The 112,192-nt window shown below is 37.5% G+C and overlaps 1 protein-coding gene and 1 pseudogene across 1 annotated transcript; one reads left to right on the forward strand and one right to left on the reverse strand.

The window, feature by feature from the left end:
* Positions 1-2,287: 2,287 nt before the first annotated feature.
* BTBD7 (BTB domain containing 7) lies at positions 2,288-97,978 on the reverse strand. Its single transcript, XM_078151417.1, is given in 12 exon segments — positions 2,288-7,614; positions 8,843-9,277; positions 15,869-16,047; positions 18,043-18,232; positions 22,569-22,712; positions 24,176-24,336; positions 34,616-34,691; positions 36,083-36,291; positions 58,882-59,772; positions 59,775-59,960; positions 60,664-60,851; positions 97,702-97,978. Coding segments are annotated over 11 exon segments (3,369 nt in total). The 5' UTR covers positions 60,746-60,851; positions 97,702-97,978; the 3' UTR covers positions 2,288-6,798.
* On the forward strand, positions 74,847-75,250 carry LOC110217741 (small ribosomal subunit protein eS26-like; annotated as a pseudogene).
* Positions 97,979-112,192: the final 14,214 nt, after the last annotated feature.

Raw genomic sequence — 112,192 nt, forward strand, 5'->3', positions numbered from 1 at the left:
TTCATGCCCCAAAGGAGAAGACAAAAGAACTTAAATGTTGGCAAAGAAGACAAACATGGATTTTGGGGTTCTTTTCAGGCAGAGTGTGCAGACTTCTGGGATCCCAAACAGGTCATATACTGCCAGCCAGTTTCCATCAAATGAATGGAAGTGTCATTTTGGGGAAGATGAAATGACCCACCGTCAGCAAGCGGGGCTAGCTTCTTTGTCTGGAAACACACTTCCCCTCTATTCACAGTCCTTCATAAAGGTTTTTTCCATTGGCTTGGTAAACTTGAAAGGCAGTAAACTATTTGCTTGGTATGCAGAGAGTGCCTCTAATTAGCAGGCACTGAGAAGCTAAGAGGGCAGCTAGGTGGCACAGTGGATAGAGTGCCGGCTTGAAATCAGGAAGACACATCTTTACAAATTCAATTTGGTGTCACACACTTACTAGTTGTGTGACCCTGGGCAAGCCATTTAAACATGTTTATGTCAGTTTCCTCATCTGTAAAATGAGCTGAAGAAATGGCAAACCACTCCAGTATCTTTGCCAAGAAAACCCCAAATGGGGTCACAGAGTCAGACAAGAGAACAAGAGGAAGATAAGCCTACCCTCCAACCTCGGTAACTGCCTGTTTTACACAAAGAATGTATCATCTAAGGAACACAGGCCAGCAGCCCCTAGCATTTATATATACTCTGTTCTGTCCTGTCCTTACCACTCTTGCCTTTCTCTTTTCTTCCCTGTCGCTTTCTGTCTTTCTTGTTTTTCTCATTGTGATAGTCTGAATGCAAACTAATGTCTGTAGCAGGGAGGAAGAACAATGATTAAAACCAAGAATCTCATCCTGAAACAATTATTTACTAGCTGTGTGAACTTGGGTAAGTCTTTTAAATTTTCTGGCCTCCAGTTTCTTTGACTAAATGAATTGAAATGGATTGAAACTCAATGTAAAAGGATTGAATTAATTGACTTCCAGCTCTAAATTATGGTCCTATGAGCCTATGAACTAGAATAAAACCCAGTTCTTACATAAATCTTTGATAGGACTTATACTAGAAAGGGTGAACCTGAAACAGATGGTCTATTTTATCTGAAGCTTAGAATAGCTTTGTGTAGAGAGAAGCAATCCTAGAAAACCAATGTATTTTTTTGGCCACAGTGACTGAGCATCAACTAAAGTGTGTGTGTGTACGTGTGTTAACTCCTTTAAAAAAACTACTCTATTTTTTGAAGATGGCTAATGCAGGTATTTGTTTTGCTTAACTATGCATATTTATTACAGGCACTTTTATTTTTTACTATTTTCCAAGGAGTGAAAAGAGAAAAATCAAATTTCATTAATTGAAAAAAATTAAACTAAAAAAACAAAAGCTGTGTGTACTGATTGCCTTCACTTCCTCTCTTCTCACTTCTCAGTTTCTTGCAATCTGGGTTTCTGATGTCATCATTCATGCTGCTGAATCTGTCCGCTCCAAAGTCATCAATAATCTTACTTGCCAAATCCAAAGATCTTTTCTCAGTCCTGATCCTTTTTAACTTCTCTGAAACATTTCACGCTACTATGTTCTGTTCCTGGATTCTGCCTCCTTTTTAGTAGGTTGCATAGGAGAGCAACAAGCCTGATAGAGGAAGACCCCAGTACAAATCAGACTTTAGACACTGACTCACTGTATGACCTTGCACAAGTCACTGAACATTTGATTGCCTCAATTTCCAGGGGTCACACAGAGGAGGAGAGATTGGAAGATAGATTATGATTAGAGAGGGGAGGATTTCGGTGCTCAGGATTTGTGGAGGTGGGTAATGGTGAGAACTAAGGGTTAAGGGTTGCTTGGCTAGGGTAGCTTAATGAGTGTTGAGGAGGTTAATGAACTAGAATGCCCATGATACATTAACATGAATAATGAAGTCTCCAAGTATGAGGATAGAAGTTGGGGTGAAGAGAAAAACAGCCTCGTACCCTAAGCTGTCTCCCAGCTATTAGAATAGAAGATCTTTGGGGGAAGGGAGCACTTCACATTTATATTTGTATCTACAGTGCACAGCAGAGTCTCTGACACATAGTAAATGCTGTTATCAATCTCAGAAGTGTTTTGATAATGGGCATTTTATATTTGAATGTCAACAGCACAATGAATGACAAATAAGATACCCCATATTAATATGATTGTTGCAATTTAAAACCCAGAGAAGGACAAACTAACAATCCTCTATTCTATCTCCAAAGACTGAAATGTTTCTTCTTTTGCAATGTAGTATACCTTAGGTTAACTGCTCAAACAGACTATCCAACTCAGCGCATTTCTATACAATCCATTTATTTGAAATGCCAACTATATGTAGGATAAAGTCAGTGTTACATGCTTTTCAGTAACAGTAGAAAAATAGAACCAGTGAAAACCTTTGTACAACTGTAATGGTACTCAAAAGAGAAATGTATTGTTTTACAATGCATCACACAGACTGGAATTCAAGTTTGGAGGTACCTAAATAAAAATACTATATATATATATATATATTATTTTTTTTTTAAAAACACTATATACAATTGAAGCGTAAACAAGTTTTACAAAGTACTGGTTATGCAGGTTGTAGAAAACACTTGCATAGGACATGAAATCGGTTTAAGAAAATTTTCTGAGCCTTTAACATTGAAGGCACTTGACTTTATACCAGTAACAGCACAACACCAAGAAATGCAGTATTGTAGAAGATACCACCTCTCAGAAATACAGGTGGATTACTATATGCCAACTGTAGATTTACCTTCTTGATCTTTCAGGTACCCCATATCCATGGGCAGGTTTTCCCACCACCTGCACATTTTAAAACAGACACACGGTCATGAACAGCCACACAAATGATGCCTCCACATCATGTCTAATCTCTTAAAAAGAACCACATAAAGACAAGCAATCACTTTCAAGAATTTTCAAGACAAATAGAATACTTATAGGTATCCTTTCTATAAGAGGGGCCACAGCATCTTAATATTGAGACCATGGAACAAATGACAGGATACTTTTTTTTGGGGGGGGGAATAGAGGGAATAGACAAAGGGGAAAATCAATTAAGGCCTTGCCAATGCAATAATTACCAACAAACTTGTAATCTATGGGACAAAAAAGATAGACAGCTACAACTTCAGAAAAAAGTTATTCTTAGGGCATTAACAAAATAAGAAAAATACTTTTAAGCAGTGTGTACTCTAACCATTTTTGTAAGCTTATTTGTGATGAGGTTTTAAAATAATTAGTACACATAGTAAACCACACAGAAGGGGAATTAGCACCCATGACGCTACATTGATTTAAAAGAAAATAAAAAAAGAAAATAAATATTCCTCCCTTTGAATTCAGTATTAGATTGCAATCTTAGAATTCCTAAGCCATCTCCTAAGTGCGTCAGGAAACACAGATTTCTCTTCTTGGTGCCCCCCCTCCCATAGGCAAACTTAAATTTCTTCTCTAATGAAACCAATTAAGTTTAATAACCAATAGTTATTGAGGAAACTGAATTCTTTGCCTTTAGAGATTGAGGTATTAAGAGATTTATTAACCTAAGTTTCTGTAGATGGTTATCAGTCTTTTCTCCCTCTCATTACACTATTTCCAGTTAATACAAATACCGTGCCCACTCAACTTTAGTGAAAAGCCTCTCTAAAAAAACAAAAAGAAAATTCCATAAAAGATCACTATGATAATAAAAAGTGAACAAAAAATTGGGGAAAGCTCATACGACATGAATTACAAGAATTTGGCAAGGTTTCATACATAATTTCTACAAGAAGACTTAATTACAAAGAGCTTCTAGTAAAGCCCTTAATGTTTAAGTGATAAATGAAGTGGTTTCAAGAGGCCCAAGGTTTACTTGGGGAAAGCTAATGGGCATAGTGTGAAGACTATATTATGCCACGGGTTTAAAAATATTAAGTTCCACAACTAATTTTTATGACACCATACACTGCCATTTCCCCCCAATGATTGTTTAATAAAATTATAAAACTAAACTAAGAAGAAAACAAATACTAACAGCACTTTCAGGAAGGTAGTATCTTTTCTTCTTCCACACTGAGAGCAATACGAGTTGTCTACCCACTCTTTAACATGCCATGAGTACTGAAAATGGAGATTGTCTGAGCGGCCGATTGTCTTACGGAGATCTGGTATTTTTGTGATTTGGTTATTTTTAAATGCTTTTGTATCATATAAAATCCCACTGTTTGTGGCCCTTAAGTATACACTGTTTTTCAAAAGCAGCCTTCTGCAGTAATCTCATTTATCTTATCACAGCATACAAAGATTTAATAGATGTGTTCAAAAGCCACTGGCACACAGCTATTCAATTTACTCCACAAGTTACATACTACAAAATACAGCAAGATAACTGATAATTAATCTAACAAGATACATGCATCACAGACACAGTATCCTTCTGCATGTTACATCAGTCTATAGTACCATACACTAAAGCGGTTTTTCCCCATATGAATATTTTAGTCAGTTATTCAAACTAATTCTTAGCTGAAAATGTAGATTTTGTAAGTAAATCAAATTATGAGCAGTGGTCATTTTAAAATAATTTGGGTGATGTGGAAGGGAATTTTTATTAATTTTTATTAAAAGTGAATGTGTAGGTTTCAATACTACCAGCCAAAATAATGCATAATCTGAATAGAGACAAGGAAGATTTAAAAAAAAAATCAGGGAAATGGAAGTCTCATTTGCATTACCAGTACAACTCTGGTCTGATCCAGAGCAGCAACTTCTAACTGTATCCAACTGATTAATGTTAATATATATGAATAAACACTAGAGAATAGACTGGAATCATTAACTCCTGTTTTTTGATTAAAGCCAGACTTGCTGTCAGACTTTTAAAGATTATATCATCTACTATATGGTTTAGACCCTTAAGTAAGACAATGAATCGTCATAATTCTCTATCTTAAAAAAAAAAAAGAAAAAGAAAAAGAAAAAAAAGCCTTTAAGGCAATGAGTAGGTCTACCTTATAAGCAGGTTAGCGTTTACCCTTGGACCTCTCAAATGAAATATACAACATGATCTAAATCAAAATTTAATAAGAGCAGTCAACTAGATAGCAAAACAACTTGGCAGCAATTTTATCTGGGTATAATATAAGCACATGTTCCTGTCTTTGTGACTATCTATTGTTAGCATTAAAAAAACGTCAAGAGATATTCCTGAGTGTACATCCACAGGGTATAGTAGGAAAAAATCTGCAGGAAGAACTACAGTTAATCAGGAAAGAAATCAGAGCTGTTATCACCCAGTAAAAATGTATGTACTTAAAAGTGCATGTAGGTCATTTACACGGTAGCTTGTAAAGGCCCCCTAGCCCTGCATAGTTTAAGAGTGAGTGTCAATGAGTGGATTCATGTGTGTAACATATTAATATATGATGGAATATTCAGGAAGCCTCTTTTATTTATCCAAGTACTACTGTTGAATATATGTGTGTGTGAAATACAAAACTGACACAAATAACGTTGAAGAATTGATTTAAAAAAACCAAACCAAACCAAACCTAAAACATCAGTATATTTACATGGAAGGTTGAGGGAAAAAACAGTCCTTAGTTCATGTACTGCTCTTCCTAGGGAGAGGATCTTAAAATATCCTAAGTGCTGCAATAGTTTGGTAAATGCCCAAACCAGCATCCCCAGAGGAGTTCAAGTAGGACATGTAGTGTGTAACTTTTTTTTCTTTTTTCTTTTGGTGATTTAAAGCATTATGCAACACAGAACTTTCTTCACACGACACCAAAATTCATTAGACATACATTAAAAACATTTAAAAGTATACATATCCCTACAAACATCAAATGACATCCTTAAGACTGAAGCCCTTTTATTTGTTCCCCAATAGGCAGCAAGACCACTGAAGGCAATAAGCAATCATCTCACCCCTCTCAGCTGAAGAATTTGCTCTCAGAACCAGAAATCTAGTTAGCAGTGTCTCATGTTAATCTGACATCTTCAATGTTTCAAGTTTAGAAGGACTTTGATTAAGACCCTATTTAGTGAAATTCTCATTTGTTACTTGAACTTACAACGATTCTAACTTAAGAGTTCATGCTGTAACTACACTAATAGTTTTAGATTGGGCAAGGAAAGCTTTTTTCTTCAGCATTCTTCACTAAACCAGAAACTTCAGGATCCTGGGTGGACACTAGCTGGAGATACTAGCTCCCACAACTTATTTAAAAAGGATGACAACAAATTCTTTTAGCAGAGACTGACCAGGCAGATTTCTGAACTAAAACTAGTACTAAAAAGAGAGGAGCATTTTGATGTGCTGTTCTTTGGAATTCCTATAATTAAAAAATAAACACATTCTAACTATTTCATAAGAAAATACATTTCAGTGTGCAACCCACTGCACATGGAAATTGGTAGGTGAAAGGTAAAATGCAAAAAAAATATGAAAATACAGTCCTTTAAATGTGGCAATAAAGTTTAACATGGTGATACAAAAATTAATATGGGTAAAATAAATGTACAGGTGCAAAAAATTTTGTTTTTAAAAAAGTGCCAGCTTGGTTTCTCTTAAAAAGGCTTCCTCAACACAACTGCTCAAAACACAAAATAAAACCAGATGCAGCATTTAAAAAAACAAACAAACCCTCATAGCATGCTATGTCTAATCAACACTGTATATACAAAAACTTGAGCAAAATAAAGTGAAACTGAGTTATCTGCTGGCTTTAAGAAACTTGTCTGAAAGTTGTCCGGTTGTGTCATAAAATGGGATGTTCCACATCTCAAGCACAGACCATTTGGAGGTTACTTTTAGAGGGCAGACTTTTTGTATAAAAAATCTGGTTTGCTTGGAGACCTCCTTCCTCTGTTTACTGAGTCTTCCCTTTCCAACTCTGTATTTCTCTGGGCTCCGTGTTCCAAGGACTCACTGTCTGCCAGTCTCCTCCTGGATCTCTCTTCTGGAGCTTCAGAGCTACATGCAGAGAGTGAAGTTCTATTAGAAGTAAGCCCATATGTCAAATCAGTTTCCATTTTTGTTCGTCCCCTGACATGAGCTGGACCATTACTAGCATTTTCCTGGGCAGCTAATGCCAAATCCAACCGCTGGGGTGGTTGTTCTACAACATCAAGGTGTACTGGCTCATTCTTTTGTCTCTGTTGATGCCCATCTTGAGAAAGCATATATTCTCTCCTAGTTTCTTCTTGCTTTTTAGGGGATTTCTGGTTAGGTAGGTATGCTGACTTTAAGCCACTTGGTGATGCCTTATTGTGGCTATATAAATCTGGACCAAAATATACACCTTGTGGAGGTGAAGGGGTATGCCTGGTAGGAGCTGGAGTAGAAGGTCTGCAAGCAGCATTTGAGAAATCATAGAAATCTGGGTATTCTTGCTGATTTTCTCTAACATCCGTTTTTTGCTCTAGTGTGTGTTTCTTTCGAGAAGTGTTCATGTGCCTCTGCTGGATACATGATATGTGTTGGGGAGGTCCTGGTCCTACCTCGGAAACTGGTTGGCTTAATTCTGTGTCAACAGCAAGTTCAGGCAGCCTCCTGTCCTTGAGTGATATTGTTGACACGCCCATGGCTATATCTGGCATCAGCTCATTGAGCATAGGCTGAGTACACTGCAGGAAAGAAGAGGAAAAAGCCCAAAGAAATGATCACATTAGATCTATCCTTAAAAGATAGCTGCTAAACATTATGTGACATCAGATAAGTCATTTAAGCTCTCTGCATTTCAATTTCTTTATACATAAAATAGGAAGTATGGCTTAGATCAGGGCTTCTAAAACTTTTTCCATTGGCAACCCACAGTTTCCTACTCTAAAATTCAATGATTCTGTGTTCTACTAAGTTTATTCAATTTCATGACATTGATAGAAAAATGGGATTATAATTTGTGACACTTGATTATGATTCTAATGTTCTAAACAGAAAGAGTGATACAGTGGAATCCTTTAGTACTGAAGGAAACACTGATACACACCTTATAAACTAATCATATTATATCTTATTTTTTTCTGTATGTAACTTTCTTTTCTGGGGCAGAAAACCATGTTTTTGCCCACTAAATGTTCTAATTAAATTCACAAACCTAATAATGAGCTAAATTATAATGTGGTTCTCTGTCAACTACATTTATAACCACCTCTTTAAATTCAATTTTATTGATAGTGTGATAGTAAAAGGCAGTATTTAGAAAAGTTTTCCTCATAGTAAGACCTAAAATAAAATCAATTAGACAATTACAGCACAAAATCAAAATAAGTCTCCTTTCTCTCAAAACAATATCTAATACCTCCAACTACTTTTAAGTTTTCAAAGCAAACTGACCTTGCTGATGAAAAAGCATGTCTAAGGATTTAGATGTATTAGAAGGTATAGCTGGTGAAAGTAACATATGGGTAGTCTTCTGGACAAAGAATTAAAGACATATGTGGCATCATCCTAAATTATCTGAAATCACAACCTTCTGAAATATAAGTACTGGATAATAGACTCAAATTGTGTTTACAGATCTTAAAGAAATAAAAAATTTTTTAAAGTGTATGTAGAAAAGAATATGCAGGTCTTAATATTCATTTTTTGCTCCTTCTAGTTCAAACTGTAAAGCTGTTGCTTTCCTTTAAACAGGTGCTGTAAACTAGTGACCCTCTTCTATTCTAACTAAACAACCTGATTTTCTCTCTTTTATTTTTCCTTTCCTTCCTTCTTTACTCATTCCCTTTCTTCTCTTTTTCCATTCCATCCCCCCCCGCCCCTCAGCACTAATGCTGGCCGGCAGGGCCTAGAAAGGACTTTTGGCATTCTTGAAACCTCTCCGTTTCAGGAAATTACATAACACCTACTTACCCCTTGTTTCTCAGCTGTCATCACTGTTGCAGTTGCAGCGACTGTTTGTCTCCCTGATCCTGTAGTGTTAGTGCAGTCTGGTGGTTCTGCTTTGACACCAGGTATATAGACTGGAGGAGGGACAGCTTTGGGAGCTGTTCTTGTATGAAACAGTGAATGGTTGCAAGGATAAGAAAAAGAACGTGAAGGATGTTGACTGGGAGGAGCTCTTTGTTTCCAACCAACTTTGAACTGGCTGTGAAGTGGAGTAGCTGGAGGATGATAGGGAGGTGGTGGAGGAGGCAAGGGTGGATGGAAGGCCACAAAAGTGTCTAGATCTGTAAACATGGTTTCTGCAGTGGGAGTACTGTTAACTCGACATCTTCCAGACTGTTTCACGGTCAAGAGTGGACTTTCATCCCCAAAACGTTCATCAGGAAAGAACTTGTGAGGATTCTACAATAGGAAAAAAAAGTTAAAAAATTTTCTGGTAATTACTAGACTTGTGAAATAGCCTTATACATCAAAATTTAAAAGTAAACAACTTAAGAAAACATGATTTTCTAGGTCAAAACCCTAAGAAAAAGTATCAATAAAAGGAGAATAAAGGGACACTGTGCAACTAAAGACAGACAGACAGACAGACACACACACGACTGAATATTCTGGCAAACAAGCCAGCTATTTTTGTTGTTTCTGTTGCTAATGTAAGATACAAAGATCATATAAGAATGCTGAATCATTCAAAAACAAGCAGTTCATATTCTGCTATAATTTTTGCAAAGATAACAAAGACAACAAAAAGTGACAGTAAAGAAAAGTACAAAATGAAGGCTGTTCCTAAAATTCTCTAAACTAAGACACTCTGACATATATACTTCAGAAAGACACAGAAAAAGCACAAATATGGCATTCTTTACTAATTTCTCTTAGCTGGTTTGGACTAACATTTTGATAAATAGAGTATGGGAATGCTGTTCTTCAGAACATATTTTCAAAATTTCCAGTGTACTACTTTTGTTTAAAGTTTTACAAACAGTAACAGACTATGCCATTAAATGAACAGGAAACCACAGAGTGAATTTAAGATGAAACAAAGATCCTCCAAAAGAATCGAGGGACTTTGGGGGGTAAAAAAAACATTTTTTCATCATCTCAGGGCAATCCTGTTTTTGCTTTTAAGGATTTAGGGTCCTAGAGTCTCATAATTCAATGACAGAAAAAAACAAGTTAGCTACCAGGACACTGACTGGGAAAATAGATTGAATATAATTTTCCTCCAGGTTCTAATGAGGGGGCTATGGGTAGGATGCTTTTTAGTATAAAAACCAATACTACTACTCTTGAGCCATATACCAATTTAAGGAAACTGCTAGAGGGCTTTCTCTGCCAAAAATGGAGTAGCTAATAGTTTTCTAGTTTGCCTTAATAATAATTTCAATCCTCATGTGGTAGAGGCACCAATGAGGGATACTGTTATTCTAGATCTGATTCTCAACAATGAGGAAGAGCTTGCTTCTAGGTTCCCCAGGTTTTTGGAGATCAGTTTTCAAATAGTTCAGAGAAATAAGAGGTAGGACCACATGGGCTGAAATGCTATAGAGGAAAATTATTTTAGAACAATGAAAAGCTATGAAGACTAAAACTCTGAAGACAGAAGGAGAAAAAATTACAATGGGAAGGAAAAAGGTGAGTAGACTAACAATATATATGCATAAGGAACTCAATGACCACCTCTGATTCTTAAAAAGCCCGAAGTCAGGAAGACCTGACTTTAACTATAATTTACATACTTAGTACTAGCTGTGTGATCTTGGGCTAGTCACTTAACCTGAATTTGCTTCAGTTTCCTCAACTGTAAAATGGGGATAATAATAGGACTTTCCTACCAGAGTTTTGTGAGGACCAAATGAGATAATATTTGAAAAGTGCTTAGCATAGTGCCTGGCACAAAATAGGTGCTATATAAAAAAACATGAACAGAAGATGGAAGCAAGGGTGAATGCAAAAACGTAACGTTAAGAACATTAAGGGAGAAAGGGGGTGGAGCCAAAATGGCAGAGTAAAAGCAGTGACCTGCTTGAGCTCTCCCCCAAACCCCTTCAAATACCTGTAAAAAATGGCTCTGAACAAATTCTAGAGCAGCAGAACCCACAAAAAGACAGAGTGAAACAAATTTCCAGCCCAAGTCAACCTGAATGGTTAATTGGAAAGATCTATCACGCTGGGCTGGGCTGGGAGACAAACGCAGTTCAGCATGGATGTGCAGGCAAAACAGGCCTCAGGGGACTAAATCATGGGCAGCTTTGGTGGTTTCCAGACTTCTCAATCTTACTTTGGTGACAAAGGAGTTCAACACATACAACCAGAAGAAGACAACAGAGTCAAAGCTCCTACATCCAAAGCCTCCAAGAAAAATATGAATCAGTCCCAGGCCATGGAAGAGCTCAAAAAGGATTTTGAGAACCAAATAAGAGAAGTAGAGGAAAAACTGCAAAAAGAAATGAGAGCGATGCAAGAAAATCATGAAAAACAAGTCAACAGCTTGCTAAAGGAGACCCCAAAAAATACTGAAGAAAATAACACCTTAAAAAATAGCCTAACCCAAATTGCAAAAGAGGTCCAAAAAGCCAAGGAGGAGAAGATTGCCCTAAAAAGCAAAATTGGCCAAATGGAAAAGGAAGCCCAAAAGCTCACCGAAGAAAAAACTTCCTTAAAAATTAGAACAGAGCAAATGGAAGCTAATGACTTTATGAGAAATCAAGACACTATAAAACAAAACCAAAAGAATGAAAAAATAGAAGACAATGTGAAATATCTCATTGGAAAAACAACTGACCTGGAAAATAGATCCAGGAGAGATAATTTAAAAATTATTGGACTATCTGAAAACCATGATCAAAAAAAGAGCCTAGATATCATCTTCCAAGAAATTATCAAGGCAAACTGCCTTGATATTTTAGAACCAGAGAGTAAAATAGAAATAGAAAAATCTACCGATCACCTCCTGAAAGAGATCCCCAAAGGAAAACTCCTAGGAATATTATAGCCAAACTCCAGAGTTCCCAGGTCAAGGAGAAAATACTGCAAACAGCAAGTATTATAGAAACACAATCAAGATAACATAAGATTTAGCAGCATCTACATTAAGAGACTGGAAGGCTTGGAATATGATATTCCAGAGGGCAAAGGAGATAGGATTACAACCAAGAATCACCTACCCAGCAAAACTGAGTATAATCCTTCAGGGGAAAAAAATGGGACATTCAGAGAAATAGGGGACTTTTATGCATTCTTGATGAAAAGACCAGAGCTGAATAGAAAATCTGACTTTCAAATACAAGACTCAGCGTGAAAAGGTAAACAAGAAAGAAAAATCATAAGGGGGCTTATTAAAGTTGAATTGTTTATATTCCTACATGGAAAGATGATATTTGTAATTCATGAGACCTTTGTCAGTATTAGGGTAGTTGGAGAGGAAAGAAATATATGTATAGATAGATAGATAGAGGGCACAGGGTGAGTTAAGATGAAGGGGTGATATCTAAAAAATAAAATTAACGGGTGAGAGAGGATTACAGGTAGAATCTCACATAAAACAGACAAGAAAAAGCTTTTACACTGGAGGGGAAGTGGTAGAAGGTGAGAAGGAATGAGTGAATCTTATTCTCATTGGATTTGGCTTAAGGAGGAAATAATATACATACTCAATTATGTATGGAAATCTATCTTACCCTACAGGAAAATGGGGAAGGGGATAAGAGTGGGAGGATGATAGAAGGGAGGGAGCAAATACTTCTGAGGAGAGAGAGGGTCAAAAGAAAGAACAGAATACATGGGGGGTGGGATAAGATGAAGGGAAATATAATTAGTTTTTCACAACATGACTACTATGGAAGTGTTTTGTATGACTACACATGTATAACCTATATTGAGTTGCTTGCCTTCACAATTAGGGTGGGTGGGGAGGGAGGAAGGGAGAGAATTTGGAACCTAAAGTCTTAAAAAAATGTTAAAAACTGTTCTTACATGTAACAGGCAATGGGGCATAGAAATCTATACTGTCCTACAGGAAAACAGAAGGTGAAGAGGATAAGGGAGGAGGGGTGCGTGATAGAACTGAGGGCAGATGAGGGGAGGGGGTATTCAGAATGCATTCTGTCTTGGGGTGAAGATAGGGACAACAAAAAGGGTGTTACTAGGGAAAGGATCAAAGAGGGATGGGATGGCTACTTGAGATGGCTGCTTTAGGTGCATGGAACAATTAGAAAATGACAGAGCAAGAACTACCCAACACTTACTCTTTTGTTTTTCTTTATATTGGAAATATAAAGATTAGTAATATTAAAAATAATATAATAATAATGAAATAATAGTAATAATATAAAAAGCTGGGAGACAGTAATGGAGGACGTAGCTGTTCAAGCTGCCAGGCCCAATTTTCTGAAACAGCCAGCAAATGTGACTGCTGAGCCATTGTCAAAGACCTCTGAAAGAAAGACTGTGGAGGAAGGATCACAGGACTGAAAGGCAGATGTTCTAATCTTTCTAATCTACTTAAAGAGGAGAACACGCAGTCTGTAAGCTATAGGCCAGACAGCTTGACTTTAATTCCTAGCAAAGTTAAAAGTATGGAAAAAGAGTTAGTAGAGCTTCACCAAGACTAGGTCAAGCTAAACTACCTTAATTTTCTTCTTTGACAGTGTTAGTATACTGGTATAGCAGAGAAATGCTAAAGATGTAGCTAACTATTGTTTTAGGAAAGCATCAGACAAAGTCTCTGAGGCTGTCCTTGTGAACATGACGTAGAGATGTGGGGCTAGATAAATATCACTAGGTGGAGTCAGAACTGGATAGCTATTAATGGTTTGATGTTAAAGTTGGAAAGAGGTCTCTAGTAGAATGTTTCTGGAATCTGTGCATGGCCTTGTGCTGTTTAATATTTTTAATCAGTGATGTATATAAAGGCATAGACAGCATTCTTATCATGTTTCCTTAATAATACAAAGTTAGAAAGAAGATGACACACTGGACGGCAGATTCAGGATTCAAAATCATCTTGATAGGTTAGGACGTGGGTGTGAATCTCATAAGATGAAAATATTTGGGGATAAACACATAGTCTTTGGTAAAAACAACAACAACAACTTTATAAATAAGCTAGGGGAGGCACTGTTAGTTCATCTGAAAAAGACAAGGGGAATTTAGTTTTTATTATAATATGACTCCAAAATACAGCAGCCAAAAGATCCACGGAGACCTTGGGCTACGTATACAAGACGCAGTATGTAGGGTGATGGAGGGAATGCATCTGCTGCCCTTGGTTCTGGTCAGATCAGACTTGACATATGGCATTCAGGTCTGGGAGCTTGATTTTGGGAAGGACAATAATAAACTGGAGAGTGGGCAGAGGAAAGTAACAAAGATACTGAAGGGTCTAGTTGAAATAATTGGGGATATATATTCTGAGAAGAAAAGATTAACGAAAAGGCAACTTCAAGTATTTGGAAGAAAGGTTTACACTTGTTCTGCTAGGCCCCCTGGGCAGAATGCACTGGGTAGAAGCTGCAAAGCAGAAAATTTCAATTCCTCTATACATTAGTAAATGGACTGATGAATTCCTGTGGCCAAATAAATTCATCATCTGGCAGCCAACCTTCTGATGACAAGGCTCTCTTCACCCTTGTCTGGGCTGATTTTTGGATAAAAGACCCAAAGTTTGTCACTCATAGTTTAGGCGGACGGAGTGCTGGACTTGGAGTCAGGAAGACATATGTTCAAATCCAACTTGAACTGGGACACTAAAACACGGTTGGTGGAGTTGTGAACTGATCCAACCATTCTGGAGAGCAATTTGGAACTATGCCCAAAGGGTTATAAAACTGCGTAATATCACTGCTAGGTCTATATCCCAAAGACATTTTTTTAAAAAAAGGGCCTATTTGTACAAAAATATTTATAGCAGCTCTTTTTGTGGTGGCTAAGAACTGAAAATCAAAGAGATGGTCATCATTTGGGAAACAACTAAACAAGTAGTGGTATATGACTGTAAAGGAATATTACTGTACTATAAGGAATGACAAACGGGATGATTTCAGAAAAACTTGGAAAGACTTCCATGAACTGATAATGCACAGTGAACAGGGCACCAGAAGAATGTTGTACACAGCAAAAGCAATATTGTTTGATGAAGAACTGTAAATGACTTAGCTATTCTCGGCAATACAGTGATCCAAGACAATCACAAAGGACTAATGATGAAGCATTCTACATCCACATCTGGAGAAAAAACTGATACTGTTTGAATACAGATGGAAGCATGCTATTTTTCACTTTCTTTAATTTTTTTTTTCTTTTGAGTCTTCTTGTACAAAATAATTAGTATGGAAATGTTTTACAGAATTGCATGTGTATAACCTATATCTAATTGCTTATTGTCTCAGGGAGGGGGATAAGGAGGGAGAAATGGAAGGAGAGAGAGAATTTGGAACTCAAAACTTTAAATAAATCCAACTTCAAACACTTACTAGCTGAGTGACCCTAGGAAACTTTCTTAATCCTAGTCTGTCAGTTTCCTCATATGTAAGATGGGGATAATAATAGCACCTATGTCCCAGGGTTACTGTAAGGATAAAGTGAGGTAATATTCTAAAGTGCTTTGTAAATAAACCTTAAAAAGCTATACAAATGCTATTATTGTTGTTTTAAGCCTTCTCAGCTTTATAGAACCTTCTGCAACTTGAAATTCAATGGGACTGGCCTTGAGAGTTCAGGGATACCTCCATACCAAAATCAGACCAGAAATGAGGACTCAGTGGAGGTTACTGATTATTGAAGACTTGTTATCTTTAGATATTAATCTCAGAGACAGCTTTGCTGCAGTTAACTCTGATAGCTATTGTCCCAACATATGACAGGAAAAGCAAATAAACCCTTAAAGTTTTCTAGGAAGACTCGTCAATATTTTAAAATGATGCCCTAATGCTGAAAACTTACACAATTAACACAGTTCCCTATTTTTTAAATATCTAAAATATTGCTTCCTACCTGCAAAAGCTCTGCAGCAGCATCTGCAAGACCAAACTCTCGCAATACTCTAATCTGAATTTCATAACTGACAGTAGCACCTTCTCCACAGTTTAGAGCATATGCTCTCTGCACCTGCTCAGTGTGGCGTAGCTCCTGCAGACGTCTGACCATCTCTTTCATAACAAGGAGACGAGGAACTGAAAACAGAAGAAAATTGGTATACGGTGTGGCAGGCATATTTTACATTAATTCTACATTCAAAAACAATGTTCAAATTTGACTATGCTTTGTCATTTACAGTTGTCAAAAAATAAAATTTCTTTAGTGTATTTACTTCTTGAGCCATTTAACATGTGCCATTTTTTTTGTATACTAAAATGGCTCCTTAATTGTGTCATTACTTTTATCTAAAACAACACAAACTATCTAACCAAAACACCGTAGCTAGGTTCTTGTGAATAACAATGGATTGTGGGAAGTGGTCACATTATTCAAATTTGCTATATATATTTCCATTGAGTTAGAACCATCATAATATTTTACAGAACTGTAACTTTGAATAGTGTGAATTCAAATACATAAGATCATAAGATTCATTATTCATACTAATCAGAACCTAGCTGTACCTTAGCTAAATTCCAATTCTATGTTTTTATTAAAATGTGAAACACATGATGAATTAATTTCTGGGCACACTTAACCCTGAAGGTTTCTAGGCATTAAAAATACTTTAAGGAAATTTTTCTGTAATACAAACAGAACTCTAACATGATGTCTCCAAAATCCACAGTTAAATTACCTAAAGGAATTGAGAGCTTGTTTTATATTATTAACCCATTTATTTTCAGCATATGGTATCTATATAACAACAGCTACTCTGGAATAAAACATATGGATAATGAATTAGAGGGAATAGCATGGTGAAGTGGAACGTGGGCTAAACTTGGAGTCACAGGACTCTCTTCTCTGCCAATTAAAGCCTGATGATCTTGGGCAAGTCACTCAACTTCTATGAGCTTTAGTTTCCTACCCTGTAAAATGAAGCGGTTAGACTAGAAAGAAGATCTCTAAAATTTCTTCCAGCTGTACATCCATGATTCTATGAGTTATGAGCTGACAAGTTCTTGCCAAACTGTTATCATGATTAGATTTCTACAAGCAACAGACAAAAATTTTATGGACTGACTTCTGAACCAATCCTTAAAATAAACAGCTATCCACATAGTTACAGAACTACCACTAAACAAATGAATACCAAACGTCATTGATTCCCTCAAAGAATGTAAGCTCCTTGAAGGCAGGGACAGTTTTGCTTTCGCCTTTTGTATTCACAGTGCATAACACAGTATTTGACACACAGCAGGCACATAACAGATGTTCAAGGAACCGAACTGACTAGAACCAAATATTTATGGAAGCCATCAACGACCATACAAAGAAACATATGTAGTCAAAGAAATAAATGACTTCAAAACTAGTTTGGATACACTTATAAATGACATAGCCATAAATAACTACTGAGAAAATCTAAAACAGAACTAATTTAAAGGGTGATTCCAGGGAAGACAACCACATGCTTCCATAGCTAGTTGAACAGAACATCTACCACTGTATGGAGACTAAGAATATACTTTTTGGGTTGACATTCTGAAATATTAATACAATTGTATTTAACTTCTGGTTTCTGAGCAATCTGTAGTTGCAGGAGGTAGAATAGGAAGGGTGGGCACTATACACTTTCCCCAATACCCATCCTCTACAAAACAGAAATGATGTGTGCCAAAGATAAAAGCAACTTAAGCCCTTTCCAAGGTAGGTAAAACAAACAACAAACGCCAAACCCAGGACCTGATGTTCCCTGACCCTGAGCTCCCTCAGCACCCCTTTTTCACCTTCCATGCTCCTAGAAGCCAGGCTTCACTTAGCAGACCCAAGCACCCAACACAATCCTACATCAAACCCCACTCCTGCATCCCAGTCTTCCCTCCCTCTTTCCAAGGCTAGCCACCTTGAGTTTAAAGAGTGGGCAATTTCACTAAGATTAACAAAATTCATGCTAAAATTAAAATTGGTTAAAGGACAGAACAGAACAATGGATGATAAAGAGGGAAAATAGACTAATGAGATGTTATTAAGAAATGGATAAATAACTTATTAATTTACATATGTACAGCAAAGTATAAAAGCCTTACCTGGAATTTCATTGGCTACAACTGAAGGAGGACTGGACTGGTTACTGCTTATTTGCTGGTGACTGATCATATGACAACACTGTGGTACTGCATTGTTTACCATGTAAAGTGTGTCAGGAACATTGGACATTCTAACCATCCGTAATCGAACAAGGTCTGTTTGTTCCACCATCATTTCATCTAGCACTGACTGAAATAAATCATTCAAGATTAATCAGAATTAGTCAAAACATTATTACCTCTTAAAAATCACATTTCTTAGAAGCCAATTACCTCAGTTACATAAAAAAGGACAAATAACTCCAATTTCCTTCATTTTAAAATAACCCTTTTGTATTTGCTTAGAGAATAAAATTTTAAATCCTAATAATTTTTTCTCCAAGCATGAGTTATAACTTAAGAATTTGAATACTGCCTGATGAAAGAATAAAATAATGAATAAGCTATATATATATATATATATACACAAAAATGGAATCAACCATGTGATTGGAGATTTAGAGCTGGAAAAGGCCTTAAAGCAGTGGCCAGAGTCCAAATGGCAATACTTTTGCCTTAGTTCTTCCATAATGATGTAGAAAGCATGCCAGACGAATTCTAAATGAAAAAATGAAGAAAAAGTCACGGTGAATCATTTTTTCAAAGCTAACGGAAGCTGAGGAAGATAGAAAGTTCTGCAGATACTCTAAAGGAAAACTGAACGGATAGCTTTAAACCAGAGAGTGAAACATAAAAATCTACTGGCCACCTCCTGAAAGAAGTTCCAAAATGAAAATTCTCAGCAATATTATAGACAAAATGTAGAACTTCCAGATCTAGAAGAAAACTCTGCAAGCAGCCAAAGAGAAAGAATTCAAATATCATGGAGTCACAGTTAGGATCACATAAAATTTAGCAGCTACCACTATAAAGGAAGGGGAGGTTTGGAATATGATATTCTGGAAGGCAAAAGACCTAAGAGTACAACCAAGAATAATCTACCCTGCAAAACTGATTATAATTCTACAGGGGAAAAAATAGAAATTTAACAAAATAGAAGATTTTCGAGCATTCCTATTAAAAGACCAGAGCTGAACAGAAAATCTGATATTGAAACACAAGACTCAAAAGAAGCATAAAAGATATACGTGGAGTTAAAATAAAGAGATAGAAAACGAAACTACTTTAGCTTAAGTAAAAAAGGCAGGGGTAGCAATCATGATCTCAGACAAAGCAAAAATGGCATAGCATTCAAATTTCCCCTCTTGTTTTAATGCTTCAGGACAAATGTCTTTAATTATTTCCTGTATTATTGTATCAAGATTCTCTTTTTGATCATAGCTTTCAGGTAGTCTGATTACTCTTATATTTTCTCTTCTTGATCTGTCCTCTAGATCAGTTTTTCTTATTTTTCTCATATTCTCTTCTATTTTTTCATTTTTAATATTCTATTATTTCTTGATCTCTTAATTTTGTTGGCTTCTGATTTTCAAGGAGTCCTTTTCTTCCTTAAGATTCTGGATCTCCTTTTCTTTTCTTTCTTTTTTTAAAAAGTTTTTCCTCAACTTCATTTGCTTTTTAAAGTCTTTTTTAAGTTCTTCTATGAATTCTTTTTGAGCAGGTGATCATTTGACATTACTCTTTGGGGTAGAAGAGAGTTTCTTTGCTTCAGCATTCTACTCTGAAATGAACCCCAGTCTCCTCTCTTCCCATAGTAATTCTGTGATTGGATTTTTCTCCTTTGCCTGTGCATTTTTAAAAAATTGTAGTAGCTTAGTTTTTATAATCACCTCTAGTCCTGGGGTATGGTACCTCTGGCCTCAGATCCTCCAGCCTCCTATAAGTACCCACACCCAGTGGGGCCCCAGACCACTGCTTCTGTAGCATCTCTGCAGCACAGCTGGGTCTGGTGTTCCTTGTCAGCAGAGGCTCCCTCAGATGTCCAGCTCCCCTCACTGTCCCGGGGTAAAAGTTCTTGCTGCTGGCACTGAGGCAGCCTCCCAACTTAGCTAGCCCCAGGGCTTGCCCCTTGTTGTTTAAGCTGACCTAGGACCTAGGACCTAGTCCCCTTCACAGGGACCAAACCTTGTCCTGGGACTTTTCTTCAGATCTCCTCCAATTGTCCCAAGAGAACCTCTGCTCTGTTTCTACTCTTATTTATCTTTACTGCTCAATATTTGCCCTGAGGTGCTATTTTATCTCTTTTGTGGAAGAAATTTCAGTCTAAACTGAGAGCTTGGAAATCTCAATATAAACCTCCAGAGACAGCATAATTAATACAGTGTTATATAAAGGTGACTTTGAAGATTTTTGGGGGCATTTATTTTATTATACCCTATGGATAATACTAAGACCCTAGAAGACGGCCACAGAGAAGGAATGTAAAAAACTTGTGCTCTGTTGTCCTTTCGATCTCAGATAGGAATTCCTTGAGGGATGGAATGTCCTTTAACAGATTCCAGAGAAGACCATATGATCTTGGCCTTTTCTGCAATGGATTTGAAAAACAATTTTATTTCCTTTATTTACCTTAAAAACATGAAACTCTGGGGCAGCTAGGTGGTGCAGTGGATGGAGCACTAGCCCTAGAATCTGGAGGTCCTGAGTTCAAATCCCTTCTCAGACACCTACTAGCTGTGTGACCCTGTCACTTAACTCCAATTGCCCCTGAAAACAAAACAAAACAAAAAACCCCCAAAACCCTAACCTATACCATTAGTACTATTTTTCACTCTAGACAATATGATCATAGATTTAGAGCTAGAAGTAAACTTAAGAGTTCCTCTAGTCCAATCCCCTCATTTTCTAGATGAAGAAGCTAAGGCTCAGAGAAATTAACTGACTTGCCCCACACAGGGAATAAATGGCAGAGTCAGGACAGGAAGCCAAGGCTTTTTGACCCCAAATGCAGAATGCTTTCCAAGATATCACACTACCTATAATTTGCCCAATGGAAATTCTCTTTTGATAATAAAATGTTAACTAAGAACTCTGATAATGAGCATTGAGAATAGTTTTTTTATAAAGGCACAAAAGATGTACTTTTAAATAAAAGGTTGGGCTTTCTTACTTTGGTTCAGAAGGCTCAATGACTGCTATTTAAAGAGGTAAGCTTATTCCATGTTTTCTACTCATTACAGCACTTCATTTTATTTTCTATTATGTATTGCCCGTAACAATTACTAATTTGACTACACTGAAACTCTTTCCTACTCCTGAGTGCTTACTGGGGGAATATGGAGTGGCCACGGGCTTGCTCTGTAAGGGAAACTTTATGAGCAAGTACTAGCAAAGTATCTTTTCCTTAGTCTAACAAAGGGAAACACAGTGAATAGAGAAAGCCTGCCTCAGCATCAGGAAGAGCGGGGCTGTTCAAGTACCATCTCTGAGCCACAGTGACCATGTGATTCTCAGCAACTTACGCTCCTCAGGTCTCAGACAACCCTCAAGTCTGTAACTGGCACAGAAAGAAGCAGGAAGAGCTGTACTAGTAGACTCATTTCTTCATTGGAAGTTCCCTATACCATTTGTGTGAAAAGTGTTTTGTGATTGTGTTCATAGAGTTCCTGGGTTTGTTTTGGCAGGTGGACTCCCAAATATTTTATGATGTCTACAGTAACTTTAAATGGAATTTCTCTTTCTATCTCTTGCTGTTGAGCTTTGTTGGTGATATGTAGAAACGCCGATGACTTATGTGGGTTTATTTTATAACCTGCAACTTTGCTAAAGTTGTTTATTATTTGAAGTAGTTTTTCACTTGATTCTCTAGGATTCTCTAAGTATATTATTATGTTATCTACAAAAAGTGATAGCTTTATTTCTTCTTTGCCTATTCTAACACCTTCAACTTCTTTTTCTTCTCTTATTGCTAAAGCTAACATTTCTCGTACCATATTGAACAACAGTGGCAATAATGGACATCCTTGTTTCACCCCCGATCTTACTGGCAATGCTTCCAGTGTGTCCCCATTACATATAATGTTTTCTGAAGGTTTTAGGTAGATGCTATTTATTATTTTAAGGAAGACTCCCTTTATACCTATGCTCTCTAGTGTTTTGAACAGGAATGGGTGTTGTATTTTGTCAAAAGCTTTTTCTGCATCTATTGAGATGATCATGTGGTTTCTGTTAATTTTGGTGTTGATATGCTCACTTATGTTGATAGTTTTCCTAATATTGAACCAGCCCTGCATTCCCGGTATAAATCCTACCTGGTCATAGTGTATTATTCTTGTGATAAGTTGCTGTAATCTATTTGCTAATATTTTGTTTGAGGCACAATTTTTCAGAAAGGAAGAAAAATGAAATAATCTCAGAATATTTTCCCCACTTTCAAACACTATAACACAAAAGAACTTTCTTAAAATGTAATTTTCTTAAAGACAATAATTTACAAAGTAATTAGTGTTACAGTTAGAGAAAATGGTTTTTGAGAAATTAAAGTATTATAAATGCCTAACACAGACTAAACTTTTAAAAAGCATTTTACAATTAAATGTTTCTACCAATAATAATCAAGTATTCCAGCATCTAAAAATTTTCATTACCTTTGCTTCATCGACATAAGGAGAGAACAGTCTTGGTCGAACATATATTCCAGCATTTTTTTGACGTAACCATGCATTTGACTTTCCACCTTCAGCTGTAGGCAGCATATCTGATGGAGGAGTACTAATCAAGCTTCTCTTCAGCTTTTTAAAAAGATTAGAAATTTAGATAAATTACAGGTACTATAAACACACCATATGAACAAACTATTTTTGAACCATTAAAATGATTCAAAATCTAGGCACATAGCTAAAATGTTTACAATTTTAAAATATTTTCTAACAGGCAAAAGATGTAGCTTAAAAACAAATAAAACAAAACAAACCAAAAAACACAAAAACAAAACAAACCAAAAAAAAATGACCTCAAAACAGTTCTTTGTACCTTTGACTTTCTCTTCAATTAAGAAGGAGACAAAATCCTTTTAAAATCAGGGATGTGAACTCTAAACAAAGATGAACTGGAATAATGAATAGAACTTACTACATAAATACTATTTTTTACTGAATCAAGAATGAAACCAAAATTTCTTTTTAAAAAATGAATTGTTTTTTGTAAACTAAAAACAATTCTACTGGACTAAACCACCACAAGTTTCTGAACCAAAATACCACCTTATTTGGTTTCAGTCTGATTTAAACAAATTCCCTGCTTCTCCAACCATACTAAGTAAGTAGTCTCTGTAGGAAAGTCTAATGAGTTTTCCTTCTTTTAGTTTAACCTTTTTTAAACAAAAATTAACTTTCTTTCTTTTCCATGTCCCCCTCCTCCAAACTAGATTAAAGAAGGAAAAGAAAACCTTTGTATTACACATGCATAATGAATTATCTATTTCAAAATGTATAAGTATTTTTCCTAAGCTGCAAACTGGATGGTGGCAGTAGTCAAAGTCATAGTAATATAAACAACAAAATGATATTTAGATATGACTTTCTGGTGTAGGTAAGGTTTTAGTATTCATAGATTTTGAGTTGAGATCATCTCAAAAATCATCTAGTCCAGGGATGGGGAACCCTGTGGCCTTGAGGCCACATATGGCTCTATAGATCCTCAAGTGCAGCCCTTTGAATGAATCCCAACTTCACAGAACAAATCCCCTTAATAAAAGGATTTATTCTGTAAAATTCGGAGTAGATTCTTGTCAACACCTACATCTTCCAGATAAAGAAACTGAGGTACAAAAAAGGAAATGACTCATTCAGGATCAGAGGGTCAATTATTGTTGGGATGAAAACTTATGCCTTCTTATACTTAAGTCCTCAAGTAGAGCTGAAAATGTAATAAAATGTCTTTTTTTTTTAAACTGATCCTGATACTTTTCCTCGAACTGGGACTTATTTGAGCCCTAATGTGTGTGTGTATATATGTATGTGTGTATGTGTGTATGTGTGTGTGTGTGTGTATGTAACATATAAAATTATAATAATGTATTACTATACATTAATGTACAGCATAAAGTATACTCTTGAAAAGCATACCCAAGCTGCATTTTAACTGATTATACAACATCCTATGAACCCATATGAATAAGAGGAATTATATTTACTTGAAGAAACTAACTTTCTTTTTTTCAATGAATGGATCAAGGAGAAGAAAAACCACTTACCGCATCACTCAGGACTTCACTGTTCATAGGTAAAATATGTTCAATTCGGACAAAGGGTAAGAGAGAAGACAGTATCTCTCTAAGCTCCTCAATGTCTAGGTCACGTCTCTTTACACCTCTCTTGTTCACACTATGAGCAGTACCACTTATTAAGTTTGGTTCTGTAGGAAAGATGGAGGAAAATCAAAGTAGTATTAAAGTAAATTAGGGTTTTCAAAAGGTGAGATTTAATTTCTTTTCTAAGACTTTTATGTAAGAACATACCTTTTAATTTACAAAAACCATGTTAACACAAAGCATTTTATGAAAAGAAAAAGCTCAATACTGTGAATAGTAAAAATAACTTTTAAAGATCATTTTATATTTTATGCACATTTTGTTTCTTTGCTGCCACTTACAAAAGTAAAGAGCTATCAATATAAAAAGGAAAAAAAACGATTTGGGTTAGGGTTCTCCCCACCCCAACCTATCATTTTTGTATCTGAGTTTTATTGAAATGGGAACATCATGGTATATTTAAGTTCCTTGAGAATAGAGATTATCTCACTCTTCGAAATTGTATCCCCAGTACCTAGCTCAGTGTCTGGCACAAAGTAGGTGTATAAGATGTTTTTTGATGAATTATTTTTGGTCGCTGTAGATGTATTAACATAATTCTTAACTTGTCATATAGTTACTAAATATTTAATAGTAATAAGATACACATTAACCACTTGTGCCAACTGGAACAAAAACATCTTCATTGACACACAAATCTCAATATTGAAGCCTGACATGTTTTCTAAACATTAAACATGAATCTCCAAATGTCTACAGGATATCTCACTTCCCAAACTTTGTTAATTATCTATCACTCTAAAATTGTTCCTTTTTCTGAGCTGTCTATGGCTCCACCATTCATTCATCCTATCTCTGTGTTTGGGGTTATGTGACTCTTCACTTCTCATACTGAATAATAACTTCTAATGATTTCAATTGTATAACAATTTATAATTTGTAGCACTACTATCATACTAAAACAAGTCTTCAATATCATCCCTACAGATTATACTGCAGTAGGGTCCTAAAAGGTCTTCCTCTCTTTATTGTCACCCTTCTCATCATCATCTGCCCAGCCACTACACCCTCGCACTGCCATCTGGTCTGCCAATGCACCTACAAAACCACTGGGTCTTGCCACTGGCCCTGCTGTGCCTTCCTCTATGTATTATTTCCTCAATGTAGAATGTAAATTTCCTGAAAACAAGGGCTTCTTTTCTATTTACATCCAAAGTCATTACAGGAGAAATATCCTAAACCAGGTGTGGGTACCCACAGCCACATGTATAGGTCCTCAAGTGTAGCCCTTTGACCGAATCCAAATTTCATAGAATACCCTTAATAAAAGAATTTGTTTTATAAAATGTGGACTCAGTCAAAAGGCCACACCCAAGAAGGCCACTCGTTCTCCACTCCTGTCCTAAACCTTACTTCCAAGCAAGTTAGGCTAGTTTTTCCTTAAAAGGTTTTGAAAGAAAACAAAAACAAAAGCAAAAAAGTAAGGAACATTGTATCTACAGTCAGAGGGCCGCAGCTCAAATCCTGATTCTGCTTTTGGGCAGCTAGGTGGCGCAGTGGATAGAGCACCAGCCCTGAAGTCAGGAGGACCTGAGTTCAAATTCAGCCTCAGAACGAACACTTGACACTTATTAGCTGGGTGACCTTGGGCAAATCACTTAACCCCAACTGCACCGCTACAAAAAAAAAAAGTTCTGAAACCATCTGTCAGGCTCAGTGGGCTCAGGGTACTGACATTATTTTTTGGCCACCTAAGTACAAAACAGTTATAAGGAGCTCCAGGAGATTTCTGATACTTGTTGCACTATGATAGGCAACTTAGGCAAGGGAGCTTTACTCAACTGAAATCAATCTGAGGCATTCTCACGGCATACCCTTGTTGAATACTATTCTCTTGCTAAGGCTAGGTAAATTTCCAATTCTTAACTATAAAATGTCCAATGAGTGTTTCATTGTTCCAGAATTAAATATAAACTACCAGTGAGTTCTGAACTGGTTGGCTTAATAAATGCTTTTTCTTTCTTTCATTCATGCAAACCGCTTCCAGAAGAGACTTTAAAAAACAGATCTGGTCATGTAACACCTATGCTTAAAAATACTCAGTGCTGGCTATTATTGCCACTCAAGTTCAAGTTCAAGTTCTTCTACATGGCATTCAAACCCTTCCACAATCTGAAGCAATCTATTAGCCTTTTCGTTCTCCTCCCATACCTACCTGCCTGCCACACCTTTATTCTCTGGTCAAAACAGATTACTCTCTGGCTCTAAGACATACATTATTACGCTGTCCACATCTTAGCTCATACCGCTCATTTACTTATCCCTCTCCCCTCTTACTTTCATCTACCAATGTTATCTATTTTTTAAAGATTACCTCAAATGCTGTCTCCTCCAGGAAGCTACCCATACCCCTCTCCCCAGAAATCACACCGCACTGTTTTGTAACTTTTAATGTGTTTATCAGGAAAAATTAAAGATATGTAAGTATCTGATTTTTCTATTAGGCTACAAGATCCTTTTAGGACAGGAATAATATCTTATTTGAACTTTGTATCTCCACCAGTGCACAGCATACTGATCTGCACCTAGGCACTTAATAAATGTTTACTTTATAGTACTGTAAAATGTGAATGAACCAGAACCTTTTGCTTTATAAAATGTGATATGGAATGTCAATTTTATCTGAGCAGGAAAAAAAGGATTTTCTTTCCTCATCACGAGAAAGTGAATATTCAAGAATATCTGAGTTTACAAAATACACTGAAGGTTAAAAAAAAAGTACAACAAATTTGGGAAACTTTGTGTTTCTAATCTAGGGACCTGCATTTGTTTTTGCATTTTTTTTCTATAAAAGGGGAAACATTAATAAACAGGATCTTTGCCTCCCAGGGCTTTGGCAAATAGCAAAATTGTATTTTTACAAGTATGCTGGTTAACTATAAAAAAGAAACTTTTTTTTTCAACCTTTATCTTTTTCTTTCTCTTTTTTTTCATGAGGCAACTAGGGTTAAGTGACTTGCCCAGAGTCACACAGCTAGTTAAGTGTTATGTCTTAGGCAGGCTTTGAACTCAGGTCCTCTTCACTCCAAGGCCAGTGCTCTATCCACTATGCCACCTACCTGCTCCTGCCTTTATCTTTCTTAACCCTTAACATGTAATCTCCTTGTGCCAAGTGATCCAGGGCATGATTTTCATTTGGGGGGGGGAGGGAGAGGGGAGGAGTAGAAGTGGGAGAAAGGTTTGCTGAAATTTGATTACTTATTTATCACCCAATCCAGATTCCAGTAGCTATTATCTACTAACACTCAGGATATTTTTCCTTCTTTCTCAACAAGTTAACTGTGCTGCTCAGTTTTCCTTTCTACTACAACTCCTTCCCTCACTCTAATGGACATTTATCTACTCTGTATGTTCTGATGTCCTCTCACATACCATAATTTCTCACTCTTTTCTTACCCAGTCCACTTTAGCTACGTACAGGGATGGTCATACCCTTGATTTTGCCTTCACTCAGGAGTGCTTAATTCTTGTCCAATAACTCTGAATTTCCATCATATCATAATATTTTATCTTTCCAACTCTCCCTATGACTCATTCCTCCTAAACCTATTGTTGACCCTCAAAGTGACCTCCAATCCCTCCATCTCTCAGCACTGTAGCAAGCTATTACCATTGCTCTGACCACATTCTTCTCCCTTTCCAATCTTGACTTTTAGGGGACCTAGTTCAATTCTATTTTTGAATCCTTGGTTCCTTTGTCCTATTTCTGCTGTTTGTGTCTTGCCACGCCCCAAACCCATATTGCTCGTACCATCTTTCTCCTTTGCTTCTACTCACATGCTGCTGAAAGGAAGTTAAAAAAACTTCTGAGTGGGTCCACTATAATTTTATGCTAGCTAATCTCAAATGGAATCTGATTTCAGCAAAACAATCCTACTACTCTCTTGCAGTTGACTCCTTTTATCTTTATCATTTCTATAAGGCTTTTTTTTTGTTTCCAATTTATTTCTCTGCTAACTTTTAATGTCTTTTCCTTTGTGCTTATTTTCAGTTTGCTGGCTTTCTAATTTTAAAATGTACAATGTAGTTCATTAAACCTCTCTTTTTCTATTTTATTGATGTATGCTTGTATGGATGTGATTTTTTTCTCCTAGGGACTAAGCATCCCAGAAATTCTGGTGTGCTCTTTGGTATTATTATTTTCTTTCATACGATTAATTTCTATGATTTGTTCTTTGACTCACTCATTATTTGGGATTTCATTGTTAAGTCTTCATTTGGGTTTGTGTCTTTTATTTGTGTTCCTTGAACTGATTATTCTTTTTATTGTTGCGGTCAGTAAAGGATGTATTAACTATTCCTGTCTTTTTATATCTGTTTGAAACATTTTCGTATCCTGCTGGGCAACCAACTTTTGTAAAAGTCTGACATGGTGCTAAGAAATATGTGTATTCTTTTAGAAGTTCTACTTAGAAGATGTCGTAAGTCTTTTAGCTCTGGCTTCTCCAGCAATTTGTTCAATTCTGTTTTTTCACTTATTTTTCAAATGCTAGACTTATCTAAAACTGAGAGGGCATTGAAATCTCCTGATACTATTGTAGTATCATGTCTTCTTGTCATTCAGTTAATTTTTTTAGTTATAAATTTAGAAGTAAAGGCATTTGCAGTATTAAATTTAACACTGCCTGTGTTTTCTGAGGTTCCTTTTAGTATAACTTAGTTTCCTTATTTATCTTTATGTTGTGAATGCTTATTTTCACTCTGAAAGCATGAATGCAACTTCTGCTTTTTTGGATTCACCTGATCCACAGTAATTTCTTTTCCATCCCCTCAATTTTATTCTGTGTATGTTCCCCCCCCCGCTTTTTCTTTCTTGTAAGCAGCAGACTATGAGATTTAATTTTCTTACCCAATTGGTCACTCTTTTTTGTCTTATTCAATTGTTTAATCTAGTCACATTTAAAATTATGAGTTAGGTTTGTATTTTCCTTTATTTGCATCAAATTTTTCCCCCAAATTAAGATTTTTCTCCCTTTTCCTCTGTAAATATTTTTTATCTTTTCTGTTATTTTAGCACAATCTACTTTTAGGCAACTCTATTCCCAAAGGCTCTCTTTCCCTCAACCTTAATCATTCTTCCTTCCCATTTGTTATCCTTTTCCCTAATTTTAGAATTTTTAAAAACTTATTATTCTCTTTTTTCTTTCTTCCTTTTATCTAGTTATTTAATTCTTCCCTCCTTGTTTTTCCTTTCAGTTAAAAACTCAAGTAAAATTCTCCCCTTCAACTTGCTTTAAGTTTCTGAAATTTTCATTTTCTACATTTTTTCTTTAAAATTTTTTTCCTCTACCCTTTTCTAAAAAGAATTTCTTTCCCTCATCTTTATTATTGAGCTTCCCTTTTAGTCTATACTTTTAATCTTTGATTTATGGCCTTTATACTTATCTTAGCCCTTCTTCAGTCTCTATTACTCATGGAATTAAAGCTTCTGAGGTATCTATTTTGGGTTTCTTCTTCTAATAGTTTCTTTCTATGTTATTGCCTTGTAATCCTTCCCTTTACCCGCTTGTTCTCTTTTTCTGTTGTGCCTCACTCTAAGAGATACCAATTCCTGCAGGTGACAGAGAGAATATTGCCTCATGGCAGGAGTTTTTCCTATGTCCCTGATTGTACAATTCATTTTATTATTAACCTTTGCCCTCCCTATAGTAATTTCCCGCCTCTATGCTTAGGTACATGCTTTTCCCTCTTCTGCATGTCAGATGCCCCAGGAGCTCTAATTCCTTTTTTCCTGAGGCAGTTATGAATGGCTTAAGGACCAAATCCCAGCAGATCATAACCATTATACAATAACCATTATCTGTTTATAGAATCTCTCTCTCTCTCTCTTTTTTTTTAAGGCAGTTGGCGTTAAGTGACTTGCCCAGGGTCACACAGGCTAGTAAGAGTCAAGTGTTTGGTCTGAGCTGGATTTGAACTCAGGTCTTCCTGACTTCAGGGCTGGTGCTCTATCACTGCGCCACCTAGCTGCCTTAGAACATCTCTCTATGAGAATTTATCAGCGGTATGTCCTCTCACTACTGAAGCAAGATTTCATTATTTCTTTCTGTTTCAATCCCTCCCTTTCCCTCCTCACCCATTATCCTATAGACTCTCTTCTTCCTAAGAGACTGCAGGAGTTATTTTCTGTTGTTATTAACCTTTGACTTGATTATGGTTCGTGATAAATTCCCCTCTATCTTCTTTTTCTCCTCCTCACTTTCATATGCCCTCTTATTCTGTAATTTAGGCCCTCAGAAACACTGGTTCACCTGTAGGTGAGGGTGTTTTGAGGATTAGCCCATCACATTTCAGACCTGTTTCTACACTATCACTTGTATTTGACTTTTAGACAGAACTATCTTAATGGTATCTCTGCTGTTACCTTCTTGTTGTCTTTAGTTATTGGATTTGTTTATCTTTTTTATATTTCTATCTTCTGGGATATTTGCAAACCAAATAATCTGTTCAGGTCTGGTTTGCTTTCTAGGAATGCTTTAAATGGTTTAAAAAAATTTAAAAATCTTTTAACATTAATCCTTAGGGCATCCTGGGTTACATCTTGAGGTCCTTTGCTCTTCAGGACATATTATTTCATTCCATCCTGCAGTTTCTGGTGAATGAAGAATAATTTTGTGTTATTTGAATTTCCTTTCCTTTAGGTCTGAAGATCTTTCTCTTCCTTGCTTGCTGAATTTATTATCAGTGGAAGTGTTAACCATTTTCGGTCTTGGAGTTTGCAGCATAGGAATTTTTTTTTGATGCAATCTGTGAATTCTTTCATTTGGCACTTTATTTTCTGTATTCAAAAATTCTGGGAGATTGTCTTGTATTATTTCTTGCATTATGGAGTTGAGGTTTTTTTTCTTTTACTTAAATATGTTCTTCTGAAAGAGCTATAATACTTAAATTATCTCTAAACACAACCTGTGTTGGAGATTAATATGTTTTGTTTGTATGAAGATGATGTTTTCTTTGAACAATATTGCCTTTTGCTTTACTTCTTCCAGACTGTCTTTTACTTCTGTGTATTTGCATTTCCAAACAGCTATCTCTTTTGTTTCTGTGGTGAGGTTTGCTACCTTGGTCTCAAATTTTTCTATTCTGTCAATTTTTTCTGCTGTGCAGCTCATAAAATTCTGCTTTCATAATTTTTATTTTTTTTAAAACCATTCTGGAATACCCTATTGTGGTTCCATACTCTGTTGGGAATACACAGGGTTCTATGTCTCATCAGGTGTTGATTCATTTTCCTTTGCCCTGATATATTTATTCATAAATGCATGGACTCAGACCTGATTTGAAGGCCACATTCCCTTTTGGTTTACATTATAAGATTGAATCTGATGGTCTTGAGACCACCATGACAGTCTCTCCTTAAGGGAGGTTGTAATTACAGAATGTCTGCATGGAAATAATTGTCATAAGATGAGGCCTGATGGTTTGCCACTCTCCGAAGTGCACCTTAGAGCATACCCACCTCCCCCTCCAGTGGGGGCGTAACTTCCTGGTGGAGCACCTCCTTTCTGTTGAACGAACCCATGTCTTTATGTTCCTCAAGGCAGTACTGCCTTCATGTGAGTTATACGCTATGTTAGTGTGTTATGTCTGAATTGTATATTGGGCTCCCTTTTACCTCATCTCTGGTGTTTGCAATAAAGCTTTGTACTGAAGTGATTCCCATTGTTTCACATGTAATTCTCTGCATCCGAACTCATTAAGGAGTTGTTTAACCCAATGTCCCTGGCTGGTCCACAGGATTCTCATTAGGCATAAATAAACTGGATACCTGGACAAGGACTTAAGCTACTGACAGGTACACCTACACTGGGGGAATGACACTGTAAGCCCAGCTGTAGAAAGCAAAGGTCAACAGGAGAACCCTACATCCTTCCAAGAGGAACTCCCTTATACCAGAGGACTGTTAGAAAATTTTATCTGTATATGTTCAAGATCTTTGACTGCATTTTCCTCCTCTTGAGATTTTTGGTAATTTAAGGTTTTTCCATCTTATATTTATATACTCTATTGCTCACTTTCAGACTTTCTCTCCTTTGATACAGGTTTCCCCTAGAGGATAACTCATCCTGTTTTCACATTGGGCAATTCATATTTCACTGGCCTCAGCCTCTGTTGCAATTGACTTTGGAGGATGGGGAGGGGAAAGGAACGGGGGACAACAAAACTGGTCCCAACTAGATGGTGGCCTCTCTTCCTCAGACATGGTGGAGTGCCACACAGTTCCCCCCTTTCCTCCACATATATCCTGTCCTACGTCTCTCTCTGTTGTAGCACCGAACACTGCCACACTGCTCTCCTAGCCAGGAGAAGCGTCTGCTTTCTCATGCTCTGGGGACAGAGGCAGAGTTGACTTCTTTTGAAAACACGTGTCGGCTTGTGCAGCCCTGCTAGACAGAGCATGGTAAGTAGTGTGGGAGGGGGTGCTAAGTGATTTGCTTTTTCTGCTAATTTATCAGGTTGTTATCTCTTTGGAGAAGTCTGACCAGCTGATCTGTCTAGTACTCCCATCCTGCTGGCCATGTGACTGACTCTACAATCCCACTCAACACAACAGTTCTTCCAAACCTTTATTCCTCTCCCTGAGCCTTCCATGACACTAATCATCTGTCTACTGAGGAACTTAGTGCATACTTCACTGGAAAAATTAAGGCTACCTATCAAGAGCTTGGTCTTCTCTCATCTCATATTATTCCAACATTATCCCCCCACAAATTGTACAAATGACCCGTGGTAATATCCTGGGTTCTCTTCTCTTTTCTCTCTATACTTTCTCCCCTTTGATGATCTCATGAGTTTCAATGGGTTTAATAATCTCTCTGCAGGTGATTCACAGATCTTTATATCTAGCCTGAGTTTCTTTCCTTAGGTTTACTCCCAAATCACCCAAATCACCAACTGCCTTTTAGCCATCTTGAAATGGATATCTTGATATATCTCAAACTCAACACGTCCACAACAGATTATGCCCTGTCCTCAACCTCCTCTTCCCAACTTCCTATTAGAGATACCACCATCCCTTTTCATTGTTGTTAAGTTGTTTTACTCATGTCCAACTCCCTGTGAGCTCATTTGGGGTTTTTCTTGGCAAAGATACTGGAGTGGTTCCACTTCCTTCTCTACCTCACTTTACAGATGAGGAAGCTGAGGCAAACAGGGTCAAGTACCCTGCCTAGGGTCACAGAGCTAGTAAGTGTCTGAGGCCAGATCTGATCTTAGGAAGTTGAGTCTTCCTGATTCCAAGCCCAGTGCTTTACGCATTGTGCCACCTAGCTGCCCTCATCACCCTTCTAGTCATCGACTGTGGTGTAATTTATGACTTTTTTCTCTTGATCACTCCATACATCCAATCAGTTGCCAAATCTTGTACTTCCTCTACATTATATCTCAGTACTTCAGGGGTATGCTAGTAAAATGTTTAACAACTAGTTGGGGGGGGGGGAATGTATGCATAAATACACCCTTAAGTTTAAACTGCACTATTAATATTTTCTTCATCACTTTCTTAAGACGATAAAACAATGAGTTGTACCGTCACTTGTAGTTTTTGCCAATTTTCCTGTGTAAATGCTTATACAAAAATTAACAATTAGCATCTTCAGAACCAGTAGGAGCTGGTTCCAATATACCCTGCCTTTCTTTCACCTAATACAATAACCACCCTAGTTTTGGTCCCTAGATGCTTATCATCCCTTGTTTGGATTAAAAGTCCTCAAGGGTCTCTCCACTCTAATCCATCCTCCATACAGCTTCCAGGGTGAATTTTCTAATGTGGCCTGACCAAGTCACTCCCTCCACCACCTGGTGCCACATTTACTCCATCTCCGTGTCTTGCATTGGATGTTTTCTGTGTCTGGAATGTTCTGTCTTCTAATCTCTGATTTTTAAAATTTCTTGCTGCCATAAGACTCAGGTCAAACACCTGTAGGATGCTACTTGACTGAAAGGTGAATTAATAGACATGAGACTTATTTTCAAATATTTAGAAAATGATGCCTATACATCATTGTATACTTTCACATCACTCTAGGACACTCTCACAGTCCATTTGAACAAGCAAATCAATATTTACTAAAGGACCTACAGGATATATAGAATATATAAAATAAACTTGGAAATTACTAAATATAGCTTACTTCTCTTCCCTTCACTGAAAATAAAAGAAATTCCTATATTTTCTCACAAATTCTTTGTGCTGGACAAATATATTAGTGCCTATACTGAAGGGTGATATGTAGTATTACATGTAAGTATACTTCTGAATAGAACAATAAAAAGTACTTTGTGAGCATATTTTCTTAAAAACAAAAACAAAAACCCTCTTACCTCTGTCTGCTATTCTTTTCATCAACTGATGTTCACCCCATTTAATAAGGTATTTAAGGATATCTTGTTCACTTGCCTACAATGCAAATATATATAGTATTTTTATCCAAGCGAATTTTCTTAAGAAATATACATTCCATCATTTTATGACATACTATACCATCACAGACAAAAGGAAATGAACAAATAGAAAGTCAATATTAGAACTAAGGTACAACAATTGTTTTGAGACAATAAGAATCAATTCCAGAAAGATAAGGTCATATATAGAGAGATTATAAGAAAAAAGGTTCTCATAGCCAGTCATTTAACTGTTATTGGTGATTTTACTTTTTTCATCCTGAGTAGCAGAGGCTGCATTCCAAAAAAGGTACGCTAATCTGATAACTGGCAAAAGGCCCTTCATGCACTGGGTGTTTAAAGGAATGTACCAACTTTGTATGCTATAAAAGTTCAACCTGTTTTTTGTACTTTCAACCTAATTTTCAACCTAATTGTTGTACTTTCTAGAAAAAGCAACTCATTCCAAAACCAATCACTGAAACAACTGAACTATTCTTACTTCTCATATACCTGTATATTTTATACAAAATATCAATGGATCACGAAATTGCTGAATAGAATTTTCAATAAGCAGATATAGGGCACAAATAAGAAAGGATTTGCTTTATATGAGAGGTAATATTTGCATTAAAAAAAGAGATTCAAGACCACTGAATAAGATAAGGCAATTTTATGGACCAAGTGCAAATCAAAAATCAGATGGTTCAATATAAAATTTTAGTAAAATTAATAAAACTAGTTAGCAACACTCACACAGTAAAATGGCCTGTATGTACTGCCAATATGGGATGGGATCCAAGGAAAAACTCTCCCTGCATATCTACTTAATCACTAAGACAAACTTAAAAGTATTATTAAGGTAAGGTAAGGCAAACAGAAAATTTTGTATTTTAGCAAACTAGAATGAATTTGGAATTTTTGTCATTAATTGATTTAGTCACCTCTATTTATTCTAAATCAATAATAACCACATATTAAGCCTAAATCTTCCTTTTGTCTTAGTCCTGGTGACTTATGCCCCTACAAAGAAATTTCCTACACTATTCTAAAAATAGGAAACTGATGTATTATAATCATGTAAGTATGGGAACCAATAATCTAGTGTTTTCTAAACACACACATGCCACAACTCCTTTTAGGGTTACATTGATCAGACACATGCCTGTGCACAAGGCTACACCTGAACAACTGAAAGAACACTCTCCTCCTTTGTATGAATCTGCTGAGGGTATCTTTTTGTTAGTTAATGATAGCTTGTAGTGCAAAAAACATTGGATGGGATATTTGGACACCAGGACTGTAATCTAGAATGGCAAAGCATTTTACCTTTTTAGCCTCCTTTATCTCCTCTTCAAAGACAGTTTCTAAAGGGAACGTTATAATGATGTGAGAATAATTAATTACCTGTAAGTAGTCAGACTGGATAGCAATAAGAAGATGATCTTTGCTGAGTTCATAAAAAACATCCGAAATCATGACTTGAGTAAATTCCTCACAGAGGAAATGTAAAGCTTGTCTGTGCACCCACTTGGAGCCATACGGATGAGAACTCCACTTGAGGATAGCAATTAAGGTATCTAATGAGATGCTCTCGGCAATAATATCCTCACAGCCTAAAAGAAAATGCAAATATTTATCACTGAACATAAATATACAAGGTATTAAATATGAGTAGAACTTTCAGAACTGTTAATATCACATAAGTCAAAAAGTGCCAACTAAACCTGATAGAATAACTATCATTACTTGAAAATGGTCAGAAATGTCTACCCTGTTCAAAAGAAAACAGAAGGAGGAGGAGTAGAATAATACTATTTATCAAGAAGGTATTCTCTTATTTGGAAGTCCACAAACCTGAGGGAGGATCACGTCATAAAGTATTTAATAGAAACAAGTTAGCTTTTTGCCAATATACTTCAGAGTATTGAGCTATGAAGAAGAAATAGATGATACTTTCTGGAAACTGATTATAGAAACAATATAAATAAAAGCTATGATAGTGTTAAGGGAATAACACTATCTGAACATTTGCTATGTCTCATTCTGGTAAAAAAAAGATCACATTACAAATTCTGAGACACCAAATTATCAGTAAGACAAACCAAAAAGAGGAAATGAGAAGAAATGCTATCTTGGACTTAATTCTAATTGACAACAATTCTAAATAAAACTGCTGGACAAAATATAATTTAAGGGGGCAGCTAGGTGGCACAATGGATAGAGCACCTGCCCTGAAGTCAGGAGGACCTGTGTTCAACTCCGGCCTCAGACCAAACACTTGACACTTACTAGCGGTGTGACCCTGGGCAAGTCACTTAACCCAGTTGCCTAAAATAAATAAATAAAAATTATAATTTAAGGAAACTTGGGAAAAAATGATCACGTCCCTAACTGCTGGAGGAAGAGAAAACCAAGCATAGTCAGATATACATATATAGAGAGAGAGCTTAGTTTTCAATAAAGATCTCAAAAATTTCTGAAAGATAAGGTTAAGATCTGAGATTCAAAGACTTAATTTACTAAATGCTTTCTGTGTGCCAAGGCACAGCGGAAATGCAACAACCAAGAATATATTCTCCCTGTTCTCAATGGGCCTACAATCCAGTAGAGGGGGTAAGTATAATATTTACAGTACAGGAAAGATAAAACAAATGCTATTAAGAGATACAAAGTACAGTACTCCAGAATTTTAGAGGAGGGTGAGATTACTTCCAGCTGGTGGGACGACGTTAGATCAGGTTTCAGGGAGGATTTGGTATTTAGTTGGGCTTTGAAGAACGAAGATTTTATAGGCAGGGATGAGAGAAAGGAATGACATTAACAAAGGCACAGAACATATGTTTGAAAATTACTGACTGATCGGTTGTGAAAAGCATATACTCTATCCTGAGCAGGGGGTAGTGTGGGATAAAGCTGGAAAAGCAGGTTGCAGTTAGAATATGGAATACAGACTTCACTTTAGAGGAGGGCCTTCTTGACTGTTCATCATCCACAGTACTCTATTTCTGGCCTCCGGGCCTTCCCTCCCTTTTAGGCTCAGTTTAAGTGCCACCTTCTGCATGAAGCCTCCCTCTGACCCCCAATACCTTGTGTATACTTACATACATACATATTATACATATCTCAACAAGAATGTAAGTAAAGCTCTGTTAGGGCAGGGACTGTTTTGATTTTTGTCTTTATATCCTTAATGCCTTACATCCAGCCTGAAATATAATAGGCACTTTAAAATGCCTATTATATTATTTTATATTTTTATATCATTTTTTAAATGCTTGCTGGCTGACTGAATGGAAAACTAATTTTTTTTCAAAAGGCTATCACAGTGATGCCTTTAGGAATAATAAGAAAGGGACAAAGGTAAAGGAGAACTCGAAGATAAAATTATGGGACTTGGTCTTTGAATTAATTGAGGACGAAGTAAGGGGAAAAGTCAAAGACAAATTTAAGGTTTAAGATTGGATATCTGGTATCACTGACAAAAATCGATATAAGGAGGAGCTGATTTGGGATGAACATGAAGAAAGGAGAAATATGACTGTGGTTTTGGATCTGTTGAATTGGAAATGCTGGTGGGAAAGTCAAATTCAGCTGTCCTGTTGAAAATGCAAGACTAGAACTTAGAGGCTGGGACAGATAATGACTTGGAGAAGATAAGTTCATCTGAATATGGGTAACAGTGGTAGCTCTAAGAATGTATGTTATCATTAAAAGGGAAGTGGGGGAGGTGATAGGGGAGGGAGGGAGGCAGAGAGAGGAGAGAGAGGGAGAGAGAGAGAAGAGAATTTAAGTTACAACGTTAGGAAATGCTCATATCAAAAGACAAGTGAAATAGAGTCGGCAAAGGCTACAGAAGACACACCAAGAGGCAAAGAATAGGCATACTACAGTACCATGGAAGCTGAGAGAGTAAAATTTCAGTAAGAACAGGGTGACAATAATGTGGAAAGAGTTTTTACAACTTCATATTTATAAGGGATATCACACTTTTTGCCTTCTCAATGGGTGGGGAAGGGAGAGAATTTGGAACTGAAAAAAAATTAAGTAATTAAATGCACACATAAAGAATGGGGTGAATGACAAATGTCAAATGCTAAAGATAATTAAAGAAAAATGAGGACATGAGGAAACCACTGGAATTGACAATTAGGAAGTCTTGACCTTCAAGGAAACAATTTCAACAGTATGACGAGGGCAAGTTAAACTGCAAAGGTTTAGTTAATGCAGGCTACTTTAGAGATGTATGTCAGCTAAAAGGAGAAGAAACATAAAACAGTATCTTTAAGAATTAACAGTCATGGCAAATTGGCAAAGGTGATTAAAATCAAATACAATCAACACTAAAGGGGGAGTATGGCGGGCAGCTGGGCTACAGGAAGATAGGAATATTAATGCACTGTTGGTAGAGCTGTAAACTGGTTTAACCATTCGAGAACAATTTGGAATTACAAAAAAAGTAACTAAAATATTCATACTCTGACCAAGAGATCCCACTGTTAGGCGTATGCAACATAAAAAATAATAGCTAATATTTATATAGTGCCTTAATGTTTACAAAGTGCTTTACATATATTATCTTATTTTGATCCTCACAAGTCTGTGAGATAGATGTTTTGTCTCCATAGTTATATTACAGACGAGGAAAATGAGAATCAGAGGAAAAGCTGATTTGCCCAAGGTCTGCTAGTTTGCTTGATATAATACTTGAGCCCAAGTCTTCCTACTACATACAATTAAGTACTCCATTCACCACTTCATGCTGCATCCTGTTCCAAGGGGGTCAAGGGCAGACAGAAAGATCTCTTGTGAATCCTGTATATGGTATATGTCTCTATATCAAAACATTCATAATAGCACTTATTGTGCTAGCAAAGAGCTGGAAATAGGGTGACTACTCATTACAGAATGGCTGAACCAAACATGGTACATAAATGTAACTGAATATTACTGGACCATAACAAATTGTAAATATGGAGAATATATGAAAATGTGTGAAATAAGCAGAACCTTGAAAACAATTTACCCGAATGTTTATAACAATGTTAATGAACAGCTGCGTGACCCTGGGCAAGTTATTTAACCCCAAATGCCTAAAAAAACCCAATGTAAATGAAACGAATAAGGAACTTGAACGCTTTTTTTTTTGGTGAAGCAATCAGGGTTAAGTGACTTGCCCAGGGTCACACAGATATTGAGTATCATGTGTCTGAGGCCACATTTGAACTCAGGTCCGTCCTCCTGACTCCAGGGCCAGTGTTCTATCTAACAATGCACCTAGCTGCCCTTTGAATGCTTTGTAACCATAAGCAAGGAGAAAATGCAACACTTTCCATTCTTTGTAGAGGTGGAGGCTCAGAGATGTGGAATGCAGAATAACCTGTCAAAGAACAGTCAGTCAGTCCACATGCATTCATTTAGTGCTTACTTAGTGCCAGGCATTGTGCTATGGGCTGGGCATGCAAAGAATGGCCAAAAAAAAAAAGTAAAAAAAGTTCCTACTTCAAGGATCAATTAGAGATAATTAACATAGGGAAGGCACTAGCATAAAGGGGGATCAGAAAAGGCTTCTGGTAGAAGGTAAGTTTTTAGCTGGGATTTGAAGGAAGCCATGGATGGCAGGAGGTGGAAAAGAGGAGGGAGAGCATTCCAGGAATAGGAGATAGCCGGCGAAAATGCATGGTCAGGAAATAGTTAAAGGAAGAGCAAGGAGGCCAGTGTCGCTGGCTCATCGAGTATATAAAGGAGACTAAGGTTTAAGAAGAATGGAAAATTAGAAAGGGACTAGGTTATAAATTATTTTCAGAGCCAAACAGGAATTTTTATTTGATCCTGGAAGTGACAGGAAGGCATTGGAATTTATTGGGGGGGGAGGGAGCACTGTTGGGGCAGGATGGGGTAACATGATCAGATCTGCACTTCAGAAAAAAATCAATCCGTTAGCTGACTAAAGGACTGGAGTGAGGAGAGACATGAAGCAGGAACACTAACCAGTAGACTAATGCAATAGTCAAGGGGTGAGATGAGGACTTGCGCCAGTATGGTAGCAGTACCAGAGGAAAGAAGGGGGTACAAAGGAAAAATAAGACTTGGAAGCTCATTCGATATAGAGGTGAGAGATAGTGAGGAGTCAAAGATGACAACTAGGTTGTGAGCCTAGGTGTCTGGGAGAATGGTGGTGTCATTAATAGTAACAGGGAAGGTAGGAAAAGGTGAAAGCTTAGGGGGATAGATGATGAAATGAATTTTGGATATGTTATGTTTAAAATGTCTACAGGACATACAATTAGAAATACACAAGAGACAACTGGAAATGAGGAAAGAACTGGATAAACCGATCTGAGAATTATCTGCATAAAGATAAATGAATCCCTCAGGAGCTAATAATATTACCAGGGGAGAAGAGTGAAAGAGGAACAGAGCCTTGGCGGGGACACCCATAGTTCATAGGCATGACTTAGATCTAGTAAAGAGAGAGAAGGAGTGGTCAGACAGGTAGGAGAACCAGGAGAGAACTGTGTCACAAAAAACTAGAGAGAAGACAGTATCAAGAGGAAAGGAGTCACTGACAATGTCAAAGGCTATAGAGGGATCAAGAAGGATGAGGAATGAGAAGAGGCCATTAAGTTTGAAGATTAATAGTAAAAAACAATTTTTGGTAGGCTAGGGGAGACCTATTTGTAGTCAGAACAAGAGACAGAAGACAGATAGGAAGAATTAAAATGTGTGTTTGAGGGAGGATGCCTGATGAAACAAAGAATTCAAGAAATCTAGCCTTGAGAACATAAGGGAATTTTTTTCTTTTTAAGATAGGAGGATAGTAGAGGAAAAAGAGAAGTTCTGAAATGAAGGAAGTTGCAGGAATTCCTACAAGACAGTCTCAATCTCTATAAATGAAAGAGAAATGGGGATATGGGAATTTGAGGCCTCAAGTGGTTAAGAACAGTTAACAGGAGGATATTAATAAGGAGCCAAAAAAGGACTGCAGAATAGTAGTAAAGAACAGTGCAGCAAATCAGCTGAGATTCCATCCAGCAATGATTAGCAAGTATATGTAAGACTGGGCACTGGCAAGACACGAGCAAATAAATGGTCAAAGGGGTGAGGGATTCTAGAGCAGGATTTCTTAAACTTTTTCCACTCGCTACTCACAATCCCACATGGGGTCTTAAACCCAGTTTAAGAACCACTGTCTAAAGCAGTAGTATGTGTATCATGGTAATGATTATGAGGTCTCTGGGCTGGATAGGGAGACAAGTGAAGTCTCTAGGCTGGATAGAGGTGAATGTGAAAGACTAGAGGATATAATAAAAACAAGGTTCAGTAGCAGTGGCACATAAAAATAACATGGAAGCCATGGTTAGAGAAGGGAATGAGATCTTGGGAGTGATGTGTTGATCATCAGGTCTAAAGTATGGTTAAGCTAGGTGGAAGAAATGAAAGTACGGAGGTTAAGGACTCAGAACATTAGAAGAGATTAAAAAAAAAAGAAGAGATCCATCAACATGGAAGTTGTAGTCAAAAGAATGACTGCAATAAGATTGAGAGAGAAAGCTTAAATTAGATGATGAAAATATACAAATCAGATTTGGAAGTCTATATACTAAGATATGCAAGAACCATACGAATCTAACTTCAAAATATTCGTAGAAATAAAGACCTAAGTAATAGCAGAAATATTAATTGCTCATGGCTAGACTGAGTTAATGTAATAAAAACTATAATACTATCTAATTAAATTACTCATTCAGTGCTGTAACAATCTAGCAAAAGATTATTTTATGGATCTAGAAAAAAATAAGGAAATTTGATTGGAGGAACTAAAGGTCAAGAATCTTAAAGGAAGCAATGAAAAAAGGTGGGAAAGGGAGTCTAGAAGCCCTCACCTTCTGAAAGAGCTGATTGACTTAAAATAAAAAATGAGGCATATATATTTTAGGCATGACCAAGGTGGAAATTTGTTTTACTGGATGTTGGCTGTTGTCGTTCAAAGAGAGTATAACCAATTTAACCTTAAGACTTGATCAACAAAATAACCCAATTGTGATTCCAGAAGATCAAGGATGAAGAACACTACTCATTTCCTGACAGAGAGAATGGTGGTATACCCAGAGTGTAGGATGAGCCATTGGTATTCTGGACATGGCCAATGCTCGAATATGTTTTGCTATGTTTTTTCCCCAATAAATGGAGAGGAGAAGAAAGGAAGAAGAAATATTTTTGTCAATTAAAAAAACATTAAAAAAAAAGTAGGCTGGAGTCAGATTTTGAGGGGCTCTAAACACCAGAAAAATTATAATTTTATCCTAGAGGCAAAAAAACACAGGAGCCACTGAAGCTTCTTAAGGAGAGGAATGAAATGGTCCTAAAAAGCAGAGACTGTTTCCTATTTTTATTTCTATCACCTAACATATGGTAAGCACTTAATAAATGCTTGAATAAATGCTGAAGTTGCAAAGAGCAGATTCAATTTGATGTAATGAAAAATCTACTAACAAGTAGACATATAGACCTCTAAGCAAAAGCCAAATGACCACTTACTGGGGATATTGTAGAGGGGTTCCTGTTCAGATGTAGGTTGCTGTAAATGGCCTGTGAAGACCCACATTCTGTGGTTCTGTGAAAGTAAGGAATTAATAATCTATCTAGTCAAGGAATATCAAGAGATGAAATGTTACATCAAAAGAACGAGCTCCCTGTAGCTGTAAATGTTCAAGTACAGATTTCACTGATAATTTTCCAGAGATGCTATAGAGTTATTTCTGAGTGAGCAGGCTGCTAATTTCAAAGGTCCCTTACTACTCTATGAAAAAAAAATTTAGACTCACGTAAGAGATTAATCTGTAATATCAGCTAAAATGCTTAGGAACAGAAGATCAATACAACTTACAGGTCATCAACTATGCAGATTTAAGTTAGGACTACATGGACTATTTCCCTAATTATTTTGTCAATAATATGATGACAGATTGAAATGATTAAATTACTATTTCCTAGGCTAGGCTAGTCTTCAAACAAAAGACATTGCTGGGCTAAATTTTAAGTCCTTCCAGCTTAATGGAACCTAAAAGAGATTAGGTTCTGGTAAAGAAGCCTTCATGTCTCAATATGGCAAAGCAATGGTACTTTAGTGGAAGGAAGAGATGACACACATATATAAAAAAGTTAATATAATGTAGCAAATTATAAGTGTCAAATGAGGAACAGATTGGGAAGAGATGTGCCTAATTTTTAACTAGTACTTAATTTAGCTTTAACATTTGGTTATGGATCAAGATAGTATTACTTCCCTTAAGAGTCAAGTTATTGTGTTAACCTGGGGGGAGGTTAACTGGAACCATCTGAGGCAGATTCAAATGAAAACACATGTCCTCAATTATCCTAGGAATAGGACCACAGAAATATGAATTGTTTCAGGTAGGAATGCCAGCAGATAAGAGACTGGCTGTTCTTGACAACTGTGGCTTTTAATGATAGAGTAGCAAAATGTTTGAGTCAAGTCCCAGTGCTTTAAATGAGAAGAAAACAACTAAGCAGAGAGACAGCCAATGTAGAACTATTATAATGAATTAAGAAACAAAGAATACTAAAAATTATTTTTCTTTTGCTGTACTTGATACTCACTGTTTTACCTATTTATACATATAAACATATCTATGTATTTTATGTTTTAGGTCAGTTACTGATTTTAAAAATTCCAGTAATTTCTGTAAATATTACCCCTTATGGAAGAACTCCATTTTAACAAAAAAATTTAAGCAAAAACAATCAGTACATTGACCACAAAGGATAATGTATATAATGTATACAACATTCTGCCCAAGAAGACCCTTGCATCTCTGCCAAGAAAAAGGCAAGTTTCGTTCTTTCCTCATGCCATTCTAAGTTTTTCAATTTCTCAGAATTGTTTCCTTTTAATGATCTTTCCATTTTCCATTGTTGCAGTCATTGTGTATATTGTTCTCTTGCTTCTGTTTATTTCACTCTGTATCAGTTGACATAGATTTTCCTGTTTCTTTGCAATCCTAATACTCAACACTTCTTATTGCACAACATATTCCATTAGATTAATGCATCAGTTCAGCCATTCCCCAATAAATGGGTGCCCATTTTGTTTCTAGTTCTTTGCTAACATAAAAGGTGCTGCTATGAATATCTTACACACATTGGAACTCTGTTTCTTTTACATGTCTGTAGGGTACATACCTGACAGCGGGATAACTAAATCAAAGTTTAGTCACTTAAAAAAAAACACACACCAAAAAAAACAAACATGGTTTCAAACAGGCATCCAGAATGAATCAATTCAATTCAGAGTCCCACAGACAAAATGAATGAGTATGCCTGTCTTCCCACAGGACCAACCCTGCCTGTTTCTGTTTTTTCGGTTATCTTTGCCAATTTGTATGGTATGACATAAAACCTCAGAGCTGCTTTAGTTTGCATTTCTTTAGCTACTAGAGATTTGGGGGATGTTTTTATGTTGTCACTTCTGATTTCCAATTCTTCTGAAAAGTATGTGAACTGCTTCATATTCCTGATAATCTCCTGGGGAATGCTCTCTGTTAATCTGTGACAGTTCCATATATAATTTTATTATATTATATAAAGTAAAATATGTAAATGTTTTGTTTTAATCAATCAAGATACACTTTCTCACCTTCCCTCCTCTCACTTCAGCACATAAGAACAAAACCCACTACCAAACACATAGTTAATCAAAACAAATTTCCATTGACTATACAGAAAGTCATATCAGTCTGCATTCCAAGGCCTTCACCTCTCTATCAGGAGATGGGCAGCACATTTCATCATTAATACTCTGGAATCCTGGTTGGTCATTCTGCTGATAAAGAGTTCAGTATGAAAATATTCCATCACATTTATATACTATAATTTATTCATCAGTTCTCCAATTTATGAGGACCCCTCAATTTCCCATACTTTTCAAGAAAGAGCTACAAATATTTCTGTACACGTTTAATTCTTAAATCTCCCCCTCCCTTAATCTACCATCTTTCTAATTTCTTTCCCCATTTCCCTCTTATTTTCCTTTTGAATGAAATGTACTTTTGTACCCACTCTTTCTGTGCGTATTCTTTGTTCTTTTGACCAGTTCAGATGAAAGGTAGATTCAAGGGTCAGCTACTCCCTGATATGCCCTCCTTGTTTGCTTAGAAGTTTACTTATGCACCCTGGCGTAATCCTCTTCCCTTCCCTTTCCTTAAAATCACCAAGACACAATGGAATCACTGCTAGGCCTTGTTTAATTCGACTCCCTCTATGAGCCTTGATGATAATAGGGTTCAGAGGGAACATGTTTTATCCCCCCCCATTAGAAGGTAAGTAAGCATTCATCCTTGCTTAGTTCTCTATCTTGTTCATCTGTGTGTGTTTCTTGAATTTAAACTTCAAAGTTTCTCCACAGCTCTGTTCTTTTCACCCTGTAGCCTGGATAAATTGTTCTTGGCTGTAAGCCTATATACTTTGCTCTCTGGAATATCATTTTCCAAGTATTCCACTCCTTTATGGTGGTGATTGCTAAATCATGTATGATCCTGCCTGGGCTCCTCACTATTTGAATTCTTTATGTTTGACTGCAGTGATTTTTTCTTTAACCTGGAAACTTGGGATTTTGGCTATGATATACCTGGCAGTTTTCATTTTGGGGTTTCTTTCAGGAGGTAATTGGTGGATATTTTTAAATTTCCATTTTGCCCTCTGGTGCTAAGAGATCTGGACAAATATGTTTTTTTCTTTTTCTTTTTTTTTTAAAGACTTCTTAGGATAATGGGATATCTAACCTCTTATTTTGGTCATGGTATTAACACAGTTCAATGATTGCTAAATTTTTTTAGGTCAGATTTTTCTTGAGATACTTTAGATTCTTCTGTTTTTCTCTCAGCCTTTTGACTTTGTTTTTAATATTTCTTGTTGTCCCATGGAATCACTGGCTTCTCTAATTTTCAGGGAGTTCTACTGCTTGGGCAAAGGTGTGCTAAGCTATTAATTCCCTTTCCATTTTTTTCTTCCATAGCTCTCATTTCCTTTTTTTTCTTTCATAAAATATTAAAAAATTTTTTGAACTCTTGTTTCACTGTCTTCCAGAAATTCCGACTGTGTTTGTACCTAAGCTGTGTCTTGCTCTAAAGCACTGTTTGTTAAAAATAGTCATTCCCTTCCTTGCATTTTTATCTTAAGTGTCTCCACACCACAACAGTTCATTAAGGGGAGGGACAGAGATGGGGAAGAGGTTCTTTTTTTCTTTGCCCATTTTTCCAGCCTATTTCCTAACTCTGGATTTAATGTCAGCACTGAGCTCTGTTATATTTCTGGAAGAAAGGTCTGGACTGTGAATTCCCAATTCATGTCCTGTGATTTCACTGGAAGGGACTCTTAGTGAGGAACTCCCTCTACCAATGCAGATCAGGACCTGCTTTGTCAAAGGACAAATTATAGTCTTACAGTGTTGCCTAAGAAACTGACACATTAAATAATTTGCTATGGGTTATAAAACCACTATATGTTAAGAGATGAGAATTGAATCCAGGTCTTCCTAACTTTGAGGCCAGCTCTCCAACCACTAAGCCATACTGCCTCTTGTCTGTGTTTTCTAAGAGGTGTGCATAATAACAACTATTTACATCTGCATTTCAGTTGTTGTGCACTGCACATGGTTATTTTTTTAAACTGTGTTGAGCGTGCTATTGATTGCTTCTATGGACTATTGAGGGGTTTAATGGCTCCCCATAATGGCCATTTTTTGTATTTCCTTTTTTTAAACTTATTTAATAGAGTGTCTTCTAATTTTCATCTGAGTTCCTTGACTTTTTTCTTCTCAGGCTTTTAAAAATTTTTATTTTTGCCATTTTTATTTTATTTTTTTGGTGAGGCATTTGGGGTTAAGTGACTTGCCCAGGGTCATATAACTAGTAAGTATCAAGTGTCTGAGGCCAGATTTGAACTCAGGTCCTTCTGACTCCAAGGCCTGAGCTCTATCCACTGCACCACCTAGCTGCCCCCTCAGGCTTTTTAAAAAAATGATCAATTCTGCTCAATAGAGGCATGGGGCTGTTTGCCTTAGGCCCTGGTTGTCTGGCATCCAGCCCAGCCCAGTGGTGTGAAAGAAGGTTCTCTACTGTGACAAAGTAGGATGATAATGGAGAGGCTTGTGGAACAAAGCAATCTGGTGCCTAGCAGCTGCCTTAAGAGAGTGATCACCGGGAATGGCATGTACACTAGCCCTTTAGGCTGTAGAGAGAAACTGGTAATGGGAAATAGGTATGACTGCTATCAGTGATGCTCTCCCACAGCTGGAAGGCCCTAGTCTTTTCCCTTTGCAGCTAGGCTCACTAAAGAGAGAGGCAAGAGAGATGAAAGCTCAATTGAAGAGCATGGAGTCACAAGCGGAAGAGAAGGGTAAAGAGTACCTAGACTTAAAATCTACTCTGTAAAGATTCATAGCGGGGGGGGGGGTGTAATCTGCGTCAGTAGATGGAATACCCACATAGAAGAATCACAGACCCTGATGTAAAGAATTAAGTTTGTAAAGGACAGAGGTATCAAGGTAGAACTAAAAACTAGACTTGGGATTTCAGATATTTCAGTTCAAGTTCCAGGTCTCCTAAGTGCTCTTTGTTTTCTCATATGTTAAGATTAAGATAATAATATCTTCAGTTATTTGTATAGTATTCTTATCAGTAATCACTAAGAAAATGGATATAAATAACTCTGTGCCTATAAAGCAGGATACAAATGTGTTCCAAGTGAAGAATTGCAAAGAAGTTGCATAAAAGACATCGGAGAAAGGTATGACTGGAGAAAAAAGTCTGACCCATCAAAATGGCAGAAGTGATATATATGATGGATTGGTACAGTCTGTGTGCTCCATTAATATCCACATAACGTCAAGAAAACTAAAGAATGTTTCATATCATGTTGTGGTTCATACCTGCTGTGGATTATTTATAGAACAGGAGTCACAGAGGATGGGTAGACATGGATGGATTATAATTTGTATCACTGAAGAAGTATCTATGTGGATGAAATCACAGAATTAGTCTAACCATTCTGGAAAGCAATTTGGAACTACATTCAAAAAGTCTTAATACTATGTATATCCTTTGACTTAGCACATACCATTATAAGACCTATACCCTGAAGAGATAAAAGAGGACAATGACTCATATATACTAAAAAAATTTACAGCAGTTTTTTGTAGTGGCAAAGAACTGGAAACTAAGGGAGTGTGCTAATCAATTATGGAATGGTTGAACAAACTATGATATACGAATATAACAGATTATCATACCATAAGAAATAATGAATGATTTCAGAAGAATCTAGGAGACTCATATGAACAGATGCACAGTAAAAAAAAAACCAGAAGAAATGATACAATAATAACAATCTAAAGGAAAAATAGTTTTGAGAGACTTAAGAACTCTGATCAAAGTAATGATAAATCATGATTCTACACCAGGGCTTCTTAAATTTTTTCCACTCATGACCCTTTCAGTGCTTCTTGCACTGTGGGGTCACGACCTCACAGTTTAAGAAGCGCTGTTCTAGAGGACCAATGATAAAATATAACACCCAATTCTGAAAGAGGTGATGGATTAAAAAGCGCAGAGTTAAGACACAGATTTTCAAATACAGTCAATCTGAGAATTTGTTTTGCTTGACTACTCATCTTCTTAGGAAGATTTTTACCCAACTAGAAGGGGAGAGGAGCTTCAATAACGCATATATTGGCTCAATGTGAATAAAAGTTTTCTAAACATAGGAACTGTTCCAAAATGGAATGGGCTGCGGGTGGGGTGAGAGAAACAAGCTCCCCAGCATGGGAAGTCTTCAAATAGAAGCTATGAGAATTATAGAGAATTACAGACAGGTTTAATGACTGGGGTAGGACTGTTATCACCTATGAGGTCCTTTACAACAATTTTATTATTTGATGATTTTAAATTAAGGAACTTAATAGATTTAAATAAGTTTCTTATTAACAAGGTCAATGATTTATACTTTAATACTGTATTATGAAGTTATAGGCACATGGTAGGGCCCTCAAATATTTGGTGACTGATGGATAAAAGTCCCTAAATCATTCTCCTCTCCTTCCCCTCAAATTGCCATAAAACAAATGTTAGAAGCTCTGGTTTATTTGTATGTGAAAGATTTAAAAATCTCACACAACACTGCAGTTCTGGACAAAAATGCCTTTGTTGAAGATCTGTAACCTTCTTCTGATTTATTTTTAGATGCAATAACAAATTCTGGTGGGAGAAAACTCAGATAAGTATTAGGTAGCTACAGTTAAATAGCTAAACATTCACACCCTTAAAAATGTAAAAATTAACAAACTATTGCAGCTACCTGGATCCAATCTTCGCTCTTGACAATCAATTCTCCACATTACTACCAAAATGATATTTCTAAAGCTCAAGTCTGACCATACAACTTCTCTGCTCATGAAGATTCAGTGTCTCACCACTGCCTTTAGGATAAAATACAAACTCTTCACAGTTTGGCATCTGGCTCTTGTCTATCTTTCCTAGCTGATGATCTATTATCCCCTTTCAAATGCTCTCAACTCCACCCCAGATACCTTATTGTTCCTCATACTCTTCAGCCTTTGTGCCTTTTCAGTCTATATTCCATACCTGTAATACCCTTCCTCATCACCTAGGCCTCCTGGAATATCTGCCTTCTGTCAAGTCTCAGCTCCATGAGACCTTTGCTGATTCGCACCAACCTTGTCTGATCACTATACCTTTTTGTCTGTGTATCTTGTATCTGTTTATGTGATTATGTTCCTATTTCCTGAGTAAGAACGTAAATTCCTTGAGGGTAAGGCCTGCCTCACTTCTGGATTTGTATCTCCAGTGCCTAGGGACAATGTTGAGCATATTAAGTAAATAAATAAGCAAAATTACTACATAGTTCCAAAAATCAAGGAGGTTGTAATTGAACTGGAAAGACAAGACCTGGGCAAACCTGACATAATCCTAAAGACAGTTTTGCTGTATTCAAATGCAAATATTTTGTATATTCTTCTACGTGTATATGTAGTCTCCCTTGCTAAATGTAGGCTCTTGGAGGGAAAAGACTGTTACGTAATTTTTTTGTGTGTAGTCAGCAACAGCACAGTTCCTGACACATAACAGATCTAGATGTTTGCTGATTTTAGTTGTCTGATTCTTCTGAAATGCAGATACCATGAAATTAAGTAGTGAGTTTCCTCTGGAGCTACCTGTACAACTATGGGCAAATGCCTTAACTTCCCTGAGCTGCCTCTTCTATACAATGAGATGACTGCACTGAGTCTCTTCTGAAATTCCTTCCAGCTCTAGGTCTATAACCCTAAATATATACAAACAACTAAAAGACAATTTAGGGGCAGGGGTAGGAATTAGAAGCTGACAGGATGAGGAAAGGTAGGTGGTGCATAAGCTAAGGTTTCAAGGACACTCAAGATTCTAGGAGGAGTAGGTGAGGGAGACATGCAGCAGTGCAAAGGCAGGGAGATAGAATATGAAATACCATCTATGAAGAACAGCATGAATGTCAGTTTGGCTGCAGTGCAAAGTATGTGAAGGGAATCATAATCAGGTTGAATGCATAAGGTACAGCCTGGTTAAGAAAGGCTTTAAATGAGTTTGTATTTGATCCTGGAGGTCGTAAACTAGGGCACAGGCTATGTGAATAGGGAGAAAGTAAAGGATTTTTTGGAGGCAGATTTGGCAACTAATTTGATACAGGCATAAAGGAGAGTGAAGAGTCAAGGATGACCCCAAGGTTATGAACCACAATGCCTAAAGACAGATGTCCTCAACAGAAAATCAGCCAGTCACTCACTAAGCATTTACTAAGCACCTGTTATGTGCCAGGCACTGAGCTAGGTTCTGGGGACACAAAGGTAGGCAAAAAGAAAGCCCCTGCACTCAAGGAGCTAATAATCTAATGGGGGAGACAAGATGAAAAGCTATATACAAATATTATATGTAGAACAAATAATGAATAATTAACAGAGAGAAGGTACTAGAATTAAGGGGAATCAGAAAAGGCTTCCTATTGAAGGTAAGATTTTAGCTGGGACTTGAAGGAAGCTAGGGGACCCAAGAGGTGGAGATGAACATTCCAGGCATGGGGACAACCAGAGAAAATGCCTAGAACTGAGAGATGGAGTGTCTTGTTCCTAGAACTGCAAAGAAGCTAGAGTCAGACTCCAATGGAGAGAAGTAGAGGGAATGGGGAAGATGTAAAAAGACTAAAAAGGTGGGAAGTAGGGAGAAGATAACATTATGAAAGACCTTGAATGCTAAGCAGGGATTCTGTATTTGATCCTGGAAGCGATAGGAAGCTTCTGGAGTTACTGAGTGGAAGGAGCTTAGCTTGTACTTGTGCTTTAGGAAAATTACTTTGGTGGCTGAATGGAGAATGAACTGGAGTGAGGACAGATTTTTATGGCTGGCAGCACAACCAGCAGGCTGTTGTAAGGTTTGAGGAGATGAAGGCCTGTCCTGGTGTGGAAGCAGTTTTAGAAGACAGAAGGTGACATTATCAAGAGACGTTACAAAGGTTAAACAGACAGGCCCTGGATGGTATTGCCTTTATATAGTAATATGAAAATTTGGAAGGGAGGAGGGTTTAGAGAGAAAGAAAGTGAGTTCAGTTTTGTACATGTTGAATTTAAGATTTCTACAAGGTATCCAGTTCCAGATGTCTAATCAAAGAAGGGAAGTTTGAAAGAAGGATGAATTTTGGAGAATGATAATCAGTTCTATTTTGGACCTGTTGCATTTGAGATGCCTATAGGACATGTACTTTTCAATATCCAATCATTCTTCTCTACAACTCATGTAGGAACTCAGTAGAAAGACTAAGGTTATTTATGTGTGGATTACATCCCTAATCAACTTCTGATATAAGGAAAGGTATCAGTCGGACTTTCAAATTCAAGGAATTATATCAGTCAAACTACAAACAGCCCTTGGTATGATTTACTAGTAATGTGAGAATTAGTCTCAGATTTTTACTTGGAAAGAGATATCTAGCAAGTGATTATACGGTGAGATATTTGTTGGAAGAGAACTGCTTATTAATATTAGAATATCTTCTATTTCTCAGTGCATTGTAAACTTTAAAGTGTTACATAAAAAAAGTGTTACGTAAAGGTCATCTATTACTGATTACATTTTTCAATTCTTTCTTTGTCAAGATGTTACAGAAGCACAGATTTACAAGAGGGATGCAAAACTATCATCTAGCTTATTTTAATTCATTATTCGGTACTACTCCAGTTGTTGTAATGGTCTGATGTGCAATTTGTATCACTAGATTTATTAAAAATGATTCTGTTTATTATACTATTCATAACAAAAGTGCAGAAAGATTAAGGAAGTATCATCAGTAATTCTGAAGAGTACAATTTTGTACTAACAGTCTCCCATGTTTTGTCATGTCTTTGTATTTCTACAGGCTTCCTCCCCAGGACTGGGATACACTTCTTCCTTTTCTCTGCATATTATAATCTCTCTTTTAAAAGGTCCACCTCCGAATCTTTCTCTTACAACAACTCCTGCCTGCTCTGTCTCCACCTGAAAGCGATCTCCTCTGTCCCTATCCCATATGGCCTTGTTTTATATTTGGGTGCAAGTCATAGAATCACAGAATTTCAGGTTTAGAAGGGCCCTCAGAGATCATCAAGTCCAACTTGGACCCAAAAATTTTTACTTTGCTGCAATACCTGACGTAGTATTTAGCCAGTCTTATATACTTTTTATGAAATTAGGGTGTTTAAAGGAGAAGACAATTTTATTTTTCATCTTCGTACCTTAGTTTTTCATCTTGGGTTGGGCTTGAATATTACCTCTGCTACTGACAATCTTATATGACCTTGTACTACATCTCCCTTGCAAATAAATGTGTATTGCTATAGGCAAGAGTACCCAACTTCAGCAAGTGGACTTTGGCAGTAGCCAATTTTATCACTGTGAATTTTTCACTTTGGCCATGCGAATTTTTTTTTAAACTATCATACTGAACTATCCTACATCATAACTATATGCCAGCATGATCACTGTCAACAAAAGATAACAGCCATAACACATAACAGAAAATTATTCTTTAGCATCCTTGCAACAAGGGTATGCGTAATGCTTATTTTTGCCCACTTTAGTTAACCAGGCAGACATTTGACTTGGAAAATATATAATTCTATCCTTGTCCCTATTTCTTTCATTCCTAGACACTACTGAAACTAGAAGCTGTCTAGATTTCTTTTGGGTGCTCGTATTCATTTTGGGGATGTTAAGGTACCACGAGCAGATTCTGATCTAAATCAAATTTGTTTTTAGAGAGCTGGGTTAGAAACCTATGACACATAGAGGACAAGTGAAGCTTTAAAGTCTACTGTATTTATTTCTACAATTCTCTCTCTCTCTCCATAACAGTCTTCAACTCTTATGTATTTTAGAAGGGGAAAAAAATGACAATTTTAGGATGGGAAAGAAATGACAAAATAATTAATCCTGACATAATCTGTAGAAGTGCATCCCAATATCATAATAGTGATTCTAATTAAGATGCAGCACTGTCAGGAAACTAAGTAACAGGTCACATGGGTGTGTCTCAAAACACTAGTTACAAAAATACTGCTCAAGGGCTCATTATTTGCAAACCTGCTTTACTTATATATGGTATATACTTACATTTATATGATACAAGCAGTGTTTGTAGTGAGTCAAATTAAGGCTGAAGCTAAATGTGATGAACACAGCATCACTAACAAGTCAATACTACCTCAAGCTTTGCAGTGCCTAACCTGCAATTTGATGCTATACTATTAATTTTCTAAAAGATAACAGACTATGAAACCATGCATACTCTGACCAAGCACTACTAAGGTTGTATCCCAAAGAGATTTTTTAAAAAAAGGCCTATATGTACAAAAATATTTATAGCAGCTCTTTTAATGGTGGCAAAGAACTGGAAATTAAGGGGATGTCCATCAATAGGAACAAGCTGTTGTATATGATTGTGATGGAATACTATTGTAATACAAGAAATGATGAACAGGATGCTCTTAGGAAAATCTGGAAAAGACTCATATGAACTGATGCAAAGTTAAATGAGCAGAACCAGGAGAACATTGTACACAGTAACAGCAATAACGTATGATGATCAACTGTGAATAACTTAGCTATTCTCAAGAATCAATGATCCAAGACAATTCTGAAGGACTGATGATGAAAAATGCTATCCATCTCCAGAGAAAGAACTGATGGAGTCTAAATGCAATCAAAGCACACTTTTTTTAAATTTATTTTTTTTTTGGGGGGGAGGGGCTGGGTATCTGTGTTTTCTTTCACAAAATGACTAATGTGGAAATATGTAAAGCATGACTGCACATGTATATAACCTGTATCAAACTGCTTACCTTATTAATGAGGGGAAGGAGTGAGGAAGGGAGAGGAGAAAATGTGGAACTCAAATTTTTTTAAAAAAGAATGTTAAAAATTTTTTTACATGTAATTGGGGGAAAATAAAATATTAAGTCATTAAAAAAAGATAATGCTGAGTTGGGTGGTTTTCCCTTTCATACATTTGTCTATCATTTTGGATGTATTTCCTCTTTTAAAGTCCTATTCTGATTGCCTAATTTTGAGATGAAGATGATCCTGGGGTCTCAAAAGTTATGACAGCACAACTCAACCTTTGGCAGGTTTGGCCATATTTGTAAAAAGGCTTGATTTGATAAGTCTAGTCATGGCCTGTCATCCAAGAAGCAGTCTGGCTAGGTTCAAAATGTCTAACTGTGATAAGGTTGACCATTTTTGGCAAAATGGGACTGGGATCTATATTGGTGGTGGAAGTGCTCCCAATGATGAAGCCAAACTTTCAACATATACTAAAAAAATAATAATAATAATAATAATAATAAATTCATGTCTATGTAGAAAAAAATTGCTTACATTCTCCTAAGCACAACAAACCAATGATTTAGAAAATCAGCAAAACATTGTGTTTAAGTTAATCAGAAGATAAATGTGTGGAACATGACCATGATTATCTTCTGATTGACTTAAACTCAATGTTTTGCTAATTCTGAAAATCATTCGTTTGTTGTGTTTACGTGAATTACGCTTCTGGGCGCTAGTGTAATTATTCTTCAAGGTCTTTTAGAACTGAGTCTTTAGAGTTTCACTAACTCAGAAGATTATTATTTTCTAGATTCTTTATTGCTTTAATGCATTATTGCTTTAAGCATACCTTAATAAAGGGGATTTAAAACTCACTTTCCCCATATAGTCAAGAGGTTAAATAGATCTAATAAAATGGCCAAGTTCTTCTACTCTGTAATTACATGGCCAATAGCTAACATTTATATAGTGATTTAGGATCTACAAAGTGATCTTATTTGATCCTCACAACTGTATGAGGTAAGTGCATTATCTCCATTTTACAGATGAGAATATTGAGGCTGAGACAGGTTAAATGACCTGTGTGCCTAGGATTACACAGCTATTTAGTTAGTTGAAGGCAGGATTTAAACTCAGGTTTTCTGGATTCCTAAGTTAACAACTTTATTCACGTAGTAAGATGTATATATTGGGGAGGGCGCTCAAAAACGTCTGGAGACCATGAGTTTGGAACTGTGAGAAGTTAAATGATTTGAGAAAGGTCACTTAACCAGTGTATGTCAGAGGTGGGGCTTGGGCTGAAGTCTTCCTGGCTCTAAGTCTACCTCTCTATATTCTGCCACTTCTCATTCCAGAGAAAGGTAAATGAAAAAAGATATAGGATACAATAAAAGCAACGTGAAATGCTTTATATCAGAATATGTACATGCATAGTTGACATTTTGGTGCTTGTTATGTAGATCTGGGTATCTTAGTGTCTTCATGATGTTGTCTCTCTCTCTCCCCAACTATCATCCTGACAATTTAGTTTATAAGTTTGGTTTTTTTAAATATGTCTATTTTCTTAAAATAAGTCATATCAGTATGTTTAGGGAAAGGATGTCAGAAAAAAACAATCCAGTGTCTCAAAATATTAAAACAGCATCTACAGGGGGAAGGGAAAGCTTTTGACTGAACAATTTTACCATTTTTAATTCAACTAATCTTGTAGTAATGAAAAATTTCAGTATTTAATTTTTACTTTTACAATGATACTATTAGCTGAATATCTTTAAAGTTGTTTTATAGTAAAATGTTACATAAGGATGGAACTTAAGAGTCTAGTAAAACCAAGCTGTTCAACCTAGTACACATCTTTTAAATGTATTTAAGAAATTTAAGAATTTAAGAAAGTCTGAAATTTATTTGTATTTATATCTGAAAAAATGTAAGAAAGTCTGAAAACATATTGAATTTTCAGACAGTTAAAATAAATGTATTGTGATTTTCTATTTTCCCAGGTTAAAAATTAAAAGTCAAGTTTTTTCCTTGTTGTAAAAATTAAGTATATATTCCAACACAGCTGCTATGGGATGGAAGGAGAGGGCAATAGCAGGAAAGAGAAAGAGTCCTAAATGACAACTTCCTATCCCTCTTTTTTTATGTACTAGGACATAAAACACTACAGTATAGACAGAAAGGAAGAATATTAATAAAGGAATTAGGGTCAAGGGATCCTTGGTTAAAATATTTACTAAGAGCTGTACCTAAGCTACAATTTTATTTTAAAGTTTTAAAAATTATTGTAATTTGGGGCTCCATTTCTCATTTTTTAAAACAGCAAATTACAAATGTAAAAATACTCTGGTCTTATTTTTATTTAAATATCTCAAAGACTTCAGAAATGTAATACTTTGCCTTTCTGGTAATGACACAAACTTTTAAGTTTTCTTTTGTGGTGGGTGGAATCTACTGAGCTAGCTTATTTCCTAAAGAATTAACAATGTTTTTCTACATTCTTCTGAAAAAATTCTAGTACAGCTGTAGTCTTCTTTAAAAAAAAAAAAGTAAAAGCTTTATTTTCAGAACACTTTGAGTTGACAATGTTATACTGTGGAAATAATTTTTAAAAAGTAATAATAATGAAAAAATTTTAAAAATAGTATTTTAAACCTACCCATGAACAAACTTGCTTATCTACTTTTATTCTCCCAAATTCTTAAGTCCTTTTTTTTTGGGGGGGGGAGAATAACTTTGGTGTTATTGTTACTGATATTTTGATATCATCACATAGTCTCAGAGTTGGAAGTGAATTTGGAGAGCAATTTAATCCAATGTACCTGGAACAGGAATCCTCCTTCTAAAAATGCCTGAGAGAAGTGGTCATTGTTAGTCTGCTTAAAGATCTTCCATGATGGGAACTCATTACTTAGTGAAGAAGTCCATATACCTAGCTTAATGATTTATCTATAGTCACTTAAATTTACGTTGGCAAATCTGATTTTGTTTAAATCTCTGCTTCTTTAATACTCTCCAGATATCATCTAGGGTGGTTTTCAAAAACATTTCCAAACACAATATGGTCATGGAAATATAAACATACAACCTTTAGTAAAATTCAAGATTCTCTTTAGTTCTATGGAACGATATCACTTTTATTTCCCCTCATCCATTCATGTACAGAACTAAAAATTTTAACAATATACCATAAACATTCAGTTAAAATCCTTCTGGTATAGATAAAAGATGGCAGGCGCTTCTAGTATGGTCCCTTGCCCACAGTAGGTGTTCAGATAAATACTTATTATTCAACCAGATAAGCTTTATATTTTAAAAGATAAAGGAATTTAAGTTTAAACTTAGGTCAGATTTGTATCCAATTTATTAATATAAATTAACCATGACACTCACTTAAAAAGTTAAATTAAGTAATGGCTTAGAAGAAAATATAAACAGATAAGGGCCATGGGCATCCTCAAGAAGTACTACAACAAATTTTTGGAACTTTGGATATGTTAAACTTCAACTTTCCTTTCAAGCCAAATATTTCCTACTGCTTAATCACTGGAATTCTGGAGAGCACACCAAGGGCCACACTCAGCCTTCATACTGTTGCAGATGGCAAAGTTATAAGTGACCAGGCCAAATCATAGTGCTAAATGTCATAAACAGAATTTCCTGAAGTCATGATTATTTAAACTAGAGTTAAATATACAAATTACAAAGAAAAATATGTGCAACTACTGATTTCTGACAAATTTGTTTTTCATGGAATATTTATGGAAAATTAAATATATTTCATACCTTGTGCAAGCATGTTAAATTCCAAGAACAGTGCTATGTGATAAAGCTCCATTGCTTCTTCAGCCCTAGTCAAATTTGGCTTTCCTGCTACCAGAGCCTGAACTTCACTCAGACTCCCCACAGAAGGGCTGCAGTGCAAAACTGAGAGGTCAACTACATCAGTATACATACAGTTTAAAATAACTTTAGCATATTTTTTTGGTATAATGGACTCATCTAGTATAATTCTAGTGGGAGTCCGCAATGTTCGGTCTGTAATTTCTTCACCAGTCCGTATCCTCCTTTGTAATAAATTTCGAAAAAATGGAGACCGTGCTGAAATAACAGCCTTGTGAGCTCTAAGCTCTTCATCTAAACAGTTCTGGTTTCCCACAAAAGCTTCAACTAGTTCAGAGTCTGACGAAAAACTGAGGACAACATCATAGTAACACATATAATCAAATAGTCCACGCATATCTACATCAAGTGAATTTGGTGTTCCAAATTCTTCAGTGAGCTGCACTAGTATATCAACGTTCTGAAATCTTGAATCCTCCACTCCAAATTCTCCTGTGTAAAGATAGTGTAACAAGGCAGAGAACATGGGCATGTCTATACCTGCTGTATTGATGTCCATTATTATCTCTGCTCCATACTCTGGGGAAGAAGAAAGCAGGGTCTTAAAGAAGGGACACCTTGCTGCTAAAATGGCGCGGTGCACAGGAAAGCAAGTTTCTTGAAATATTAAGTCTACATCCGTACAATACTTGTACTCATAAAGATCAGCCATATCTTTTTGCAGTGTTCGAGCTTCTGGTCGGGCCAAGCTGGCTTGCAGAGAAAGCTCCTTCAAGGCCGATGTTCCCTCGTATTCCTCTACTAATGCATTGACATCTCTTACATCCCACCCGAGAGGAGTTCTCGCATCTGCTTAGCATGGTCGGCAGAGCGGCTGGATTTCCGACGTTTAATAAATTTCTTCTTGAGGGTGGCAAGGCCAGAGGTTTTCTTTTTCTTGTCTTGTGGCTTCTCATGGCCATGGTCAAGACTATATAATTTTGATTCACATCCATAGCCTTGATGAGAATAGGATGATGTTCCTAAAGCAGAAAATAAATAATTAATGAAAGCTGTCTTCCCCTTTCTTTTCCAATATCATCTTATTTTCAGCAGTCTTTTCGATTATTAACCTCTTTCATGATAGAATTCACATCACATTTACTTAAAGCAATTTTTTTTTAATTTTAAAAGGGAAACCAAATCTTGGTTTTAGTAGTAGCATAGTGGCCTTTTTTTGGTTCTAATAACAACTTTTCCATCTCTTTTATAGTCAACAGTGATAAATTTTTATTCAATAAATCATTAACATATTTGCTAATCTCTGATTGGGCAGATACTATCTGGTTCACTTTCGAGGCTGATTATATTTGAAATTTAAGATTTAAATAGCTCTACATGTGCGTAATTAGTAAAGGGTTCACTCTTAGGGCTGTGTTTATGTAGATAAAACAAGTATATTTATATCATTTAACCATAAGTGGAGATTTTCACAGCATAGATGTGGCAATGATGACTGGCAAGTACAGTGAAAATAGCCAAAATGAATGGCCAGCTATCCTCTAACAGTCCAACTAGTATAAAAATTATACAGACAGAAGCTGAGGCTTCATTCTTTAAAAAAAAATATTATAACTTTAGAGGAAATGTTTAATATATAGCTCAATACTCATCTATTTAGTCTCTGCTTAAACAGTTCTACTAAATTCACTAAAGAACACTGTTAGAAAAAATTATTGAAGTTACCTATAAATGTTTGTTGGGCTTGTGGGTTTCCCCCTACCCTTGGGGAACATGAATGGGGATAGTTAGATGCATTAGCACCCATTTTCTTCAGTCACTCAGGCATTTCACCTGCTGGCTCTTCAGAGGACAATCCCACAATCCATTTTGAGCCTTCAACCCTGGATCCAAAAGCCTCTTTTCATCCATTTCTTAAAATCAAACAAAAATCATTACATTCATTTTTACAAAAGCATGTTTAAAATTGCACTTGAGAGAAAATATGAACATTTGCTGGAAAAATGCATAAAGTTGCAAGTACCTGCATCTGGGGTCAAATTATGGTTACAGTATTACAGGAGGGTAAAGGGCTAGAAGCTAAACGCAAACACATAATTAAATCAAAATGATAAATTCATGCTAACTGCATTTTTTTTAAGCTGTAAAAAAAACCCCAATGTTAAGTTAATGAAGAGTAATGAGTTAAGCTTTTGTGGGTGAATCTGAAATTTCATGAAAAAAATTACCTGGCCCAAAAATAACAACAAAACAATTTTGTGAATTCATAGACATGTTTCCTGAAGTCCCATAGCCCCCAAAATTACAATTTTAAGCAATACAGAAAACACTTAAGAATTTCCTGCCATAAATAAAATTAAGTATTAATAGATTTTCATGCATATATATACACTCATGTTTAAAATAATCTTTCATCTATGTCTTTAGGCTTTTTGTTAGAAGAGTAGGGAAGGAAAAAGTGTTTAAGAGTAAACTCTGAACCTCTGAGCTATTTGTGTTACAGACATTCCATAAGAAATTCTACGCTTTAAACATCTATGATTTTATTGATGTAGATGCTTTCTCTACAGAGGAATATTACAAAGTCTCTGTGCCTGGGTAGGCAGGTGGTCTCTGGGAGCTGATAGACCCACAAATTTGAGCCACTATAATTCAGGCAGACTGCTCTTCAGGACAGTCTGTCTCCAAGATCATATTCCAAAGCCTTTCCAGGTTGGATAGCTTTTAAGTACCCAGGGTTCCCTCCACATGACATATGAATAGGATTTTAGTGGATATCAACAGCATATATTTATAACATACCATTTATAATGCTTTTATATCATTTATATAATTACCCCCACTTGAGGAAAAAAAATATTTTTAATGAGTACTTCTTGCATACTTATACTCTTCTAAGTACATTAAGGTGATTTGCCTCAATGGGATGTTATTCTTAAGAAACAGAAGGTACCTTCGTTGACAGTACTACTATCTACACAGTCTACTATTTCTAGAGTTATTTTCAATTTTCCTTTCATCACTCAAATCTAATTAGTTGTAAATAATGATGATGAACATCTTCTTTCCCTCCTTAACTCCTTTCAAGGTTCAGTCCAAGTGCTATACCCAACAGGAGACTTTTTTTGTTTCCTGCAGTTGTTAATGCTGCTTCAAAATTATGTTTTACTAATTCATTTTCGTACATGCCATTTTCTCACAATATAATGTAAGCACTTTGAGGGCTAGGACTATTGTTGTATCCTCACTGCATAACACAGTCCTTGGCACATAAGAGGTGCTTAATTCAACTCAACAAGCATTTTTATTAAACAATAATAGCTGATTATATATATGTATATGTATATTTACATGTGTGTGTGTTGCTGTAAAGTTTGCAGCACACTGTACATACACACTTTACTGAGCCTTACCTGTGAGGTAGGTAACAGGTATTATTCCCATTTTACAGATAAGGAAACTGATGCTCAAAAAAGTGAGTGGCCCATGGTTACATAACTAGTAAATGTCAGTTAGGAATTGAACAGACTTTTCTCATTTCTAATCAAGGCTTTAATACCATGTTGCATACTTATGTCCCTCTATATTAAGGTGATCTGCCCCCAAAAGGAATACTAGGGCTAGTTCTCTCCCTCAAACACAAGGAAGGTGACTGGCCCAAAGGGCCTAAAATAAGTTGATTAGGATTCCTGGTTGCTTAACGGTACAAAAAAGTACAAAGTACCCTTCAGGTTTGGCAGATGTCTCAGAGCTATGCCAGTCACCACATCCTGCCCGCTGACCAGATCTATTTCTATTTGGAGATTAAGGGAGATGTGCCTAACCAAGCCAAATGCGATATATCTCTATTGAGTATCCTTTCATGCTATGGCTAAGTAAGCCTCCTTTTGTGAACTACTAAATATTCTATATGTCTTATTTCTTTCCAATTTTGAACCTGAACTACCAGAATAGCCTATTTCAGGCTTGGCCTACTACCCATATCATATGCAGATGACTGCTATATCCAGTGGCCATGTCTCAATTTGTGACCCTTCTGAACTCTCTGACACTGTTGATTGCCTTCTCTTACCTACATACTGTCTCCCTTCTAGGTTTTTTCTCCCTTCACTCCTCTTCCAGTCTTGTTCTTGACTTTCTCTGGACTTCAAAAATCATACCTCTTATTTCTATCCTCACCTTGGAATATTCTGCAAGGCCTGCTCCCCTTCTCCCACTGGTGAGTTCTTCCTGAAGCTTCCATTTTGTGAAGGGGTCCAGCCCAGATTGCCTTCATTCCCCTGCTGGCCTTATTCAAAGACTTTCTCTGGACCTTGAAATCATGCTCCTGCCCAGGTGCCTTTCCCTTTTCAGGTTCCTTTTGTGTGTTGTCTTCTCCCATTAGAATGTAAGCTCTTTGAGGGCAGCAACTTTTTTTCTTTTTACCTGTATTTATATCCTCAGCACTTAGCAGGTCTTGGCACATAGTAATGTATATCCTTCCTATATGAGACACTGCTCTAATTCTCCTTTCCTCTACTGTACCTTCACCCAAGTTACCCTCACCATCATGGGTACCTTCTAAGGCTCAGTCTTGGGCCCTCTTATTTTGTCACTCTACGTTATCTTGCTGAGTAATCTCATGCTTCCTTCTCTCCATAACAGCCACTACCCCAGTAGAGATTTTATCATGTCTCTCCTAACCTATTACAATAGCCTTCTAATTGGTCTACCTGCCACAAGTACCTCCCCTCTCCAATCCATCTTCCACTATGTTGTCAAATTAATCTTCTCATGTCACTCTTCCTCTTCCAGAATCCGAAGGACAAACAACTAACACCCTACTATTCAATAAATTCCAGTGGCTACCTATTACTTCCAAGATCAAATATGAAGTCCTCTATTTGGCATGTAAAGCTCTTTATAACCTGGTTCCTTCCTACTTTTCCAATCTTCTTAAAATTTACTTTTCTCCATGTTATCTATAATTCAGTTACAAAATCTTGTTGAGTCTACCTTAATTTAACATCTTTTATATCCATTTCTTTTCTCTCCACTCACATGGCATCACACTCTATTTCAGGTTCTCATCATTTCTTGCCTAGTCTATTTCAATAGCACCTAATTGATCTCCCTGCCCTTTCTATTCCATTTTTCAAACAGTTGCCAAATTGATATTCCTGAAGCACAGATCTTTGTCATTTCCTTGCTAAAAAAGCCTTAGCAGCTTCCCCACTGATTCAGATAAAATGAAAAACTCCTTTGGCAATTAAAGTTCTTCATAATCTAACTCTAACCCATCTTTTCATGCTGATTGCACATTACTTCCCTCCACGTACTCTACGACAATCTAGTCCTATTTGCTATTCCCAGCATATTCCCTTTCCCAATATGGCGCTTTGCACAGGCTATCCTCCAGACATGGAATACTTTTCTTCCCACATCTGCCTCTTGAAGAAGGAAGGAAACAAGCATGTATTAAGTGCCTACTACATGCCGGGTACTGAGCTAAGTGCTTTACATATATTTGATTTGATCCTCACAACCCTAGGAGGCAGGTGCAATTATTATCACTATTTTACAGTTTAGGAAAACGAGGCAGGTTAAGTGACTTGTTGAAGTCACAAAGTAAGTGTCTGAGATGGGATTTGAACTCAGGTCTTCCTAACTGCTGACCTAGCCCTTTATAGACCTTATAAAGACCTTTATACACTGTATTACCTCACTGTCTCTTGAAATCTCTAGCTCCCTAGAGACTAACTTTCCCGATCCTACCAGTTGTCTGTGTCCGCTTAACTGTACATACATACACCTCCTTACCTCCACCCAAAATCATTTTCTGTTTATATTCTGTATTCTCCATCTACATACATTTGGTTTACCTCAGTAGAGCGAGGATCATACACTTTTTATCTTTTTATTCCTAGTGCCTGGCTTGAATGTAAGTGCTGTACTGAATACATGTTGAACTGAAATGAATCCACACTGCATGCAAGAGTGAGGCAAAGTATTGAGGAGGTTGTTTACAGAATGGAGGCAAGTTGGATTAGACATAAAAAACTAGGCATCTCTCTCCAAGAATTCTCTATTTCCACTTCAAAAAAACAAAACCAAAACCAACCAAAACCACTTTCACTAAATCTTTGCACATTTCAAACTATACATACCTACATACACTGAAGACATTTAAAAGTTTAATATGTGTGTGTATAACCTTACATATTAAATCCTCATTAGAAAGGTTCTTATAATATACATAAAAAGGATCCCCCACCCCAGTAACTACAAATATAGAGCAATGTTTCTTACTTTCTGGGTGGACTCGAAGTTGGAAAAAATTGAAAAGTTTTGTGAGAATAAGAATACTGTCATGTCTACAAAATGGGAAATGCATCACAATTACTTCTCATGAACAGAAGTAACCTAGTAACCCTGAAACAACAGTATGACAAATATTCCATCTGAATTTCATTTATTTAGCAAAAATTTACTGAGTTGTTACTATTTGAAAGCTACTTGCTACTAGGTACTGAGGAAGAGATAAAAACCAGTAACATATAATTACTGCCCTCAAGAAGTTTACTATAGCAGGAAAGATGCTTTAAGTGAACAAAAACAAATATAATGAAAAATAAAGCATGACAAAGTACTATAAGATGTCATAGAAAAGTAAGATCGGGTTCTGTTAAGGGGAGAATGGGGCTTTGTGACAGACACAGCATATGAACCAGATCTTGGAAGATGGGTCTTGATTTCAATAGGTAGTGAGAATTTGTCAATGCGAATAGAGTTGAAAGAATACAGGCAGAGGAAATGTTGTAAGCTAGGCAAAGAAGCCTAGGCTGTGTCTTTAAAAAGGCTGGGACAAAACAGTTGCTTAAGGGAATTTTTTTGCTTTTTCCTTTTGTTTTGGGACAGAAAGGGAAGGTTGGAAGGACATAATGAGTAAGTTTCTAGTGAAAAATGAAAGAGCTAGTAAGTAGACAAGAGAAAGTAAAGATGTAAACAAGGATAGGCACAAGAATATAAAGAAGTTTTGAGATGTGAAGGAGGTGAACTAAGGGATCAGAGGATCAGAATTTAGAGCTGGAGGTCATCTGGTTCAATACCTTCATTTTAGAGATCAAGAAATCAAGGTCTAACTGAGTTAAGTAACTTGCCTAAGGTCATATATGTAGCTAATAGCAGAGCTAGAATCCAAACCCAGATTTTCTGGGTCTAAATTCAGCAATTAGATTCCTCTCTAAAACGCTGATGATAATCCTAGGAAGATTATCAATTGAGATTTGTCAACTGGGACTTAGGAGTGAACGGATTCTGGGACACCTATTATGGCTTATGCAATAAAGAATAAGGAATGCCTCAGATAATTAATAATTGTGTCAGTTCTTTAAGAATGTCTGGAATGCTAAAGCCTTGAATAAGTTGATATTGGTAACAAATGCTAAGGTCAAGGACAAAAGGGAAGACAAAACTGTCACTTAACTGTTATTTTGATTGTTTTCTTATCAAAGAAAATAATTATTGAACTGGAAACGACAGAAAAGAAGAAAAATGGCTAACAGAGAGTGGAAATGGAAGACAAGTAGGGAGACAGTGGATGTTGTTGTCTGGCTGTTTTCAGTTGTGTCGAACCCTTCATGGCCCCATTTGGGGTTTTCTTGGCAAAGATAGCAGAATGGTTCACCATTTCCTTCTCCATTAGATCTATTTCATCAGGCAGTCAGAGGTTAAGTGACTCGTCCAGGGTCACATAGCTAGAAACTGAGATCGGATTTGAACTCAGGTCTTCCTAACTCCACACCCAGTGCTCTACCTAATGAGCCAACAGCTGCCTCAGGGAGACAATAAGTGACCACTTAATTGCCACCGATGAGATCAAATCACTAGGCCCAAGATAACTGAATTATATGGTGGGTATGACTTGCAATGTTAGCAATCTCTGAATGACTGTGCAGAACGAGAAAGATTAGAGAGAAAAATTATCTAGTCTTTTTTAAAAGGTAAGCAAGTAGAGTCTGCAAATAAAGGTTAGGAAGCTCAACTCTGATTTTGGGTAGAATACAATATTAACTAAGGAAGTGATTAATGAGCAAATAAAGAAAGAGATGTCCCATTACTGGGCATAAGCTCTAATGAAATGAAAACAGAATCAAAGGTCAAATAATTACCGAAATATTCATAGCAATACTCTTTGTAGCAGCAAATAAATGGAAACAAAATGTATGCTCACTTATCAGGGAATGGATTAACATATTGTTTTACATTACCATTAAGCAGTATAAAAAAGAACTATGAGAAATTCAGAGAAATGTATGAAGATTAAAATAAAAGGAGCCAGAGCAAATTAGGCAGATCCAAGGGAGCAAAACACATAACAACAGCAATATAAATGAAGAGGTCATTAAAAGGAAGTATAACTGAGTAATGAAATATCAACGATCATCTTGAGAGCAAGTACAATTCAGCAGATGAACTGAAGATGCAGCAGTCATTTCTAAAAAAGAAAATGTGCTAAATATAAAAAGTCATTAACAAATAATTCCGTACGAATTGAGTTTACAGTAAAAGTTTAATTCTCAGTTTGGCTATGTCATACATCATCATGTATAATTCTGTCCATATGATATGGTAACGTTTATTTCTCGTGAAATCCTTGAGCTTCTGAGGCTATCACTTCTATGTATCTAATCATTGTAATTTGTATGTTAGGTTACCTATGTACATGTATTTTCCCAATATAATACTTAACATCTATCAACTAGTCTGTGATTGATACACATAACACTCAAAAAATTCTTCTATTACAAGGTCTAGGAGTCATCTCAGAAGGCACATGAAGTTCTACATTAAATCAGCCTATATCAATTATACATAGAAGCTATGCAGTTTACCCATTCAAGAGCAATCTCTTTAGGATTAGAAACTACTTTAAAAGGATCAGACCAATGGGGGCAGAGGGCGGAGATTGTCATTTTTCATCATTATACCCCCAGTGTCCAGCATAAGGTTTCATTGCAGCCACTATGTTGTCTCCCCATTAGAATGCAAGCTTTTTGCCATTTAGTGATAGTTTCATCCTTGATACTTTTATCTCGTGTCTGGCACATAGTAGCTTCTAAATAAATACTTGTATAACCAATAGGGATGTTGTGAGAATCAAATGAGGTAACATGTATAAAATATCTTGCAAATTATAAAGGGGTATATCATTTTTAAGTTACATTAATCTTAAGAGAGAAATCCTGTATTCTTGTGTTTGACTCTTCTTTTGATATTTGTTTTTGCGTCATATCTCCCCAAGCAGACCCTACATCCCTTATTCCTAGGCAAAGCTTCAAAGTGCCTTGTACATACTAGGTACACAAGTATTTGCTGATTTGGATCTGCAAATATTTAATACAGAATACAAATATAATTTATAATCATGCCCTACTGCTTTCCTTTCCCTAATTTTCCTTGCAATCCTCAGCTTTGTAAAGTACTATTTCTGCTAACTCCCTGAAACATGCATGACGTGAAAAGGTTAAATTACTGTTTTGGCTTATGGTTATCTTTAATTTTAATACTTTTTTGTCCCCTAATCTGCAATTCATTTTATCTGTGATTAATGAAAATATTTTAAAGGCTTCTGTAAGGCAGATACATATATACACAAATTTTCAAAAAATGAATTCTTAGAACGTATGTTATAGTTTGCAAGCTTTTTTATCTTTACCTTTCTATGTCTCATGTTCTTTGCATTAAAAAATAACAAGGTTGGGCTAAAGATCTTTAAGATGCTATGATGTCCAAATGTCAATGTTTGGAAAATTTTAAAAATCTGAGTAAAATTTTAGTATTTTTTGGAGGGGCTGGGGAAATTTACTAAAATTTTGGTCACAAAATCTTTTGAATAATATTGTATTTCCATTTTAGTAGTGTTAAAAAAAAAGGGGGGGGGAATCAGGAAAAAATAAGTTTATCCAACTCCCTGCCTGATATATCGCAGATCATGGGCTTCAACACCAAAACTCATCTGATAAATGGCACAAAGAATTCATACAAGTTTTCACCTCTCCCCTACCTCTTACACGTAAGAGGGGAAGTGTTGAAGAATAGGGATTAGCCAACAGGTTAGCAGCAGGAATTTTTTTTAACCAGACAAAACCCAGAAGGCCTAAAAACAGCACAAATAAATCATGTGCCCTGTAATTAATCAAGAGGTAGCTAAGCAACTTTTGCATACTGTTCAGTTCAGGTTAAGATTTTAGATGATTTATTTTCAGTTTATCTTTTAAAATGAGTTTATTTTCTTGTCCATATTAAATGAGGTTTCCTTTAAACTACTGTTTTGAAAAAAAATAAGCCATTGTTTTGGTAAAGGACTTACTGTTAGATATCCTTTAGATCTATTTAATAAGGTCTATTCATGCTTTATCTTTGCCTGGTGGTGAGCCCTAGTTCTTAAGGAATAGGCAAGTTGTACACTCCACTAAGTCCCACAAAGCTTAAAAGGTTTGATATCCAAATAAAATAAGCTAGGTAAAAAAAAAGTAAAGAGATGTTCATTCTCAAAGGATTGAAAAGTTTTGAAAATATCTTGGCCATAGTAACCTTGGAAAGAGACCTAAGTTTCCTGCCATAAGCTATTACTGACAATCCTGACAAACTCATCATGCTCTTTCTGCTGTTTATACTACAGTTTTCATGTTTAATCTCAGTCACAGAAAAAAACATGAGGAACAGCTAGGTGTAGCAGTGGATGGAGCACTGGCCCTGGAGTCAGGAAGCTTTGAGTTCAAATCCAGCCTCAGGCATTTAACACTTACTAGCTGTGTGACTGTGGGCAAGTCACTTAATCTTAATTGCCTCAGGAAAAAAAAATTGAGGGGACAAAAATTTTAGAGTATTGAAAATTTTAGAACCAGGGCAAATGAAACATTTTATAATGTCAAAAATTCAAATGCTTAAAAAAAATTCAAATGATAAAAATATGGCTCTAAATAGGATTTTGTGGTAAGAGGTTGACTGGTGGAACAGATTAGGTATACAAACACAGAAGCAAATAAGCACAGTAAACTAGTGTTTTGATAAATCCAAAGAGCTCAGCTATTTGGGGCAAGAACTCACTATTTAACAAAATGGGTGGGAAAACTGGAAAATGGTCTGGCAGAAACCAGGTTATAGACTGACAACACCTCACACCATATACCAATATAAGCTCAAAATGAGTACATGATGTAGACATAAAGGATGGCATCATAAGCAACTAGCAAAGAATGAAAGAAATTACTTAACAGATCTATGACGAGAGGGAGAATTCATGACCAAACAAGAGAGACAGGTTCACAGGAACTAAAATGGATAGTTTTGATTACATAATATTTAAGATTTTTGGGGGGGAGAGAGGCGGGAGGAGGAACAAAATCAATGCAGCCAGAATTAGAAGCAAAGTAGGGAATGGGGGGGGGGCATTTTATAGCAAGTTTCTCCAATACGAACAAATCAAAGGACATGAACAGTCAGTTTTCAGAAGGAAATCAAAGCCAACAATAGTCATATAAAAAAATGCTCCAAATCACTAATAATTAGAGATGAAAATTAAAACAACTGAGATATCACCTTATACCTACCAGACTAACTGAAAAAACAGAAAAGGAAAATAGCAAATGCTACAGGGGATGTAGAAAAATTGGGATGTTAGGAGAACAATTCAGAACTATGCCCAAAGTGCTATATAACTGTGCATATATCCTTTCATGCAGCAATACTACTACTAGATTTGCAACCAAAAGAGATAAAAGACAAAGGGAAAGCATCCTTATGTACAAAAATTATTGATAGCAGCTTTTTATGGTGGCAAAAAACTGGAAACTGAGGGTATATTCGTCAGTGGAGAATGACTAAACAAGTTGTGGCATATGATTATGAATGGAATACTATTGTGCTATAAGAAATGATGAAGGGGATTGTTTCAGAAACACCTGGAAACACATATAAACTGATACAAAGTAAAGTGAGCAAAACTACAACACTGCTATAAAATACTGTTATACGATAACAGCAATACTGTAATGATAATCAACTGAGAAAGACTTAGCTACTCTGATCAGTACAATGCATGCATGACCCAAGGACTCACAATGACATATGCTATCCACCTCCAGAGAGAGAACTGATGGACTATGAATAAAGATTGATGCATATTTTTTCTTTATTTATTTTTCTTGTGTTTTTTTTGGCAATGTGGCTAATATGACAATGTTTTGTATGACTTCACATATATAATGGGTATTGCATTTCTTGCCTTCAATGAGTGAAGAGAGAGAGAGAGAAAGAATTTGAAACTGAAAAAAAAAATTAAAAACAAAAACAAGCTTTTCCAAAAGTATCATTGGAAGGATGAAGAGAGTTTGGAACTGAAAATAAAAATAAAAAAGTAACAATGCAGCTAAAATGAGAAGAAAAGCAGGAAAACAGGAAAAAATCTTTGCGGTAAGTTTCTCTGATAAAGGTCTCATTTTCTAAAACATAAAGGGAAATGAGTCAAATTTACAAGAACCATTCCCCAACTGATAAACGGTCAAAGGATATGAGAAAGAAATCCAAGTTATCAATAGTAATGTGAAAGAGTGCTCTAAATCACTAATAATTAGAGAAATGCACATTAAAATAGTTCTGAGTTACCACCTCATACCTATCAGATTGGCAAAGGTGACAAAAAGAAAAGTCACAAATTCTGGAGGGGCTGTAGGAAAACAGGTAGGTACACTAAATGCACTGTCGGTGGAGGTATGAACTATAATAGTCTGATCTTTCTGAAAGCTTTGGAACTATGCCCAAAAAGCTATTAAACTGTATATACTACATCTATACTGCAAAGAGATCCAAGAAAGATAGAAAGGACCCGTATATACAAAAATATAGCAGTTCTTTTTGTAGTGGCAAAGAATTGGAAAGTGAGAGGATGCCTATCAACTGGGGAATGGCTGAACAAGTTATGGCAGTTGAACGTGATGGAATACTGTTGTGCTGTAAGAATTGCTGAAGGGGCTTAAATTCTTCAAATCTAGCCACAGCTCAGATTCTTATAATCTAGCCAATAGCTCACTAATGTTCAGACTCCTTAAGAGTCTGCCCAACATGACGAATGTTCTAATAAACCTTGTCTTTGGCTGAGGAAAAAAAAGTTTGTGTTGAAAATTGGGGAAAGGACCTATTTGTACAAAAAGTATTTATAGCAGCTCTTTTTGTGATGGCTAAGAATTGAAAATTGAAGGGATGCCCATAGATTGGGGAATGGCTAAACAAGTTGTGGTGTATGATTGTTATGGAATATTATTGTGCTATAAGAAATGAGGATCACTGATCCACACCCAGAGAAAGAACTACGGAGTCTGAATGCAGATCGAAGCATGCTATTTGCTCTTTTTTTTCCTTCTGTTTTGTTTTGTTTCTTCTTTCTTGTGGTTCCTCCTACTGGTTCTAATTCTTTTTTACAACATGACTAACGTGAAAATATGCTTAATATGAATGTATACGTAGAGCCTATCAGATTGCATGCTGTCTTGGGGAGGAGGAGAAAATTTAAAACTCAAAAGCTTATGGAAGTGAATGTTGAAAACTAAAAATAAATTAATAATAATAAAAAAATGACAAGTAGGATGATTTCAGAAAAACCTGGAAAGACTTACATGAACTGATGCAAAGTGAACAGAACCAGGAGAATGTTGTACACAGTAACGGCAATACTGTATGATGATAAACTGTAAATGACTTACTATTCTCAGCAATACAATAATCTAAGACAATTCTGAAGGACTCATGATGTAGCATACTATCCATCTTCAAAGAAAGAAATGATACTGTCTGAATACAATCTGAAGCATGTTATTTTTCACTTTCATCCTTTTTCTTTTATTTGAGTCTTCTTATACAAAATTATTAATATGGAAACGTTTTACATGATGCACATGTATAACCCATATCTCCTTATTGTGGGGGTGGGGTGGTGGGAAGGGAAGGATAGAATTTGGAACTCAAAACTTAAAAATCAAATGTAAAAAAAAAAAGGAGGTGGTTTCAGAGAAGCCTGGGAAGACTTGCATGAACTGATGCAATAGTGAAATGAGGAAACTGAGAACAATTAATACAATCACAGTAATATTGTAAAGATAATCAACTGTGAAAGACAGTGCTCTGATCAATACAATTACTAACCACAATTCCAAAGAACAAGATAAAATGTGTTATTCATCACCACATAAAGAACTGATGGATTCAGAATGCACACTAAAGCATGGTTTCTTCTTTCTTTTTGTTAATGGCTAATGTAGGGAGTTATTTTGACTATATATATTTGTAATGAATTTGGGGTGGTTTTTTTGGCCTTATCAATGGGTGGAAGAGGCAGAGGGGAAAGGGAGATAATTTGGAAGTGAAAAAAACCCTTAATTTTAAAAATATATAAAAACAGTATAATACAATGTCAGCTCTGGAAAGGATGTGAGAAATTATCTAGTTTGGTGGTGCCAAATTCAAATAGAAAGGGATCTCTATAGCCAAATACTGCTGTAGAAAACCACAAGTTAACATTATATTGTACTGTGTTTCAATTTATTGTTAAACATTTCCCAACTACATTTTAATCTGGGGGGGGGTGCCTCAATAGGTTGAAACCTCTGATCTAGTCCATTCTTTACCCCGCTATATTAGAGATGTCTGAGAGGAAACAACTTGGACCAAGCCACACAGAAAAGGCTAATTCATTACTGTAGGGAGGTTGAAGTCAAGTAACAAGTTAAGGAATTAGTAGTAAAATAAAGAAATAGAACAAATTGGAACTATGCCCAAAGGGCTATAAAAATGTACATACCCTTTGACCCAGCAATAGCACTTCTAGGGCCGTATCCCAAAGAGATCATACGAATGGGAAAAGGACCTACATGTACAAAAATATACATAGCAGCTCTTTTTGTGGTGGCAAAGAATGGGAAATTGAGAGGATGCCTATCAATTGCAGAATAGCTGAGCAAGTTGTGGTATATGAATATAAGGGAATACTACTGTGCTATAAGAAATGATGAACAGCAATTGGGTATGGAAATCTGTCTTAGCCTGCAGGAAAATAGGGGGAAAAGGGGACAAGAGAGCAGGGGGATGATAGAGAGGAGGGCAGATTGGGAAAGGGTGTAATCAGAAGTAAATACTTCTGAGGAGGGACAGGGTCAAAAGAAAGAATAGAATAAATGGGAGGGCAGGATAGGATTAAGGGAAATAGAATTAGTTTTTCACAATATGTGTTTTGCATAACCGCACGTGTACAACCTAAAAAAAAAAATGATGAACAGGCTGACTTCAGAAAAATCTAGAAAGACTTGTATGGTCTGATGCTGAGTGAAACGAGCAAAACCAAGGGAACATTGTACACAATAACAGCCACATTGTACGATGACTAATATTGATAAACTTAACTCTTCCCAGCAATACAAGGATCTAAGACATCTCTAGAGGCCTCGTGATGGAAAATGCTATCCACATCCAAAGAAAGAACTACGAAAGTTGAATTGCTATTGTTTCTCTTCTGTTGAGTTTTGTTTCCTCTTTCTGATGGTTCCTCCTATTGGTTTTAATTTTTACTTACAACACCACTAATGTGAAAATATGTTTAATAGGAATGTAAATGGATAGCCTATATCAGATTGTGCACTGTCTTGGGTAGGGTGGTGGGGAGGAAAGGGGAGAAAAATTTTAAACTCAAAAGCATATGGAAGTGATTATTGATAAATCAAAATAAATTAATAAAATTTAAAAAAAAGAAATAGGTTATCTGTTCTAGAAATTTTAAAGTGCTTCAAGGAAGATGTGCTACTAGTGCCTTGACGCAGATGATCAAAACTTTAAGATCAAAGAAATGTTCTCGCCTTTTTCAGTTCCTGGCTTCCAAGATGACCAAGAAGAGGAGGGACAACAGGCACGCCAAGAAGGGCCACGGCCACGTGCAGCCCATCTGCTGCACCAACTGTGCCCGCTGCATGCCCGAGGACAAGGCCATCAAAAAGTTCACCATCCACAACACTGTGGAAGCCGCGGCTGTCAGGGACACCTTCAAGACCAGTGTCTTTGACTCCTATGTGCTGCCCAAATTGTATGTGAAACTGTATTACTGTGTGAGCTGGAGGAATCGGTCCCATGAGGCAGAAAAGGACTGAACACCCCCTATCCCGCTTCAGACCTCCTGGTGCTACCCCCACCCCGTTTTAGACCTGCTGATGCTGCTCCCAGACCCTGTCCAAAGCCTATGTAAAGAGCAATCTGCCCATCAACATTCCTGAACTGATCAGAGGAAAATAAAATGGTTGGTTAACCTTAAAAAAAGTTCTCATGCAAAATAAATAAAAGCCACAGTATCAAAATCAATAATCAATCAGTAATGGCTAACAGTCTATATATAAGGGAGAAATGATAAAATATCTGACCCTTTCCCTAAGGTTCTTTTTCTTAGCTACTTATCAATTAATCTCTCTTAGGCTTTCAACAGATCAGCTGTTGAAAACCTATGATACTATACTAAGAATTGTTATTTTCCAGTCTTGTGACCCTGTGGATCATCACATGCTGATATTATCCATGAGATTTTCTTGCCAAAGACACTAGAATGGTTTGCCATTCTCTTCTCAGTGGATTAAGGCAAACAGAGGTTAAGTGACTTGCCCAGGGTCACATAGCTAATAAATGCCTGAAATCTGCATTTGAACTCAGGTCTTCCTGGCTCCAGGCCCACTGCTCTATCCACTGAGCCACCCATCTGCCTCTTACTAAGAGTGGTATCTATACTTTTAATTCAGAAATTCAGGGATTGGGAGGGGAGTAGGAGGAATGAATATCTGCTTATTTCTGGTATCACAAGAAACCAAGTAGGGTAAATATTTGGGGGGCAGCAGCCTTACAACCCTTTAAATTACAACACATAGACAGTTACCTACTTATAGATGTGGACTCTTCAACATTTTGAATCTGACTCATAGTTATCAGGGAGAAGCCCACATAAAGTAACAATTGATGCTCAGATGAATTCTTAACTGGAAACATAAGGGGACTATTACAAATGGCAACAATTACCTCAAAAATCACAGTATCTCAGAATCGTAAAAAGATCTAGAGTCAATTAGACCAACCTACCTGAACCTCTGCTGACATCTCTACACCTATAAGCTATACAACATACCTGACAGGAGGTCATAGAGTTTACGCTAAAGATTTCCAAGGAGAAAAATACTCACTTGCTATATAGGCAATCCCTTCCGCTTCTGTTTAGCTCTAGTGAAGTTAATTACTTTCATCAAGACAAAATCTGCCTCTAACTTTCACCTACTGCTCCTACTTCTACCCTTGGAGGTAATGGTTTCTCAAAGAGGGTACCACGGCAAACTACTGTACATGAGTTTTGCTAGGTGTAAAAAAAATTTTATTAGAGATAATCAATCAATAGCCATTTATGAAAGGCCTACTATGTGTCAGGCACTGCATTAAGGTCTGGGAATACAAAAAGAGGCAGGAGAGTCTCTGACCTCAAGGAGCTTACAATCTGGTGGGGGAGATAATACACAAACAAATATATATACAAAGCAAGCTATATATAGGATAAATAGGAAATTATTAAAAGAGTGAAGGCACTGGAATTAAGAGGGGTTGGAGAAGGCTTCCTGTAGAAGATGGGATTTTAGTTGAGACTTAAAGGAAGTCAGGCAAAGAACTGGAAATTGAGGGGATGCCCCTCAATTGGGGAATGGCTGAACAAGTTGTGGTTATATGAGTGCAATGGAATACTATTGTGTTATAAGAAATGGTGAACAGGCTGACTTCAGAAAAACCTGGAAAGACATGTATGGTCTGATGCTGAGTGAAGTCAGCAGAACCAGGAGAACGTTGTACACAATAACAGCCACACTGTGCGATGACTAATATTGTTAAACTTAACCCCTCCCAGCAATACAAGGATCTAAGACACCTCCAAAAGCCTCGTGATGGAAAATGCTATCCACGTTCAAAGAAAGAACTATGGAATTTGAATGCAGATCGAAAGCAAACTATTTGCTATTTTTTTTCTTCTGTTGAATTATGTTTCCTCTTTCTGGTAGTTCCTCCTATTGGTTCTAATTCTTACAACATCACTAATGTGAAAATATGTTTAATAGGAATGTATATGTATAGCCTATATCAGATTGTGCGTCATCTTGGGGAAGGTGGTGGGAGAAAAATTTTAAACTCAAAAGCATATGGAAGGGGCAGCTAGGTGTCGTAATGGATAGAGCACTAGCCCTGGATTCAGGAGGACCTGAGTTCAAATCCAACCTCAGACACATAACATTTACTAGCTGTGTGACCCTGGGCAAGTCACTTAACCCCACTGCCTAGCTTTAAAAAAAAAAGCACATGGAAGTAATTGTTGATAAATTAATTTAAAAATTAATTTAAAAAAATCTGTTCTTCGGGGGGAAAAGTACATATGCTACACTTAAGTTTAATCTGCATTATTAACTTTTTCTCCATTACTGTTTTTTTTGCACCGAAACTGCAAATCTATTATGTACAATTTGCTATTCCTTTTAAATATATAATAAAGTTATGTAAATTTAAAAAAAAAAGGAAGCCAGAGAGGTGAGCAGTGAGAATGGAGGAGGGAGTGTTCCAGGCATGGTGGACAGCCAGAGAAAAGACAGAAAATGGAGTGTCAGGTTCATGGAACAGCAAAGTGGCCAATGTTACTGGGTCTAAGAGTACATGTTGGGGAATAAGATGTAAAAAGACCAAAAAAGCAGGAGGGGGTTAAGTTATTTTGTTTTAATATAAATTTTACTTATCACCCCACAGCCTTCTCCAGCACTTTGTAGGACAATGTCCTCTCCTGCCTCTAGACTAGACTATCCCAGGGCATACCTTTACCTGTTTCTGCCTACTGAGGTAGGCAGCCTGAGCCTCACAGAACATGTCACCATCTGCCGCAAGGCTGGATCTTGAGGAAGGACCTTGAACAGCCTTATCACTGCAATGATCAGCATACTTCACCCCCTCATACTCTCCCATCCCAGTGATTCTGAACTCCTGGCAGAATGTTACTGGATGATTATTAATATTCTCTTCAGTTGAAATCTAATATAAATCTATAAAGCATGTGCTTAATTCAAAAAAGCAAAAACAAGATATAACTTTGTAACTAAAATTAAATGTATCTCCTTTGTAATAAATAAATTAAATTTCTAAGTGAACATTCCACTCCACTTTTTCCTTGTTTGCTTAAAAAAAGAAATCACAAATTCCTACATTGAAATTTTATTTATTTAAACCAACAAATATTAAAATATTCAGATTCAAAACTCCAATTCTTATCTTCCTCTTTTCACCCTTGTAAATTTCCTTGTTAATACAAATGAGAAAATCATGATTCCACAATTAATGATATTACTAGAATTCTAGCATCAGTGATTACAATCATCACCTCCCTCCAAAAATTTTTGCTTATATTGAAGCTCTCGTATTACCTCTCAGCCAAGCAAAAGACATTGGGGATAGGGAGACTAGGGTAGGTAATAACAATAATAAATATTTTTTTAATCGAGGTACATTAAATATTTTATAACAATGATCAGTTAAAATATTTATATACTCATGGGTCTAAATTTTATGACAAGAAGAAATAAAGGCGCTTTTGTGTCTTTTAAAACACAAAATATATACTAATAACAACACTGAAAATTATAGTAGTTGACATACCAGGTGTTTATTGAGTAAACATCTACTCTTAACAAGCAGACCCATGAAATCCCACAGGCTGAAACCACAATACTGTGTTCAAACGCCAAGGCAAGGCACTATTGTTCCACCTATGAAAACTGTAGCCTTCCTTTATGGGCCATCTTAATTTCTTCATGATGTCTTTCTTGCTGACCCCCAAGCCCCTGTAAAGTAGATATGAACTCTTCGCTTGAATTGTTTTTTCTCATGAGACCAACTCTATGTGATACTTTAAGACATGCTAAACACCTTCAGAATGAGGTTTATATCTTCATTTCCTGCCCTCATATTCTAAGTGGAAGCGGGGCTGGCGGGCGGGGAACAACTTGTATTACCTCCATATAAAATATGAAACCTTTTAGATTTATTATAATCTCTGGATAGGTTAAGTGATTTGCCGAAGGATAGCAAGTGGCTAAGTTAGTACTTCAATCTAAGCCTAATGCTCTACCACATTACACCTCGTTCTCAGAATAATATAAAGAGATGAAACCAAACAGTATGCAAAACTTCTGGCAAAGCAATTCCAGATAGATCATTTATTGGAAAGGAAAATAAGGTTATCTGTACTTAGTATCAGATCAAATGTTAAGTCAATCTTCACTTTTAAATTAAAAATTAAATTAGATACTAAGAGCTGGTGAATTTTCATTATAAAAGTGGGAATTAAAGTAGTGCTTCAAATAACTCTAAATAATTTTTGCTAAAAATATAGGAGTACTGAAAGCTCTTTTCCAACATATGCTTAACTTTAAAATGTGAATTCTCATTGCTAACATTCATTAGCATGTACTTAGAAAAAAAAATCTACCTTCTTTATGCCAGGAAAAAGTTGATTGTTCATTTTACAACCTATATAACTGTCATGAAGAGCTCTTTTGTTTTTTAAGGACTCAAGATATAGGCAAGCAGTTCTAGTTTCCAAGGCTATAAATACAACTGTAGTAAACATCAAAATTCTGAAAAAATGAAGATGGGTACTTTAGGATCATGGGGTAGAAGGGAATAAGGTCATCAATCCCTTTATGAAGAATGAGAAATGAAGCAAAAACTGAGATTTGAAAAGTTAAAAATGACTTGCTCAAGGTCACAGAGTTAGTAGAACCAGGTTATGATCCCACTGTTCACAGCACTATAATTTTCTGTTACTTAAAGAAAAACAAACAAAATCCTTAGTCAGCTAGGATTTATTAAGTGCATTAGTGCTAAGTATTGGGGATTCAAAGAAGGAAAAAAAAAACCAGTTCGCAAGAGCTCAGTCTAATGGGAAGACAAATGCAAACAAAGATGTGCAAACAAGATACACACACACACACACACACACACACACACGATAAATTGAGGGAAACCACTAAGATTAAGGAAAATTGAGCAAGGCTCATAAATACTATATATATTTTGATCAAATCAATATTCCTTCAGTTTTTCAGAGGGCTAAAAACAGTTTGCCTGAACATCTGGCTTCAAATGGACAGATTTGGGGAAAAATATTTAATTCAACAGAAAAGCAGGAACTTACTTGTATATGTCTAAAAGCACTTTTACTCAGGAAACCAATATTATACTAGTCATGAGGGCCAGAAACCTTACGGGACATTAAAAATTTTTCCCTTAGCTCTTCCCCTAAATATAATCAGTTAGTTCATCTTATTAATTTTTCTGAATTTCCCAAAACAAATCCACAAAAATTTTAGCCCCAAAGTTAAGGTGGAAAGTTATTGCAACAACAGCAATCACTTTTAAGCCTATGGTTGCACCTTATCTCCTATATCCGTATTCTTTTGAGTACCAAATATTAATTTGGTAATTACTAAGGCTGAAGGTAAACCACTCTCTCCTACAGGGAAAAGGAGTTTGGATTTGACATCAGGAAACATATATAAACCTGAGGACAGGGATGGATCAGGAGAACCAGGTCTTCTCAAGAATGTCAAAAATCTAAAAGGACACAAATAGAAGTTGGAAGTCTGGGTCCAAAGCAGATTTCACATTGCATAAGACCAGGAGGAACCTTACTAGAAGCCTCAGGAAAAGACTAGTTGTTTACTGAAATTCATCTTCCCCATGGGGGCCACTAATATTACCCCCAACTGTGCTCTGATACATCACTCGTTAATGCCCCATTGCTACCCTGGTAAGCCTCTGTGTATGGAAATAATCCTGTTCCCTAGAATGCTGGGCTTTTAGGGGATATCACTGATGGAAAGCTCTCTTAGCTGAGGGCTTCACCTTATACTTCTCTCCAAAACTGAGGGTATTCAACATGAACTCCCCCTTTCTCCCATTTCACATCATTCAGACATCACTCCCTCTACTATCTCCTTCACTCCAGTTTCAGTGAAGACGGGGCCTTCTTGCCAAAATCAACTTCTCTCCAGACACTTTTGATCCAATCCCTTCCTGTCTTGTCTATTACACTACTCCATTATATTATTCCTACTCTCTTTCATCTTTAAGTTCTCCCTAACCATGGCTCTATGCCTGTAAACACGCTCGTATCTTTTCCTATCCTTAAAAAATTCTCACATGATCTACTATTTCTCAGATAAACTCTCTGAGAAAGTTGTATACATTTAGTGCTTTCATTTTTATCCTCACTCTCTTCTAAATCCCCTGCAATATAGCTTTCGATGTTATCATTTTGTACTTCCCAAAGCTATCAACGATTTCTTTGTTAATTGCCAAATCCAATGGCCTCTTCTCAATCCTCATTCTTTTTGACATCACTGCAGCATCACAACATAATTGTCACTTTTTCCTACTGGATACTCTGAGTGTTGGTGATACTGTTCACTCCCAATTCTCTTTCTACCTGTCTGACAGCTCCTTCTGTCTTCTTTGCTGTTCTTTATGCATGTTATCCTCACTGATGGGAGTCTTCCAGGTTCCATCCTGGGTCTTCATTTTTGCTTCTTTTACCCTACCTTACTTGGTGATCCCATCAGTTCCAAATGGATTGAATCATCTATCTATGCAATTCCTAGACCTATATATCTAGCCCTAGTTTCTTTCCTGACCTCCAGTCCTGCATTAACAGCTGCCTTTCAGATACCCCAAACTAGTTATCTAATAGGCACCTTAAAATTAATATGATCAAAACATCATCTTTACCTCACTTAGCTTCCCTGTTATTATACAGGCTACCATCACTAGCCATATTAGGATCACCTGTTGTCATCCTCAACTCCTCACTCTACTTCACTATATTATCAGTTGCCAAATATAATTTTTTCTCTACAACATCTCTCTTGAACATCCCCTTCTTTTCACTTGTGAAGCCACACCTCTCATTTGTGCCCTCCTGCCTGGATTAGTCTTCTAATTAGTGTCCTAGAATCAAGTTTCACCTTATTCTAACTGATCTTCACACAAACTGCCAAACCTACTATTCAAAAGCATCGATCAGATCAGGTCGCTCCCTGGTCAAATAAACCCCAGTGGCTTCCCCTTGCTTTGGGGATCAAATATAACATCCTCTCTTTGGTTTTGAAAATATTCATAAGCTGGCTTCTCATACCTTTCCAGTCTTCTTATGCTTTATTCCCCTCCACAAACTGTGATACACAACTCTGTACCTCTGCACATGGCTGTCTCCCATGCCTGGAATGCTTTACCTCATCACCTCTCCAACTCAAATTTCCCTGGCTTGCTTCCAAACACAGAATAATTCTACCTCCTGCAGAAGGACTTCCCCAGGCCTCCCAGTTAACTAATGCATTCACTCTCAGATACACTTCTACTACACAATACTTGTATGTATTCAGTTATTTACATGTTATCTCTGTATTACAGTACTAACTCCTAGAAAGCAGGGTTGTTTTGTTTTGTTTGTCTATAATACTTACTACAGTGCCTGGCACGTTGTAAGGACTTAATAAATGCCTGTTGACTTGATTCTAATCAATAAGCATTTGTTAAGGGAAGAAAGGCTAAGTGGCATACTAGATAGAGAACCAGACTCAAAGGCAGAAGTCAAGGATTTATTAAGCATCTAGTATTTGACGGGCAATGTACAAAGCACTGCGGATATAAAGAAAAACAAAAATAGTCTCTGCCCTCAAGGAGCTCCTAGTTAGAGGGAGACATGTAAATAACTATAAATAACTATGTACAAGCAAGATATATACAACTCAAACTGGAGATCATAAACAGAAGGCAGGCACTAGCATTAAGGGGCTTCTTGCAGAAAGTGGAATTTTACTTGACTTGAAGAAAGCCAGCTAAGTCAGGAGAGAATTCTAAGCATGAGGGAAGCCAATGAAAATGCCCAGAGCTGGAAGATGGAGTGGTTTGAGGAACACCAAAGAGGCCAATGTCAATGGATCCCAGAATACATGGTGAAGAGGAGTAAGGTGGGAAGAATGGAAAGGTGAGATACCAACTCATACCTATCAGAATGGCTAATATGACAGAAAAGGAAAATGATAAATGTTGGAGAAGATATGGGAAAATTGGAACACTAATGCATTGTTGGTGGAGTTGTGAACTGATCCAACCATTCTGGAGAGCAGTTTGGAACTATGACCAAAAGGCTATAAAACTGTGTGTACCTGTTGATCCACCAATACTACTACTAGGTCTATATACCAAAGAGATCATGAAAAAGGGAAAAGGACCCATATGTACAAAAATATATATACAGCAGCTATTTTTGTGGTGGCAAACAACTGGAAACTGGATCAATTGGGGAATGGCTGAACAAGTTGTGGTATATGAATGCAATGGAATACTACTGTGCTATAAGAAATGACAAGTGAGTCATTTCATTTGGAAAAGCCTGGAAAGACTTACATGAACTGGTGCTGAGTGAAGGGGGCAGAACCAGCAGAATACTGTACACACAGTACCAGCAACACTGAGCTGTGATCAGCTATGAGAGACTTAGCTCTTAGAAATGCAATGATTCAAGACCACTCCAAAAGACTCAAGATGGAAAATGCTATCCACATTCAGGAGAAAGAACTACGGAATCTAAATGCAGATCAAAGCACACTATTCTCAATTTTTTTTTGTTTTTCTTTCTCATGGTTTTCCTCTTTCGTTCTGATTCTTCTTTCACAACATGACTAATGTGGAAATGTTTAATATGTACAATCCTATATAACCTACATCAGATTGCTTGCTGTCTTGGGGAGGGAAAAAAAATTTTAAAAATAAAAAAACTCCAAAAAATGGAAAGGTAGGAAGGGCTCAGGTTATAAGACAGGATTTTATGGTTGACCCTGGAGGCAACAAGGAGCTGCCAGGGTTCATTGAACAGGGGTGTAGGGGTGTGTGTGTGTGTGTGTGTGTGTGTGTGTGTGTGTGTGTGTGTGTGTGTGTGTGTGTGTGTGTGTGTGTGTATCAAGACAGATAAGTGGAGAATAGACTGCAATAGGTAGAAACTTGAAAGCAGGGAGACCAACTGGAAAGTTAGTATAATAGTTCAGGTATAAAGCAATGAGGGACAGCACCAGAGGGATGGCACTTTCAGAGGAGAGAAGGGGACATGTACAAGATATGCTGCGAAAGTATAATCAACAAGACTTGGCAACAGACTGGAGTATAAAAGTGGTGTAGCTTCTGTCCTGAAAGAATTTACATTTTAAAGGAACAAGATAAAATGAACATATATAAGTATATACAAATATACACCAAATGAATGCAAGGTAATCGGAGAGGAATCTGAGCAGCTAGGAGAAATCAAGAAAAGCTTTATGTAGAAGGAGGGCCTTGAGCTAAGTCTACAAGGAAATCAATAATTCCAAGAAATTAAGGCAAAGAGACCCTGCAAACCAAGTATGAACTACAAAGGTATTGGGAGAGGGAGTAAGAGTACTGTGTATGCAGGTCAAGTGGGTCAACATAGAATGTGTGAAGTATGATGTGTAAGAAGCTTGAAAAGACAAAAGGGCCAGAACGTGAAGAGCTTTAAATGGGGGAAAAAAAGATTATATTTGATTCTACAGGTAACAGGGAGCCACTTGAGTAAAGTGGATAGGAGGTACAGAAGGCAGCTCTAACACCAGCACTCTTAGTTCAGGCTTGAATCAAGGTACTGGGAAGTCAAGCATTTAACATTTTACCCTGCTCTAACACAACAAGGCCATGTAACAGGGGTACAGGGCATTTAGCTTCTCTGGACTTGGTGCCTCTTGTTTGTATACAGAATCATATATATGCTAGTCATCAGAATAAAAACAGTAAAGGGCAGGGTGACTTGTGATCTTTAGAATCTGCCAAGTTGGAAGAGTCCTAACTGCACAGAGATGAGACTTTTTATACTTTGAGGTGACCAGGAAGCTGCCTTGAGGAAGTCATGATCTATTCAGCTTTGTCTCCTTTTCAGGGAAAGCTCATCTTTGTCCTAAGAGGAACCCAGACCTAAACCATGTTATGGCTGGGGACGAGGGGGCAGAGAACCTGTGTCAGTGAAACACTGGTAAATATCAGTCCTATCACAGGAAATAAAGGAAGATAAATTGAGAGATTTATTGTGCATAGTTAGGCCACAACAATGTAATAAGGCACAACTGTACCACATATATTTAAAAGTCAAGCTTTTATCTGCCATAAATTTTCCCAATCTTTTTTCTTTTAATTATATTTTTGGTTGTATGCAAGTTTTTCATTTAAATGAAATAAAATACATATTTTTTTGTCCCCAATAATTTCTTCCACCTGATGAACTGAGGGGAAAAAAATTCTTCCCCCACCCTTCCACAACTGTGATAAACTTAGAGCTAAAGCCTGAAAGAAATGTTAAGACTTTTAGGCACTGAAATGATTTCATTTAAATATTAAGCAGTTACTAAGCCAAGTTTAGTTATCTGTCTTGACACTTAATGCAATTCTATACTATCTAAATTAATTTATGGATTTAGTGGCTATACTAAGTAAAAAAAAATACCAAAATTCATTTGGAAGAACAAATATCTTAAATGGTGATTTTATAAACACTGGTCCATTGAGCCCCCACCAAAGGGGTCCAAGGATATATTTCAGGGTATGTGTGAACTTATGGGGATAAGATGGGGAAAAGAAATTATATCTTTATTTTCATTAACTTTCAAATGAAATTTAGCATATCCTTCAATCATGAATGTATAACAAACACTAATCTGATAAAGTTCTACAGGCTTTACTAAATTGCCAAAGGGCCCATGACACAGAAAAAGATTAAGACGCCCTAGTCTAGAATCTCAAGGGAAATAATGGGGAAAAAATGCAGGAATAAAGGTGAAGAGAGAATAACGTGATCAAATTTCAATTACGTTATAAACTAATAGTCATTGAAACTAAACAGAAAAATAGATCAGCAGAACACAGACAAGAGAAGCATGATGCAGAAGAAGTAATGCAACAGAGCAGCCCAGTGAAACAAACTATGGGGAAAAGGCTCTTTATGTGACAAGAACTTCTGGGAAAACTATAATAAAGTTTGGCAGAAACTGGCTTTAGACTAGTATTTTACTCAATATTCCATAATAACTTCTAAAATGGATAAATAACCTAAAAATAAAAGCTCATATCCAGAAAAAAAATAGAGGACGGAGGAGGTAAATTTCACTATGATTGGAGAAAGTTCTTAAAAAGGGATAAACTTTATCATAAAAGACAAATTAGTCCATTTTGATCACATAAAATTTAAAAGCCTTTGCATAAACCAGGAAAATACTGTCAAGGGGTACAAAGAATCTCTGCATCAAATATTTCTTTTAAGTGTCTGATATCCAAGATCTATGGAATACTGCAACAAATATACATACAAAGCCAAGAATATTCCCCAACAGATCATAAGATACAAAGTTTCAAAAGGGTAACCATCCATCAACATAGTATTCCAGTCTATTCCAAAGTAATAAGAGAAATGTAAATTTTATCTTTTTAAATAACATTTTATTTTTTGAATTAATAAATTTTTTCTCTTCCTTCCACTCCCTTCACTGAAAAAAAATTAAAACAAAACACTTGGAAGTTTCATTCTACACCTTGACCCTGACACCTGTTAAGAGGTGGGTAGCACACTTTACATCAATCTGTAGGAATCACAGTTGGACATTTCATTGATCAGTGTTCTTAAGCCTTTCAGAGTTTTTTGTCTTCACAATGTTGTGGTCATGACATCAATTGTTCTCTTGGTTCTCCTCACTTCACTCGGCATTGGCTCATACAAGTCCTTCCAGGTTTCGGAAACCACCCCTTTTGTCATTTCTCATGGCACAAATGTATTCCATTACACTAATATCATAATAACTTGTTCAGCCATGCCCCAACTGATGGGTGCCAGCTTAATATATAGCTACCTGACACAATAAAGAGCTGCTATAAATATTTTTATGCATACTAGTCCTTTTCTTCTTTCCTTTGTTACCTTTTGGGTTTAGACCTGATAGTGCAATCACTGGATCAAAATGTATGCACAGCTCAGTAACTTTTTGCACAAAGTTTCCACATTGCTTTCCAGATTGGCCAGACACAATAACAGTTCATTTATGTGGCTGTCTTACCACAGCTCCAACATGTTATTTTTCTTCTGCCAACTTTGCCAATCTCACAGGTGTGAGGAAGAACCTCAGAGTTGCTTTAATTTACATGAGAAGTGCAAATTAGAACAACTGTATTTTACCTCATACATCTCAAGTGGTAAAGATGATAAAAGACAATGGTCAATGTTAAGAGCTGCTGTGGGAAGACAGATTCTTTTAGTTGCTTGGTGAATTGGTCTAGCCATTCTAGAAAACAATTTGTAATTATATAAGGAAAGTCACTAAACTGTTCTTACCCTCTGACCCAGCAATCTCACTCCTAAGCACCATTAAAGGTCAAAGATACAAAAAAGGCCCCACACATTCAAAATATACAAAATAGCAGCATTATTTTGTAGCAATTAAAAATGGAAAGCATTTGTCAAATAGAAAGTGGCTGAACAACTTGCACCATAAATGTTATTAAGCATAGTGTTCAGTAAGAAATGACAAACATAAAGTATTCACAGAAACACAAGATACATATTGATGCAGAGTCCAATAAGCACAACATAACTACAAAAAAAGTGATGAAAACATTAAAAGGCTGTTAAACTTCGACTTAACTGCAATGACCAATCTTGATCTCAGAGATACAGAGATATATTAAGCATCTACTAAGTACTAGGCAGGTGCTAAGCACTGGGGACACAAAAGGAGGCAAAGGACAGGCCCAGTCCTCAAGGAACTTAGAATCTAATGGAAGAGATAACATACAAATATATGCAAAGCAAACTATATACAGGATAAATAGGAAATATTTAACAGAGGGAAGGCACTAGAATTAAGAGGGTTTAGGGAAGGCTTCCAGTAAAAAGACAGGATTTTAGTTGAGAATTAAAGGAAGCTAGGGAGGTCAGTAGTCAGAGTAGAGGAAGAATGGCATTCTAGGCACAAACAGAGCCAGAGAGAATGCCCAGAGTCCAGAAATGAAGGGTCTTGTTCATGGAACAAGGCCAGTGTCACTAGATCAAACAGTACACGTCTGGGAGTAAGGTATAAAAAGACTGGAAAGATAGGAGGGGGCTAGGTTATGAAGGGCTTTAAATGCCAAACAACATTTTATATTTGCTCCTGGAGGCAAGAGAGAGCTACTGGAGTTTACTGAAAGGGTGGGGTGGGGAAGAGAGGAGTGGTGACTGTACTTTGGTGGCTGAACTGGAGGATGGACTGGAGTGAATTATTACAATAGTCCAGGCATGAGGTGATGAGGGTCTGCACTAGAGTGGTGGCAGTGTCAGAGTAGAGGCGAGAAGACTCCTAGATTGCAAACCTGAGGGACTAGGAGGATGATATTGCCCTCTACAGTAAACAGGGAAAGTAGGGAAAGGGGACAGCGTAGGGGGAAAAATAATGAGCTCTATTTTGAACTTATTGAGCTTAAGATGTCTACGATAGCCAGTCTGAGGTGTCTGAAAAGCAGTTGGCCATGTGAGACTGGAGGTCAGCGAAGAGAGTGGGGCAGGTTAAGTAGATGTGAGAATCACAGGCACAGAGATGAAGCAGTATAGAAACAAATATGTATAGAAGAGAGAAGTAGTATAAAAGAGAAGATGACCCAGGACTGAACTCTGAGGGACACCTAGAGTTAGAGGGTGTGATGTGGAAAAGGATCCAGCAAAGGAGACAAAGAAAGTGGGGTCCAGATAGGTAGGAAAACCAGGAGAATGGGGTCCCCAAAACCTAGAGAAAAGAGACTACAACTACTGTAGATGGCCTTTTTGAGGAGTTTAGTTACAAAAGGCAGAAAAGATATAGGACAATAATTAAGAGGGATAGAAAGATCAAGCGAGTGTTTTTTGGAGGATTAGGGAGACATGGGCATGTTTGTAGACAGTAAGGAGTGAGCCAGTAGAGGGGGAGAGATTGAAAATAAGTGAAAGCATAGGAATGACAAAGGGGGAGATCTGTTGAAAGAGATGGGATGGGATCACTAGATCAAGTGTTGTTAGCCTTGAACAAGGGTTATCTTTGATATGGAGTAAAGCCACCTTATCATGTGAGAGGAATAAAGGAGGAGAGAGTGGCAGAAGGCACCTGAGTAACAGGAGATGAGGAAGAGCGGGACAAGAGAAAGCTCACAGTGAACAGCCTCAATTTTTTTCCTGTAGAATATGAGGCAGGATTCTCAGCTGAGAGAGCAAGGGGAAGGAGAACCATGGGAAATTTGAGGAGAGATGAAAAGGTTTGGAAGAGCTGCTATGAAGAGTAGGATATTGAATATCAAGGGAGGCATAGTAGGATTGCCTAGCAGCCACAGTGAGGGCCAAGTTGAGGTTGTATAACAATCTGGAGTGGATCTAGTCAGAATGGTTCCATGATTTTTTTCCATCTTTGTCTGTGGCTGAGGAGGGGTGGAAGAGTAGCTCATGGGAAATGAACAGGTTGAGGAACTGAATGGTTAGAGTATTTGAATGTATGTTAAAGTCTCCTAGCATGAGGAAAGGAGTTGGGAAGGAGAGAAAAACTGTAGGCCAAGTGTCAAACTCACTAAGGAAGAAGGGAAGTGACCAGAGGGTCTGTAGACAACAGAATTTTGATTGTTTGGTAGATATGAATAGCATGAACCTCAAAGGAAGAGAGGTTACTGACAGGTAGAGAACCCTGAAGTGGCAATGGGAAGCAAATAATATTCCAACTCCTCTGGCTCAACCAGTGAGCAAAGGAAAATGAGTGAAAGTGCGGTAAGTACTGGAAAGAGTTGCCAAGGGAGGCTGTGTCATTTGAGAGGAGTCAGGTTTCTGTAAATGTTAGCAGATGGAAGGAGAGGAAAAGACTTAAAATGAAGTGAAATTTGCTGCTTATGGAACAGGCATGCCAGAGAGCACAAAGGAAGATGTTTGGTGTGAGACAGTTGAGGGGGATAGGAATGAGGAATTGGGTGGTGGAGGAATGGGGTTTGGATAATGATCTACAGGAGTTGAGATATGGTGGTCATGAACAGATGATTATGAATGTTCATCACAGAATGAAAGGTGCTACTCTTCTTTCCAATGAAGGCTGAGGATCACACTGGAGGCAAACACAAAATGAGAGGAATATGGTTGGATAGGAAAGCTCTGCTTCACAACCTCTCTTCCCTCCACTGATGGGAGATTAGGCAGAAAAAGGGAGATAGAAGTTGAACTTGCACACCAGGAGAAAGAAGTCCTGTTTCCCATCAACTTTCCTCCTCTTCCGACAAAGGACAGGTGTGGCAGGAGATGAATGGCCTGAGGTCAAAAAAGACCTTTTGTACTGGAGGTTCACCACATCCCATTTGGGAGATTGGGCTGGCAACAAGAGATGATTACCCTGTCACAGCACAGAGAGAAGTCATTGCTTTGGGTTAGATGGAAGACACCCAGGCCCTTGAAGCCTGGGTACAAGACAGAAGGTACAAGACGCTCATGTAGTCTGAGAAATTATGGTTCCTCTTCTCGCCTGGGGAGGCTGGTAATGAGGTGACAGCAAGATGTGGCAGACACTATGCACAGGAAGAAGTCTTTCGGGGCAGATAGAAGACACCTGCCTTGGCCCCTTACCTCCTTTCTTCAGGAAATGGAAGGCCCAAAGCATTTGTGTAGTTTGAGGTCTTCTGAGAAGGCAGTCTTCGAGGCAATGACAGGAAAGACTAGTTCTTGTTCTGTCTGCCCACAGGTTTGAGGGTGCTATACTATGTAATAAATTTCTACCAAAATGTAATGAATAGTTCAGTCCAAAAACATGAGAAATGGAAATCTGATTGTAGATCTTAAGTTCACAGATTTAACTGGAAGGGGCCTCAAGAGGTTGGCAAGTCCAACTACTTAATTTGAAATAACTGAGGCATAGATAGGTTGTGACTAATGTCATATAGCTAATCAATTTCTGAGGCAGGATTAGAATTCAGGTCTTCCTGACTCCATGTCCAACACTTTACTCACTTTGCCACTGAGTTATGATGAGAGTAAAGATCAAGAACTGTGGAACCATAAAACCGATCACTGTACCTGTACCATCAAGATGGCATCACATTCCAAGGATGAGGGAATTATTGTCACCCAAGGATAGAGAAAGTTGGTAAGGGTTTAAACAAGCCTGTTGATGACTCCAGTGGGTCCCTGGGATAAGCATTTACCACAGAAGGCTAGACATTCTGGAATTCATGATCACCAAATGTCTCAGATAGCCATATGAAAATTGGAACTCCCCCTACATCCCACATCCAGCCAGTCATGTCAAACATGGAGCACTGCTCAATAAGGCTTATTACAAAAGACAGATATCCAACAAGCACTGATCTTTCCTTTGGTAAAGCTTTCATGTTATTTGGAAGGCAGATAGTTGGCCCTGTATATAGGAGTCCTGAACATAATGCTGAAGAATTAACTAATATTAACTAGTAAATCTGGTTGTGTTTTATTAGCTACAAAGTTTGTAGTCTATAGAAAGGCCTACAAGGGGCAGTGATTCTTCAGCTGTCCAAATTTGGGCTTTTGCTACAGTGCATCTGTCCATATATTGTGAAATGTGGGAACATAATAGTGGTCTGAACTTACAATTAATTTAATGCTTTGACATTAGGGTGATCAAGGTAAATCTAAGCTCTTATGGCTTGTGCTGGTGTGAATGGATATTGTACACCTTCAATACAACGTCTCCACATCTCAAATTAGGTTAAATCTGATGCTTTCAAGTCGTAGTTTTCTTCTACATCAACTTGTGAGACTAGTACACGCCCGGCCAATGCACAGAGGCCAAGAGTTAAGCAGAAGGTAAGCTTCTTAATGACAAGGACAATTTCATTTTTGTCTTTGTATGCTTTGTACCTAGCACAGTGCCTGCCTGGTACATAGGTGTTTAATTTATGTTTGCTGGGTTAAACTGAGTGGCCACACTTAATAAAAGGACGTGTTCTGTGAAGTTTCGATTCAAAAGGCTGCACCTGAGGACTTAGTGGGCCGCATGTGGCCATGAGGCTGAAGGTTCCCCACCACTGATTTAGACTGGAGCATGGGATATTATGGGTGCTCATCCTAGGTCAGAACCAAATCTGTAAAATTCCTGGTGTCTCCAAGTCTGGGACTAGGATATTAGTGGGAGCTATACATAATAACCAGGGGTACAAAAGTATATGGATGCATTACTAGAATATGTCAAACTGGTTAACAACCATCCTAGACTCTTTTAGATGTTCTGACACAAAAAAGTTATGAACCCCTGATCCAGACTGTCAATTAAAACTTGACATGAGAGTACTCCTGTTCTGATATATCAATTTTTGGGTAGTTTGGTCATGACTAGTGTGTGACATGAACCCCTTGGCAATTTTTAAAATTCAGATACCCTGAAATCTATTCAAGTGCCTATTAATCTAGATCAGGGGTTCTTAACCTGGGATCTGTGAATTCGTGTTTTTTTTTTTAATTTGATAAGTGAACGTCAATGTAATGTTTCCTTTTGTTACTCTATGTATTTTATTTCATGCATTCACAATTGAGAAGCAATATATCTGTTTTACCAGATTGCCAAAGGTGGTCTATGACACACAAAAAGGTTAACAACTTCTGGTCCAGACAGAGTTAGAATATTCTACCCCAGTGTTTTGCCCCCCCCCAAGGCAATGAATCACTGGGTTAGCAACCCTATCTGGGGATCTGTCACACTCCCTCCCCCACATTGGAACTGTAGTGTAATGGAACTGTAATCAAAAGTCCCTAAGCTCCTGTAGGAATCTCCCATATTTTTTCAATAGGGTTTTTTTCCCCACATGAAGCAAGGGGTGGCTCAACAGGCAGTTGGCCCTACTGGGAGAATATAATGAAAGCAGACTTGGCTTTGGTCATTGTGCAAAGCATAATGAAGGCAGACCTGGCTTTGGTCATGGTGCAAAGCATGGAGCTCAATGAACCACAATATTCACTAGGCAGGACAGAGTTATCTCTGTCCATTCAGTGAAAAATCCCGGGAAGGGATGCTGACTTAAGTTATTAAATTTGGGCAAATTACTTAACCTCTTTGAGCCCTGGTACTGTTATCCTTAAAATGAGAGGGTTAGATGAAAAGCTATCTAAGGGTCCTCCATGCCAGCTCTAAATCATGTTTCTATAAGGTAATACATAAAGCTCAGAGATGCTCTGAAACGGGCTGCAACTCCAAGGCTTCTGGAGCCCCCTGCTGGGTGACTTGCAAGGCAGCAAAAAGTTTAGCAGCTTGGCTACAAGGCAGCCTGAGTATAATCTTACCTCTTTGAGTACTGTTAACTATCTCTTCCCCCCAGACCAGAGATGTGCATAGGATCTCTATCCACAGTGTCAGTGAAGTGACTACATGATACAAGAAATCCTACCAAGATTTTGGTCTGTGCTCTCTGTCTACATGTTTTGTCCTCCACTCCTGGATCATCAATGGGTTCTAAAAAATAAATTTCTCAACATTTAAAGACAAAAATTTAGAATCTGAAAATAAACCAATGGTACAATTAAAAAAATTTCCTCAAGTTAAAAAAAAATCCAACGTTATTTTTTTTGGCATTTCAAGTACTTGTTACTTTAGAACCTCTAATTTTATCTGTGTATATCTATCTTTCCACTATAAAGTTTTCCATGCCTTCTTATCCATGTCTTTTTGGAAATGCTACATAAGGGATCTATGAGTATGCTAAAAGGCTTCCTTTGTTGTAAAGACTTCATATATAACTGTTTTTCAAATTATCGTCAGCAAGAAATCATTAACAAAAATCAAAGAAATCAGTTTTTGTTTGCCCCTGTTGTACAGCTTTTAGTCACCTCTCTAATTCCATAGATAGAAAAGTTAGCACATGAAAAGGAACAATAACAACGATGAGCTTCAATTCCTACATTTATGTGTCTTTCAATATAACTTCTTGAGAGAAGCAGTATGATTATAGTGGACAGGTTTTAGAGTCAAGAAGCCCTGGGCTAAAATCTGGGCAGTGTATTTAACTTTTGAGCGTTCCAAGACTATAAATTACAGAGCAGTTGCTAAATTGCATTAGGCAGGGTGTTCTTTACTAGGTGCTTCTTCTACTAATGAATTCACAGGTCCACACAAAAAAACCAAATGAAAAAACCACCTGTTTAATGAATGAAGCTTTGTATTTCATTTCAGTGTTAAAATGAGTGAAAAAATTTTAATTGAAATTTGTATTGCTTAAATCAAATAAATGTGTACAAACATAATATATGGCTACATAATTTCTGTAGGCAACAATAAAGAATTGGATACATTACAAAGTCTGAGTTAAGAAACTCACTATCTCCACATACACATTCATATACATAGGCCACGTAACAGCCTACATCCTTTGATCTAGTAATTCTACCTTTGAGAACAAACCCCTTGGAACAACTCAAAGAAAAAGTAACTTGTAACAGAGAATTCCACAACTATTCTATTTTGTCTGAACTTAAAATCACGTGGGGCTCCCCAACAACGATACTCTCTCAAACAATTCAGATCATCACTATTCTGCCATTTGCAGTCTTAGCTGCCTGGAGCACTGAAGAGGGTAACTTGCTCAGAGTCTCACAGCCAATAAGCATCAGAGAGAGGGTCTTGAATCCAGGTCTTCCTGTTCTGGAACCTGCCCTCTATGCACTATGCCATGCTCCCTCTCTCATTATTTACAATAACATTTGTAAGCAATTCAAATGATCAACAGCAGAGAAAGTTTAAATTAACAGAATTTGGGCACTAGTAAGTCAGCAAACTGTTGACATGTGAAAAACAACACAGAGAATAATGCTAACTGAAAAAAAAAAGCAGGGCTCAAAATAGTGCACACAAACTGTTTACAAGCATATAAAAAACAAAGTACTATAGATAAAGAAAACTTCATAGAATCATAGGTTTGGTACTGGAAAGAATCTCCGGCTGGCTAGCCCAAACTATTCATTTTACATACAGAGAAACTAAGGCCCAGAAAAATTACCCTAAGCTCACAGAAAGAAAACAGTTATCGATACTGCTCACTTTTTAAAAGTCTCTCTCTCTCCTCTTTTCATTCTTAGTGCTAACCACCTTAGTCCAAGTCCTCAATTAACTTTAAGCACAGATTAACCTTAAAGGCTAAGTGGTCTTCTCCACCTCTATCTACTTTCATCTTCTCTCTTCTATTTTCAATCAAACCTGTAGTTACCCATCAGGTGATGAAAGCACTAAGATACAGAAGGTTATTATGATCTAAAAGCAAGAAGTGAAAGTATTTATACCAATGAAAACATGGCTCCTTAAAATACTGTATGCCATTCTCCCAATGATACAGGAAGCTACTGGGAGGACGATTTGTGTCAAAATTTGTGCATCCCACAGGATGTATTCAATACTTGCTACAATGACTATAAGTTCCCCAAACAAAGAAGCAATATTATATCTCAATGTCATGCAAATGCCAGTTTCATTTTTCACTAATGTTTCTGTGGGTAAACCTGTGACCAGCACTATATAAGCTATACTTCTATAAAGAAACTTGCTATGACTCAGCACAAATCTATATGAAGCTAGTCAGTGTAAGCTGAGAATTGGGTATTTCGTATCTTAAAATTTGATAGTATTTTAAACTTCCACTAGGGCCCTACTCTTCATTGTGGAATGGAAGTGATGTTGGGTTCTCTAAGTCTGTGCCAATACAAGTTCTGGCAAGTGCCACCAAACTGGAAGGGCTTTGAACCAGCCTGGCAACATACTCTGTATGTTGTCCAATGACCTGCCTAGATAAATTTAATGAAATCTATCACCGGAAAACTGGAGACTAGGTAAGGCTCTGGTCTTCTGACCAGAGCAAGGCATGAAGACCATCTATTATGGCATAGTGAGGTCTGATTTGTGTCAGTATTCACAATGATGAACTAATCCTTTTGAAGTACTATGAAGAGTTTTAAAACTTTAAACTAGAGGAAAACTTTAAAAACTAGAAGAAAATCAACTTAGAACTGACTTTAAAATGTTGGTTTTGTGAAAAAGCATACACATTTGTGTCTACAGTCTAACTTATTATATCAGGCTTTATCTCTAAGTAGTTAATGTTTAGGGGCTGTATGGACTCTTGTATACCAAAGGTTAACTGCAATGGTAAGCTATGTTTTTACACACCCACACACACACAGCTGTGACTACATTTGCGAAGCTCTAAAAATTCTTAAAGAAAATTAACTTAGCTTTTAGAAAATTCAGGTGAAGAGATATGCTTAATAAGAGGATATATAAAGCTTTAGTTACTTGAAGGGTTTGGTAACTCTTTTGGCCACAAGGTGAACTTCTGAATTAAAAAAAGTGAAGACTGCCCCATTTTAAAATTTTCTACTTGCACACCCAAAGACACTGTAAAAAAAATCTTTAAAAAAGTAATATTTTTAACACAAAGATACTGTGGTGGGATGGAAAGAACACTGAATTGGAAATCAGGAGATCTGGCTCTAGTGCCTGCCAAAGAAACTACTAGCTTTGTGATCCTGGGCAAGTCACAACCTCTGGAGAACTTGGTTTGTTCATCTGTAAAATGAGAGGAGTGGACTATTAAAGCTCCTAGCTTTAGTAGTTTTAAAAATTCTTGAAGTTTGAAAGCTTTTCTCCCAGTTGTAGGGAGAAAAAAGCCATTAATTTCATCAAGTTAAAATATAAAATATATATTTAGAAACAAAAGATGACAATTCAGTCAACTGAAAATGTTAAAGACCCAGGGAAACAGGCAAATTCTAGTCACGTTAATATTCTCAGCACGGATATGAGTGTTCAGACATAGATTACCGAGCTCTTCCTCTGTAAATTAGGCCTAACAGTACCTATCACCATGGTATATTTAGTGCCTGGATGCTGATAACACGGAGCCATGCTATGACAACGTAAAAGCAGTAGCAGCTTTCAGGGCTCTTCCAGGAATGGTGGGAAAGTTCTCTGGATGAGCCTGGGATCACAAGGCTGCCTAGACGATGAAGGACCGGAACACAATACGGAGCCCAAGTGCTACCTAGGTGCCCTCAAACCTTCACCCAGACTGTTCCTCCTTCCTCCCTCACCCACCTGTCAAAGCCTAAGTCCAGCTGCACCCCCCAGCGGGACGCGAGGGGACCACGATCCAACTTCTACCCTTCTCCCGCCCCAGCAAGTGTCCCACGGACCACCTTCATCAGGAGGATCGCAGAGAGCTCCCGGGGTCCCCACCCCTCCCCCCGCGGTCGCCCTCTGCTCGGCGGACCGGAGTTCCAGCTCGCCCGGCGCCCTCCTGGCCTCCCCCGCCCCCCGCGCCCTGCCCGCTCGGCCGAGCTCCTCGGGCAGGCACGGCCTCCGGCGACAGCCACGCTCCTCTCCGCCCCCCAACTCCAGCCCGCACCCCGACGGCAGAGAGCCGGGCGAGGGCACCGGAGGGGAGCACCGCCCCCTCCGCTCCGCTCCCCGACCCCGCTCCCCTCCCCGGAGCGCCGAAGCTGCACGGCCCCCCGCCCACCCCGGACGTCCGAGGCGCCCGTCGCCCACCCTGGCCCCGCTCTCCGCCTCAGCTCGACCGAGAGAGGACCCTTACCCCGCAAGCTCCTCCCGCCGCTGCCGCTGCTCCCGCTGCCGTCACCCCCGCCACCGCCGCCGCCGCCTCCCCCAGCGCCGCCGTCCACCCCGGCGCCGGCACTCCCGGCCATCCTCCTCCCGCCGCCGCCCTCTCCGCCCCTGTCACACACAGGTTCGGGATCCACGACTGCTTCGGGTTCCCCTCGGCGCCATTTTGACTCCTCGAGAGAGAGCAGGAGTGGCTCACTCGGCGCGGCCCCCGGGGCGCCTGCGCGACGCTGCGGAGCCGGCCGGGAGGGAGGGACTGAGGGAGGGAGAGGCCCCCCTGCCCCCTTCGCCCGTCGCCGACGCCGTCACGTGGTACGACGCTGGCGGGCGCGTCCCGGCGAAGGGGGAAACGCGTTCTGGGAGCAGAAGGGAGGCATCCAAGGGGCGGGGAGCGCTTTCCAGGGAAAGGAAAGAGGGAGGTGTGTGGGAGCCGGATGGCGGAACCGAGCTCTTTCTTCACTCGCTTCGTTTGTAGTCTGTGCTCGTCACGAGTTGGCTCCTCTAGGCCGAAAAGTAGAACGTTGATTAAAAGAAGAGCAGGCGCTTCACGCTTTGTCCCCCGAAGCGGGTTTGTTGTGATCCCTCATTCATGGACTGCAGGGAATCCTAGTCAAGGAGGACGCTGCCTTTCTTTAGAAAAGTGACTTTTTTCCTTTCTTTTTTTTAAGGACAGGAAGCTTTGCAATCTTCCTAGGCAGATTTCGACTGCAGTGGTTTTTAGTCACCTAGATATGTGTTCGGTCACGTTTTAGAGAGCAAGTGCTCTAAAAATACATTGTGTCGATTGATCTCCATAGGTGATAAGTGGGTTATCCCCTAGTTTACGAGTGAGAGAGCCAAGGGTCAGAGAGAACCAGGGTTGTGCTGTTTATGTTTAACGGCCTGCTCTCCGGGAGAAAAAAAATGTGTACTGCAACATGCTTTTAAGTGTAATCGGCATTTTTTTACAACCTCCTTTCCCCCTCATCAGTTTCTTAAGCTTAAGCAAAGAACAAAACGATAAATCCAGCAGAATTTGCAGAGGTGTAAATGTTAATGCTCGAACTGCAACATTTTTAACAATCAGCTTTCTCGCAAACTGGTTTAAGTTGGTTCTAGTGTGCCGAGGGAGAGCTGAAGTAATCCACCTAGGACAGAAACCCCAGGTCTTCTGGTTGCACGGTCGGTGCTCTTTAGATATCTTGCGTTTGTAGATATCTAGGACTTTAGAATCTTCAAAGATACTTATTTTCTCTAGTCGCCCACCTAAACAAATACCAAATTCATAAAGAGCATGAAATTGTAGACTGGTTTTCTCAGTGGCACCAGGAGATTAGTGTGAGAGCATGGCTCTACTTCATGATTCAGCTCAAAATGTCCTTAATTTCCCTCCAACATCCCTTAATGGTCTGCTGTTTCCTGTTGGCTAAACTATAGTTAAGTGTGGCCTGGAAGAGAAGGGGCTCACTTTGGGTCAGGAAGACCTCTGCATCCCTCTGCTAAACACGGATTGTATGATCCTGGGAAAATCGCAGTGCCTCATGCCCTAAAACTGCAAGTTTCCTGGCAGGTATTGATCTACATGGGAAAAGGAAGGGACTTCCTTAATGAGAGTTCCTTATAGATGGAATTATAGCTCTGGCTTAAAACAAAACAAAACAGTAAGCCTTACCAGGTCCTCCCAGCTACTACAGCCTTCCCCTCTAAGGTTATTTTCCAGCTACTCTGTATATAATTTTATATTTTGTCAATCATAAACATTTATTAAGCACCCTGTGCCAGGCACTAGGAATACTGTGCTATGCAGTGAGGATACAAAAAAAAAAAACAAAAAAAACCAACCCTTGCTCTCAAGAAACACTCTAAAGGGGGAGATGACTGTATCTACAAGATACATAGAGGATAGATTGCAGATAATAGAGGAAAGGCACTAGCTAAGGGGAGGTAGGGGGGAGAGGTCTAGGAAATGCTTCCTGTAAAAAGTGAAATTTTTTGCTAGGACTGTGAAGGAAGCCAGAGAAGCCAGGAGGTAGAGATGAAGAGTGAGAGCATTCTATGAATGAAGGACAGTCAAGGAAAATGTTTGGAATGAGACATGGGGTTTCTTGTTTGAAGAACAGCAAGGAAGTCAAGAGCACATGGATATAAGGTATAAGAAGATTGGAAATCTTTGAAAGCCAAACAGAGGATTTTTTATTTGATCCTAGAGGTGATAGAAAACTACTGGAGCTTATTTAGTGTGCATTTTAGGAAGATCTCTCACAGCTAAGAAAAGAGTAGACTGAAATGGGAAAAGACTTGTGGTGGGGAGTTAGGAGAAATTAATACTGTACTATTATATTAATAACTATTAATTTGCATTCCACTCTTTTCCTTCCGTTTCTGTTAAAACCCAACTCTTAAAAAGGTCAGTCTCTGGAAGGATAAAGCTAAGTGATGAGATTGTTCCTAGCCCTCAAGGTACATTAACTTTGGGGTGGGACTCCCACCCAACTGGAAAACCTAATTTCTATTTAGAGTATAAGCAGAATCCAGTCTGGGTGAACCTTTGCCTAGAGGAGGAATCCCCTGTCCTCGATCTCCTCCGTTATAGTTTAGGGCAATCCAGCTCATGGAGGAGAAAACTAGTTACAGAGGCACAGATGGAGATGGCTTCACCTGCCCAGATGCCTTGAGGCTGCTGAGTCTCATGATCAAGCTACATTCTCAGCAGGAGGAGCTGAAGACTTTAGCCCACCTCCTCATTAGATGTTCACCAATCAGAGTTGATTTTCACATGTCAGGGGAATTCTTTCAGAGGGGATTTAAGACTTTTCAGGGTGTCCCCTGGCATCTTTGGTTACTAAGAGAAACTGCTGACCATCAATTTATTGATTGCCAGCTAACCTAGTTAATAAAATTGATTATTAATTACCCAAACACTCTGTCTCAAGGTTTTCATTCACCTCAGAATTCGACTAGAAGGAGTGAGGTGATAAGAGCCTTCACTAGAGTGGTGATAGTATCAGAGGAGAGAAGGGAACATATAGATGAGATTTCACAAAGTTAAAATCAATAGGCCTTAGTAACATTGGGTCGGGGCGAGGGGGGTAGTGGTGGAAGAGAGTGAGAGTGAAGTGTCAAGGATAACACCTTGGTTTTGAGCCTGGGTCACTGGGAAGATGATGGGACCCTCAACATTAACAGGAAAGTAGGAAGAGGGGATGGTTTTGAACATGAGTTCTGTTTTAGATATGTTGAGTTTAAGATATCCATGGGATTTCCAGTTCAAGATGTCCAATAGGTAGTTGGAAATGCAAGATTGGAGGTCATCAGAGTTTTGGGTTGTAGATTTGAGAATCATCAGCATAGAGATGATAATTAAATCCATGGAAGGGGATGAGAACATCAAGTGAAATAGTACAGAGGGACAAGAGAAGAGAGACCAGAACAGAGTCATGTGGGACACACCTAGATGAAGATCTAGCAAGGGAGTCAGAGACAGAGTAGTCAGGTATGAGGAGAACGAGGATATAATAATGTCATAAAAACCTGGAGAGAAGAGCTTATCATTGAGAAGATGATCAACTGTATTAAAGACTGCCCAGAAGTCTGTAAAATAGCAAAGCAGCAAGCTCCTACCAAAATGACAGCAATATACCCACTTGTCCTAGGGATTCTTTAAGTTTGGAGCCTGAGAACTGAGCTGTTCCAGACAGCCTTGAAGAGTTTGGTAAGCTATGTAACAAAGGATTCAGAGCAACTTGGAATCTGCCAACACTTTGTGCAGAGCAGACACCAGTGGAAAGTTGGATCATAGATAAGACCTCAAACAATACAAATTGTGACCAAACAGAGGCTCAGCATTCCATTCAAGTCTACAAGAGCACTCAGAGCCTGGTCCTGACAGAGATCCAGTTCAGGAAGGAAAGAATATACTAAACTTATTATAAAGAAGAAAATCAACAAATTTTAGAACTTCACCTAAACAGCCAAATGGAAATTCTAAAAATCAAAAGAGATTCAAATTAACAAAATTGAAGGCCTAAAACCATTTAATTAATAAATCTAGAAGCTGTTTTGGGGAAGAAAACCCACTAAGCTAGAGAGACCATTGCCTTTTAAAGAGAGAGGAGAAAAACAAATTCTTAGTATCAAAGATGGAAAATGAGAAATCACAACAAAGAAATTTTTAAACATTATTGGAAATCTTTTTGCTCAATTACATGCCAACAAAGTTGATATTTTAAATGAAATGGATGAATAGCTAGAAAAAAAGTAAAATAACCAGATTAACAGAATTAGAAAGATAATTTAAATACAAGTCCTAAATGACCTACCAAAGAAAAACCAACACTAGATGAATTTATAAGTGAATTCTTGCAAAGATTTAAAAAACAATTCCAATATTACATAAACTGTTTGCAAAAAATAGAAAAGGCAGGGATCCCACAAATTCCTTCTTATAAAAAAATTGCCTTGATATCTAAACCAGAGAAAACTAGAGACCAACAATCCCTAATTAATATCAATCCAAAATTTGGGGGAAAAAATCACCTATATAATAGAAATAGTAGCTAGCATTTTTGTAGTGCTTTAAAACTTGCAAAATGCATTTGCATATATTATCTCATTTTATGTTCCTAGCAACCCTATTATCCTAATTTCAAATCTGAGGAAACTGAGGCTGAGAAAGTTTAACTTGCTGAAGGTCACACAGCTAATAAGCATCTAAGACAATATTTGAATTGGGGTTTTCCTAACTCCAGGTCCAGCTTTCTATCCACAGTACCACTTAGGTTTTATATTTCCCCCAAACCTTCTTCCCTAAGAGATTTCTCTAATTACAAATAATGTTTTTAAAAGAAAGCAAAGTAAGTCAGCAAAATCAGTAAACATAAATTTTTTTGGACATATGCAGAATTTCACAACCCTGTACCCCAGCCTTTGCAAAGGAACAAGGGAAGGTATCTTTTCATATCATTTCTTTGGAGCCAAGCTTATTCTTTATAATTTCAAAACATCACTTAAAAAAATTTGTTGTTGATATATTTGTTTTTATATTACCAAAACTTCTCCCAGTATTCCTTGAAATACTTACCCTTTCTTGGCGAAGGGGTAAGGTGGGCTTTAGGGAGTGATATTCCAGGATGAGCAGGCTGCTGAGATGCTAGGATGTTCCAAGTGAGGAAACCCCAAGCTCTGAAGGAAGTTCTAGGATGAAACAACAGTAAAGTCTTGACTTTGAATTCCAGAGTAAGTCAGGAACATGCATGACCCTCAAGTTTTATCCAACCAGGGATAGAGTCTTGCTATCAAATTTTGTTGTTCAAAGAAAACATATATGGCAGAGCGTTACAAAGCCATCTCATGGAAATTAAGTAAAAGATTGAATAGTTGGCACTCTGAAGAGATAATACTTCATATATTTCTTTCTGTCCAAGTACTCTGTAGTATACTCCAATGACAAATCACTTTTGTTTTTCCCTTCTTTGATCCCCATCCAAATACTTTCCAACAAGCTTCCTAACTTGAGTTCCTGGATTTGCTCATATGAATATAGCTTCTTAACCTTCAATGCTACCCCTTTTACCTATTCTGTTTCTTTGAAAGTAATACCATTTTAGAGCCATAGGCCAGGCAAGGATTTCATCTCACTAAGTCTTACTAGTAACTATGAGATCAAAATTTCCTCCTTGCATTAGGACTTCTAATCCCTCTTCTATGTTGTTTATACTTTAGCATTTGTGTGTAGATGTGAGGTCCTGCATTTTTATACTGACTCCTTTCTTGAATTTTGTCTCTTGTAAATTTCTAGCTGCTATTCTCTTTCCTTCTTTGTGGCTGGATATGTGTATACATACATGCACACATATGGGTATATGTATATATGTGTGTATGTGTGTGTATAATATAGTCTCTCCTTATTAGTTTAAAATCTTTTTAATTAGATTTGTAAGACATCTGACAAAAACAGTCTTCATTAGGAGTACTCCATCTCTAGGAAGCAATCTATCAACCCTATATTAACCATAATCCAGAAATCCAAATCCCATTCTCATATACAACCTTCTTAGCCAGATGATCTCTTCCTAAGTTAACTTTTCTCTTCTACCTTTCTTGCCTCAATTGGCAAGAGTGAGGAAAAAATAACTGGTACCCCCATGGTCTTCAGTTTCTTGCCCATATTTCATAAACTTGCCCAAGACTTCAGCTTTCTTCTGGTAGTATCAGTTGTACACATGTAAACTGTCAAAAGTATGTGTGTGTGTGTGTGTGTGTGTGTGTGTGTGTGTGTGTGTGTGTGTGTGAGTGAGAGAGAGAGAGAGAGAGAGAGAGAGAGAGAGAGAGAGAGAGAGAGAAAAGAAAGAGAAGAGAAATCCATTTGGGTAAATCTTAGGAAATCCTCTCCTATGTCTTCAATATATGCCCTAGGAAACCACAAGACTATTGTGCTTTGGAGTTTCAGAAGACAGAGATGTATAGACTTGTACAGTACATTGCTTAGTTGAAGGAGGCTCATTATGTAGCTAGACTTTCCCTTAAAAAATACTTGAAGAAAGGAAGGAAGGAAACATACATTTATCAAGCATTTATTATGTACCAAGCACTGCGCTAAGCACTGGAAACACAAATACAAGCCAGAATAAAGATAGGCTACCTTCAAGGAGCTTATATTCTAATGGGGGAAAAACACAAAAGGTAATTGAAAAAATAGTGTAAGAGGACAGGGGAATGAAGGTACCCAGCATAAAGGCATTCTTTTTAAGTCCAGAAAGTCAGGAATGGGGCTTGGAGGGGAATGAAAGCAGGACAGGGTGAACCTCTTCACAAAATGGAAGTTCCAGAAGGAAATCACCAATTGGAGAAGGGGTAAGGTGGGCTTTGGGAAGTAATATTCCAAAATGAGCAGGTCACTGAAATACTAGGATGTTCCAAGTGAGGAAACCCCAAGCTCTGAAGGAAGTTCTAGGATGAGATAGCAGTAAAGTCATGACTTTGAATTCCAGAGTAAGTCAGGAACATGCATGACCCTGAAGTTTTATCCAACTAGGGACAGAGTCTTGCCAGCAAATTGTGTTGTCCAAAGAAAACATATGTAGCAGAGCATTACAAAGCCATCTCATGTAAATTAAGTGAAAGACTGAATGGTTGGCATTCAGAAGAGATGATATGTTATAATCACATTGGGACAAGGGGACTGGATAAGAGAAAAGCAAAAGCAAGTTAAGTGGAAAGTTAAATAGACCATGGGCTCCAAAAAGATCTATTTAATTGCAAATGGTCAGTTGATGCCAGATAATGGCCTATTGGGAGAGGCTACAGCTATAAGATTTGAATGAAGAGGAAACTGCAAGTTAGTGCCTTCTTGAGGATTGATGAACCCACCTAACATCCACCCTAGGCAGAGGAAATCTGTATTAGGCTTGCCATTATAGCTGTGTATATCTCAAGGGAAGAGAAGTCACTTAGAAAGCCTCAGTTATGTCAACTGGATAGAACAGGCCTCTAGCCTATGGATGTCCGGAGCCAGACAGCGCAGGCTGGAGACCAGAGAGTGAGGAATCAAACAGAAATTTAATTTTGAAGTGAGGAAAACAGCTTGAAAGCAAGGACACATGTGCTGGGGCCTCGCACCTAGTGGGAGGGGACCTGAAGCAGCGTGGGAAGATCTCAATGCTTTTACCAATGATTGTGCAGTGAGCTGTAACGCTGACAGTGAGGGATAACAGCAACAATGTGACAAGTTTGATTCATAGCAGGTCTTCATGACTACAACTTGTTAGAGCTCAAAACACCTGGTGCTGGTCAAAGCAATACAATAATTATGTGATTGTCAGAGGGTGAGATGATCCAGAATGTGAGCGCAAAGGATTGTTGTTATGCCAAGCTCAGGTCACAGCTTGCTTGCTGGGCCTTAGCTCTGGAAAATAAGGTGTCTTCTAATATCTTGACACTTATTAGGGGCAGAGTCGGCAGCAGTCAGCCTGGGCCATAGAAGGTCACACAGAATTGGCGTTCTAGGTCAGTGGTCCTAAGAACACCATCCAACACAAAGGGGTTGTAAAGATTCAGGGTGCAGAACTGTGAGTGGGTACTACGGTAGTACAAGAACTATCTTCTGTCAACAACCATCCTGACATATAATACTTCTGGAGTAATGGGGGATAGTGTTACATATGTAGTCAAATGGGACCCACTAATAGATTGCATATAAAAAATATGCTCTATAAAATCCCAAAATGTGCTACATGCTATGTTTCTGAATGTAACATCTGTGTTTGGTCTACAATATACACCTTTATTTTGGATGTTATCTGTCCACATATGTATGGCCTATATATTGGGATAATTGCCTGTGACTTATTTTTTTCTTTTTGGACAGAATCTAGGTAGCTCTTATAAAAGATCTTTATCATCAGTGAAGATCAACATTTACTTTGCAGTTTATAGTCTTAAAGAGAATTGCATGGGACGTTAAAAAGTTGAATGATGCCATGTCTGTCAGAGGTTGGGCTTAAACCGTGTTTTTTTTCACTGCATGGCTTATTCTCAATGCACTATATCATACTGTCCACATAACTATGCTATATACACAATAAATGGATTTCTCTTTCTCTAAGCAGAGGTGCTTTTGATTATAATAATTTAATTAATAAAATTGTCTTTGTCAGGCTTGGCTTGTTCCCTTTTTTTCCTCCCACATCATTCACCTAAGATTAGGAAAGAACAAACAAGAACAAAAGAACAAAAAAAAAAAGAGAGAGAGAGATTGCCTAAACCCAGATTCAGACTTGCCTAGGCAGAACATATGCTTAGACGCCACATAGGTGGCCAGGGTGGAGATGAAGGCAAGTCACCCCTTTCTCCATCCCCTTCTTTTTTTTTTATTAATTTATTTTGATTTATCAACAATCACTTCCATACGCTTTTGAGTTTAAAATTTTTCTCCCCCTCCCTCCCACCTCCCTCCCCAAGACGGTGCACAATCTGATATAGGTTATATATATATATACATTCCTATTAAACATATTTAGTGATGTTGTAAGTAATAATTAGAACCAATAGGAGGAACCACCAGAAAGAGGAAACAAAACTCAACAGAAGAGAAAAAAAATAGCAAATAGTATGCTTCAATCTGCATTCAAATTCCATAGTTCTTTCTTTGGATGTGGATAGCATTTTCCATCACAAGGTTTTTGGAGATGTCTTAGACTTGTATTGCTGGGAAGGGTTAAGTTTATCAATATTAGTCATTGCACAACATGGCTGTTATTGTGTACAACGTTCTCTTGGTTCTGCTCACTTCACTCAGCATCAGACCATACAAGTCTTTCCAGGTTTTTCTGAAGTCAGCCTGTTCATCATTTCTTATAGCACAATAGTATTCCATTACATTCATATACCACAACTTGCTCAGCCATTCCCCAATTGATGGGCATCCTCTAAATTTCCAATTCTTTGCCACTACAAAAAAAAGCTGCTATGAATATTTTTGTACATATGGGTCCTTTTCCCATTTGTATGATCTCTTTGGGATTCTCCACCCCCTTCTTAGGAAGCAGCTAAAGACAGTCCAGACTAAATTCCACAAGGGAGAGGAAGACAGAGGCTGAGGGAGTAGTCATTCTTTTACTATATACATCAACTGAGTCATCTAGCTCTTCCAGCTCTGTCTTTCAAAGTACATTGTAAACTTTAAAGTACTACTTAGGTAGTTTTCTATTATTGCATTTACATTACCCTTTTTATTATATTTACACGTTTTAATAGCGAATTGAAGACTGGCTTTGGAGAGAAAAATGCCTGAGTTTAAGTCCTGCCTCTGACATATACTAGGCAAGTCATTTAACCCATAGAAAAGTTGCCAATCTGCATCTGAATTACCAGGCACAGTTCCCATGCAGGCAATTGCCCACATGGATAAAATCACTGTTCACAGGTAGAACATGAACATAACATATATTCTATCTGGCTTTTAACACCATTCCTGTCCAGGCCCTAGGCTACCTTTCCAGACTCATTATTCCCATTCCTATATTCTCTATACCACCTTGTCTCCGGCCTTTCCCAGCCTTCCCCTTCCTGGAGTGCATTCCCCTTTCACCTCTGCCTCTTACCTTATTTCAAAGTTCATCTCTGGTTCCATTTCCTGAGGCACTGGTTTCTAACAAAAACTAAAATTTAATATAGTGCTCATTCTTTTAGATTAAGTGCTTACAATAACTACAATGGTAATCATCTTACAGTGCTTCAAACATGCATGTACTTATTGTCACAGAGAAAAAAAAATTATTTGTAACATACCTCTGTTTCTTAGTGCTCTCTCCTCAAATTGTTTTGAATTTACTTATCTATATAAATGTTGTATGCCACCATTAGAATATAAAGTCCCTGCAGTCAGGGACTTTTTTGTTTTTGGTTAGGCAATGGGGTTAAGTGACTTGCCCAGGGTCACAGAGCTAGTGAGTATTATGTGTCTGAGGTCATTTTGAACTCAGGTCCTCCTGACTGTAAGGCAGAGCTTTATCCACTGTGCCATTTAGCTGCCCCTGACTTTTTGCTTTGTCTGAATCTCCTATCACCAACCACTGTGCCTTGCACTTAGGCAATCAATAAATTTTTGTTGAAATAAACTAAATTAGATTAGAAGAGTGCTGTTGTGATGAAATGCTATAAATTTCATTCCTTTTGAATTGCTATTGTTCCTTTTAAGCTCTTGTCAGGTGACTTTTCTATATTGGGATTTTTGCTAAGAGTAGTTTTACACCAATGAAAAATGTGTCATGTGAAAGTCTGCTGGTCTTTCTGTCTTTTTCTCTAAGTCTGTGGCATTTCTTCCATTCTTCATGCTCTTTCAAAGATCAGTGACAAGTTACTTAACTTCTCTAAGCCTTAGTCCCTAAAATAAAAGGTTGGACTAGGATGGTTTCTAAGGTCCTTTTCAACTCCAGATCTTGTCATCCTAAAATCTTTCCATAACTTTTCATGTAAACAATTTTCTTTACTTATTATGAAAAATGAGATATGAGAAACGAGATAACTCCATGCACATAGTCATGTGTTTCTGATTATTGCTAGATAAGCAACATTTAGTCATAGATAAATGTATCATGCAAATGTATGGAAATAAAATGTTCTATATTAGGTTTTATACAAAAAATTCTTTTGGGCAGGACCCTCATGTTGTGATCTTGGGGTCCAAGCACCCCTAGCCTCTAGACCTCATCAGAGAGAGATGGAAAGGCCTCCTGCAAAAAATGGGATTTAAGCTGAGGAAACTAAGGGGCTGAGGGAGCAGAGAATTCTAGGCATGGAGACCAGCTAGTGCAAAGGCACAAAGACTGAGGATTTTGATTTTGATGTATAGTGAAGTTGGCATAAGAAGTTAAATGAGAACTTTTTGGGAGTTTTTCAGAAGCCACAGATGACACATGAAAGCCAGCAGATGACACACAGAGCCTATCACCAAATATTTAACCTAAGTTTTACAATAAGGTACTATAAATACCCCATTAAAGAAAAAAATTCAGACTCCTTTGGTATGGAGGGCCAAAAAATTTTACATTTATTTTCCAGATCAAGGGGGTGCCATGCCCCTAATCCTTGTGATATGGAAGGGATAACTGTATAAGTAGGCCAATGAAACTAGATTATATGGTATATGGTGAAGAATAAAATATAAGAAAAGTGGAAATGAAAGCAGAGGCTAAGTTATGAAGAGTTTTAAATGCCAAACAGAAATTTCTATTTGACTTGGTAGAACAGTGGTGTCAGAATCACTTCAGGCTGCATATTGACTTAGAAAACCACAAATTAACATTGCCTATATTGTAAAAAAATATACCTACTTTTATTTATTTTGTTAAACATTTTCCAATTATATTTTCTGTTGGTTCTATCTGCACTGGGGAGTTTTGTAGCTGTAAGTAGGCTAAGAGTTTATCATCTCTGTTATAGATAACAAGGAGCCATTGGAATTCATTCATGGGGGGGGTTATGATCAGACTTATTTAGAAAAATCAGCTTCATAGAGGATGGTTTGGAATGGAGAAAGATTTGAGAAAGGGAGGCTAGTGATAATGTTATTACAGTAATCAAAGTAAGAGATATGGTCAAGGTAGATTTGGCAAGGGATTGAATTTGTGGGATAAGTGAGAATGAGGAGTTAAGGATGATACTGAGTTTGCAGGCCCAGGTGACTGAGAGAATGGTGGAACCTTGAACATTAATAGGAAAGTTGGGAGGACAGTAGGGTTTGGGGGAAAAGATAAGTTCTGTTTCGGACACGGAGTCTGAGATGCCTATAGGACATTCAGTTTAAGATCTGTGACTGTAGCTCAGGCTTGGGCTGAATATATAAATCTGAGGGTCATCTTCATAGACATGATTATTGAATCCATAGGAGCTGATGAGATGATTATATGAAATAACATAAAGGAAAAAGAGAAAAAGGTTCAGAAAAGAGCCTTACAGAACACCTGAGGTTAATGGACGTGACATAGATAAAGAATCAGCAAAGAAGACAGAAGGATTGGTTGGAGAGATGGAGAAAAACCTAGAAAGAATAGTGGGGATGATGGTGAAAGAAATCTGTGGGAAAAGTTTGGAGGAGGTGGGATCAAGGGTATGTGTGGATGGGTTGATTTTGGACAGGTGAAGGAGTAAAAAGGAAATAGGGAGAGAAGATATTGGATTTATGTCAGATAAGGTGTGGGGGTGGGAGAGTGGGAGAATGGCCTAAATTTTTTCAGTGGAATATAAGGTGACAAAGCTATTTAAAGAGTGAGAGAGTGATAATAGCTACAGGAGGGAGAATCAGTTAAAGTGTTATACAGGAAGTGGCACTGAACCTATGCTTTAAAGGAAGGTAAGTATACTAACAGTAGGGGATTGGAGGTGAGAGTGCTTCTAGATTTGGGGGCCTATTGCATAAAGTCATGGAGGTAATAGATGGACTGTCATGGATAAAGACTAGCAAACAAGCCAGTCTGACTGGAGCAGAGAGTGTGGGAAAGAGAACAATATGAAATGACACTGGAAAGGTAGGTGATAGCCAGACTGTGGAGGGATTTTAATGTCAGAGGATGTTTTATTTTATATGAAGCAAGAGGAAAGCCATTGATTATTTTTTAGTGGCAAATTGACACAATCAGATATATATATATATTTTAGGAACATAAATTTTTTGAAGGAGGAGGCAATTGAGATTAAATGACTTTCCCAGGATCACACAACTAGTAAATGTGTGAACTCAGGTCCTCCTGACTCCAGGGCCGGTGCTCTATCCACTATACCACCTACCTGTCCCAGGAATATCAGTTTTGCAGCTATGTGGAGGATGAATTATAAAAGGAAGAAAGCAGGGAGACCAATTGGCAGGCTATATTCAGGTTCACAACACAATTGTGAACCTGAACGTATGATTGGTCCACTCTAAAGCTACCCACCCCTTCCACTGTGCTTTCAGGAATGCCTGCTCAGTAAATAACAAACTTGCTTTCATCTTAAATCTTTTCCTTTCCTACTTCTTCTGACTCTCCTTGATATTTGGTTCCCTCCTGAAATCTCAGCCTCCTTGGCCTCCCTTTCTAGCACTGACTGAACTTTCACTCATTCACCTGATCCACTGGTCAAAGTTGGGGAGTTAGAATACTCCTTGCTCCCTATCACCACTTCTAGGTTCTTCCTCTATCACCATCCCTCAGTAACCTCTCCTCCTTTGAGTCATTCAATTCACATCTATCACCCAGTCAAAATTCTGGTAGATCTTGTCTGCTGACCTCCAGGACACTCCCTTTCTTTCATCAAGAAGTTCAGTCACAGTCTTTCTTTCTTCCCCAACTTCTGCCTTATTCATGTTAGGGGACTTCAACACACACACACACACACACACCACACACACACACACACACACACACACACACACGAATACTCCTTTAAACGCTCTAACTTCGCAGTTCTTCAGTTTGCTAATTTCACATGACCTACTCCTCCACCCCACCTCAGCTATGCACAAAGATGAATCTTGCCATCACTTACAAATGTACCACTTTCATATTCATGAATTCTGAAATTTCATTTTCTGATCACAATCTGTTGTTATTCCTCGTATTTTACTGAAAAAATTGAGACCATTCACAGAGAGCTCACTCTTTTTCCCTTCTCTTCATCTCACATCACCCAGATGCCTTCTGCCATTAACTTCTCCACCTCTGTCTCACACAATGAACTGGCCCTTCTCCTGATTGATGGTCCTCCAGGTGATACTGAGGCCAAGTTGTGTTGCAAAAGAACAAAAGCTGTTTCTTTTTGAGGTCTTGAGAGAATCCTGAACCTTTTCCAGTACTTTAAGAGACAACCTAGGGGTGAATCTCAGGGATTTGAAAAAGACTGGCCAATTTCCTTGCCAATAAGCCTACTTGGAAACCAAAAAGCACCTGCAGTTTCTCAATTCCCCAACGTCCTAGGGAAATGAGAGAATTGGGCACACACTTCCAGAT

Source organism: Phascolarctos cinereus, unplaced genomic scaffold (assembly GCF_003287225.1).
Source record: "Phascolarctos cinereus isolate Bilbo 61053 unplaced genomic scaffold, phaCin_HiC Scaffold_3;HRSCAF=262, whole genome shotgun sequence".
In the NCBI taxonomy this organism is placed as follows: Eukaryota; Metazoa; Chordata; class Mammalia; order Diprotodontia; family Phascolarctidae; genus Phascolarctos; species Phascolarctos cinereus.